This window comes from Ranitomeya imitator, chromosome 8 (assembly GCF_032444005.1).
Source record: "Ranitomeya imitator isolate aRanImi1 chromosome 8, aRanImi1.pri, whole genome shotgun sequence".
NCBI classification, from domain to species: Eukaryota; Metazoa; Chordata; class Amphibia; order Anura; family Dendrobatidae; genus Ranitomeya; species Ranitomeya imitator.
The window spans coordinates 144,830,233-144,971,693 of NC_091289.1; the positions used below are offsets into that span (position 1 = coordinate 144,830,233).

A 141,461-nucleotide genomic window follows, 5' to 3' on the forward strand; every position below is an offset into this window, starting at 1 on the left:
GCCATCTCCCCCACCACCCTCATCACCCACATCATTGCCAATGTCAATGTCTTTAATTGTCAATGCCAATGTCTTTAATACACACACACAACACCACTCTCACACATACACCACACACAGTCACCACCCTCTCTCACACACACACACAAAGCACCACACCACATACACACACAGCCGCACACACGCGGGCAGAGACACATACACACACACAGCACCCACTCACCTTTCTGCAAGTTCTCAGAAGCCACAGCACATCCCGGCCTCTTCCTCTCAGAAACAGCTATGCTGAATGATGAGGTCATCCAGCCACGCTGAGTCACACAGCAAGTGCCGGGCAGGCGGGCAGGAAGGAGGACGGTGTCGGATCCCTGCAGCTCCGCTCTGGACCCAAGCTGCAGGGATCACCATCAGGGTTTGCCGCCCTTTAAGGGCCCACCTCCGGAGCCCAGATTCAGCAGCACCGGTGGGCAGTGTTAGCCTCAGCCTGTGGCTAATGCTGCCCGCTATTAAAGTGAAGTGGTATTCACTCCTCTCCATGCCATTGGAGGTGTGGGGAAGTGTGAATATTAATTTCTCTTTAGCAGCGGGGACAGGCTCCTGTCTCCAGCTGCTGCTTTCTGGCACTGGGAGGGCCCCCCTTGACTCAGGTTCCCCATAGCAGTTGGGTGTGCCAATATTAGCGACACGCCACTGGCTGGGGGGCCCCTCGAGCAGTGGGGGCCCTAGGCAGCTGCTGGTTAATATGCCAGCAGGTTAATATGCCAGCAGGTGTCAGTGCCTGGGCCCACCTCTAATGCAGAGGGTGTGATAGAATTGCATTTCAGAATCTTTTAATTTCAAAAGAAAAAATGGCTCCATAGAACTTCCATTTTACATAAACAGACATCAACAAGCAACTTACTTAGGTAGGAAAGTCATCACCTCACGAGTTTGAAGAGAGGTATCCCAAGGGTCAATTGCTTAGACTTAAGCAATTACAGTAGGTAGAATTGTTCAAGTCTTGTAGATTTTCTTAAACAGGGGGATAATCTAAAAAGGAGATTTAGTAAGAGAGGATACCCTGAAAATATCATTAGTACAGCGTATCATCATGCATTGTCAATTGATAGGAGAACCCTACTAACACCCTGACCCAGACAGGAAGATGAGGACATTACATGCCTCATCGGGATTCTGAGGGTGGAACCTGATATCGGTCAGTGTACTGCATCTATACAATCTGTTACATTTAGAAGTGGACCATTTGGTTCACAGCCATTTCACACCTCTATCTCATCCTAGCATATGCAATGAGACATTTTGCTAATTGCAGAACAGCTGGAGTGGTTTACATGTGTACATGTTCTTGCCCCATTGATTGTGTAGGCAAGATGAAAAGACAACTTTGGGTACACATCAGTGAATATCTGGGAGACGTCCAAAATGGCAGAGATGTTACTCAGATACACAGGGGGTGACCTCAATACGATTTCCTTCAGGGTAATTGAGGTTTTTCCTCCCTCTGTTAGGTTAGGGTACTGGGACAAAAAAATCTTGTAGCATGAGGCAAGTGATTAAGCAGTTGAGCTTTTTCAGTTTTATTTAACCTCCTTTCTGAGTTTAATAAATTTGGATCCTATGTTGGATAGCATCAGCTTAAGCTGTATAGACTTTCTTTGCCATATTGTGTTTTGCATATTGTATTGATGCATAATTATGTTTAGTTTATTTTATTGGTTTGTTGATATTGGGGTATGAATAGCTTTAAATATAATATGATGTGGGGACATGTCTGGGATGCCATGCTGAGAGGAGGTGCAGCAGGATAGCTCCCTCCAGGCTGCGCAGATTCAAGGCTCCACAGCTTCACCACTAGCCAGGTATCCTTATGTGATGAGCCCCAGGAGAGCAACCACCCTGTCACATGCTGGTCTATTTTTTGCTGCTTCGGCGATAGCCTTGGATGAGTTCCTCCTCAGAGAGCCAGCGACTCCGCGTCCTGATGCCATCTTGTTGTTATAAAGCTGATTTGGCTGCTTCACAGGAGGAGGAATGAGAATCCGGCAGTACAAACGTGGGGGGAGATTCTGATCTTGTTAGCCAAGGGGGGATGAGGTGGACAGACACCCGGTGTAATGTGTTTGAGTCTCTGGCGGCAATGATTCGTCAAAATCCTAATATCTCAGGGGTGGAAGTCAAGAATAAGATATATAAGATATCATGATAACACAAGACCCACTTAAATAAAATAAATACACAACAACTTAGTTATGGAATATAATGGCCGTGGCGTTTTATTTTGGGTTACATTTAATAAATTAATCATTCATATAATAACAAATAATAAAACCATCAACTGAATTGAAATATGACCAAGACATCCAATCCACCTCGAAAACCGGGGGGGATTTTCCCACAAATTAAACGACACAACATAAAATAAATAGGGAGGGAGAGCGGGATCTTCTTTCTTCCTGACAAGAATGACTCTGACCGTTAGAAACGGCTGCTATTTATAAACAAATTTTTCCCGCATTTTTTGTCTCTGCCAATCAGAATCAAAGAAAAAAGGCTGCAAGCCATCTGAAAAAAAAAAAACGGTTTGAACCTCGTGCACAGCACAGCTTAGGCTAGGTTCAGATTGCGTTAATGGGACCGCGCTAACGAACAGCGTTGCACGGCGAAATTAACGCCGTGCAACGCCTCCGTTAGCGCGCCAATTGGCAGCAATGGGAACGCGCATAGCTGGCGCGTGCCATTTTCGGCACACGCTAGCGATGTGCCGGTGTTTTGTGAAGCGCCTCGGCGCGCCCGAGGTCCGTTCCCCGGTCCGTTCCCCGAGGGGACGTTAAACGCGACCCCGAAAAAGACATTGCGTTAGCGCAATCCGCTAGCACTTAGCGCTAAACGGATTGCCCTAACGCAATCTGAACCTAGCTTTACTCAGGAACTAAATTAACCCCTTCAGAAAAAACCTTGAGACATCATGATTCATGAATCCATATAACATAAATTAATTTTTATATTAATCCATAGGGGTCTGTGTTCTCATGAGAACCCCCTTGTATTTGCAAGGGGAGGGCTTCCATTATTTACTGATGACATTTTATTGACCGTCAGTAAGCTTCATATAACATTCCACAACGTCATGATTGCTTTGAAGGAGTATGAACATTTGTCAGGAAATAGGTTAAACACCTCTAGAACAGAGCCTTTGCCCTTGAATATTCCTCCTAATATCTTTGATCATTTATTAACAAACTTCAAATTTAGATGGAAAACTGAGGCTATTAAATATTTTGGAGTAAATCTGTCCTCTTCCTATAATAATCTATATAATAGTAACTATCCATTTCTATTTGGAGAATTGAGGAGGCTACTGAATAAATGGTTGCTACTTTCGCTCTTACTGATTGGCCAGATAACCTCAGTTTCCTGGGGGAACTTGGGGTACCGTCACACTAAGCGACGCTGCAGCGATACCGACAACGCGGCCCTGCGCTTAGTAAACCGATGTTTACCCTGGTTACCAGTGAAGACATCGCTGGATCAGCGTCACACATGCCGATCCAGCGATGTCAGCGGGAGATTCAGCGACGAAATAAAGTGCTGGACTTTCCTCAGCGACCAACGATCTCCCAGCAGGGGCCTGATCGTTGGTCGCTGTCACACATAACGATTTTATTAACGATATCGTTGCTACGTCACAAAAAGCAACGATATCGTTAACGATATCGTTATGTGTGACGGTACCTTTAGATCTCTCCAAGCCGCTGTAATGAAGTTTATATGGAACGATAGACACCATAGACTATCCAAGCGAGTTCTTACTTTTCATAGAACACAAGGGGGCTTGTCGGTTCCTGACATCATTAAATACTATTGGGCTGCTAACCTGGGAAGGATCGCTTTGTATATTTCATAATGGGCTTACAATAAATGGACTGATGTACAATAACAAATTGTATTGTGGTACCGTGTTAGCCAGAAAAATCGATGTGAATACTTTTCTGCCCAATGATGACCGAAGTATTCTAGGAGTGATACCTTTATTGGCTAACCAGAAAAAAAAATGCCAATAAAGGTATCACTCCTAGAATACTTTTGTCATCATTGGGCAGAAAAGTATTCACATCAATAAATGGACTGAAATAGAAAAGTTATGGTTGGCCCCACTTCACCCGAACTTCCTTTTGTGGACTAGAAAGTCTATTAAGATACCACTTACTTTGCTGGGCCCTATGCAGCTCACAAAGGGATCTTTGACTTTCACATGTAAAGCGTTTCAGGTTTATCTCCCCCAATTCCCCCATGATATCTTTTATTTTTCAGCCTCTGATGTCAAATAGTATGAAACCGACAATGGTCCATCTGTGGATTTTGGCGTGATGATTTCGATATGTGGACTCAGTTGATTTTAGGTTCTATCGTTTGATGTTAATAAGTCTAAATTTGCTAACTAATGGAGAGTTCATTCAGTTTATGGAGATTAAATACCTTGCGTCTTCACTATATGGCTCGTTGACAGGTTCTCAAGCAACTGAAATTGAGAGGTTATGCAAAAAAGGCTCGCCAACTAAGGGACTAATATCAGATATTTATAAAATTATAAATTCTCCTCAGGGTGATCCTCCCTTGAAACATCCTTTTATAATTAGATGGTAGTCTTTCCTGGGGAGGGAGGTGTCTCCCAAATGTTGGCAGAGCATTTGGCAGAACCAGTAGAAATTTTGATGTTTTGGTATCATTCTCCTGAGCTCTTTCACAAATTGAATCATCAGCTCCCAAATATATGCTGGCGTTGTTGTTCAGCACCAGGTTCTCAGTTCCACATGTTCATGTCTTGCCCTGGCTGGATTCTGAGAATAGGTAAAAACCCTAAACCAAAAGGTTATTTATGTGGAGGTTGAGCCATATACTGCTATATACTTACTAAATGTTTCTCCTAGAGGCATGGGGAAAAACTCGGGCAGACTATTATTGCATATACTAACCGCAGCAAGGCGTTTTATCGCCCTCCAATGGAAGCAGACCACTGCCCCTCCTACCAAAATATATTAAGTAGAATAGCTGACATATGCAGGATGGAATACATGACAGCTTTAATGAATGTGAGAGTGAACAGATTTGAGGTTGTATGGGCTCCCTGGGACTATTTTTGGGATCAAAATAATAATTAGGACCTTCTTGGTTTCTTAAGAGGTTTCCTCTTCCCTTCCCCACCCTGTTTGTGTCTCATCTTATTTAGTATTGTTGTTAAATAAGAATCATACTATGAATATGTGGATGGAGTCTACTTAATTTGGAGTCAACTATAACTTCTGTTGGATCATTTGTCTTTTTTTTTCTTTTCTTTTCACACTAATGTACAACAACAAATTATATTGTGGTACCATGTTAGCGAGAAAAACGATGTAAATACTTTTATGCCCAACAATGACAAAAGTATTCATGGAGTGATACCTCTATTGGCTATCCAGAAAAAAATATATGTTTGCAAACTTTTAGAGCACAGAGGCTAGTTCTTCAGGCAAGAATACAAATGAGTTAATAAGACAAAGGCACACCATTTAAGAGATTTTACAGCAGGACATTTGTTTCATGAGGTGGAAGGGGTGATTCCCCCTAAAGATAAGCCAAGGAAATCAAATTAGGGTTTTTGAAATGGAGAGGTGGACTGTGCTGTTCTGGCTCTGTACACTCCTTACATTCAGCCACCGATGGCTCTGCAAACACCTGATCGGTGGAGGTGTTTGACACCCATTGATCTGATATTGATGTCCTAGCCTAAATATAGCCCATTAATAAATAAATAGTGGACAACTTCTTTAAAAATAAATATGTTACCATTATAGAGGGGCCAACTCACAGTCCAATCCTTTACCTGTTGCATTGGGGCAGTACCTCTTCATTCATAGTTACCATACAGATTAAGGCCTTCACATGTCCGTTTTTTGTATCCGTATGAGGTCCATTTTTGTAAGGACAACAAATATGGACACGCGCACCCATTGTATTCAATGGTCGTGCACGCATGTCGGGTTTTCCACAAGGACCATGTGTCCGTGTGAAAAACCCGCAGATGTCTTTTTTTTTTCGCAGCATGGACAAAATGCATGCCACACATGTGCACACTGCTGATATCCATGTGTCATCAGCGTGAACTGTACTGGCACCTGGGAACAAGCGGTACAGTTCACACTGTTCCCAGGCACTGGACAGCTGCTGAAGGCAGCTCTCATCATTGTCTCCTGAGATCAGCATAACCAGGAGACAGTAATGGGAGTTGTATTCAGTAGCAGCTGTGTCTCTCCTGTGTAAAATAAAGAATTAAATAAGAAAAACCGCGTGGCCTACCTTGCAATTTTCATAACCAGCAGAGGGAAAGCCCATGGCTGGAATGGGGCCAGACATGAGGAATGAGAAGAGGTTGTGCAAGTATTGGACAACCCCATTTGATATGTAATACTTATGCATACCGTTTCCCTGTTTCAAGCTTTCGCCAATGCCCATACATGATAGAATAATTAATCTATTTTCAATTGCTGCGTTCAGAGCTGCCACTAGGAGTTTCGGGGCCCCATACTGGCAAAATTTTCGGGGCCCCCCTTGAGACTCCTCCCAGGCTCCACTCCAGCCCCACCTTCACCCCTCGTACCATCCACAGTCCCACTGCCCTCTCTTGCAAAAACTCCACTTCTGCACCACATCCTCACCAATCACACATTTACAGTTCCCATCACCACATACATGGCCAGCAGCTTTTGTTTTGGCCAAAAGATTTTTTAATCCACCACCAAGACAAGGTAGACTCTTCTAGCCGAACTCTACTCTACTGTAGCTTACTAAACATTTGTTAAAATATCCAATACAATTTAGGTATATTTTTATTTATTTTTCAATTTTTAAATGACCAATAATATCTCAAACAAGGAAAAATACCGCCACACCATGATCAGACACCATATTACCAACACATAGTGACCTATAATACCACATACAAGGAAAAATACCGCCACACCATGGTCAGACACCATATTACTACCGCATACAATCTTAGATAACACCTTTAAAAAGTATAAATATGTCTCGATCCCTTTTCACTTTTTTTTCACTCCAGTTGGGTACTTATGCAGTAAAAAATGCATTACACATCCCTATACATAGTCTACAATTCATCTTCGTTGTTTTTCCACCTTTCTGGAGTAATTTGCCATTTATCAATCATTTTAGCATTTGGGCCTTAATCTCTATGTTTTACTCTACTTTCTAAGTTTAAGTTTTAAGGATTATAGATAATTTAGTGATAGAATGTATAATTGGTGGAGAAAAGTTGAACTTGATGGGCCTAGGTTTTTTTTTTTCAAAAACTTATGTAATTATGTAACTACCGTAAGTCTTTTTTAATTTGTCCTCAATAACTTTGCTTATCCAGATGTTTTTAGACAAATTTATGAAATGTGACTTTTTCAATTGACTTATTTTCTTGTGTATTTCAATCCAGTTTGTGCCCGAAGAAAGTTTTTTGGCAGATTTTTCAACTTGGTGTACACATGACTTCTTTTAAAATGAAGTACGGTAGTTAATTATCCACCACAAGGTGGCAACCGTGACAACATTCTCCTCATACATGAGGCTAAATGGATTATGTAAACTAAAGCACAAGGTCCCCGTGGATTGAATGATAAACTGGATTTATCTATTTTTCTCTGAATTTACGATGCAACCGTTAAAATTGAAGTTAAAAGTAATTACTGCACTAATATTATTTTTTACTTTGTTAATAAAATAGCATAATTTATTTTTTTCAGTTTGCACTTTATGTCCAGGAGGCTTCTCCTGAAGAAGACCAGCGAAACGCGCGTCGAGGCAGCAGGTGGGGATCCATTACGTACTATCTACATTTCCATGTAAGTTACACTACTTCATCATGTGCCAGTTACTTTTGCACTAAAGCACTTATGTTACATACAAGTAGTACGCACTATTGCACTTTATTTTTGTTTCTAACATGCAGCACTACCCCTTCATTTTCAGACTTGACTGAGTAACTATATACATCTATATGGGAGACACTGTTGTTGCTGCAATTAGCCATACTGATTATGCTTAATTCCCTATATATTAGGATTCCTGTTGGTGCATTTCCATGTAACATTTTTGATATTTTTATATGGATATAACCTTTAATATCCCCCTTATTCCTGCTATTAGTGTCATTCTGTTATTTATCTTTTATAATCTTTTGATTAAATAAAATTTGTTAGATTTTTTACATAAATACTCTCGGACCTTTTTTCTATTATTTAATTATAGAAAGGGTTATATGTGATTATACCATTCAATTAGCGGCTGTAGCTCTACATATGGGATGTCTATTCATCCGTCCAGGGAATTTCTATATGTTGACTGGTGACAATATTTTTTTCTTTGAACATTACAGTCTGTAGTATGTTTGTTTCTGTAAGGCTGCTTTCACATATCAGTTTTTTGCAATCAGGCTCAATTCGGCGAATTTTGAAAAAAGCGGATCCGGCAAAAGTTTCCGCAGGATCCGTTTTTTTCTCATAGACTTGTATTAGCGACGGATGGCCTCACGTTTCATCCATTTTTCTCAGGATCCATCAAAAATGTATTTTCCAGCGGCCGGAGAAAACGGACATAGTAATGTTTTTTGTGTCCGTCGAAAAAACGGACAGCGACGGATCCATCGGCATCTGGCGTTTGCTACAATGGAAGCCTATGGCTCCGGATCCGTCAAATGACTGAATCTGGCAACGGATTCTGTCTTTTAAACTTGAGCATGCTCCATAGCATTTTCCAGTCTGGGCTACTCTCTCTCCTTTCCGGATCAGCAAGTACCCAGGATAAGCTAGTCGGATCCAGCAAAAAAACGAATCCGTCGCATCAGTTTTTCACAATTTGCAACGGATCCGTTTTTCCAAAATTAGCTGGATTGAGCCTGATGGCAAAAAACTGATGTGCGAAAGCAGCTGGGGATACAGTTACACTGTATACTAGTCCTACAAACTCGTCCCTGGCGGCTTCTCCTACACTGCTCTGACCGAAATACTGTGCTAGCCAGTGTCCATAGTATCAGTCAGATAGACGATCAGGCATTTTGCTGCGCTCTTCCTGAGTGCTGTCTTCTGCCTCATGACAGGAGCCGCCATGACTCCAGGTGGGCCCCTTCATGTAACGGGGCCCAGGGCGATGACCCCTTCCACTCCCCCAGCAGCTACGTTATTGAATATATAACACTGTATATAATCCAGTGGTTAGTACTGTTGCCTTACATCTGGGCTCCGGAGTTTGAACCCCACAAAATGCAACATCTGCAAGGAATTTGTATGTCCTCCGTTGGTTTCCTCCCACACTCCGTAGACATACTCCATGTAAGCAATCTGTGGTGGGGCCCACTGCTTTTAGGGAGGTCGACTCTACAATTTATCAGATCGGCAGCTGAAGAGTGTCAGAAACTGAGTCTCCTAAGGGTATGTGCACACGTTGTCTGGGTCCACTGCGTTTTTTTCCGCAGCGGATTCCATTGGATTTGATAAATCCGCAGTGGAAAACCGCTGCGGATTTATCGCGGATTTACCGCGGTTTTTCTGCGTTTTCCACTGCGGATTTACAACTGCGGTTTTCCATAAGGGCAGTTGTAAAGTTGGAAAACGCACAAAGAAGTGACATGCTGCGGAATGTAAACCACTGCTTTTCCGCACGTTTTTTTCCGCAGCATGTGCACTGCGTTTTTTGTTTCCCATAGGTTTACATTGAACTGTAAACGCATGGGAAACTGCTGCGGATCCGCAGCAAAGTCCGCATTGTGTGCACATAGCCTAATAATGCTAGTGCAGGTTTTGTTATAGAGTCATGTCGTGAGTCTAAAGGTACCGTCACATTAGGCGACGCTGCAGCAATATAGACAACGAGCCGATCGCTGCAGCATCGCTGTTTAGGTCGCTAGGAGACGTCAAACACCGGCAACAGCTGAGCGATGCAGGAGCGATCCAGTGACGTGCTTATCGTTCTCGCTGGTTGTTAGCTCCATGTCAAACATTGCAGGCATCATTGCTTTTGCTGTCAAACATGACGAATCACGCCGACCTGACGACCAAATAAAGTTCCGGACTTCTAGCTACGACGAGCGATGTCACAGCAGGATCCTGATCGCTGCTGCATGTCAAACACAACGAGATCGCTATCCAGGACGCTGCAACGTCACGGATCGCTGTCGTTCTTGTTGGAAAGTTGCTCAGTGTGAAGGTACCTTAACTGCTGCAATTGAAGCGAAGTTAGATGTTCATGACAATAGCAGCATTTAATGAGAACCTGTCACATGCAAATTGCTATTAACCTGCAGACATAGGGTAATCTGCAGGTTAATAGTGTTCTGAAACTGCCCGACACCTATACTTAGAGGCAAGTTGCAGAAAATAAATGAACTTTATTATTGTGCATTGCCCCATTGTATTGTTGTAAGCTTCGGAAATTTTATAGTTATGCATCAGCAAGTCAAGCATATGTAAGTTCAAAATAAATATTCATCCCTTCCCCCACCCATAATCTCAACCACCCCTCTGCGCTGGCGTCAGTGATTCAGTCAGACTGCCGTATTTCTTGCCTGAGGATCACATCGCAATCCTCGGACTGGTCATCTGCTCTCCTGCCCTGAGCGTGACAGGATATATTTCTATACAGCTAGGACTAGGAAGTCGTACACAAGGTAGTGAAAACAAGATAAGACATAGTTAAAAGTTAGGTACTAGTGTATAGTGTGAGTCTGGAGATGAAAGCCTCAGTAAAAATGGAATGCTTCCTGATAGGAGAAGCATGGGGATGTTCATTAACCAAGGTCAAGGTCAAGTTGCAGTGGACAGAATCAGACATTCAGAGCAGTGGGAGGCCTTACTGAGATCCTTTGTGGACATTCCTTCAACGTCCTGAGCTCAAGGGCAGGTATTACAAGGAGTGCCTTATCGTCTGGTGCACAGAGGAAGTTGTATATGGAACCGCGTTAAAGGAAGGTAACGGATCCTGGGTGTACTGTGTAACTGGACAGGAAATCCCCAGGCATGACAGAGTCAGTAAATGTGGGGACAGTCCTGGAGGACGGAACTGTAATGCTGAAAATTTACTGTATTAAGGAAACAAGAAATAAGAAGTGTTATGCCAGAAGCGGTGTTACAATCAGATGAACTTGAACTGTCAAGTAAACTTTTGTGTGTTGAAAAAAACTGTGTGCCCTGAGTTATGTGTGGTGGCTCTGAAAGTTGGAGGCCTTTAGACAGTGGAGGCCTGCGGCCTACAAGTGAGTGTGCTACCCCCTAGACATGACAGCACATTGGGACTGGGACACAATTTTCCTGTAAAGTGTCGGGGCATTATGAAGCAGCAGCTTGTTTATGGCTACCGCTCTAGATCACTATACAACAAAAAAGGGGCAAAAGGCCGCAATAAAAGTTAACTATTCTGAAAGGGCTGCCGAAGGCCTATTTCAGGATACTATTAGTATGGTAAGCAAAAAATGACCTGACATATTCCCTTTAAGATGCTGAAAATGGGGGAAGGTGTCCCTACCACGCATATTGGCCACACAACAAAGCAGGCCAGGTTGTTTTATCATACTAAACCTTATTTTTCCAAAGAAGACTACATTAAAAGGTATTCCACCTCAACCATTTAGGTAACCCTGGTAAAAGCTACTCAAAATGTGCAATGGGGTTCCTTTGGTGGATCTACACTTGCATTTTAAAATTAAGAAGCAATTTATTCTCACTAGTAATGCTGACATGCACTGTCATATAGATTAATTTTTAGCTATATTTCTGGTTATACATACTATAGGGACTCTTTCTGATGTGACCGTATGGACAGGTACAGATGACCATAAATTCTCTCATCTGAGAGAATTGGATCAACTTTACAAAGCATACTCTGTTCAAACTGTGATCTGTGATGTGTATTCAGATAGTAGGCCCACCCTCCTGACAGCCAGAGGGGTGGTTGAAGTCCGCAAGGGGAGGGTGCCAGTACGTGTCCTTAACTGTGGAGAGGAAGAGGTCCACCTATCGAGATATGCCACACTTGCCAAACTGTTTACTGTTGATAATAATGTGTAGAACCCTTGGTCCCGTCCAACCAGGCGGAGGGCAATGGCTCTGCAGGACAAACGGAAGATTGGTGTCAGAAATTACACGTGGGCACTGACTCTACCCCATCGCACCAATAACAAGGGGCCTACAGGGTGGTTCATGAGTATAAGCGGGTATTCAGCAAGCACCCCCTAGATTTTGGGCAAGTAAAAGGGATTCAACATCATATCCCTACGGGAGGTCATCCGCCCATTAAGGAGAGATACCGGCCTGTACATCCAGCTCATTATCACTGTGCCAAAGACATGTTACGAGAGAGGAAAGAGGCTGGGGTAATCAGAGATACTTGTAGCCCCTGGGAAGCTCCATTAGTCCTCATCAGGAAAAAAGATGGCACAATGAGAATGTGTGTTGATTATAGGCAGATAAACCGCATAACACACAAAGATGCATACCCATTGCCTAGAATAGAAGAGTCATTAGCTGCTTTAAAATCTGCTAACTACTTCTCTACCTTGGATCTCACCAGTGGGTACTGGCAGGTTCCCGTGGAAGAAGCAGATAAGGAAAACATGGCCTTCACCACACCGATGAGTCTCTGTGAATTCAACTACATGCCGTTCGGACTGTGCAACGCACCAGGAACATTTCAGAGGATGATGGAGTGCTGTCTTGGGCACAAGAATTTCGAAACCGTCTTGCTGTACCTGGACAATGTTATTGTCTTCTCCAAGACCATCTGAAGCACATGGACGAGGTGTTTGAAGCCCTGTCCAACTTTGGCTTGAAGGTAAAACCATCTAAATGTCACCTGTTGAATCCCAAAGTGCAGTACCTGGGCCATGTGGTAAGCTCTGAAGGAGTGGCACCAGACCCTGATAAGGTCACTGTGATCAAGAACTGGCCAAAGCCCAGCAACCTCCATGAAGTACGGCTGTTCCTCGGGTTGGTAGGCTACCACAGAAGATTTATCAAGACTTCACCAAGATAGCCACACCACTACAAGACCTGTTAGTGGGCCAATCCAGGAAAACCAAGGGTAAGAATTCCCCATTTCACTGGGATGACGGGCTGGAGAGATTATTGACTCGATTGAAGTTGGCTCTCATGGGACATGAGGTACTGGCTTACCCTGAATATGACCAACCGTTTGTGCTGTACACGGACACCAGCAACATGGGACTGGGAGCCTTGTTGTCCCATGTACAGAAAGGCAAAGAAAGGGTAATTACCTATGCCAGCAGGAAGCTTCGCCCCACAGAAAGGAACCCTGAAAAATATAGTTCCTTTAAGCTGGAGTTCCTCGCCATCGTCTAGGCGGTGACAGAGAGGTTCAAGCACTATCTGGCCTCGGCAAGATTCATCGTCTTCACGGGCAACAATCCACTGACACACCTGGAAACAACAAAACTAGGTGCTTTGGAGCAGCGATGGATGGCCCGGTTGTCCAATAATAAATTCACCATCAAGTACCGTGCAGGGCACAAGAATGCGAATGTGTTGTCCAGGATGCCCAATTTGCCAGAGATGGGAGAAGATTCAGAAACACTCGAAGAAACAGAGTTGCCAGTTTTCCATCGCCCTAAGGCAACTCAGTATTCCCATTATGTGAGGAACAGGCACAGAAACAAGCAAGAAGCCACCCTGAACCCATTGCCCCACCATGGGTGGTCAGAGACAAAGGACAGTTACCCCGCGGGCCGTCTGGTCAGGGAGCTGCTGATGCAAGCCAATTCGCACCCTGGTCTAGATTCTCCACAAGAGACTTAACAGCTGTGGAAAGAAAAAGGCAAACTGTTTATGTACGATGGTAAGCTGTGTCGGAGGAGTATTGACCCACGCACTCTCAAGCTGGTCTGGCAGATAGTGGTCCCAAGACAAGATGCGCCATTGGTTTTGAAAGCATACTACGATGGAGCAGGACACTTTGGATGGAAGAAGTTAGAGACACTACTTCGTGGAAGGTTCTACTGGATTGGCATGAGGTGGTGCCGAGAGTGTGGCCCATGTAGCTTATGCAGAAAGGACCATGACAGCCAGATGGCTCCCCTACAGTCCATAGTCACTAAACAGCCACTTGAACTGGTGGCCTTAGACCACGTGAAGCCAACTTCAAGCCGGTCAGGCTATGTCTACACTTTGACTATTGTGGACCATTACTCCAGATTCCTGGTAGTTGTACCTGTCAAGGATCAGACAGCAAAGACAGCAGCCAGAGTCTTCCAACAGCACTTCTGTAGACCGCATGGATATCCTGAAAAAGTACTCACTGATCAAGGACCAGCCTTTGAAGCAGAAGTGTTTCAAGAATTCTGCAACCTGTACGGATGCAAAAAGACAAGAACAACTCCGCATCAACCGCAAACCACCGGAATGTGTGAAAAGATGAACCAAGTAGTGACTTACTGAAGACCTTGCCTTTACATGAAAGAAACTTATGGCCAGAAAAGTTACCAGACTTTGTAGATTTGTACAACCACATCCCAGTGAATTCCACCAACTGCACTCCAGCATACCTAATGAGAGGAAAATCTAGTAAACTACCAGTTGATCTAGATATGGGAGTCCTAACCCCAGAAAATACCTCACTTGATGCCGATTGGGATATTGAGAGACAACAAAAGTACCGCCAAGTACAAGAGTGCGTCGAAAGAAGTCTATCACAAGCAAGACAAAAACAAGACAGAGACTATAACCAACGTGCCCCTGCAATTCCCTTGTCACTAGGTGAACAAGTGCTAAAACATAAAAGACGACTGCACAAACTTGACGACCAGTGGGAAGCAGAACCATATGCTATCCTACCTTCAAACATCGACAACACGAAAGTATGCCTTATAAGTAAAGATGGAGGAGAAACTTCAACTGCAGTATCCAGAGATCATCTCAAAATATGCCCTGACAAACTGAGGAACAAAGAAGAAAATCCAGGAACTTCTCAACCAATGGAAGAAGATGAAAAGAAAATCCACACCGTTCTTGGAGATTTTCCCCAGTCTTGACTCAAGTGCATCAGGCCATAGTGATACCTGTCTTGACTTTTCCTCAGCTGGAAATACCAGAACAAAATGTGATTCCAGACCATCCTGAATCAGAAGAGACTTTACACCAGCAGCTTCAAGCAGCAAATGTCACCCCAGCAGTGGAATCAGACAATCCACCCTCTGCTATTGGTGAATCTGTCAGACCTATGGTGAATCTAAGAATACGCAGATGCTTGCCCAGTTTGCCAATACAATGCAGGCATACAACTAGTACACACACTAGTGGGTCCACTACAGTAACAGCAGACATGTTAGATCAGGAACTACGCAGGTCTACCCGTAGTACCAAAGGTCAATTCCTAGCCAGGTACAGGGACTAAAAATGTCAATAATTGCTGTTACCTGTTTGCATTGCTTGCTTACATTTGTTACAGGTTTAAAATGGACAATAGGGTAATGGACAGTGAATTACCCAAAAACTTTGTATTTGTACATAGTTGGCACCCTCAAGGTGCACCCTGGTTCTACCCACTTGCCGTCCTGGGTAGGGCCTTGCTTGCTTGTTTCTTCACAGACCTGAAGCAAAACCGTCTGGTGTGGTGAACCCTGGGTCTGGATACACCTTGTAGCCCACCCAAGGACTATGTTAAGGGTTATGACGGGTGCCTCACATCAGTACTTTCATTTATAAACAAGGACACACTGGTATAAGACCAGATGTACTTTTATAAACTTGTTTTTGCAACGTTTAAGCATCAATACCTCCCATAAAGGGAAGCCAAAGTTTTATAATTGTTCCAATGTGTTTTTCAAAAATGTTTTTCAAAATGTTTGCATTATTTAACCCCCTATAAATACATTCTGATCTGGAGGGAAATGGTTCAGAAAGTTACAGACAGAGAAAGGGGCAGACCGACATAGAGTGTCAGAACGTCTGAAGGGGTCCTGTAGTCTGAGGTACTACAGCCCCTAGAGAAAGAGACATACAGAAGGAAAGTACATCGTTTAGTGAGCGTGCAGGGGAGCGAAGCACAGGAGCGTGACATCAGGGGAGACCAGCTGCGAATGAACTATTTCTCTTTGAAGCACAGATCACAGGTAGCCGGGACACCGAGGCTTTTGTGGGACTCTAAGTCACATAGCAGAGATCGGCAGGACAACTGAATTGCAAGTTACCTGTCCACCACACACCTGAAAACACAGTAACACATAGAGCCCGGGGCGTGATAGAGCCCCTGTAAAAAGGCTCGAGTTACCTGTCATACAAGTATTGCCCTATCCTATATGGGGGACAGAGAGAAGAATTGTGAGGACCTTATCGGAAGCCAAAGCCAGTAAGGGACTACAACACCACCGCGCTAGAGGAAGGCTTTAACTCCACCTGGTAAGGGGGACTCTGGATTCACTTCCAAGCCGGCTGGACCCTGCCTGCCCTGTGATCTGGTACCCTGGACTGTGGCTGCCTGAAGTCTTCAGTAAACCAGGTAAAGAGACTGCAAACCTGTGTCCTCGTTCTTTTTTGTACCATTCACCATCTTCCATCTACAGACCGGGAGCCCTGGGGATATACTTCACCTGTGGAAGTTACACCATCTAGCTGCCATAACATAACCCCAGAGGACCCCTTAAAGCAACATCGGTTCCCACTGACTGAATACCACAGGTGGCTTCATGAACATAAACTTTATTCAAAATCTCCCTACTACATGGGCGCCCAGGGCCACGGACCAGGTCGCCACTGTGACATCCCCCTGTGAACACCGGACCCGGTACCGGGTACCCCACGGCCCTGGCGGGCAACTCATGGATGCGACTCCCCTCCCATAGGCGTGGAGCGCATATTCATTACTTTAATGAGTAGTACAATGTGACCGCTCAACACTGGAAGGAGCTGCAGGCCCCCAGATGAAGCAGGGAAGTGCAGAGACCGCACCAGAAGGGTGAGTATAACGGGGGAGGGTGAGCCATGCGATATTCACCTGTCTCCGTTCCACCACCGGGCTGTGTCTTTTGCATCCTCTGGCTGTGACGATCAGGTCACAGGGATCAATGGCATGTTTAGTGCGCGCCCTCTGCCTGAACAGTCACTGCAGAGCCCCGGAAGACACAGCGGCACGCGGGGGTGGTATGGGGACAAGAGAATATCGCAAGTGTCGGGGGCCTGAGCCAGCGGCAACTCCAGCACATGTGGGGGTCGCCTGGTTGCTAGGCAACCCCCACATGTACTTATGCTGGCTAACAGATGTAAATCATTCAGCTGCGGCAAGAAAAACAAAATCTCCGAGCACTAAAAAATACTCGGAGGACCCCCGAGCATGCTCGAGAAATCTTGAGTAACGAGTATATTTGCTCATCACTAGTAGTCATGGCTACTTGCAGACATGTGCGGCATTTGCGGTGAGACAAAAAAAACACTGCTAGCAGCGTTTTTTCCCCATTGCTGCAATTACCGCATTTGCCGCACATGTCCGAAATTCCCATAGGGAATGAATGAGGCCGAACGCAGTGTTGCCGTAAGTGATCTGTTACGCGGAAGATGCAGAAAAACTGCCAGATCTGCTGCAAAAGGCTACTTTCACATCAGCGATTTTGGCCAAAGTCACTGCCGATAGTGTCATACTCACCAATGGGGGAGGCAGCACTAAAAGTGCCAAGGGCAGTATAAACTCTAAATACGGTCCTGGTTGTTCTGTATGTAGGCGTACTTCACCATTTGCAATTATGGAACTTGTATTTAGGAGGACTTTTATTCCTATTCAGCGTTATGTTCCCAGTCTTGCTATTTATGCCTAGTGACTATTTTGATTGTCATTTATGGCTCAGACAGGAATATCTATCACCATGAACAATGCAGAAGTTGCCAGGAGTTCTGAAATAGCCAAATGGGCCGCACTACACTATTTCCATAACTCCCATTCAAGAGAATCCTTGATATTGAAGTACTGAGTTACACCCTTTCTATAAGGCCTCATTCAGATTTTTCATGAATGAGAAAAACAGTTTTATCATGATTTTCATCAGAGCTCCGTCAGATTTTCCCAGGAATGTCATATGATATTTATCAGTTTTGATCAGATGAGAAAAAAAAAGTTTCTCCACCTTCTCCTATCTAACAGTCCTTGAAAAAAAGATATTTTTCACAGACCCATAGACTTAAAGAATTGACAAGTTTGATTCAACACTCAACGATCAATAATGGACATGCCTCTGTGATTTTTCACGTACCATACGGTCCGCCAAATTAACTGACATGTGACTATCTCACTGATACGAAAAACACGGATAGCACTCAGAAATGAAAACCCAACGTCTCAATGAGCCCTAACTCAGGTGTCCATTTTTAGAAGTATTTTATGATATCTTAAGATACCTGCAATTTTGTAAAATAGAAACATATGATAGGTTCTTTAACAGTTTATATGTGCATTATGTTGGAAACGCTAAATTTATGGTGTCAATTCTCGAACATTGTTAAAGTGAAGAATAAAACAAGGGCACTTTATGCAATATTGCTATAAAGTTATATGTTTAAATCAGCCTTCAATGTTAAATGACCTCATACGTCAGCGTTATAAAAAGATCTGACTGCCTACTAGTGATCTGCACCAACAGTAGGCATAAGTGCCATAAGTAGGACCCATCCTACACACAGACGGCGAGCCGCGGGCAGAAGATCCACCAAGACAATGCAGATCACATTCAGTTTTATTGTATTTCTTCACTTATTTTCAATGCTGCAGAGTTCATTTATTCAGCTGAACAATGGCAGCTATGAAGATATAGTCTTTGCAATCAACCCTGGACTACAGGAAAATGACCTGCTAATTGAAAAAATTAAGGTAGGACTGATATTTTAAATAATACAAAAAAATCCCTTATTTTCAGCTAATGGAGGGTAGCAGTGATTACAGAATACTCCTTTATTAGGTCAGTATAGCCTATCTACAGCAGGAACCTACTTTATGGAAGGAATGGGTCTGTCCCACCAGAAAACCAGAGAACCTTCTACTGCACTAAGCTTTGATTTGGGAATTAATCACTTGTGATTCTTTCTTATTGGTTGATTGACATCAGAATAATGTTCTCTGTTGGACCAAGGATCTTCAGTCCCAAATACCTCTTTGGTACCAACTTACATAGTAGTTGTACTATACTGTAAATACATTCTTATTTTTTTTTAAGTTCTGGGGTCTATCCCAGTACATGTCAATTGGTGATGAATTTATACTTCATTTAAGCTGGTTCCACATCCCTTTATTATTTCCCCGTCCTTCAAAAGCAACTCATATTTTTTCAATGTGCTGGACCCATTTTTGGCCCATTTGTCAGCTTTTACATTCTTTTTTCATGTGTTAAGTTTTTTTTAGTTCTTCTACCCATTTAACAGTAAAGGATGGAGAGCACATCCTTGTGCTATTCGTTTTTTCTCTGAGCCATTGACTTGCATTGGTGACCTTGATCTACAACATGGATCATAGTAGGACGTGTCTCCTTTACTTGCTCTTTTTCCCTTTTCAAAGGACACGTGAAAAGGCAAACTCATTGTAATAGGTCTGTGATCTATCCATAAAAGTAATAGATATCGTACCGAAAAAAAACCAAAAACTGATGCCAATGCAACCGCCACGTTTTCCAAGGCGAAAACTCTTCAAGGAAATGCCAGCGGCTCTGAATAGTCTTGGAAAAGCTGTTTTGATGTTGGTTTTCTGGTGGCTCAACTTCCAACGCCTTTGCTCTATTTTTTAAAGTTTTTAGTGCAGACAGCTTCAAGACGAAGTCACCCAAAGAATTAACATGTTACTTCTTTTATAGGAGTTGTCAGTGTGACTGCAGACTTATGAATTCCCTCAGCGCATGTACTGTGCTCTGTGGGGATTCGCCGCTTTCAGACCCAAGACTGGAGGATATGCATGAGTTATACATAATCCCGGCCAGTGAGCGTGGGCCTCACTCCATTCACTTTTATTGAACAAGGCCTCTCCCCCTGGCCGGGAGTATGTATAACTCATATATATCCTTCAGTTCCAGGTCTGAAATCGGCGAATCCCCGCAGTGAGTGCTTTGGGGGGATTCATAAGTCATAAGGGGATTTGGGCCGGACAACCCCTTTGACCTCTGCAAAATGGAATATGTGCACAACAGCGCCGTTTTGACATTGCTGTAGACTATGTTTTGTGGCAGTTTTGTACATTTTTCCTACTTGGAATCAACCTGAAAAATAATTATTTTTATAATTGGACAGGTACTTTCCTCACATGCCTGAAATAGCTTTAGCATCATATAACTTCCAGTTTGTCTCCAATCTAATTTCCTAGGACAGATTTCTTATTTCCTCATTGCTGGATAGATGAATGAATGGTCAGATTTTGTGAGAGGTGAAGGTACAGTATTTTAGTTGTGGTTGATTTGCTAACTTCAACTACAGAGCGTTGTATCTCATTTCTATGCTAGCAAATGGTGAAAGAAGCATCAGCTTACCTATTCCAAGCTACAGAGAACCGACTTTCCATAAAAAACGTGAAGATTCTAATTCCATTAACTTGGACGTTAAAAACCAGCTATGAAGCAAGTACAAAAGAAAGTTATGAAAAGGTAATAAGCTTTTCCTTACCCTGAATATATATCAATAGGTAAGTTTTAAACATTTCTTTCAACATATAGAAGGTATTACTGTGGCCACAACATTGACCCTTTAACAACCATGAAATGTTTTGTTTTTTTCGTTTTTGCTCTTCACTCTTCTTTTTCCAATTTTTCCATTACATTTATATTTTTCCATCGACACGGCCATGTTAGGGCTTGTTTATTGCGAGGCAAGCTGCAATTTCAATTCACACCGAGAATTTCAAGAAACAATGCATTGAAAAATGGTAACAAAAATTCCTAGTGAGCTGAATGGCGAAAAAAAAGCAATTCTGCTATTGTCCCTACAGCCTTCATTGCATGGTAAAAATTCCTTGAAGATATCATTGTCTAGGTTAGTGTAACTATGAAATACCATGCTGACGTAGATTTTTTTTCTTCTATTTATGTCTATGTACCCATGATGAGCTTTTGGTGACTTTTTTATGCTACAGAATTTTAAATTAGATTGCTTGTGTTTTTTCTTTGCGTTTTTGTGTGTTTTCTTTACACGCATTTTTATCACGTTTTTGATGCTGTGTTTTTGCCTCTTGTTGGTGAGTCATGCTGTAAATAAAGCTGATTTGCTTTTGATACTTCCTGGTACTTGGCTTTGACAAAACTTTACTGACATAGTTAGATGTGGATTACATGTGTTTTTGATGCCTTATCGCAGCGTAATTGCACTAAAAACCTATTTGTGTTTACTTGCATTTTTTCCGCATCTAATGCAAGTCTATGGGAAATATTTGAGCAGAAAACTCAGCGTATCTGAAAAAGAAATTAACATGTTGTGGATTTGAAACAAGCATTGAAGGTCAGTTTACGCTGAGTAAAAAAAGCTCAATGTGCATAAGATTTCTATAAATCCCATCCACTTTGCTGGAACTGTAAGACGCTGCGTTTTTAATGCAGCAAAAATACTCATCATCAAAAATCCATGAAAAGCTCATCGTGGGAAGGTAGCCTTACAGTTTACCATATTTTTTTAAAATATTTTGATAGAGTGGATTTTTATGGATGTACCGATACCAAATATGTTTATTTTTTCTTTTCTTAATTTTTAATGGGGAGAAATGGGGTTGATTTGAATTTTTGATCAGTAAATTGTCTCCTTGAAAACTCAATCTATATCTGAGCTTTAGAGGAACATCAAGATTGCAGAGATGGGGTCTTCAGCAGGACCCCGTCTGTCATAGTAGCCTATCAATTTTATTTTTTAACTATGGGCCTAAGAGTTAACGGGCAAATAGTTGTTAACTTCCTGCTTGTTCTACGTAGCATTGGCTCACAGCGGTCATGGACTGCTCCTGCCAGTGATTCAGCTGCTTTACAGAAACAGAGCAGAACATTTCCAGGTTTATTATAGAACAGTGATCTATAGAATCATTGCTTCCAGAGGAGTATATTGCTAACATACATGGTTGTATGGAGCACAAATAATCAAAAACATTGGTCACTCTGGCGCCTCCGATATCCTTGCAATGCCAGATTATTTTATTGCCCATGCCTAAAGTGCGCAGTAGAGAACACTAAAACCATTGAAAGCTTCATAATGAGCAGCCCTGAGCTAAAACCACTGAAAGGACAGTTGTAAAAAGAAGAAAACAAGTAATTTAAACCAAGAACGTACCTCATCTCAATTTACAATCAGAAACGGAAAAGTGTACAGACATTTAACCCCTTGTGGGACCACGTAGATGAAAATATAATTTTATTTCAAGAGCTAGAACACTTTAATTTTTCCATCAATGTAGCCAATGGCATCACTTGAAGCTTATGGGCTCCAATGCAAAATTTCCAATGGGACCCCCAATCACTGCAGTTCTTTACTAATATTGGTCTTTTCATATAGGACAAAGGGACTTTTTAGGCCCCCTAAGTTCCAGGGTCCGGGTGCGTTTGCAACCCCTGCAACTATTTTAGTTACACCTTTGTACCTTGTGTTTGCTGCACAAATTGTATTTTTGAATTGCGTTATTTTAGGGTACATATAATATACAGTATTAATAATCATTTCATTTTTTATACTTCATTATTTTGGAAGATGTAAAAAAACCCAGCAATTCTTTCATTTATTTATTTTTTGAGGGTTTACAGCATTCACCAAACGATATAAAAGAAAAAGTCAGTATATTCTGCAGCTCAGTACAATGTTGAGACAATTTCAAATACATTTCAATTACACAGTTTATATGTTTTATTCATTTTGCATAATAAAATACTTTATTACACTTTGTATATTCTATAGATGGAGCTGTGTGATGATGAGATTAATTTTTATGCATCACATTGGGGTACAGAGGACTTTTTAGTTGCCTTCTATTGCATTTTCTGCCAGATGGGATGAGCAAAAAATAGCAGTTCTTGTTTTAATTTTATAAAACCCCGTGGTTTCCACTATTGCTCTTGTCAGTGGCATATAAGGGGTTAAGTTGCCAGTATCACAGCTAGGCTTAATCCTGCACAAGAGCATGGTTATGCATTCTAGTCACCCATTTGCTGCTGCTGGTGCAGGAACTGGCACCTGACTCATTACTAGAGTCAAAGCAAAGTCTATATATTGACTGCAAGTCACATAGACAATACCACTATAAATCATAAATCTAACAAAGCAAAAGTGGAAAAAATAAAACGTAACTTTTATTTTGACTAAAGTCACACACACAAAAAAAACTTAAACCAAACACCCAAGTGGATAAAAATACTGGGGCTGAGTCTCAGGCAGTAGTGTAGTTACCACAGAGATTGATTATCCCCAGAAAGGACAGAATGATATCCTCCACAGTATATTGGAGATATCATAAAAACTAGAAATTGACATAAGAGCTGGAGTAAAATAACGTCAAACAGCACAAAACGTCAAACTAGTTGCATGAACAAGCAATAAAAGCCATCAATAACCGCATGTACACAGTGCCATTGATGGCTGTAAGTAATATAAAAAGGAACAATCTCACCGGTTCCAAGATGAGGGCCCAGGAGCACCGGATAATTTTCTGGTCAGAAGAAAGTCCGGAAAAATACCGGAGACGACAGTCCCTGTGTCAGTCCCTATGGGGCTATCGATAGACTATCCCCACAGCTCCTGCCCTTACAAGGGCAGACCACAGCTACCCCTGTCCAAACATGCTGTCTCTGCAGGACAGCATTGAGGGTGGCAGGACTTAGTGTCCCTCCTTTTTAGCACTCTATCTCCATGCACAAGAAAGTCCCCTGAAGATTCTGCTCAGATGAAACGCGTCGGGACGGACCATACAGGGAGAGTGCAGGGCATGTTTGGACAGGGGTAGCTGTGGTCTGCCCTTGTAAGGGCAGGAGCTGTGGGGATAGTCTATCGATAGCCCCATAGGGACTGACACAGGGACTGTCGTCTCCGGTATTTTTCCGGACTTTCTTCTGACCAGAAAATTATCCGGTGCTCCTGGGCCCTCATCTTGGAACCGGTGAGATTGTTCCTTTTTATATTACTTACAGCCATCAATGGCACTGTGTACATGCGGTTATTGATGGCTTTTATTGCTTGTTCATGCAACTAGTTTGACGTTTTGTGCTGTTTGACGTTATTTTACTCCAGCTCTTATGTCAATTTCTAGTTTTTATGATATCTCCAATATACTGTGGAGGATATCATTCTGTCCTTTCTGGGGATAATCAATCTCTGTGGTAACTACACTACTGCCTGAGACTCAGCCCCAGTATTTTTATCCACTTGGGTGTTTGGTTTAAGCACCTGACTCATTACACAATTCAGGAAACATGCTGTGTTGCTACTATACAGTGAAAATTTATCCACTGTGCAAGTTGGTTAACCATTACAGCTGCTATTATTGCATTTACAAGACTTCTTGACAACCTTTTCTACACCACTAAGCAACTATGGGGATTTTGTGCAAAAAAATGTGCAATATTTTGTGATTTTACCTTGCTTTTCCACTTTACAGAAGTGATTATGTTTAGCTTTTAGGTTGTGAACACAATTTAGAATTACGACTTTTGAAAAAATAAACGCACCAGTGCAGGTTGATTTCCAAGGCTGACCTCTTACTATGAGAGCAACTAATGGAGCTTGGTCCGATCACTGCTTTTTAACCATTTAAATGCTGCTGTTAGTCACTAAAAGCAGTATTTAAGTATCATGATTGCTAGTGCACTCGTACGTCGGCTCCCATCTCCACTCCAATGCAAAGTGATCACATGGTGTTAACGGGATGTACAATTGGCTGCTTATAGCACACATGGCTGACATCTTTGGACATGTTTACATTGAGATTAACTCTCACTTCAGTGGCTCCATTAGGACTTATGGTAAGGAAACACGGCACTCAGTAGATATGAGGGTTGGCGGTGCTCAAGTAGGGTGTCCACCCCGTATATTAAAGATGAATGAAACTTGGCACTCAATTTTTGAGAAGAAAAGCTTCTTAGTTTATTGATGCATCCAGACAAACAAAACCGCTAAACGTTTTCGGTCCACACCGGACCTTCGTCAGAGCGTTTCTAAGACATTGACTGGATGAGAAAGCTAATAAGCCTGAATGAGCGTCAGCCAGAGCACGGGATATAGGAGCTGCAGTCTGCTGCAGGATCACAAAGGAAGGTGAAGTGCCAGAGGAGAGGCACAAAGCCTGGAGGGAGTAACGGCGCTGGATCCTGAGCGCTAGTAGTGCAGAGCAGAGGAGAGCGACGCTGGGCCTGTGTGATTTAAAATGCCAGGACTGAATTTCAGCCCCAGTCCGTACCTGCCAAAAACAATGAGGGAATTGTTTTTTTTACCATTTCGCTACTTTACTTTCTTTTTCCTATTTTTCCTATTTTCAAGTACATTATATGATAACATGATTGGTGTTATTCAAATCTTCAGCTTGTCCCACAAAAATCATGCCCTCATATGGCTATGATAATGGAAAAATATAAAGTTATGACTTTTAGGAAAAGTGGATGAAAAAATTAAAGAGCAAAAATTATTAAAGATTAAAGATTAAAAAAGTACTCTTGGTAATGGATGACTGACCCCATGTGTCTAGTTAGGAAACAGACAATGGAGTATAACTTAGGCCTCTTCCACACATCAGTTTCTCTGGTATATGTGGTGACAGTTTTCACATGTACCGATGACACTAACACATATAGACCCATTCAAAAGAATGGGTCTGTGCACATGTCAGTTTGTTTCCACAACCCATGTGTCCATGTGCCCCACACATAAACATGTCTGTTCTTTACTGTCAGCATGGGCCGCAAAACGTCTCGCACACATGCACACGGAGAACACACATCCGTGTGATACGCATCGACGCCGGGGAAAAAGCGCTACAGTAAGCACTGTTCCCCGATGCCAGGTGCTGACGATGGCTCTCATCATTCTCCCCTGTCACCTGAAAATACAAAGGTGGCATCAACCCCACAAATATGAACCACACTTGCCACCGCTACAGGGCAAGTGGGAAGAGCCGGACAAAGTGCCAGAATTTGCGCATCTAATAGATGTGCCTTTTCTGGGCGGCTGCGGGCTGCTGTTTTTAGGCTGGGGGGCCTATATCAATGGCCCCTTACCAGCCTGAGAATACCAGCCCCCAGCTGTGAGCTTTCGCAAGGCTGGTTGTCAAAAATGGGGGACCCCATGCAGTTTTTAAAATTATTTATTTAAATAATTAAAAAAAACAGCGTGGGGACCCCTCTATTCATGATAACCAGCCTTGCTGAAGCTGACAGCTGAGAGTTGCAGCCCCAAGCTGTGAGTTTTGCCTGGCTTGTTATCAAAAATAAGGGGGAACTCACACCGGGTTTTTCATTCATTTATTTAGTTATAGCGCAGGCGGTGGGTGAGGAATCATCCGCTCCTGCTATCATTGTTATTAGCGGCAGCAGGTGTAGGTTGATGGTCATTGTTCTGACTTGAATATAACTCTCATCATTCTCCTCTGCTCGTGTTGATCACCGGCAAAGCAGGGGAGAATGATGAGAGCTGTCTTCAGCACCCGCAAGTATTACACATATGGACACACAGACATGGATATCTCTGGTACCCATTTTTCAGGTACCGGAAATAAACGGGCTTGTGAAAATGGCCTTATGCATATTTCCCAGTCTTCAAAAAACAGGCTGATAAGTTCTTTAATAAGAAACTTTGGGTTCTCACCTTGCTTTGCATTTACATAAGTAGATTTAATTAGGAAAAGATTAAACAGAACTTGGGATGGACAACTCACTTTGAAAATATGACTTTTACAATACAACGCTCTTATCGTCTATATTTTGTTCCAACAGGCAGATATTATTATTTCAAGTCCTATTCTGAAATTTGGTGACAGTCCATATACTGCTCAGTACAGAGGCTGCGGGGAGCAAGGAGAATACATTCATCTAACTCCTGATTATTTGCTAAATGCAAATCTGTCCTCAGTATATGGATCTCCAGGTAATATTCTAATACTCCATGAATGTTTTTAAAACTTAAAGGGAACCTGTCACCCCGAAAATCGCGGGTGAGGTAAGCCCACCGGCATCAGGGGCTTATCTACAGCATTCTGTAATGCTGTAGATAAGCCCCGGATGTAACCTGAAAGAGGAGAAAAAGACTTTAGATTATACTCACCCAGGGGCGGTCCCGCTGCTGGTCCGGTCGGATGGGCGTCTCTGGTCCGCTGCGGCGCCTCCTATCTTCATTCCATGACGTCCTCTTCTGATCTTCAGCCATGGCTCCGGCGCAGGCGTACTTTGCTCTGCCCTCAACAGGGTAGACAAAGTACTGCAGTGCGCAGGCGCCGGGCCTCTCTGACCTTTCCGGCGCCTGCGCACTGCAGTACTTTGTTCTGCCCTCAAAAGGCTGTGGCTGAAGATCAGAAGAGGACGCCATGGAATGAAGATGGGAGGCGCCACAGCGGATCACAGACGCCCATCCGACCGGACCAGCAGCGGGACCGCCCCAGGGTGAGTATAATCTAACATCTTTTTCTCCTCTTTCAGGTAACATCGGGGGCTTATCTACAGTATTACATAATGCTGTAGATAAGCCCCTGATGCCGGTGGCCTTACCTCACCCGCGCTTTTCGGGGTGACAGGTTCCCTTTAATAGATGTACAAAATGTCAGACTGGAGTGATACAGGCCACCAGTAAGGCTGACTGTTCAGCCACGTGCAAATATTACATTACCCTCATTTACAAATTTCCCTATTATTAATAGTAAACTGGTAAACTAAATAATAAATTGCTTAGTTTGGTAAATGAATGGTGAGATGCTGCTTCTGTCTGTAGGTAGTAAATCAAATGTATTGGCCCATCTACTGCTCATGTTGGGTGTTGGCTTACTCCTGCACAGTGGCCCGCCGGGGAATTCATCTGTTCCCTTCAAAGCCAGTCCGAGCATGCATTTATGATATTATATCTTGTAGCACAGGTGAGGTATTTGCAAACTAATGCATTGAGAACATTTTGATGATTAATTGTTCCATATTACACATATCTTTCTTCCTACCCCTAAGAAGGACTTGTCACCGGGTCAAAAATGAATGTCTAGTTTTGTTTTACTTCTGCCGTTCCTCTTAGTATGATGGGTTTTTTTTCCAGAGATATGGGCCTTTTTATTTAGTGCAAATTTTTATGGTCTTTACCAAGGGGCGTGGTGCTTAGAATTCTCTTGGGGTGCGTATCTTTAGTCTGCTCTGCATTATTACCCTGTGAGCTATGCCACCTTGGAAAACACCATTAAAAAGTAGTATCACATAATAATGGCCATACCTTAAGAACCGTATAGCAAATAGAAAAAATAAGCAAATTAATGCAGTATGGAATAAGAGGGAACAGCAGGAATAAAACCAAAGAAAAATCTGGCAACTTTTGAGCTGTTGACAGGGATAACAATATCAGACACTGGCTATGTCTGTGATATTTATTACTATTGTGTGCTGTTCAGTAATGTGTCGGAATTGACAAGCAATGCAGTAGATCAGTGATGATGCTTTGTTTCCGGGTGGGGAAAGCATCTGCAGCAGTGATATTACCACGTTTGAGTATTCCAGCATACACTGGGGATTCTCAAACAAAACATCATTGGAACAAAAGTAAAAAAAAAATAAAAATAAAAAAAAGATGCTAGAGAAGAGCAGGAATTGTAGGGGAATTCTAAGTTAAGTATATTAGAAAAATAATTAGATTTAAATTATAGATTTGGTTTCAGAACCTGCTTAGTCTCTATTTTGGGTAGAACCATTGAGGGTTTTCTAAGATATGCTATCCTGAAATATCTCGCTAAAAATAACCTCATAACCCAGCATCAACATGGGTTTATGAGTTATTGTTCCTGTCAAACTAATCTGATAAAATTTTCTTAGGAGGTAACTTCCAGACTGGACCAAGGTAAGACTGTGGATCTTGTCTATTTGGAAATTACAAAGGCATTTCAATAAAGTGCCACATAAAGTTTCATACATAAATTAGGAATAATAGAACTAGGAGAAAATTTGTGTAATTGGGTTAACAAACAGTGGTTAATAATGGAACACATTCTGACAAGGTCAGAGTTAACAGTGCAGTACTACAGGGGTCAGTATTGGGCCCTCTCTTTAAACATTTATTAATGACTTTACAGAGTCAAAGTAAAATATCAATGTAAATTTTCAATATTTGCAGATGATGGAATTTCAATGTTTGCAGATGATACTAAACTCTGCAAGGTAGCTAACACAGAGAAGGATAATTTAATATTACAGAGTGATCTATGTAAGCTTGAGCTGTAGACTAAGAAATAGCAATTGAATTTTAGTGTAGATAAATGTAACGTCACGGACTGGGGCCGAGGAAGTTAAATGTACAATTATGTGCTAAATGGTAAAACACTGGGTAAAACTGTCAATGAAAGACTTCGTGTATGGGCGGATGGCAAAGTCAACTTTATTGACTAGCTGCAAGCAGCTGCTAAAAAGGCATACACAATCATGGAATGCAGTAAAAGTGGTAAAAAAAGCTCAATACAAGTCACTAGTGTGTCCACACTTAGAATACTGTGCATAACTTTGGGCTCAGTGTATAAGAAGGACATAGCTGACTGGAGCAGGGGCCGAGAGAAGCGACCATGGTTAAGGGAATGGATGGACCGCCATATGGGTTATCAAACTGGAGCTAATTCAGTTTTGAAGAACATTTTTTTAGGGGCGATTGTATTACAATGTACAAATGTATGAAGGAATAGAAAAGAGATCTTTTAATTATATTTTTACACCTAGGGCTTCAATGATGATGAGGGGGCATCATCCACATTTAAAGAAAAAAAGATTAATTCATTATAACAGAGAGATTCTTTATTGAAAGAGCAGTGTGAATATGGAACACTCTGCAACTTGATGCTGCAATGGTCAATTTATTAAAACTGTTCAAGGAGGGCCTGGATGCCTTTCTTGAAAAATATAATATTACATATTATGGGTACAAAATTCTGTGATGGGAAATAGATCCAGGGAAGTAGTCTGATTGCTATATATGGAGTTGCGATTAATTTTTCCAGTAAGGACTCATGCACGTGACTGTATTTTTGGTAAGAGTGCAATTTGACAAAACATCGGATGGCACTCTAACCAATGCTGTTCTATGGAGCCATGCATGTATCTGATTTTTTCCTCAGTCCAAGGAAAAAATTGCAGCATGCAAAAGTTGGATCCGATTATCAGATTGCTTTCGGACATGCAAGACAATGAGTCTATAGAAAACATTGGACTGCACTTGGATGACATCTGAGTACAGTCTTATTTTTACAAATTGACAGAATGAAGAAGATGGAAACATTTTTTTTAATCTCATCTGAGAAAATCAGAACATACGATCACACTATGATTACATTCTTTTCAAGCGTTAATCAGATTTTGATTGGTGCGTATTTAGCATAATTGGTCCGATTCTCTCAGATGAGATACTGTTGTCTGATCTTTGCTTTAGGCCACGTTCACATGTTCAATATTCGGTCAGAATTTTACCTCAGTATTTGTAAGCCAAAACCAGGAGTGGGTGATAAATGCAGAAGTGGAGCATATGTTTCTATTATACTTTTCCTCTGATTGTTCCACTCCTGATTTTGGCTTACAAATACTGATGTAAAATACTGACCAAATACTGAACGTGGCCTTATATGGAGTAATTAACGTCTGTCTCATGGGGGCTTTATCTTCCTCCGGATGATCATATTAGGTTATAGGTGGAACTTAGTGGAATTCTGTCAATCATAAAACTAGGAAGCAAGTTTTAAACGCTCCTCTGAACAATTCCATTCATACATATAAAACCATTTATGATTAGTGATAAGCGAGTATGCTCGTTGCTCGGGTTTCTCCGAGCACGCTCGGGTGGTCTCTGAGTATTTTGGCATGCTCGGAGATTTAGTTTTTGTTGACGCAGCTGCATGATTTGCGGCTGCTAGACAGCTTGAATACATGTGGGGATTCCCTAGCAACCAGGCAACCCCCACATGTACTCAGGCTGGCTAGTTGCTGCTTCCACAAAAACTAAATCTCCGAGGATGCCAAAATACTTGGAGACCACCCGAGCGTGCTCGGATAAACCCGGAAGTATTTTGCTTTGTTCCGGGACATAGTGCGCCGGCGCATGCGCACTAATAGTTTTTGGCTTTGCCCGCAGTTGGGCAAAGCATACTGCGCGAGCGCAAGGCAAGATTGCTTTGCGCACGCGTTTACTAGGGAGGAAAGCGAATCAACAGCAAGTCAATTTCGCGACCAGCGTGCGGCCAGTGGGAAAAAGGGGTTAATAAAAGACCCGAAAACACTGCCCATGTAACCCAAAAAAGGACCCGCCAAATTCAGGTGACAGGTTCCCTTTAAACGTATTGCAGTTTTCACTCTGGCCACTCCTGCTATTCTAGACTCTTACATAGTGTCCTTTCAGGTAACTCACAAGTACATTAGCAGCAATGGACTGACTCAGACCCTATCTTTTGTGAGCAAATGTGAGCAAAGATCATCAGAAAGGTAAGGAGAGCGTGGTCAGATGAAACATTGCCTATTATGAATGGTGGTTTCTATATCATCAGCTGTGTATAGAGGTGTTACCTGTCATTGTAATTCTGCCTGTGCGATCATAATGAGACATTTGAAAAGTCTTCGGTGAGGAATAGGAAGTATGAATCTAATATAGCCCTGTGGCCAGTGTAAAATTGCAAGATTTTTAGTTAATTTCTTTCTAATACAGAAATGATATGAAAAAAAAAATTACCAAGAATGTTTAAAAAAATTATTTAACACAAAGTCTAATATAAACAATAGGTCATTTTCTGATTATATATTCCCATTAAGTACATTTTTGTAAACTCTCTGTTATCATGTAAATTGTTTAGAAAGTGATGAGTCTTATGTCTATAATCCATAAAATAACTAGAATTAAAATTTTAGGTACCGTATATGTTTTGTTTTTTCTTAGGAAGAACATTTGTCCATGAATGGGCGCACCTCCGCTGGGGAGTCTTCGATGAATATAGCACTGAGGTTCCCTATTACATTTCTAAAGAACTTAAAGTAGAAGCTACAAGGTGAATAATTATATTCATTGTGAATATTATGTTTCTTTCATGTACAATCCTAAGGCACATTGTTCTGTAACAATAATGACACTATTAATCATTCCTGAGAGGGATAGGTTATTTATTTAGTCTGTAGGAATATACATACACTGCTCAAAAAAATAACGGGAACACTAAAATATCACATCCCAGATATCACTGGCTGAAATATTCAAGTCGCAAATCTTTATTCACTACACAGTGGAATGTGTTGAGAACAATAAAACATAAAAATGATCAATGTAATTAAAAATCAATATCCCATGGAGGTCTGGATTTGTGGATTTGGAATGATACTCAAAATGAAAGTGGAAAATCAAACTACAGGCTGATCCAACTTCAGTGGAAATGCCTCAAGACAAAGAAATAATGCTAAGCAGTGTGTGTGCCCTCCACATGTCTGTATGACCTCCCTACAATGCCTGGGCGTGCTCCTGATGAGGCGGCAGATATTCTCCTAAAGAATCTACTCCCTGGGTTAAAGCATCAGTCAACTCCTGGACAGTCTGTGGTGCAACGTGGCATTGATGGATGGAACAAGACATGATGTCCCAGATGTACTTGATTGGATTCAGGTCAGGCCAGTCCATAGCATCAATGCCTTCATAATGCAGGAACTGCTGACACACTTCAGCCACATGAGGCCTGGCATTGTCATGCATCAGAAGGAACCTCGGGCCCACTGCACATGTATATGATCTCACAATGGGTCTGAGAATCTCTTCCTGGTATCTAATGGTAGTCAGGGTACCTCTGGCTAGCACATGAAGGGCTGTGTGGCCCTACAAAGAAATGCCTCTCCACGTCATTACTAACCCACTACCAAAGTGGTTATGCTGGAGGATTTTGCAGACAGCACAACTTTCTGCACGGCTTATCCATACTCTATCAGGTTTGTCTCAAATCTCCCAATCTTGGGGTTCTCTGGCAAATGCCAATTGCACTGCAAGGTGTTGGCCTGTAAGCACAACACCCACTTCTTGCTGTTGGGCCCTAATACCACCCTCATGGAGTCTTTTTCTGACAGTTTTAACAGACACATGGATGTTAGTGGCCTTCTGGAGGTCATTTTACATGGCTCTGGCACTGCTCCTCTTGTTTCTCCTTGCACAAAGGAGGAGATAGCGGTTCTGCTGCTGAGTTGTATCCTCCTACGACCCCTCCCATGTCTCTTGGTGTATTGGCCTGTCTCCTGGTATCTGCTTCATGCTCTGGACACTGTGCTATCAGACACAGCTACCCTTCTTGCCACAGCTCGCATTGATGTACCATACCGGATGAGTTGCACTACTTGAGCAACTTCTGTGGGTTGTAGACACCACCTCTTGCTACTGTACAGTACCTCTATGCGTGAGAGTAATGAAAAAATGCAAAAGCGACCAAAACAGCCAAAAAGGCCGAGAACAGAGAAATGGTCTGTGGTTACCCCTGTAGAACCATCGCTTATCGGGGTTGTCTTGCTAATTGCCTATAATTTCTACCTGTTATGTGTTCCATTTGCAAAACAGCAGGAGAAATTGATTCATCATTGTTGCTTTATAACTGGACACTTAAATTTTGTTGTTAAAGTGTTCCATTTATTTTTTGAGCAGTATATATATATATATATATATATATATATATATATATATATATATATACAGTTTTGTGAAAAAAAGTGTTTGCCACTTTCAAATTTTCTATTCTTTTACATGTCTGTCATACTTAAATGTTTCAGATCACCAAACAAATTTAAATATTAGACAAAAATAACACAAGTAAACATAGAATCCAGCTTTTAAATGAAGGTCTTTATTCTTAAGGGAAAAAGAAATCCAAACCTACAGGGCCCTGTGTAAAAAAGTGATTGCCTCCTAAGCCTAATAACCCTTGCCACCCCTAGCAACAACAACTGCAATCAAACGTTTGCGACAACTGGTAATGAGTCTTTTTCAATGTTCTGGAGGAATTTTGGCCCACTCATCTTTGCAGAATTGTTGTAATATAGCCACATTGCAGCATTTCCGAGCATGAACCACTTTTTAAGGTCATGCCGCAGCATCTCAATTGGATTAAGGTCTGAACTTTGACTAGGCCACTCCAAAGTCTTAATTTTGCTTTTCTTAAGCCACTCAGAGGTGGATTTGCTGGTGTGCTTTGGATCAATGCCCCATTGCCTAGCCCAAGTGTGCTTCAGTTTGAGGTCACGAACAGATGGCCGAACATCCTACTTCAGAATTTTTTGGTAGACATCAGAATTCATGGTTCCATTCTCAACAGCAAGTCTTCTAGGTCCTGAGCAGTAAAAAATCCCTAGACCATCACACTACCACCACCACCATATTTTACTGTTGGTATGATGTTCTTTTCTGAAATGCTGTGTTACTTCTACGCCAGATTTAACGGGACAAATACCTTCCAAATATTCAACTTTTGTCTCGTCAGTACACAGAGCATTCTCCCAAAAGTCTTGGGGATCATATTCAAGATATTTTCTGGCAAAACTGAGACAAGCCTTTATGTTCTTATTTCTCAGCACTGGTTTTCATCTTCGAACTCTGCCATGCAGGCCATTTTTGCCCAGTCTCTTTCATATGGTGGAGTCAAGAATACTGACCTTAACTGAGGCAAGTGAGGCATGCAGTTCTTTGGATGTTGTTGTGGGGTCTTTTGTGACCTCTTCGAAGAGTCGTTGTTGCACTTTTGGAGTAATTTTGATTGGCCGGCCACTCCTGGAAAAGTTCACCACTGTTCGATGTTTTCGGAATTTGTGGATAATGGCTCTCACTATGGTTCGCTGGAGTCCCAAAACTCTAGAAATGGCTTTATAACCTTTTCCAGATTGGCAGATCTCAATTGCTTTGTTTCTCATTTGTTCCTGAATTTCTTTGGATCGCAGCATTATGTCTAGCTTTTGAGGATCTTTTGGTCTATTTCACTTTGTCAGGCATGTCCTATTTAAGTTGTTTCCTGATTGAGAATAGATATGGCAGGAATTAGGCCTGGGTGTGGCTAAGTAATTTAAATAAATAAGGCAGCACACTGCAGCGCTAGAACATACAAACCTGAAATACGAAATTTGAACTGCATTACTGCACTAGAAATATGAAAAATGAGAGCGTTTAGCGCATAAAAATGGCCAATTTTATGTGTACCTGGTAGCCACTTTACGGCATCTCTCTTATACCAGGTCCTACGCTTGCCTTACCTCGCTGAGAATAAACGTCTACATCTGAATGGGTACATGTGAAACCTCTTCCTAGACTAAAATTCTCTCTCTCCATGGAGGGGTACCGGACCTGCTGTAATTAAAACACCTGTGGCTAGAAGGCGGAGTGCACGATCAGAAGGCTAGAGAATACATTTCAAATGTAATGGCTAAGTAATTTAAACTCAGCTTGCTAAAGATGTGGTAAACCACAGTTAATTTATGTTTTAACTGGGAGGCAATCACTTTTTTCACACAGGGCCCTGTAGGTTTGGATTTATTTTTCCCATAATAATAAAGACCTTCATTTAAAAATTGGATTTTGTGTTTAGTTGTGTTATCTTAGTCTAATAATTACATTAGTTTAATGATCTGAAGCATTTAAGTCTGACAAACATGCAAAAGAATAAGAAGTCAGGAAAGGGAAAACAATTTTTCACACGAATGTATGTGTATATATATATATATATATATATATATATATATATATATATATATATATATATATAGATAGATAGTTAAATAGATGACATGACATAACAGCGTGGCAAACACCGCTTCTGATCGGCTGTAAAATTATTACATTGCCAGTCAGACAGCCGCGTTTCATACATTGTCAAATGACAGCATGAGCCCACAGCTATGATTGGAGCTATAAAGTTTACCTCCGGTTATTGGTGTCGGCTGATGGGACTACTGCTCCTATCAGCCAGTGCCTGCTGCCACTAGTAACAGTAAGAGCAGCAGTTTTCATCAGCCGACTTCTGCACTGTAAATAAATAATTAAAAAATAAAACCGGCATGGGTTCCCTGTATTTTTGATAAACAGCCAGGCAAAACTCACAGCTGCGGGCAGCAACCCTCAGCTGTCAGCGTTAGCAAGGCTGGTTATCAAGATTAGAGGGGTCCCAATGTCATATTTTCTCATTATTTAATTAAATAGATTAAAAAAAACGGCATTTTTGACAACCAGCCAAGCTAAAGCAGACAGCTGGGGGCTGGTATTCTCAAGCTGGTAAGAGGCCATAGATATTGCCCAACCCCAGACTAAAAATAGCAGCCCACAGCCACCCAGAAAAGGTGCATTTATTAGATGCACCAATTCTAGCGCTTTGCCTGGCTCTTCCCACATGCCCTATAGTGATGGCAAGTGGGGTTCATATTTGTGGGGTTGATGCCAATCTTGTATTGTCGGTGAGATCCCCGTTAGCACAGTGAGAAAAATGTTCTTCAAATCCTGAAGGTCACATGGGCTCCTTCTAGGAATTCTGAGCTTTAATTTGTTCCCTACATTTTCTATTAGATTCAGGTCCGGTGATTGGCTGGGCAATTTTTGCAGATTTATTTTCTTTCTCTGAATCCAATTGAGAGTTTCCGTAGCTATGTGTTTTGGATCATTATCTTTCTGAAATGCCCTCTTTCATTTCTTCTTCATCATCATGGTAGATGGCAGTAGATTTTTATCAAAAATGTCTCCTTATAATTGTCCATTCACCATTCCTTTCATAACAAGATGTTTGTGAATGCAGAAAAAAGGCCCCACACCATGATGTTCCCATCTCCAAACTACACTGTTGGTATTGTGTTTTATCATAGTGTGTATTATGGCATCCAAATAGTTACATTTTGGTCACATCTGACCAGACTATATTCTCCCAGTATTTCACAGGCTTGTCGAAATGTTGTTGATCAAACTTTAAATGTGATACAACATGCATTTTATTCAGCAATGGAGCTTTGAGTGGTGAGCGTGCATACAGGCCATGTATCACGATTCCTCCGCTCAGTGAATGATTGCTATGCTGTTCTATGGAAACTGTCTTGCTGAGCTGTCTGTATCTTGTGTTGTGAATTCTGTTGTCAAGCTCCCTCCTGTGGTCATGAATGGTACTTTGGCTGGTTCTGTCCATGGGCTTCCTCTGGTGGTGGTGAGTGGGGCTGCGGCTTCTGAGGTTCCTTCCACAGGTGACAAGGTTAATTCGTTAGCTGGCTGCTCTATTTAACTCCACCTAGATCATTGCTCCATGCCACCTATCAATGTTCCAGTATTGGTCTAGTTCACTCCTGGATCGTTCTTGTGACCTGTCTTCCCAGCAGAAGCTAAGTTCCTGCTTGTTTTTCTCTGGTTTGCTATTTTTCTGTCCAGCTTGCTATTTTGATTGTTGTCTTGCTTGCTGGAAGCTCTGGGACGCAGAGGGAGCGCCTCCGCACCGTGAGTCGGTGCGGAGGGTCTTTTTGCGCCCTCTGCGTGGTCTTTTTGTAGTTTTTTTGTGCAAACCGCAAATTTACCTTTCCTATCCTCTGTCTGTTCAGTAAGTCGGGCCTCACTTTGCTAAATCTATTTCATCTCTGTGTTTGTAATTTTCATCTTTACTCACAGTCATTATATGTGGGGGGCTGCCTTTTCCTTTGGGGAATTTCTCTGAGGCAAGGTAGGCTTTATTTTTCTATCTTTAGGGCTAGCTAGTTCCTTAGGCTGTGTCGAGTTGCACAGGGAGCGTTAGGAGCAATCCACGGCTATTTCTAGTGTGTGATAGGATTAGGGATTGCGGTCAGCAGAGTTCCCACGTCTCAGAGCTCGTCCTATATTATCAGTAACTATCAGGTCATTCCGTGTGCTCTTAACCACCAGGTCCATTATTGTCCTGACCACCAGGTCATAACAATCTTGATTGATAGCTTGGCTGGGCTTGCTGGGCTGTCGGTGTGCTGATTGACAGCTCTGCTGCCCAATCTGTGACTGGGATGTGCGGGACTTTCTGCAGGTGTTCAGCGTTCTGGTGATTGCTCAGCTATTTAACTGAGCTATATGCCCCTGATCCCTACCAGACGTAGTGTGTGCTTCTTGGTGAGTGTTAGCCTGATTCTGTTGCCCTGAGTTCTGCTCTTATGCTGCCTGACCCTTTGGACCATGTTCCCACTATCCCTTTGTCTTGTCCATCGGCTTTTGACCCGCTATCTCTTGTTATAGACCCTGGACTGTGACATGACTTATGCCTTTGTCTTTTCCCTTGGTTATCTACGTACTCTCTTGGTATTGACCTCGGAACATCTGACTCTTCTGCCTCACGGCCTGTCCGTAAGTAGTGACTAACGTCACACCATAGAAGTAGAATGCATTACTTATAGTTTTCTTTGAAATAATTGTTCCTACTGATTCCTGGTTCTGTAGCTCTCCACAAATGGTCCTTGGATCTTGGACAACTTTTCTGATAATTCTTTTCACTCCTCTGACTGAAATTTTGCAGGGAACACCTTGTTACACCCAGTTTAAGGTACATTGATGTTCTTTACGCGTCCGTATTATGGCCTCAACAGTGTTCCCTGGAACCTTCAGTAGTTTAGAAATTCTTCTGTCAATTTCATCAGTATATTTTGCAACAATAAGGTTGCAAAGGTCCTGAGACAGATCTCTGGTTTTACCCATTATGAGATGTGGCACCTTCTTACTAAGACACTTTTTTATAGTTGAATCAGTTGATATTTTTCACTAAGTGGATTGGCTTCTAATTACTGATAGATTTCAGCTAGTGTTATGACTTTCCATGGCTTTTTGCACCTCTCTTTCTTCATGTGTTCAATTCTTTTTCCCTATGTCATTTCTCATTATTACACATAATTTAATTTATGGACATCTATGGTTTGATTTATTTGCTTGTGTGGATTGGATGAATTACTATCAACATTTGGTGAGAATTTCATGTCAATAGCACCACTAGAAATAAATTTACTTAGAAAATTGGTACCGTGTTCAATACTTACTTCACCCACTGTATATATACAGTGGGGAAAATAAGCATTTGAAACACTCCCAATTTTGTAAGTTTCCCCACCTACAAAGAATGGAGAGGGCTGTAATCTTAATCATATTTACATTTCAACTGTGACGAACAGAATAAAAAAATAAAAAACAGAAAATCACATTGCATGATTATTAAAGAAGTAAATTGCATGAAATAAGCATTTGATCACGTACCAAATAGCAAGAATTATGGCCCTCAGAGATATGTTAGTTTTTCTTTAAGAAGCCCTCCTACTCCGCACTCATTACCAGCATTAATTGCACCTGTTTGATCTAGTTATCTGTATAAAAAAACACCTGTCCACCACTCAATCAATCACACTCCAATCTTTCGACCATTGCCAAGACCAAAGAGCTGTCTAAGCACACCAGCGATAACATTGTAGACCTGCACAAGGCTGGTATGGGCAACAGGACACAAGGACAGCAGCTTGGTGATAAGACAACAACTGTTGGTACAATTATTAGAAAATGAAAGAAACACAAGAGGACTGTCAATCTTCCTCGGTCTGGTTCTCCATGCAACATCTTGCCTCGTAAAGTAAGAATAATTCTGAGAAAGGTCAGAAATCAGCCTAGAACAACATGGAAGGACATGGTCAATGACCTTGAGAGAGCTGCGACCACAGTCTCAAAGGTTACCTTTAGTTACACACTACGCCGTCAAGGATTAAAATCCTGCAGGGCGTGTAAGGTTCCCCTGCTCATGCTAGCACATGCCCAGGGCCGTTTGAAATTTTCCAATGACAATCTGGATGATTGGCATGGGAGAAGGTCATGTGGTCAGATGAGTCCAAAACAGAACTTTTTGGTATCAACTTCACTCGCTGTGTTTGGAGGAAGAAGGATGAGTACAACTACAAGGACACTGTCCCAACTGTGAAACATGGTGGGGGAAAACCTCATACTTTGGGGGTGCTTTTCTGTGTTTCTGAGGCACGTTTGTTGACATCACATTTTATGAGGACAATGAAAGATTAATATAGGACTTCAGCAGGAGGAAAGTTATTATGTAAAGGCTGGGATATTGTGAAATATGCTCTTCTGTGATCCCAACAATCCCAATTTTTTTTGAGGGGGGCCCAGTTAGAACTTCTGCTATGGGGCTCCATGATTTCTATGTATGCCCATGCTTATAGTAATAGCGCCATCTTGTTCTCCTTATAATAATAATAATAATAATAATAATAATAATAATTACCCCTGTGCCTCCCCATATCTCCTTATGATAATAATGCCCTCCTCTGTGTCCCTATTGTAATAAGTTCCTCCAGTGCCTTCTTATAGTTATACAGCCCCCCATAACAATAATGCCACTGGTGCTTTCATACAGTAATAATGCCCTACTGTGCCTCCTTATCATAATAATATCCCTTTCCTGTGCCTTGATATAGTAATCATGCTTCCTTGTGCCAACATATACTAATAATATTATCTCCTTGTGCTTCCATATAGTAATAAAACCCCCAATATCTCCTTATGGTAATAATGACTCCTTGCCTTTCCTCACAGTAGTAATGTCCCCCAGTGCCCTTTTACAGTTATACAGCCGCCCAAAAAAGTAGTGCCCTACCATACCTCCTTATAGTAATAATATCCCCCTCCAGTGACTCAATGAAATACCACATATAGTAGTAATGTTTCCTGTGCCTCCTTATAGTAATCGTACTTCCTTGTGCTCACATATGGTAATAAAGCCCCTCTGTGCCTCCTTATGGTAAAAGTGTCCCAAGTGCGTTCTAACAGTTATACAGCCCCTCTGTGCCTCCTTGTAGTAATAATGCCCCCTGTGCTTCCATATAGTACCAATTCTGTTTTGTGCCTCCGTATAGTAATTATATTTCCCCGACTGTGCCAAGAAAAAAATATAATAAAGAAGTGATGGCATGGTGCCACCTAATGTTTCCTGTGTAGCCTCTGCCAGGATGCAGGGTAGAAGTCGCCTGCGGTCTTCATGAGTAAGTGGCAAGGAACATAACCGATGGCTGCCTGCTCTGCAACAGTAAAGAACATTATCTGCATCTTAAGAACCAGGATATCGTTAAAAGGCCAATGTGACCCACTACCATACCGGCCCATCTGGCATTTTCTAGCCAAACTCTGCTGTTATCTATATTAAGAGTCATAAGTCCTTCTTAGATATACTTATTAATATTTAAAGAGTTACTTTATGATATCCAGTGACAACTTTTCTGTGTGTTTAACTTAGAGACAATAGGGTGCTGCACTTACATCTGGTATTAGATAAATATACACAGCGCATTGTAAATTCTGAGCAATCACCTTTCTACTTTTTACAGAACATCAGATTTCTTCATTCTTTCTTTGTTTATGATCTTCGGGGTTAAAACCTAACTTTCATTGAATTCTGAAGCACACGATAGAGACGTGTGCACTGGGTATATGTGAGTCCTTAGGTCACTATCTGACAAAGCTGCATGCTTTACTTGTTCTGCCATGAAAAATATTTAGAATTGAGAGTCCTCAGTGGTTGATACCTTTTAATGGCTAACTGAATAGATGGATTGAGAGTTTGATTTCTCACCTATTAGACCTCTCTCAAAGGTCACAAAGGTGTTGTGAATTCTGTGGCAGAGCTCCCTCCTGTGGTCACAAGTGGTACTTCGTCTGAATCTCTCTGTAAGCTTCCGTTGGTGGAGGGAAGTGGTACTGCGGCTTCTGAGTTTCCTCCCTCAGGTGATGTGGTAAGGTCGTTAGGTGCTGCTCTACTTAACTCCACCTAGTGCTTTGATCCTGGCTTCCTGTCAATGTTCCAGTATTGGACTTGTTTTCCTCCTGGATCGTTCCTGTGGCCTGCTGCTCTGCATAGCTAAGTTTTCCTTTGCTATTTTGTTTGCTTTTCTTCTGTCCAGCTTATCTATTTGTTTGCTGGAAGCTCTGGGACGCAGAGGCTGTACCTCCGTGCCGTTAGTTCGGTACGGAGGGTCTTTTTGCCCCCTTTGCGTGGTTTTTGTAGGGTTTTGTGTTGACCGCAAAGTTACCTTTCCTATCCTCGCTCTGTTCAGAAAGTCGGGCCTCACTTTGCTAAATCTATTTCATCTCTACGTTTGTCTTTTCATCTTACTCACAGTCATTATATGTGGGGGGCTGCCTTTTCCTTTGGGGTATTTCTCTGAGGCAAGGTAGGCTTATTTTCTATCTTCAGGCTAGCTAGTTTCTCAGGCTGTGCCGAGTTGCATAGGTAACGTTAGGCGCAATCCACGGCTGCCTCTAGTGTTGTTGGATAGGATTAGGGATTGCGGTCAACAGAGTTCCTACGTCTCAGAGCTCGTTCTATGTTTTTGGATTATTGTCAGATCACTGTATGTGCTCTGACCTCTATGTTCACTGTGGTACTGAGTTGCCTAATCATAACACAAAGGTATATTTCCAATTCTGTGTCAGTTCTCTGGTACTGGTGTCCTCTAGATTTTATTGGAATATTAGTCAGAAAGATTCCCTATAAACAATACTTCCCGGTTTCTGGATGCTTCCATGGCTTTAAATATTTCTCTATCCTTCTCAACCAGATGCTCCGCCAATCTTAAAGGCAGTAACATAATACAGGAATGTGACGAGGATGTTTGTTCGGTAAGAAACTGCAAAGTGGATGCTGAGACTGGTCTTTATGAACAAGGTTGTCTCTTTTTGCCTGAGAGAGTCCAGAACGTGCAGGAATCCATCATGTATTCTGCAGTGATTCCATCTGTAAGTATTAATCAGGCTAAATACCTAAAGCCTACCAACAGTTATAGTAGGTTCTAATATGTTGCACCACATCCTTTACATGAAATCTGTGTGGTGATATTGCATAATTGCACCATTGCTTGTTCATCAGACAACACATGAACACAAAGTGGTATACAGGCCAAAAACCATGCATATTGAGAAGCTGTGCACATGGAAGATTATATAGCCACATATGGACACCTCCATGGAAAGGATAAATAATAGATCAAAATTAAAATTAAAAAACGTCTCTGCGCTGTATAGTGTGAACATGTGTGGTAATTAGTCCTATAAGCTACCATCCACTGTAATCCCCATCAATCCCCATAAGTTGTGTAGTACTAGTAATACACCATCAGGAGTGTCTTGTGCAACTTATTATATATATATGCCTTTGCATATGTATCCCTTTACCTAGATGTCCTATAGGTGTGAATAGCGCAGGTAACAATATCTAAATTCAGGTTTCTAATATATCAAAATATTTATTATTGCATAAAAAAAGTGTTTTGGAACCAGACATAAGGAATGAACTAGAGTGATTCTGAAATGCGTTGTTTTATGGAGTTAAATATTTTTAATATTTCTTTATCCTTTTCATGGCGGCACCAATATGTATCTTGCATTTTTCCATGTACGGTTTCTCATTGGTTTAAGTCTGAGAGCTGATTGTCATCAGCCGGTGATGCAGCAGACGTAAATTGCTTTTCTTGTGTTTTATTCAGTTTTGTGCCTGCCATTGCACAACTTCAGCCGGTGAGTGGATATCATCATTTAGCCATTTCATCACTTCCTACAGTTTTACACTATGAAGTGCTTCTCCTGTGTTCTTTTTCTATCAAAGTCATATATGAGAGGTGATATACCGTTAAAGCACACTGGTTTATTGTGATGTATGTGCCTATATGACTCACTTTCCTTAGAAGCTTTGCTGCCATCCATGTTACTGAGATGGATCATGCCAATAGGGGTTTTCCAGTCTTTTGATATTGATGACTTATACTTTACATCCAGCTGCAGCCAGAGCTGGTAGCAGCTGATTGGTGGGACTGCCACCTAAAATCCTGATATTGATGACCTATCCTAAGGAAAGGTTATCTACATTTTCGACCAGAAGCCCCTTTAGACAATGTTCTTCCTTAACTACAAGCTCTGTGTGCTTCAACATGTACAAAGAAATCCCACGTCTGGCTTGTGCCTACCAGCTATAATGGGCTATGTACTCTGAATTTGCACCAGATAAGTTCATGCACCTGCCTTTCACTTTCCTTTACTTGTATTGCACTAGTTCTTGATAGGTTTTCTTCACCTTTCACACCGAAAGTCAGAGTAATTATGCTGGTTCTTTATTGACCGCCCATGTTATTCTTTTTTCTATTCTTAGATAATATCGTTCTGTAATGACAGCAATCATGTCATTGAAGCTCCAAGCCTACAAAACAGAATGTGTAATTGTCACAGCACGTGGGACATCATCATGACCTCCACAGATATCATCTCCACTCCTCCAAGATCTGATACTGATCTACCTCTTCCTACATTTACGCTAATGCAATCTAGGAGAAGGGTCATCACATTAGCAATAGATATTTCCGCAAGCATGGGTCCTGTACGTAGATTGACAAAAAAAAGTTAAATTCACGTTATCAATAAATGAATACTACTTTGTCAGAATATGTTAAGTTTTTTTTATTGGTGACACAGATGGGGACCTAGTGTATAACCCAACCACAAAGTAATAATGAGAGACAAAGCTCCCAAAATCCAAAGTTACATTTGAGCAGGAAATTAAAAATCACACGGGAGATATTTTTATTGTATTTTGCTTTTTCTACAGAATCAGTCGACAACATTGTGAGCTGCAGGGTGGCTCAGTGGTTAGCACTGTTGCTTTGCAGCGCTGGGGTCCTGGGTTAAAATCTCACCAAGGACATAATCTGCATGGAGTTTGTATGTTCTCCATGTGTTTATGAGGTTTTCCTTCAGGTTCTCCAGTTTCCTTACACACTCCAAATACATAGTGATAGGGAATGTAAATTGGGAGCTCCAATGAGGACAGTGAAGAAAATGTGTAAAACATTGGCACTATATAAGTGAGCAAAATAAATAAATAATAATAATTGTGTCCCAGATTAATATGAAATGCAGAATATCAAAAAATCTAGCTAATATATATATAGTTATAATTACACCATATTGTTTCCCGCCATCCATATGTTTACTAGGTATAACATGAACATTTTTTTAATTAAAGAACCTGAAACAGATGTGGAATAGTGTCATTCCAAAAGTCATATATAATAAGAACTTACCTTTCTCATAAGTCCAAACCTGGTATGTGCTAACGAGTATTACCTTTCCTTTCTTTCCAGTCAGGACGCTTTAGCCGACTGCTTCAAGGAGCTGAATTTTTCCTTACTCAGATTGTTGAGACCGGGGCGTATGTCGGGATTGTTGAGTTCTATACCTTTACATTCACTAATTCTGAACTTATTCAAATAAATAATGAAAAGGATCGCGCAACATTAATTTCATTGCTCCCCCCGAAAGTGGCAAATGATGGTGCCGACATCTGTAAAGGAATTCTTGAGTCATTTAAGGTATATTGTTTTAGTAAGTCCAAGTTAATATTAAAGTTTAACAACCGTTGAGATCCTGCCATTGAGGGTTTTTTTTATTATCGTTTTAGGTAAATAAAAAGTTGGATGGCTCAACTGCTGGAACTGAAATTTTGCTTGCCTCAGATGGAGACATAGATCTTGCAGCGTGCACTGGGGACATATTAGCTAGTGGTGCAGTTATCCATACAATAGCACTTGGTTTTCAGACATCAAAGGAACTTGAAGATATTGCACTTATGACTGGTAGGTATAGCCCATTGACATTTACTATCTGGGTTGGGACAATAAACAGCTGGAAGCAAAAACTCCAGTCCATCCATGAGCAAAAGCTCATTTGAAAAATTGACCTACAGCTTCTCCCACAATCAGGTGATCATTCTAAAGCTGGCCATACACATTCACATATCGAGCAAACTTGGTTGACTATGTATAGTATATGATACACTTCAAACTCTCACCTGTTAATACATGTCAAAGGAGATAATGATTTGGCTATTAGACTTGAATGGCTTTTTCTTGGGAATTAAAGCAACCTCTAGTTGAGTGTATGCTTGGCAACATATGTATGTGCATGGCGGAGGGCTCAATAGACTCAACTGTCGGATTACTGGCATATCCATAAGACATGTTATCAATGTTTCATGGATATTGAACTTATCTCACCTGACCCCAACCCACCTGGTTAAGTATGAATGTTAAAGTGCTGAACTCAAAAGTTTGTGAACCCGACAACAGTTTCCATATTTCTGTATGAATTTGACCTAAAAATACATCCAATTTTCACCCAAGTCCTTAAAGTAGATAAAAAGAAACAAATCAAACAAGTCAAAATATTAGAATTTGTAGTTTTTTAAATGAGTAAAATGATCAAATATCACATGTCTCATGTATGTAAATGTATGTGAACCTTTGCTTTTGGTGACCCCCTTGTGCAGAAATAACTGTATTGAAATGATCCCATTGCTGATTAGACCTACACATTGGCTTGGAAGAACTTTAGCCCAGTTTCACCACAAAACAGCTTCAACTCTGGTATGTTGGTGGGTTTTCTCCCATGAACTCTTCACTTCAGGTCCTTCCACAACATTTTTATAGAATTAGGGTCAGGACTTTGCATCATTCTAAAACTTTAACTTTACTTATTTAACCATTCTTTTGCAGAAAGAGTTGGGTGCTTTGGGTCATTGTCTTGCAAAATGACCCACATTCTCTTGAGAGTCAGCTCAAGGAAAGAAATCCCATTATTTTCCTTTTCAATTTGCTGATGAACAGCAATGTACTTTTTTGGAGAGCAAGGGAATGTGAGAGAAGCCTTTAATTGCTTAGAGGTCACCATGATTTCATTTGTGACCTCATAATCGTTTATACACCTTGTTCTTGGGGTGACCTTTGTTGGTCGAGGTTGAGGGAGGGTAAAATGGTCTAGTATGTCCTCCACTAGTACATATTCTGTCTGAAAGTGGATTGATTGACTCCTAAGGCTGGGTTCACATTACATTCTGGCAGTCCGTTAGACGGACTGCGTTACACAGCGGCATAACGCGGTGTAACGCAGTCTGTTAACGCTGCCATTAATCTCTATTTCGGGTGCATCGCTAGCGCACTCAAGCCTGGGAACTTTTCAGAATATTGTCATAATTGACACCTCTCCATTATAAACCTGGCTTAATGTCACCTTACAATAGCAGGGTGACATTAACTCTTCATTACCCCATATCCCACCGCTACAGGGGAATGGGAAGAGAGAGGCTAAGTGCCAGAATAGGCGCATCTTACAGATGTGCCTTTTCTGGGGTGGCTGGGGGCAGATGTTTTTAGCCAGGGGGGTCCTATAACCATGGACCCTCTCCAGGCTATTAATATCTGCCCTTAGTCACTGGCTTTACTACTCTGGCGGAGAAAATTGTGCGGGAGCCCATGCCAATTTTTTCTGGGATTTAACCCTTTAATTTAATAGCTAGAGTCCCCAAATTTGACACAAAGACACTTCTTATTTTACTAAAGAGGAATATGTAATAAAAGAAGGGATATGAGATGGTTTACTGTATGTAAACCATGTCTCATATCCTGTCGGGTTTGTGAAGGAGATAGAAAAAGCCGGCAATTGAATTACCGGCTTTTCTGCTATCTAGCGCTGAATTAAATATAAATGTATATAAATATATATGTGTCTCACTGACTTATATATATATATATATATATATATGTGTGTTTAAGAATATTTGAGCTGATGAATCCATGATATGTCCATTTTGCAAGCCTGCGAGAAAAAATCGCCGTACGGAAGCCATACGGATGCCATACGGATGACACACGGATAAATTTGTGCGTAAAAATCGCATCCTCGCATTGAATACGAAACAGTGTTTTGGGACAATTACTGCGTATTACGGCCGTAAAAAAACGGACCGTATTTACTTATGCCTAGTGTGACGCCGGCCTCAACGTTCACATACTTTTTCCACTCACAGATCTTTCATATTGTATCATTTTCATTATTGGAAAAAATGACATGGACTATTTATTTATTTATTTATTTGATTTGGTTCTTTTTATCTGCTATCTGATTTATAAAAATTTTGATGCAGATTTAGGTGAAATTTATGCAGAAATATGGACAATTCTGAATAGTTCACAAACTTACAAGCATTAATGTATCTGCAGCTCCTTTTTCTCACTTCTATATGGATTTCAGAACAGATGAGTCCTTTTGCTCAGCTGTTTCTAAAATATGTGCTGCAAAAGCCTAAAGTTGAAATGCCACTATAATATTTGGTGAGTGGCAAAATATTTAAAGAAGAACAATAACAAATATATTGTTCTTTTGCAGGGGGACAAAAGCATTTTGTAAAAGATGCATCTAAGACACATGACATATTCTATGCCTTTAGTGCACTCTCCAGTCAAAACGGAAATGTTACTCAACAGTCTATCATGGTAAGATACAATTTACTTTCTTCTATACTAGTCACAAAGACAATGAAAAGGGTGGTGGTCAAGCATGACCTCCACTGGTACATTCAGGATGTTTCATGGGGCCTCTTTAATGTTCATTACAAAACATTTACAACTCTGTGATCGCATGGGCGCATTGGTTGTGTTCATGTGATTATCATCAGTGGTGTATGCTCTATCCGCATTAAATAAATGTAAGCTTTTGTCGAAGAGGGATAAAAATAAAATAAAAATGAAATAAACTAATGAATGAAATACAGTGAGGAAAACAAGTATTTGATACACTGCCGATTTTGCAAGTTTTCCCACCTACAAAGAATGGAGAGGTCTGTAATTTTTATCGTAGTTATACTTCCACTGTGAGAGACAGAATCTAAAAATAAAAAAAATGAAAATCACATTGTATGATTTTTACATAATTAATTTGCATTTTATTGCATAAAATCAGTATTTGATATACCGTATATACTCGAGTATAAGCCGACCCGAGTATAAGCCGACCCCCCTAATTTTGCCACAAAAAACTGGGAAAACTTATTGACTCGAGTATAAGCCTAGGGTGGAAATGCAGCATTTACCGGTGAATTTCAAAAATAAAAATAGATCATTATTTCCCCATAGCTGTGCCATATAGTGCTCTGCACCGTTCATATTTCCCCATAGGTGTGAACCATATAGTGCTCTGCACCGTTCATTGTGCCCCCTAGCTGTGCCATATACGGTGCTCTGCACCGTTCATTGTGCCCCATAGATGTGCCATATACGGTGCTCTGCACCGTTCACTGTGCCCCATAGCTGTGCCATATACGGTGCTCTGCACCGTTCACTGTGCCCCATAGCTGTGCTGTGCCATATACGGTGCTCTGCACCGTTCACTGTGCCCCATAGCTGTGCCATATACGGTGCTCTGCACCGTTCACTGTGCCCCATAGCTGTGCTGTGCCATATACGGTGCTCTGCACCGTTCACTGTGCCCCATACATAGCTGTGCTGTGCCATATACGGTGCTCTGCACCGTTCACTGTGCCCCATAGCTGTGCTGTGCCATATACGGTGCTCTGCACCGTTCACTGTGCCCCATAGCTGTGCTGTGCCATATACGGTGCTCTGCACCGTTCACTGTGCCCCATAGCTGTGCTGTGCCATATACGGTGCTCTGCACCGTTCACTGTGCCCCATAGCTGTGCTGTGCCATATACGGTGCTCTGCACCGTTCACTGTGCCCCATAGCTGTGCTGTGCCATATACGGTGCTCTGCACCGTTCACTGTGCCCCATAGCTGTGCTGTGCCATATACGGTGCTCTGCACCGTTCACTGTGCCCCATAGCTGTGCTGTGCCATATACGGTGCTCTGCACCGTTCACTGTGCCCCATAGCTGTGCTGTGCCATATACGGTGCTCTGCACCGTTCACTGTGCCCCATAGCTGTGCTGTGCCATATACGGTGCTCTGCACCGTTCACTGTGCCCCATAGCTGTGCCATATACGGTGCTCTGCACCGTTCACTGTGCCCCATAGCTGTGCTGTGCCATATACGGTGCTCTGCACCGTTCACTGTGCCCCATAGCTGTGCTGTGCCATATACGGTGCTCTGCACCGTTCACTGTGCCCCATAGCTGTGCTGTGCCATATACGGTGCTCTGCACCGTTCACTGTGCCCCATAGCTGTGCCATATACGGTGCTCTGCACCGTTCACTGTGCCCCATAGCTGTGCTGTGCCATATACGGTGCTCTGCACCGTTCACTGTGCCCCATAGCTGTGCCATATACGGTGCTCTGCACCGTTCACTGTGCCCCATAGCTGTGCTGTGCCATATACGGTGCTCTGCACCGTTCACTGTGCCCCATAGCTGTGCTGTGCCATATACGGTGCTCTGCACCGTTCACTGTGCCCCATAGCTGTGCTGTGCCATATACGGTGCTCTGCACCGTTCACTGTGCCCCATAGATGTTCCACATAAATTTGTGCCGCCGCTGCCGCAATAAAGAAAAAAAAACACATACTCACCTCCCTTGATTGCAGCTCCCGGCGTCTCGTTCCGGCGCCTCCATCTTCCCGGCGTCTCTGCTCTGACTGATCAGGCAGAGGGCGCCGCGCACACTATATGCGTCATCGCGCCCTCTGCCTGAACAGTCAGAGAGCAGAGACGCCGGGAAGATGGAGGCGCCGGCCGGGAAGATGGATCGGCGCCCGGCGGCTGGAACGAGGACAGGTGAATATGCTATACTCACCTAGTCCTGGCGATCCTCGCGCTGTCCCCTCCTGTCTTCGGTGCCGCAGCTTCTTTCTCTATCAGCGGTCACCGGCAGCGCTGATTAGAGAAATGAATAAGCGGCTCCGCCCCTATGGGAGGTGGAGCCGCTTATTCATTTCTGTAATGAGCGGTCCCACGTGACCGCTGAAGAGAGGAAGAAACTGCAGCGCCGAAGCCCGTGGGACGGCAGGGACAGCGCGAGGATCGCTGGGACTAGGTAAGTATACCTCAGCGCCCTCAGCCCCTCACCCGCCGACCCCACCGCTACCGTGACTCGAGTATAAGCCGAGGGGGGCACTTTCAGCCCAAAAATTTGGGCTGAAAATCTCGGCTTATACTCGAGTATATACGGTAATAGAAAAACAGAACTTAATATTTTGTACAGAAACCTTGGTTTGCAATTACAGAGGTCAAACATTCCCTGTAGTTCTTGACCAATTTTGCACTCACTGCAACAGGGATTTTGGTGTACTCCTCCATACATATCTTCTCCAGATCTTTCAGGTTTCGGGGCTGTCACTGGGCAACATTGAGTTTCAGCTCCCTCCAAAGATTTTCTATTGGGTTCAGGTCTGGAGACTACTGGGTGTCAGCTGATTCTGACAATTTCAGCATTTAGCAGGCATGCGGAGGGAGCCCCCTTTGCATTCCGATCGGCGCAGTCATAGGGGGGGCGATCATTGCCATGGTGACCCAACGTCGCCATGAAAACATCAGCGTCACCAGGCACTGGCAAGTTAGTCAACTTGTGTCTGCATGGCTGACAGTTCCAATGCATTGCAATGCTGGTGCATTGCAATATATAAGAACTAAGATAGACTGCAGAAAGTGATAGTCCCATAGAAGAACTTAGCAAAAAAAAAAGTAAAAAAGAGATAAAAAAAAATTGTAAAAATATTTTGGAAAAAAAATCACAAAATAATAATAAACAAATAGATAATAGATTGTACCCATAAATAAATATTTTTATGGAAAAAAATAAAAAGTACACACATTTGGTATTGCCATGTCCAGGACAACCTGACCTATAAAAATGTCCCACCAGGAAACCCCTTTAGTGAACACCATAAAAAATAATTAAAAAAGAGGCCAAAAATGATACTTTTTCATCATACCGCCAAAAAAAGTGGAATAAAATGTGATCAAAAAGACAAACGTAAATAAAAATGGTTTTGCTGAAAACGACATGTTGTCCTGTTGTTCCACAAAGGCAAGCCACAGTACGGCTGAATTGGTGAAAAAAAATAAAAAGTTATAACTCTCAGAATAAAGGAATGCAAAATTAATACTTTTCCATGTAAAATAGTTTTTACTGTATAAAAGCTACAAAACACAAAAAACTATATAAATGTGGTACAACTGTAATTATACTGACTGGAAGAATAAAGCTGCCTTATCAATTTTAACACAAGTGGAACGGCATTAAAAAATAAATAAAAAAACAATTTCTGAATTGCTGATGCTTGTTCATTCTGCCTCCCAAAAATTGCAATAGAAAGCAATCAAAAAATGTCATGTGATCAAAAATGGTATGAATAAAAACTTATAAAAAAAAGACATCACATGATGTCAGCAGAAATATGGAAACATTATAGGTCTCAAAATATGGCGATGTAAAAACTTGTTTTTGCAAAAAAAGCTTCTTTTAGTGTGTGACAACAGCCAAACATAAAAAACAGTAAAAATCTGCTATTGCTGTAATTGCACTCACTTGAAGAATAAAATCACTTATACCGCATGAGGAATGGCATGAAGAATAAATAAAATCAATTTTTCACTTACTGTTGATTTGTTCTTTCTGCCTCCCAAAGATCCCAGTAAGACTCGGTGCATATTTATCCTGCACGCTACGCTGATCACTTACATCGAGGTTTCCATGTAAATCTCTGAAATATGTGATTCAGACGGAACCCCAGGTGGAAGATTCCCTATAATGAGGCAGTTGGAGGCACTGTAAACACTGGCAGGCCTATGAACCACCTGTTTAGGTGTGCATAAAAGTGCTGCTGGCCACACTTTTGTGCACCTCTGAAAAGGACAGCGCTGAGCAGAGGCCATATGGAGTCCAGGGTAACTCTGGTTCCTCATTATAGTGAATGGATCCCTCAGGAGTTTCATCTGAATTACATCACTCATAGCTAGATGGAAACACCGATATAAATACTCAGCATAGTGAGGCAGAAAAATATGAATCCAAATGTTATGTAAAATATTCTTAACAAAAGCTTAAAATCCTTAAAATCAATCCACAAAACAATGCAAGTTCCTACTCAAGTCCTTCAAAAGGCTCTGGAAAAGCAAAATGGCTCCTCCAACCCCAAAAGAAATCCAGCAAATTCTGTGCTCCCAAGTCCAAATGCCCCTCTCCTTTTTGAGCCCCGCAATGTGCCTAAACCACTTTTAGCGACCATATGTTTGGCATTTCTGTAGTGATGAGAGCCTGCCTAATTTACGGGTGCCTGTTTCCAGAAATATGAGTTGTAGTAGTTGTAGTGAGTTGTAGTAACCAGCACAATGTACTGGTTACTACAACGTACTGGTCACTACAATGCCAAACTTCACTCAGCAACATCCATTATTGCTTGTTTCTGGAAAATATCTCTGGAGTCAAAATCATCACAACACCTTGTTAGGGCTGGCGGAACGCACCAAATAATAAGACAGATAGAGTATGGTGCGTTCGCAGCCCGGGGTCCACCGTGCAGAGATGGAACCTGTTGCCAAGTAATGACGGACTATATGGCGGTACTCATAAGTATACACACGTGGGTTAAACTTCACCCAGCGTGAAGGAAGCGATCCTGTTGCATCACAGGACCGCGGTACCGCACATAGAGCGCGAGCAAGTAGTCAGCGAACTCAACCCCAACTAGTATTGAAGTCCGATTAGACACTTGCTGGCACAACACCGCAACTGGGTGTGTAAGGAAACTAAATAACAATATTAAGGCACAAGAGTGCATGCGGTGCCGCACTGACGAACGCCACTAACCACCCAGGCTTGGGTAAGGAAAGCACAGAGGAAGTGCACGGCGCCGTACTGGCGGTCACAGCAACTGGACTGTAATGTGTGATTCGTGCTGTAGGATAAGTCGGACGCTAGACAGCAAACATACACCTTCTGCGAACAGACATTCAATAGGGAGGGTTATTTAAAGAGCGACTTTCACTCACAACATACACACATTAACAATTGTACACTAGCGCATGGCCGTGCGGTCATGCGCAGTTTATATAGTTGCAGCACAGGAAGTGGCCACAGAAACTTTGACCTGCCAAGACCTGCCAAGAGGACCAATGGAATGTGCTGCAGAGCCTGAGCACATGACCCTCGATCTCCAACGGGAGATCTTGCCCTGGGCATGCTCAGTGTGTGCAGACAAGGACTTAGTCCCAGAGAAGTCCGCTCGCTGCTGACCAGCACTGGCTTTAATGGCAGAAGCTGAAGAAGCAGCAGTAACTCTCTGTACAGAGTGAGACTGAGCAAGACGCTGGGACCGACGTCCCTGCTGAGCAGACTCCACTGCGGCTGGATAAGAATGGGAGACCGCAGCGGAGATGGCTCGAGATTCCCCCTGTGCAGAAGCGGGAACTTGAGACCTAACACACCTGTAGATAAATTCCCAAAGGGGTATAATTTTAATAATGAGGCCACTTGAAGGGGAATTCTGCCCATCTAGCATTTAGGGGCTCTGTATATGGAGTCTACAAACTATTCTAAGAAAATCTGTGCTCCAGGAGGCAAGTAACGCTCTGTCCCTCCCCTGTCTTGCCGTATGTGTAAGGCCCCTTTGACACATCGTTTTTTTGCCATCAGTCACAATCCGTTGGCTCAACGGATTGACGGATCCATCGCAGATTGTGAAAAACTGATGCAACGAATTCGTTTTTTTGGCGATTCCGACTAGCGGATCTGGCTAATTAGATCGGAGCATGCTCAGTAAAAAAACAGAATCCGTTGCTGGATTCCATCATTTGACGGATTTAGCGCCATTGGCTTCCATTCTAGCAAATGATGGATGGCGACTGATCCTTCGCTGTCCGTTTTTTCGACGGACACTAAAAACCTTATTATGTCCATTGTCTCGGGCCGCCGGACAAATAATTTTTCGACGGATCCGGCGAACGACAGATGAAACGTGAGTCCATCCATTGCAATTCATCACTAATACAAGTCTATGAGAAAAAACAGATCTGGCGGCATCAATTGTCGGATCAGTTTTTTCATAATTCGATGGATTGCTACTGATGGCAAAAAACTGATGTGTGAAAGGGGCCTAAGCAGTACTGTACAGCCACATATGGGGTATTTCTACATTCAGCAGAAATTATAGGATACATTTGGTGCCATTTTTACCCATTTCCCTGCGTAAAAATGTAAAATCTGGGTCTAAAACCAAATTTTGGTGGTAAAAATGTAATTATTTTTTTTTCACTGACCAATGGTATAATATTCTGTGACTCACCTGTGTTGTCAATATCATCACTGCACCCATAGATGAATTCATTGAAAGGTGTAGTTTGTAAAATGGGATGTGTTATGGGTGATTTTTCTATTCAGGCACCTTAGAGGCTCTACCAATGTGACATGGCACCCTCAAACCAGTCCAGCAAAATCTGAACTCCAATACGGCGCTTCTTCCATTCTGAGCTGCGCACTGTGCCTCAAAAATACTCAGGAGAAATTGCAGAACAAATTTTCTGGTCCATTGTCTCCCACTATTCTTGTGAAAATGAAAAAATATTGGGCTAAAGCAACATTTTTGGGTGAAAAATATATATTTTTTCATTTCCACAGATCAGCGTTGTAAAATTCTGTGAATCACTTGTGGGTTCAAGGTGCTCACCACAGATCTAAATAAATTCCTCTTGAGGAGTATACGTAGTTTTTAAAATGGGGTCATTTGTGAGGGTTTTCTACTGTTTAGGCACATCAGGGGCTCTCCAAACACAATATGACACCTGCAGACCATTCCATCAAAATTTACGTTCCAGAAAATCATATATGGGGTATCTGAGTACTCAGGCAAAATTGCACAACAAATTTTTGAGTCCATTTTCTTCTGTTACCTTGTGAAAATAAAAAAAATTTGACTAAAAGAACATTTTTGTGGGAAAAATTTGATTTTTTGTTTTAATTTTCAATGCTCTACCTTATAAATGTATGTGAAGCACCTGGGGGTTCAAGGTGCTCAGCACACATTTAGATAAGTTCCCTGAGAGGTTGGGGGGTTTCCACTGTTTAGGCACATTAGGTGTTATGGCTGGCAATCAGGCAACACAGCGTGCAGTAATCAGCGCACATACAGAGATCTGGCAATAACCAAAAACAATAGGACAAGCTCTGAGACGTGGAATCTCTGTAGACTGCAGTACCTGATCTATCCTCACACAACTATAAGCAGCAGTGGATTGCGCCTATAACTACCTATGCAACTCGGCACTGCCTGAGGAGCTGACTAGCCTGAAGATAGAAATACAAGCCTGACTTACCTCAGAGAAATACCCCAAAGGAATAGGCAGTCCCCCACATATAATGACTGTTAGCAAGATGAAAAGACAAACGTAGGAATGAAATAGATTCAGCAAAGTGAGGCCCGATATTCTAGACAGAGCGAGGATAGCAAAGAGAACTATGCAGTCTACAAAAAACCCTAAAACGAAAACCACGCAAAGGGGCAAAAAGACCCACCGTGCCGAACTAACAGCACGGCGGTGCACTCCTTTGCTTCTCAGAGCTTCCAGCAAAAGTTAATAGCAAGCTGGACAGAAAAAACAGAAAACAAACTAGAAGCACTTATCTAGCAGAGCAGCAGGCCCAAGGAAAGATGCAGTAGCTCAGATCCAACACTGGAACATTGACAAGGAGCAAGGAAGACAGACTCAGGTGGAGCTAAATAGCAAGGCAGCCAACGAGCTCACCAAAACACCTGAGGGAGGAAGCCCAGAGACTGCAATACCACTTGTGACCACAGAAGTGAACTCAGCCACAGAATTCACAACAGTACCCCCCCCTTGAGGAGGGGTCACCGAACCCTCACCAGAACCCCCAGGCCGACCAGGATGAGCCACATGAAAGGCACGAACAAGATCTGGGGCATGGACATCAGAGGCAAAAACCCAGGAATTATCTTCCTGAGCATAACCCTTCCATTTGACCAGATACTGGAGTTTCCGTCTAGAGACACGAGAATCCAAAATCTTCTCCACAATATACTCCAATTCCCCCTCCACCAAAACAGGGGCAGGAGGCTCCACAGATGGAACCATAGGTGCCACGTATCTCCTCAACAACGACCTATGGAATACATTATGTATGGAAAAGGAGTCTGGGAGGGTCAGACGAAAAGACACCGGATTGAGAATCTCAGAAATCCTATACGGACCAATAAAACGAGGTTTAAATTTAGGAGAGGAAACCTTCATAGGAATATGACGAGAAGATAACCAAACCAGATCCCCAACACGAAGTCGGGGTCCCACACGGCGTCTGCGATTAGCGAAAAGCTGAGCCTTCTCCTGGGACAAGGTCAAATTGTCCACCACCTGAGTCCAGATCTGCTGCAACTTGTCCACCACAGAATCCACACCAGGACAGTCCGAAGACTCAACCTGTCCTGAAGAGAAACGAGGATGGAACCCAGAATTGCAGAAAAATGGAGAGACCAAGGTAGCCGAGCTGGCCCGATTATTAAGGGCGAACTCAGCCAACGGCAAAAATGACACCCAATCATCCTGGTCAGCGGAAACAAAACATCTCAGATATGTTTCCAAGGTCTGATTGGTTCGTTCGGTCTGGCCATTAGTCTGAGGATGGAAGGCCGAGGAGAAAGATAGGTCAATGCCCATCCTACCACAAAAGGCTCGCCAGAACCTCGAGACAAACTGGGAACCTCTGTCAGAAACAATATTCTCAGGAATGCCATGTAAACGAACCACATGCTGGAAGAACAAAGGCACCAAATCAGAGGAGGAAGGCAATTTAACCAAGGGCACCAGATGGACCATTTTAGAAAAGCGATCACAGACCACCCAAATGACCGACATTTTTTGAGAAACGGGAAGGTCAGAAATGAAATCCATCGAAATATGTGTCCAAGGCCTCTTCGGGACCGGCAAGGGCAAAAGCAACCCACTGGCACGTGAACAGCAGGGCTTAGCCCTAGCACAAATTCCACAGGACTGCACAAAAGCACGCACATCCCGTGACAGAGATGGCCACCAGAAGGATCTAGCAACCAACTCCCTGGTACCAAAGATTCCTGGATGACCGGCCAGCACCGAACAATGAAGTTCAGAGATAACTTTACTAGTCCACCTATCAGGGACGAACAGTTTCTCGGCCGGACAACGATCAGGTTTATTAGCCTGAAATTTCTGCAACACTCTCTGCAAATCAGGGGAGATGGCAGACACAATGACTCCTTCCTTGAGGATACTCGCCGGCTCAGATAACCCCGGAGAGTCGGGCACAAAACTCCTAGACAGAGCATGCGCCTTCACATTTTTAGAGCCCGGAAGGTATGAAACCACAAAATCAAAACGAGCAAAAAATAACGACCAACGGGCCTGTCTAGGATTCAAGCGCTTGGCAGACTCAAGATAAGTAAGGTTCTTATGATCAGTCAAAACCACCACGCGATGCTTAGCACCCTCAAGCCAATGACGCCACTCCTCAAATGCCCACTTCATGGCCAGCAACTCTCGGTTGCCCACATCATAATTACGCTCAGCAGCAGAAAATTTCCTGGAAAAGAAAGCACATGGTTTGAACACTGAGCAACCAGAACCTCTCTGTGACAAAACCGCCCCTGCACCAATCTCAGAAGCATCAACCTCGACCTGGAACGGAAGAGAAACATCAGGTTGACACAACACAGGGGCACAGCAAAAACGACGCTTCAACTCCTGAAAAGCTTCCACGGCAGCAGAAGACCAATTAACCAAATCAGCACCCTTCTTGGTCAAATCGGTCAATGGTCTGGCAATGCTAGAAAAATTACAGATGAAGCGACGATAAAAATTAGCAAAGCCCAGGAATTTCTGCAGACTTTTTAGAGATGTCGGCTGAGTCCAATCCTGGATGGCCTGAACCTTAACCGGATCCATCTCGATAGTAGAAGGGGAAAAGATGAACCCCAAAAATGAAACTTTCTGCACACCGAAGAGACACTTTGATCCCTTCACGAACAAGGAATTAGCACGCAGTACCTGAAAAACCATTCTGACTTGCTTCACATGAGACTCCCAATCATCTGAGAAGATCAAAATGTCATCCAAGTAAACAATCAAGAATTTATCCAGATACTCACGGAAAATGTCATGCATAAAAGACTGAAAAACAGATGGAGCATTGGCAAGTCCGAACGGCATCACCAGATACTCAAAATGACCCTCGGGCGTATTAAATGCCGTTTTCCATTCATCTCCTTGCCTGATTCTCACCAGATTATACGCACCACGAAGATCTATCTTGGTGAACCAACTAGCCCCCTTAATCCGAGCAAACAAGTCAGAAATCAATGGCAAGGGATACTGAAACTTAACAGTGATCTTATTAAGAAGGCGGTAATCAATACACGGTCTTAGCGAACCATCCTTCTTGGCTACAAAAAAGAACCCTGCTCCCAATGGTGACGACGATGGGCGAATATGTCCCTTCTCCAGGGACTCCTTCACATAACTGCGCATAGCGGTGTGTTCAGGTACGGACAAATTAAATAAACGACCCTTAGGGAATTTACTACCAGGAATCAAATCGATAGCACAATCACAATTCCTATGCGGAGGTAGGGCATCAGACTTGGACTCTTCAAATACATCCTGAAAGTCCGACAAGAACTCTGGGATGTCAGAAGGAATGGATGACGAAATAGACAAAAATGGAACATCACCATGTACTCCCTGACAACCCCAGCTGGTTACCGACATAGAGTTCCAATCCAATACTGGATTATGGGTTTGTAGCCATGGCAACCCCAACACGACCACATCATGCAAATTATGCAGTACCAGAAAGCGAATAACTTCCTGATGTGCAGGAGCCATGCACATGGTCAGCTGGGCCCAGTACTGAGGCTTATTCTTGGCCAAAGGTGTAGCATCAATTCCTCTCAACGGAATAGGACACCGCAAAGGCTCCAAGAAAAATCCACAACGTTTAGCATAATCCAAATCCATCAGATTCAGGGCAGCGCCTGAATCCACAAACGCCATGACAGAATACGATGACAAAGAGCACATTAAGGTAATGGACAAAAGGAATTTGGACTGTACAGTACCAATAACGGCAGAGCTATCGAACCGCCTAGTGCGTTTAGGACAATTAGAAATAGCATGAGTAGAATCACCACAATAGAAACACAGTCTGTTCAGACGTCTGTGTTCTTGCCGTTCTACTTTAGTCATAGTCCTGTCGCACTGCATAGGCTCAGGTTTACTCTCAGACAATACCGCCAGATGGTGCACAGATTTACGCTCGCGCAAGCGACGACCGATCTGAATGGCCAAGGACATGGACTCATTCAAACCAGCAGGCATAGGAAATCCCACCATTACATCCTTAAGAGCTTCAGAGAGACCCTTTCTGAACAAAGCCGCTAGTGCAGATTCATTCCACAGAGTGAGTACTGACCACTTTCTAAATTTCTGACAATATACTTCTATATCATCCTGACCCTGGCATAAAGCCAGCAGATTTTTCTCAGCCTGATCCACTGAATTAGGCTCATCGTAAAGCAATCCGAGCGCCAGGAAAAACGCATCGACACTACTCAATGCAGGGTCTCCTGGCGCAAGAGAAAACGCCCAGTCCTGTGGGTCGCCGCGCAAAAAAGAAATAATAATCAAAACCTGTTGAATAGGATTACCAGAAGAATGAGGTTTCAAGGCCAAAAATAGCTTACAATTATTTCTGAAGCTCAGGAACTTAGTTCTGTCACCAAAAAACAAATCAGGAATCGGAATTCTTGGTTCTAGCATCGATTTCTGATCAATAGTATCTTGAATCTTTTGTACATTTACAACGAGATTATCCATTGAGGAGCACAGAGCCTGAATATCCATGTCCACAGCTGTGTCCTGAAGCACTCTAATGTCTAGGGGAAAAAAAAGATTGAAGACAGCGCTAAGAAAAAAAAATGATGTCAGGATTTCTTTTTTCCCTCTATTGGGAATCATTGGTGTGGCTCCTTGTACTGTTATGGCTGGCAATCAGGCAACACAGCGTGCAGTAATCAGCGCACATACAGAGATCTGGCAATAACCAAAAACAATAGGACAAGCTCTGAGACGTGGAATCTCTGTAGACTGCAGTACCTGATCTATCCTCACACAACTATAAGCAGCAGTGGATTGCGCCTATAACTACCTATGCAACTCGGCACTGCCTGAGGAGCTGACTAGCCTGAAGATAGAAATACAAGCCTGACTTACCTCAGAGAAATACCCCAAAGGAATAGGCAGTCCCCCACATATAATGACTGTTAGCAAGATGAAAAGACAAACGTAGGAATGAAATAGATTCAGCAAAGTGAGGCCCGATATTCTAGACAGAGCGAGGATAGCAAAGAGAACTATGCAGTCTACAAAAAACCCTAAAACGAAAACCACGCAAAGGGGCAAAAAGACCCACCGTGCCGAACTAACAGCACGGCGGTGCACTCCTTTGCTTCTCAGAGCTTCCAGCAAAAGTTAATAGCAAGCTGGACAGAAAAAACAGAAAACAAACTAGAAGCACTTATCTAGCAGAGCAGCAGGCCCAAGGAAAGATGCAGTAGCTCAGATCCAACACTGGAACATTGACAAGGAGCAAGGAAGACAGACTCAGGTGGAGCTAAATAGCAAGGCAGCCAACGAGCTCACCAAAACACCTGAGGGAGGAAGCCCAGAGACTGCAATACCACTTGTGACCACAGAAGTGAACTCAGCCACAGAATTCACAACAATTAGGGTCTCTCCAAACGTGACATGACAACCGCGAATTATTCCAGCAAAAAGTCAAATTGAGCTCCTTCGTTCCAAGCCCTGCTGTGCGCCCAGACAGTAGTTTTACTCCACATATTGGGTATCGGTGTACTTTTGCAGAAAAAAATGTATGCTGCAATTACCCTTGTTCTCCTGTTACCTTTGTGAAAAAACAAAATTTTAGGTTAATAAACGTTTTTGTGGGAAAAATTAGATTTTTTTTATTCTCACAGCTCAATGTTATAAACTTCTGAGAAGCACCTGGGGATTCAAGGTGCTCACTGCACATCTAGATAAGTTCTCTGAAGAGTCTAGATTCCAAAATGGTGTCATTTGTGGGGTGTTGACACTGTTTAGGCAGGTCAGGAGAACTCCAGAGGCGAAATGGCGTCCGCTTATTATTCCAGCAAATTTTGCATTAAAAAAGTCAAATGGTGCTTCTTCCCTTCCAAGCCATGCTGTGCACTCAAACATTTTCTGTCATATAGACCCCTCAAAGTCACTTCAAATGTGATGTGGTCCCTAAAAAAAATGGCTTTGAACATTTTGTTGAACAAAATGAGAAATCGCTGGTCAACTTTTAACCCATATAACTTCCTAACGCAACAAAATGATGCATCAAAAATTGTGCTGATGTAAAGTAGACATGTAAGAAATATTATTTATTAACTATTTTGTGTGACATAACTCTCTGATTTAAGGGCATAAAGATAAAAAATTGCAAAAATTGCAAAAATTTTGCCAAATTTCAGGGTTTTGTTGTTTTTTTTTTACTAAGAAACGCAAGCCATATCGAAGACATTTTACCACTATCATGAATTACAATATGTCATGAAAAAACATTCTCAGAATCACTGGGATCCGTTGAAATGTTCCAGAGTTAGTACCATATAAAGTGACACTGGTTAGAAATGTGAAATTTGGCCAGATCATTAAGATGAAAACACAGACTTGGGAGCTGAAGGAGTTAATGAAGTAGCCTGGCCCGAAAATGGACAGGTATCAAGTAACTGTCTAGTATCATATTCATGCATGGTTTTAAATTGGATTGTTTTCATCCAGATTAAACCTGTTAATTTGTAACTTCACTCTATAAAATTAATGACATAACACATTTTGATATGTCTCCTGCTTTACTTCTCTTGTTTTGTAACAGCTGGAAAGTAAGAGTGCCAATCTAGAACCAGAAGGTTGTTTGAACGGCACCGTTTTTATTGACCGCACAGTTGGCACGTCCACATTCTTCCTAGTAAACTGGCAGTTTGCTGTACCCAACATCCGTCTGAAGGATCCCAAGGGAACTAACTACCATGAGGCTCAGTTCAACAATAATACAAATTCTAATTCATCTGAACTTCAAATTCTGTTAAAAGCAGAGGTAATACATACTAATAATTATCAGAATGGCATCATTTAAAGGGAATCTCTCAGCTGTTTCTTACTATATAATCTGAGAGCAGCATAATATAGGGTCAGAGAACCTGATTGCTGCAATATATCACTTACTGGACTACTTGGTGCAGTTTTTACAAAATCCCTATTTTCTCTGATGTAGATGTAGTAGTGTTATAAATGCTGAGTTGTGTATAACCCCACCCACACCAATGATTGGCAGCTTGCTGACTATGTACATTGGCAGCTTCCTGTGTACAATCAGTGGTGGAGTTGAAGTTATACAGATTAGCTGGACTGCCTGGCACGTGACATCTAGTCCTGCAGTGATAATCTCCTGCTGATAAAACAGTGAATGTATTAAAACTACAGAACAGAGACTAATAAGTGACATATCCCTGAATCAGTCCCTCTGCCTCTATATTATGCTGCTCTCAGATTAAATAGCCCTGGTGACAAATTTCCTTCAATATTAAATAGTCAGTCATGGCACTGTTATATTTATTCACATTCGATGCCTGCAGTTTGGCTACATTTAAAAAAAAATTACTTTAAAAAACATTACAGATTGAGCTAAACATGACAAAGTGTATAAACGTGGACATTCACTTTCTAAAAATGTATGCACTTTGTTCTTTTTCATATGATCATACTCAATATCTGTTTTGTTTCTTTAGACTGGTGCCTGGAATTACGCCCTTTGTAATAACCTTAAAACAAAGCAGTTAGTAGGTATAACAGCGACATCTAAGGCTGCAGCTGAAAATGTGCCTCCAATTACTGTAAAAGTCCATATGAACAAAGACACAAATGATTATCCCGATCCTATGATTATCTATGCGTCAGTGCACCAGGGTCTGCTGACTCTGACAAACTTACGGGTAACAGCAATTGTTGAAGCAGAAAGTGGAAATCCCACGGCCTTAGAACTTCTAGACAATGGAGCAGGTAACTTTCTAACTTTTAAGAAGCGCTTTACATCAGGGGTGTCAAACTGCATTCCTCGAGGGCTGCAAACAGGTCATGTTTTCAGGATTTCCTTGTACTGCACAGGTGATAATTTAATCACCAACTCATTATTTGTGTAGGTGATTAAATTATCACCTGTGCAGTACAAGGAAATCCTGAAAACATGACCCGTTTGCAGCCCTCGAGGAATGCAGTTTGACACCCCTGCTTTACATCTTTCTGAAAAACATTACCTTGAAACAACATTCATAAATGAAGCAGAATAATTTTTATAAAAAAAAAAAATCTTAAAAGGTTTGTTTGGTGAAAAACAAGTTGTCACAGGTTATCTACATGATAGATCGATTGGGGTCCGACTGCTGGAATTTCAGAATGGGAAACGTATCCCCTATTAGAATGGGGTGGCAATGCGCATGCTTGACCATTGCTTCATTCATCCCATAGCTCTGTGCCCATTTTTTTCTAGCAGGCCCATAAAGAATGAATGGAGCAGGCGTCCAACCTCCTACCCCATTAAGTAATGGGTATAAAAGTTCCCAGTTCTGATGATGAGTGCGAGACCCAGAAGTTGCACCTCAGCAAGTAATGACTTTGCCAGTGGAAAAAGTGAAATCTTGTTTTTAACCAGAGAAACCCTTTAAAAGCATAAAGTATGTAAAGAATATAATACATATAATCATGCCTCTATTTCATTAGGCGCTGATGTCTTTAAGAATGATGGCGTCTATTCAAGATACTTCACTTCTTTCTCTCAAAATGGAAGGTACAACTTAAAAGTACATGTAGAAAGTAAAGAGACAGAGACCACACTTGTGCTGCCGACAAATCATGCTCTTTATATTCCTGGATATATAGAAAACGGTATGGAATTTTAGGTGTACAATTTTCTTGTAACTTATTTTCTTAGGCCCTATACACATTACAGAGTCAAAACCCAAGACAGAAACAAAACAAACATACATCCTGCTGTAAGTAAATAAGTAAAAAGCAATAGTGCATATAAATAACATTGGACACTTAGTAAAGTTTTTGATAAAAAAAAGCGTGACAGCTATCCCTCCAACATCCCACCAACGTCAAGGTGTACCCAAGGTCAGGATGGTCCTAACCTCTAGTATTAAAACCTTACCCTGTGTCATAGTAGTGATGTCATGTTTGAATAGGGCTGAGCAGGACCGGGTCCCAAACATGGACACACAACTAGTGCGGAGCTTTTTAAATGTAATATCCATCTCAAATAAGGGATATCACATGCTTACCTGCACTAAATGCAGAAACCTAAAACTACACCGAAAAAAAGGAACTTGAGTATACGTTCAGGAGAATGTCTGGGGCACATGGACTGACCTACAGCTCCGTACCATGACTCCTCTTGCTGCTGCATCCTGCCTTATCTAGTGTTGTATTTTGGTAGATATTCTCCTCTCTCAGTACTTTGAAAGAAAAAAAACTCCATAATACGGCAACTTATGAAGAAAGTCATGACTTTTTTCCATACAAAATAACGAAGCATTTGGAGGTACGGTAATGCCCATATACCGCCTTGGGTTCTCTACTATGTCTCTGTGGCTCTGTGCAAAACTGAGACACAATACTCCCATGTTCCTGAGTCCTTCCCCCAGTGGCGTAACTTGACGCTTGTGGGCCCTAATGCAAAATCTCCAACCTAGGCTCCTGGGCCCCGATGTGATTGCAACCCCTGCATCTATTATAGTTATGCTTCTCCCTATTATTATCCCATTGTGTGCTCAAAAAATATTATGGTTCTAAACTGGAGTTTATTAGTAATTTATTTAAAGGTCGTTCTGGGCAAAATTCTGAATGTAAATTTTGGTCATACTCCTGGTGCTAGCCGGTCATGATGTCACATTCCTTTTCTTACCGCTACAATTCCCTGGATCCTTCACTGTCCCTCGGACTGGGGCCCTAACTATCTCTGTTCCCAAAGGTACCTCTGAAGGTGAGGAGGTCTGGGCCTCGTGCCTCACTATTCTTCTGTTATTTTGTAAGCTGTCCCCTCCCCCTCCACCAGTAGGCCCGGGACAGAAATGCTAGTGTATTAACACATAAGACAAACAGGAATAACAGAAAAAGCCACTTACATACAAAAACACTCACCAAAGGCAGAGAGGTATATATTGGGAAGCGGAGGATTGCAACAACCAAATAGGAATAGGACAAAGAGAAAAACATACATCCCAAAACAGCATACAACAATCTCCAGCAGCAACAAATGATCTCCAACTCAGCACAGCAACTCCAGGGAACCAGGAAATAGATCTTTCACTGGCAAGGAAGATAAAGCCTTCCAGGATGACATAAACACACTCGTGACATCCATCTGTCTATGTGTTACACAGTTTGTTGTAGGCCATCATACAACATCCCTTGAGATGTTGGAAGAGGTGCCAGTTTGGCTGCCTGCTGAAAATGACCACTTGGAATATTAAAAAAAATAGGATATAGGAGACTATCTTAGATTTCAGGGCTACAGACACAACTTGTATTTTGGAATGACCCTCTAATAAAAAGTAAATTCTCAACACCATAAATGCATAAAATATATATTTTTTATACTTTTATCTAATGGATGCGTGGTATTGTTTAACTTTTACTTTTAACATATATTGGTGGATATTTCTGGACCATGTAAATCTAGCAAACAGTCTCATTAACATACTCATGGTTTAATTATTTTGTCATACATTTTTGTAGGAGGAGAATCTATGAATCCTTCAAGATCAGCACTTACTGAAGATGATCTACGTATTACCGTTGGCCGCATTGGTAGAACTGCTTCAGGAGGTTCTTTCTTAGTAAATAATATGTCAACTTCTCCACTGCCTATCATCCATAAACCTTGTAAAATAATTGATTTAGAAGCAAGTGCGCAAGGAAACTCAGTCTTCTTGTTTTGGACAGCAAGTGGCGAGGATCTGGACCAGGGCAAAGGTATGTTTGAATGGGAACTATGTACGATAAGTAAACTGGGTCAAATCCTGTAAAACTTCACAATGACTTACAATAAAGGTCTACTGTTTAATGTCTTTTCATAGTCGCCAATGCCATTACTAAGCAAAATGAAATGAAAAGCATGTGTGAGCAACAATGAAACTTGTGGAAGGTTTTTTAGTGCTTATCCCTTCTAATATATTGATGATAAAATTGCATGCAGTATTGCTATATTATGCCATGAAATACTGAAGGCTCCATCACTGTGACCCTCATTTACACCCTAATTCCCCAATCACCAGGTGATTTTTCATTTTTACTCTTTTGTTTTTTTTCCTCCCCTTCTTCCAAAATACATAATTTGTGTATTTTTTCATCACCATAGTCATTTTATGGCTTGTTTATATTCTGCAAGACAAGTTGTCATTTTGAAAGACACAATTTATTTTACCATATAATGTACTGAAATATGGAAATACAAATCAAAGTGAGGTGAAACGGAGAAAAAAATGCAGTTTTGCCATTTTTGGGAGGCTTTGTTTCTATGGCATTCAGTGTTGTCTGTTGTATAGTTGTTTTTATATTTTCTTGGCATAAAGTTCAGGACTCTAAAATAATAATAATAATAATAATAATAATTTCGATCCATGACCCTTTATGAAGGCTTGATTTTTGCATGTCTAGCTGATGTCTTTATTCACACCATTTTGGGATACACTGACGTTTTGGTTACTTTTTATGGCTTTTTTCAAGACAGGGTGGTGACAAAAAGAAACAGCAATTCTGGATTGTTGATTTTTTTCCTCTTTGCAACATTTATTGTTCCATTAACTAGTTTTAGATTTTGATGGATTAGACTTTTACAGAAGTGGGAATAGCAAATATGTTTTTTTTTCTATCTCTATTTTTAAGAGGGTGATCCAAAATTTTGTATGATTTGCAATTTTTTAGACTTTTAAGAAAACCTTTTTTTACTTACCCTTAAGGGGTGTTAGGAGTCCAGTTCCCACCGCTGAACAGGGGGGAATTTCGAACCATGTCCGCTGCGGTCTCCCATTCTTTTCTAGCCACAGTGGAGCCTGCTCAACGGAGATGTCGGTCCCAGCACCTGGCTCAAGCTGATGCTGGGCGCTTGAATACTGCAGCCTTTCCAGGCTCTGCCTTTTTAGCCAGCATTGATCAGCAGCGAGCAGACGTTTCAGGGTCTAAGTCCTGCTTTTCCCATACTGAGCATGCCCATGGGACGACCTCCCATTGGAGGTCGGGGGTCACATGCTCAGGTCCTTTTGCGACTCCTATTGGACCATCAGGAAGATCCTGGAGCACTACTACTATAAAAGGTTCGGCCATGCGCTAGTGTAAACCTATTTTCATGTGTGTGTGTGTGTGGATGTATGCCTGTCGATGGATGAAAGCTCTGAATCCTTCCCCTTCCTAGAGTTGTTGACTGCTCGCGAATGGAGGAGCTACCTAGCGCCTAACAGTGCTATCTCACACCAGAGCACGATCTATGCAGTAATCCTTTATCCTGACAATCGGTCAGTGTAAGATGGGAACTCCTGCTTGGTCTCAGCTGCTGACTCGGGACGTCATCAGGCGCGGCCTCAAAAGCCACCGAGGGTCAGAGTGGGAGCAGGCACCAACTTAGTGGGGGTGAATCTCAGGGATCCCACTAGTGTCTTCAGCTGCACCCTGTGACTGTTAACAGTGCGCAGCATTTATTTAGGTGACTCTGTGAAGCAACAGAGATCACTCCCTTTCACATTGGGTGAGGTCTAAACCCATGTGTGAGTAAGCGTCCATCCGCCGTTACTGAGCAGCAGGTACCATCTCTGCACAGTGGACCCCGGGCTACGAACGCACCTCATATCTACCTCTTTATAATTTGGTGCGTTCTGCTAACCCTAACATTACACTAGCGCCAGGGTCAGCGACTGTAGCGGTACATCCAGCAGCTGGAGGGCAGGTTGGTGGCTCTCGGACGCACAACCTCAGCTGTGGATGTTACCGCAGAAGCTGTTCAGGCTGCTAGCGTGGCTGCGGCAAGTTTGTCTACTGCCACCCCTGTTCCGACCATATCTTGCCTCCCGCTGCCAGATAAATACTCTGGTGATAGCAAGTCATGTAGGGGTTTCGTGAGCCAGTGCGCTATACAAATCGAGCTCCTGGCTGCACTTCCTATATGCCAAGTTGGAGAAGTGTGTGTTTGAGCAGGAGTCTATGCCTTTCCTGGGCTATATCATCTCTGCCGAAGGATTGGCTATGGATCCTGCCAAGCTACAGGCTGTGATGGACTGGCAGGAACCCCATTCTCTCAAAGCAGTGCAGCGCTTTATGGGGTTCATCAACTATTATCACCAGTTCATTTCCACTTCCCAACTTTGGTAGCTCCCCTGGTTGCCCTCACCAAGAAGGGAGCTAATCCCAAATTGTGGTCGGAGGAGGTCTCCAAGGCCTTCTTCTCTATCAAGCCACACTTCGCTGATGCTCCCATTTTACACCGCCCCCGATATTGACAAACCATTTATCATTGAGGTGGATGCCTCTTCCGTCAGTGCTGTAGCAGTCCTCTTCCAGAAGGATGCTCAAGGTCAGAAACATCATTGCTTCTTCTTCTCCAAGACCTTCACACCGGTGGAGAGGGATTATTCCATCGGGTACAGGGAGTTGCTAGCCATGAAGTTGGCCTTTTCTGAGTGGAGACACCTCCTGGAGGGGGCTCGCTATCCCTTCCAAGTTTTCACCGACCACAAAAATTTGGTGTATTTGCAAACCGCCCAGTGGCTAAACTCTCGCCAGGCCAGATTGTCCCTGTTCTTCTCCCGGTTCTACTTTACCCTCCATTTTCTCTCCGGGGAGAAGAGCACTCATGCTGATGCTCTCTCTCGCTCCTTAGTGTCATCAGAGGATGAGAAACCTCGGCCTATTGTCCCTTCAGAGAGCCTGAGAACTGTGGCTCCGGTTTTGCTAGCGTCTGTGCCCCCAGGCAAGACTTTTGTTCCATCCAATTTGCAACCGGAGTTTCTCTCTTGGGCTCACTCATCCAGGGTGGGAGGACATTTTGGGACCAAAAGGACATCTTAACTTCTGGCGAGGACATACTGGTGGCCGCATATGGCCCATGATGTTGTGGACTATATTCGGGCGTGTGTCTCCTGTGCCCAAGAATTGGTCTCTTTGGCAATGGCCTGCTGGGCTACTTTACCCCCTACTGGTGGCCGGCAGGCCCTGGGAGATGGTCAGGATGGACTTCCTGGTGGGCTTACCCAAGTATCATAGCTGCACTGTTATCTGGGTAGTCACCGACCATTTTTCTAAAATGGTGCACTTGGTGCCTCTTCCATGGTTACCTTCTGCACGGGCCTTAGCGGCGTTGTTCATTAAACATGTTTTCCGTTTTCATGGCATGCCTGACAAAATTGTCAGTGACCGGGGTCCCCAGTTTGCGTCTCGGTTCTGGAGAGAGCTCTGTCGTTTACTCAGCATTGAGCTGAATCTCTCTTCTGCATACCATCCCGAGACGAATGGGTTGGTAGAGAGGGCCAACCAGACTCTGGTCACATACCTGCGACATTTTGTCTCTGCCAGGCAGGATGACTGGGCATCCTTGCTATCATGGGTGGAATTTGCTTTGAACAACGCCGCAGCCAACTCCACCAGTCAGACCCCATTCCTCCTTAATTATGGCCAGCATTCGCGTGTCCCTGTGCCCATGCCTGTGTCATTCACCGACTCTAGGGTGGCAGACTGGGCGATGGAAGCACGTGACATTTGGGACCGCACACAGGATGCCATCCGGGCCTCCAAGGAGAGAATAATGGTTTCTGCTGATGCACACCGGCGCCCCACTCCGACCTTTGCTCCTGGCGACTTAGTGTAGCTCTCCACCTGTAACATCAGGCTGCAAGTTGAGTCCACTAAGTTTGCACCTCGCTACATACGTCCTTTCAAGATTCTGGAACAGGTTAACCCTGTGGTCTACCGTTTGGCTCTTCCTCCGCGCCTGGGTATCACTGACACCTTGCATGTATCCCTCTTAAAGCCCGTCTATATGTCCCAGTTCTCCGAGTAATCTCCCAGGACATCGGGTTTGTCCACGGACGAGTATGAGGTGAACTCTATCTTCAGGTGCAAGGTGGTACGTGGCAAAAAATACTATCTGGTGGACTGGAAGGGTTACGGCCCAGAGGACAGAACCTGGGAACCTGTGGAGCACATTCAGGCTCTGCTGCTCATTGCAGCCTTTGAACGTAGCGAGGATTAAGGAGGGGGTAATGTTAGGAGTCGAGTTGCCACCGCTGAACAGGGGGAAGCTCGAACCATGTCCGCTGCGGTCTCCCATTCTCTTCCAGCCATAGTGGAGCCTGCTCTGCTGAGACGTCGGTCCCAGTGTCTGGCTCAAGCTGATACTGTGCACTTGGTTACTGCTGCCTTTCCAGGTTCTGCCTTTGTAGCCAGAATTGATCAGCAGTGAGCAGATGTTTCAGGATCTAAGTCCTGCTTTTCCCATACTGAGCATGCACATGGGAAGATCTCCCATTGGAGGTCGGGGGCCACATGCTCAGGTCCTGTTGCAACTCCTATTGGACCATCAGGAAGGTCCCAAAGTGCTACTACTATAAAAGGTTCGCATGGCCGCTCGGCCATGCACTAGTATAAATCTATTTCCATGTGTGTTTGGATGTATTCCTGTTGATGGATGAAAGCTCCGAATCATTCCCCTTCCTAGAGTTGTTGACTGCTCTTGATTGGAGGAGCTACCTAGCGCCTAACAGTGCTATTTCACACCAGAGAACGATCTGTGCAGTAATCCTTTATCCTGACAATCGGTCACTGTAGGGTGGGAACTCCCGCTGGGTCTCAGCTGCTGACTCAGGGCGTCCTCAGGTGTGGGCTCAAAAGCCACTGAGGGTCAGAGTGAGACCAGGCATCAGCTTAGTGGGGGTGAATCTCAGGGATCCCACTAGCGTCTTCAGCTGCACCCTGTGACTGTTAACAGGGCACAGCATTTATTTAGGCGACTCTGTGAAGCAAGAGAGATCGCTCCCTTTCACACTGGGTGAGGTCTAAACCCACGTGTGAGTAAGCGTCCATCCGCCATTACTCAGCAGCAGGTACCATCTCTGCACGGTGGACCCCGGGCTGTGAGCGCACCTCATCTCTACCTCTTTATTATTTGGTGGGTTCTGCTAGCCCTAACAGGGGGTCCCAACTCATAGGCAGGTACATATAGTAGGTGTTACTGATGTGGATAATCACAATACAATGAGAATGTTCCTTGTTGAAGATTTTCATTAGGAAGACTTTACCTGTTGGAATCAATTTCCATGTAAGTGGGTTTAAAATGAGTCTGCCAACATGTTGAAAAATTTGAGGACTGTTGGCCAACTTGGTCAATAGAGTACCCACCAGGTTACAAAAGTTGCCTTGTTGATGTGTGTAAATGACACATGACATCTTATGTCCTATGCTATATTGCATGTATCCAACATACTTTATATATTGTTCTTCCTTTGCTGCAGATTACTAGCCAGGAACTGCTGTTATCTAAAATTGCTTATCGTACTATATAAACTAGCTTATATATTGTTTAGTGCTTCTATTGTAATGTGGGGTGCAGCAACTCAGGTATGGTGAATATGCTATATATGGTGCAATACTTGGAAAAATGCTGCATAAGTGATGCAAGTAAGTAGTGATAATCTTATGGCAGCCTCACCTCACTCAGATAATTGTTACAGTTAATAATTGCCACTGTTAGTTCAAAGGGCTGAAGTTCCGCTCATTAGGAAAGAGGTTTGCACAGTATCCTATAAGAGGTAATATAATATATGCCTCTTGAGACAGCTGGGTTAGGGGACAGCATTGAGTAATAATTACAATGCATACCCAGACTAAGTGACAGACTATAAAATAATTAAATTTGCTACAAGTAGAGATCATACAAATGCAGAAAGAAAGACTGGCAGGAGGAGGGAGAACTGTTGAACTTGGGTCATAGGTGGCTAGTAGTGATGAGTGAGTATACTCATTGCTCAGGTTCTCCCGAGCACGCTCGGGTGGTCTCCGAGTATTTGTTAGTGCTCGGAGATTTAGTTTTCGTCCCTGCAGCTACATGATTTACAGCTGCTAGCCAGCCTGAGTACATGTGGGGGTTGCCTGTTTGTTAGGGAATTCCCACATGTATTCAGGCTGTCCAGCAGCTGTAAATTATGCAGCTACAGTGACAAAAACTAAATCTCCGAGCGCTAACAAATACTTGGAGATCAACCGAGCGTGCTCGGGAAAACCCGAGGAACGAGTATACTCGCTCATCACTAGTGGCATGTAGTGGGGGTCAGTAGTATTTGCTACTTGTGGCTTGGTGTGCCACTCCAGAGAAATAAAGGGGGTCTCAAAAAAGTATGATCCATTACTATTACTGCATAGTTTTATCTGTGTTTGGGAATCCATCAACCTTGGGAGAACCAACACTGTAGACCACACTGCCACCACAGAGGGGAGCAAACAAGCTTATTCTGTTGAGTGAAGGGTGCATTTACCCAACAAACAAGGGTTAGCTGCCCTAGCCACAAGGGACAGCTAGATTGCCACACCAGAGAAAATACATATGTTGATGCCTGTCAGTAAAGAGTTTCGTTACCACAGAGTAATAGTAATTGAGAAGACTGTTGATGAGAACCCTGCAACTCTACAGGATGGATAACGACACCAGGCTGTTTCATAGAAAAGCCAGTGCTATTATGTAGCTTGCTGTGGCAGTATTAAACACTCACTCATAAGGCTCATTCACATGACTGTATTTTCAGTCCAAGTGATGACTGTGAAACAAAATGGACAGCACAAGAACTAATGTTCGTCAATTTTTTTCACTTATCGAATCTGCGTGTGAAACAAAATTGCCGCATTCCCTAGTTTCTTCCATGAATCAGATGAGACTCACCCATTCAATTCTACAGGTGCATAAAAAAAATCGGATGCCTTATGAAGCCTAAGTATAGTACCCATTCTTTATGAATAAATTGAAATTCTGTAACATAGGAAACTATATATGGCTTTGTAAATAATTAATAGCTGAGCTGTAAAACGCAGATTGCTTAGTGACTGCACATGGGTGAAAAGAAAGAAAGAAAATTGTCCAATCTGTCTGGATGAAACTCTGAGCGATTTTTTTTCTATGGTATCATCAACATGTACCATCCGAATAGAGATCAAAAATGTTAGCGATCGAGTTCCCACCTCTGCACAGAGGGAATCTCGAACCATGTCTGCTGCAGTCTCCCATTCTTCTCCAGCCGCAGTGGAGCCTGCTCAGGGGAGACGTCAGTCCCAGCGTCTTGCTCAGTCTCACTCTGTGCAAAGGGTTACTGCTGCCTTCCCAGCTTCTGCCATTGAAGCCAGTGCTGGGCAGCGGCGAGCAGATGCTTTTGGGACTAAGTCCTGCTTTTCCCCTTCTGAGCATGCCCAGGGCAAGATCTCTCGTTGGAGATCAAAGGTCACACGCTCAGATACTGCAGCAATTCCCATTGGTCCTCCAGGAAGGTCCTGAAGGTGCTCAACTTCTGTTGCAGCCTCCCATTGGTCCATCTGGGAAGGTCCTGTGCATGCTTCAGCTATATAAGGTTCGTATGACCGCACGGCCATGCGCTAGTGTACACTTGTAAACGTGTGTGTGTGTTGATGTGTGAAAGTTGTTCGTTAATTATCCCCTCCCTTGTGTATGACTGCTCGCGTAAGGTGGATGATTGCTATCTAGCGCCTGACTTAGCCATCAGCACGTAACACACAATACAGCGTCAGATTGCTGTGACCGCCAGTGCGGCACCGTGCGCTTTCACAGCACTTTCCTTACCAAAGCCTGGGTGGTTAGTGGCATCCGCCAGAGCGGCACCGCACGCACTCTCGTGCATCTAAATTATTATTTTGGTTACGCTGACACCCCAGTTGTCGAGCGCAAGAGGTCTAGTTGTACTCTACCCCTAGACTCGGGATTAGAGTTCTGTGACACCCTTGCTTGCGCTCTTGGTACAGTGCTGCGGCCCTATGATGCAACAGGGTTCGCTTTCTTCATACTGGGTGAAGTTAACCCGTGTGTGAATCCATATTGTACCGCCATATACTCCGTCATTACTTAGCAGCAGGTTACATCTCTGCACGGTGGACCCCGGGCTGCGAACGCACTTTACTTTATTTTTCTAAATATTTGGTGTGTTCCGCTAGCCCTAACAAAAAGCATCCATTTTTTGTCTATGTATAGATTTTAATTCTCTGGGACTTTTCTTGGTGCATACAAATAATGGACAGCCTTAGTACAGTTTGTAGAATTCATATGCCCTATACCAATTCACATTCTATCATCAAATATTAGGGATGCACATGATATGTCCATGCTACACAGAAAGAGGTCAAATATCCAAGACCTCATTGGCTTAGACGTGATTTAGACATGGCGTGGCCAAAGGCAATGTGGAAGCAATTTTTCCGCTTCTGTTAAGGAATTAGTTAAATGAAGGACTTGTTGCCAGACATTGAAATCTACTCTCTCTTGGGACATAAAATAAAAAAAACACAAGTACTTAGTAAATTATTTTCTTAGGTTTCCAAATATAAAAAGCTATTTCCTCATGCTGCCTTGTGATTTACATATAGCCTCATCGGAAAAGGTCACACTAGGATTAATGATGAGTGAGTATACTCGTTGCTCGGGTTTTCCTGAGCACGCTCGGGTGTCCTCTGAGTATTTTGGCGTGCTTGGAGATTTAGTATTCATCGTGTCAGCTGCATGATTTGTGACTGCTAGACAGCCTGAATACATGTGGGGGTTGCCTGTTTGTTAGGGAATTTCCACATGTATTCAACCTGTCCAGCAGCTGCAAATCATGCAGCTGAGGCGACGAAAACTAGATCTCCGAGCACGCCAAAATACTCGGAGACCACCCAAGCATGCTCGGGAAAACCCGAGCAAAGAGTATACTCGCCCATCACTAACTAGGATACATTTGATAGAGGGAGATAACACCAAATTGCCATCCTTTCTACCAGAAGCAGAGTAGTTTCAATTCTTTTGAATGACAAAATGTCCCGTCCTTAAAATATTTCAATTTGTTTTGCTGTACCTGATTTGCTCTGACCCAAAGTCAGATTACATGATCACTAGTGATGAGTGAATATACTCGTTGCTCGTGATTTTCCGAGCACACTCGGGGGTCCTCCGAGTATTTTTTAGTGCTCGAAGATTTAGTTTTCATCACCTCAGCTGAATGATTTACATCTGTTAGGCTAGGGTCACATTGCGTTATTGCAATCCGTTTAGCGCTAGCGTTAGCGGATTGCGCTAACGCAATGTTTTCTATGGGGCTGCGGTCGGGGTCGCGGTAACGTCCCCACTCTCGCAGATCCCCGATCTGCGAGAGCGGGGAACGGACCGCGGGCGCGCCTCGGACGCTGCAAGCAGCGTCCGCGGCGCGCCAGGAATCACCGGCGCGTCGCTAGCGCGTGCCGAACATGGCACACGCTAGTGAAGCGCGTTCCCATTAGCGTGAATGGGCACGTTAACGGCCGCGTTGCACGGCGTTAATTTCGCCGTGCAACGCTGTCCGTTTAACGCGGTCCCATAACGCAATGGGAACCCAGCCTTAGCCAGCATAAGTACATGTTGGAATTCCCTAGCAACCAGGCAACCCCCACATGTACTTACGCTGGCTAACAGATGTAAATAATTCAGCTGTGGAGATGAAATTTAAATCTCCGAGCACTAAAAAACACTCGGAGGTCACCCGAGCGTGCTCGGGAAATCTCGAGTAATGAGTATATTTGCTCATCACTAATGATCACCAGTGAGGTCGAATTGAGACTCTAGCCCCTCCAAATAATGAGCTATCGGAGAAATGAAAATGCACACTTGTGAGCAATCCGATTCTGTTTATTTTTCTGTGAATACTTCTTCATATACCATTTACAGACAATGTAATTCCCATTTGGAAATATCTACCTGCCGCCACTAGAGTTGAGCGACCTTGACCTTTTTAGAGTCGAGCCGGGTTTCGCGAAACCCGACTATCTCAAAAGTCGGGTCGAGTGAAATCGGCCGATTATGACGTAAAGTCGGGATCGACCGAAACACGAAACCCAATGCAAGTCAATGGGGCAGCATAGTCGGCAGTGAGTGGGGGCCAGGAAAACACCTAGAGTGCCCATTTTAATGTCAAAACCATCCATTCTTCTTAATGAAGCTTGTCAAGCGTAATTTACCTTATAATAATTGGAAGGCATTTGAAATTGGGGGTCATTTGGCTAAAGTTGTGGTGGGTAGGGCTGGTTCAAGTAATTAGTGGGCCCAGGAAATCTGGACCACGTCACGGCAGTGGAGCAGGGAGAGATAAGTATTTCAACTTTGCAAGTGCTGTGAACCTGAGCAAGCAGGGGGGGCCCACTCGTTGGCATTGGCACTGGCACAGGGCCCCTCAAAGTACAGCGGTGTGTTTGCACGGCGGGGGCGCCTCCCACCGGCAGCAACACTTTTGCGTACCATGAGAGGCCCTGTGCCAGTGACGTCGCCAACTAGTATTCCTCCCCCCACCTGATGAAGGAACCTGCACTTTCATCTGCACCTTCCTGTTTGTCCCCGTGTAAGGTGGTATGGTATGCGGGAAGGGGGACCTGACTTTCAGCAGGGTCACAATCTTGCAGTGTAGCGTGCACGGGAAATGTTGCGTTATGGGTCAATGTACCAGCAGACTCATCTATCACTGGCTGGGCAATGGGCAGGATGAGGAGGAAACACAGATATAGGCCCAAAGAATAAAGTGGGCTAAATGCAGTTCAAAATTGGTAACACAGGACTAATCAGGGGGCATTGCAGTGGAGGACAACTGGAATGAGAGGCTGACACAGAGAGTAGGCCCAAATCAGTAAGTAGTCGAAATGCAGTTCAAAATTGGCAACAGTAGTAAACAGGCGGCACAGCTTTGTTCAGTGGAGGAGAACAGCAAGGAGTGGCAGACACCGATAGTAGGCCCCAACCCAACTAGTAGGCCAAATGCAGTCTAACATTAACAACTACTTAACGAGCGCCTGAAAACGGAATTTCAGGACAGGAAACCAGGAGAACAGCAAGGAGCGGCAGACACCGATAGTAGGCCCCAAACCAACTAGTACGCCAAATGCAGTTGTTCCGTTTAACCACAATTTAATGAGAGCCTGAAGATAGAAGTTCAGGAAAGGCAACCTGGAGAACACCTTGGAGTGGAACACACCATCTCTCTACACCCCATACCCAATTTGTAGGTCTAATGCAGCGTAGTTTCCAACAACTACTAAACGAGAGCATGATGATCAAAGCATTGGCGAGGAAACCTGGGGAACACCTTGGAGTGGAACACACCATCTCTCTACACCCCATACCCAATTTGTAGGCCTAATGCAGCGTAGTTTCCAACAACTACTAAACGAGAGCATGATGATCGAAGCATTGGCGAGGAAACCTGGGGAACACCTTGGAGTGGAACACACCATCTCTCTACAGTGGAACACACCATCTCTCTACACCCCATACCCAATTTGTAGGCCTAATGCAGCGTAGTTTCCAACAACTACTAAACGAGAGCCGGAAGATCGAAGCAATGGAGAGGAAACCTGGGGAACACCCTGGAGTGTAACACACCATCTCTCTACACCCCATACCCAATTTGTAGGCCTAATGCAGCGTAGTTTCCAACAACTACTAAACGAGAGCCGGAAGATCGAAGCAATGGAGAGGAAACCTGGGGAACACCTTGGAGTGTAACACACCATCTCTCTACACCCCATACCCAATTTGTAGGCCTAATGCAGCGTAGTTTCCAACAACTACTAAACGAGAGCCGGAAGATCGAAGCTCAGGAAAGGCAACCTGGGGAACACCTTGGAGTGTAACAAACCCTCTCTCTACACCACGGAAGGGCTGATTCTTAGGAAGGAAGGCTGTCGGAAAGAAGCAGGGCGCGTCCGAGGGTGATTATATTCTTATTAGGTATATACTCACCCTCGGACGCGCCCTGCTTCTTTATTTGTAATGAATGTTTATTTGCAATGTGGTTTTGACTTACTCTATTTTTTTGGTAAATAATGATTTTATTATTTTCATTGTTTTGCATCTTCTTGGCAATAATATAAAGAAGACGCGACAGGACAACACTCGGTGGATGCCATATCTGTGCTTAAAATTGAAAAAACCTTTCAGTTAACTACTTGCAGGAGAAAGTTATTGTAGCTGGTGGCCATTTTTAGTACTGTACCAGATTTTTGTTGTATGTGTTTGTTTTTAATGTTAAAATGTCTGCATTTGATATCTCTCCAGTATTTTCTTTTTTATAAGCAAAATACTTATTTTTATATTTTCTGATGTTGGTTCCAGGGGTACACGGGCAGCAGTGGTGTGGTCAGTGGAGGCCTAGTGGAAGGAGTGACCGCAGACAGGCATCGAAGGCCTAAAATAATAACACATGGCTGTAGGCAATTTTAAATTGGTTCCAGGGGTACACGGGCAGCAGTGGTGTGGTCAGTGGAGGCCTAGTGGAAGGAGTCACCGCAGACAGGCATCGAAGGCCTAAAATAATAACACATGGCTGTAGGCAATTTTAAATTGGTTACAGGGGTACACGGGCAGCAGTGGTGTGGTCAGTGGAGGCCTAGTGGAAGGAGTCACCGCAGACAGGCATCGAAGGCCTAAAATAATAACACATGGCTGTAGGCAATTTTAAATTGGTTACAGGGGTACACGGGCAGCAGTGGTGTGGTCAGTGGAGGCCTAGTGGAAGGAGTCACCGCAGACAGGCATCGAAGGCCTAAAATAATAACACATGGCTGTAGGCAATTTTAAATTGGTTCCAGGGGTACACGGGCAGCAGTGGTGTGGTCAGTGGAGGCCTAGTGGAAGGAGTCACCGCAGACAGGCATCGAAGGCCTAAAATAATAACACATGGCTGTAGGCAATTTTAAATTGGTTACAGGGGTACACGGGCAGCAGTGGTGTGGTCAGTGGAGGCCTAGTGGAAGGAGTGACCACAGACAGGCATCGAAGGCCTAACATAACAAAAATGTCAATACAATGGTATTGTCAGTGGCAGGCATTGAAGGATGTCAGCGCATGAACTAAACATTGGTGGAGCTGTGAGATAATTTTGCAAGTGGTAGAGCACTGTTTGAGCTGGGGTGGGGGGAAACTGTCTTGTGGCCGGCGGTACAGGCCCAGGGCCCCTCATATTACAACGGTGTGTCTGACGTTGGGTGCGCGCCACCACCGCCAGAGACACTTTATTGTACTAGGAGGGACCCAGTGGCAGTGCCGTCGACCAAAAGCGGGCTCACCCACCTCTTCAGACAAACTGCACTCTCACGGGTGCTGTCGCCAAGTGTCGATACCACGGCCCCGTGTGGGGAGTTTGGCCATTTAGTGAGGTGTAAACATGTCGTATGCTGGACAATCAGGTGCAGAAAATTACGAGATTGGAAAAGGCATTCAGAATAGTCCACAGGCAAGACCTTTTCATAGGAAAGCTAGGTGTCAGCCGGGCAAGGTGGGGCAAAAGATTTCGAAATCCAGTTGTGGTTCATTTTAATGAAGGTTAGATCATCTACATTTTGGGTAGCCAGACGAGTCCTTTTTTCTGTTAGTATTGAACCTGCAGCACTGAATACTCTTTCTGATAGGACACTAGCTGCCGGGCAAGCAAGCTCCTGCAATGCATATTCTGCCAATTCTGGCCAGGTGTCTAATTTTGATGCCCAGTAATCAAATGGGAATGACGGTTGAGGGAGAACATCGATAAGGGATGAAAAATAGTTTGTAACCATACTGGACAAATGTTGTCTCCTGTCACTTTGAATTGATGCTGCAGTACCTGTCCTGTCTGCGGTCATAGCAAAATCACTCCACAACCTGGTCAGAAAACCCCTCTGGCCAACGCCACTTCTGATTTCTGCCCCTCTAACTCCTCTGGTCTGCTGGCCCCTGCAGCTCGTGTGAGAATGATCACGGGCGCTGTGTGCAGGGAATGCCAGAAGCAAACGGTCAACAAGAGTTGATTGTTTGGTTGCTAATATTAGTTCCAAGTTCTCATGTGGCATTATATTTTGCAATTTGCCTTTATAGCGAGGATCAAGGAGGCAGGCCAACCAGTAATCGTCATCATTCATCATTTTAGTTATGCGTGTGTCCCTTTTGAGGATACGTAAGGCATAATCCGCCATGTGGGCCAAAGTTCCAGTTCTCAAATCTGCGGTTGTGCTTGGTTGAGGGGCAGTTTCAGGCAAATCTACGTCACTTGTGTCCCTCAAAAAACCAGAACCCGGCCTTGCCGCGCCACCAATTTCCAGTGGCCCCGGAAAAGCTTCCTCATTAAAAATATAATCATCCCCATCATCCTCCTCGTCCTCCTCCTCCTCTTCGCCCGCTACCTCGTCCTGTACACTGCCCTGGCCAGACAATGGCTGACTGTCATCAAGGCTTTCCTCTTCCTCAGCTGCAGACGCCTGATCCTTTATGTGCGTCAAACTTTGCATCAGCAGACACATTAGGGGGATGCTCATGCTTATTATGGCGTTGTCTGCACTAACCAGCCGTGTGCATTCCTCAAAACACTGAAGGACTTGGCACATGTCTTGAATCTTCGACCACTGCACACCTGACAACTCCATGTCTGCCATCCTACTGCCTGCCCGTGTATGTGTATCCTCCCACAAAAACATAACAGCCCGCCTCTGTTCACACAGTCTCTGAAGCATGTGCAGTGTTGAGTTCCACCTTGTTGCAACGTCTATGATTAGGCGATGCTGGGGAAGGTTCAAAGAACGCTGATAGGTCTGCATACGGCTGGAGTGTACGGGCGAACGGCGGATATGTGAGCAAAGTCCACGCACTTTGAGGAGCAGGTCGGATAACCCCGGATAACTTTTCAGGAAGCACTGCACCACCAGGTTTAAGGTGTGAGCCAGGCAAGGAATGTGTTTCAGTTGGGAAAGGGAGATGGCAGCCATGAAATTCCTTCCGTTATCACTCACTACCTTGCCTGCCTCAAGATCTACAGTGCCCAGCCACGACTGCGTTTCTTTCTGCAAGAACTCGGACAGAACTTCCGCGGTGTGTCTGTTGTCGCCCAAACACTTCATAGCCAATACAGCCTGCTGACGTTTGCCAGTAGCTGCCCCATAATGGGAGACCTGGTGTGCAACAGTGGCAGCTGTGGATGGAGTGGTTGTGCGACTGCGGTCTGTGGACGAGCTCTCGCTTCTGCAGGAGGACGAAGAGGAGGAGGAGGGGGTGCGAACGGCTACAGCCAATTGTTTCCTAGACCGTGGGCTAGGCAGAACTGTCCCAAACTTGCTGTCCCCTGTGGACCCTGCATCCACCACATTTACCCAGTGTGCCGTGATGGACACGTAACGTCCCTGGCCATGCCTACTGGTCCATGCATCTGTTGTCAGGTGCACCTTTGTGCTCACAGATTGCCTGAGTGCATGGACGATGCGCTCTTTAACATGCTGGTGGAGGGCTGGGATGGCTTTTCTGGAAAAAAAGTGTCGACTGGGTAGCTCGTAGCGTGGTACAGCGTAGTCCATCAGGGCTTTGAAAGCTTCGCTTTCAACTAACCGGTAGGGCATCATCTCTAACGAGATTAGTCTAGCTATGTGTGCGTTCAAACCCTGTGTACGCGGATGCGAGGCTAAGTACTTCCTTTTTCTAACCATAGTCTCATGTAGGGTGAGCTGGACTGGAGAGCTGGAGATCGTGGAACTAGCGGGGGTGCCGGTGGACATGGCAGACTGAGAGACGGTGGGAGATGGTATTGTTGCCACCGGTGCCCTAGATGCAGTGTTTCCTACTACGAAACTGGTGATTCCCTGACCCTGACTGCTTTGGCCTGGCAAAGAAACCTGCACAGATACTGCAGGTGGTGCGGAAAATGGTGGCCCTACACTGCCGGAAGGGATGTTGCGTTGCTGACTAGCTTCATTGGCCGAGGGTGCTACAACCTTAAGGGACGTTTGGTAGTTAGTCCAGGCTTGCAAATGCATGGTGGTTAAATGTCTATGCATGCAACTTGTATTGAGACTTTTCAGATTCTGTCCTCTGCTTAAGGTAGTTGAACATTTTTGACAGATGACTTTGCGCTGATCAATTGGATGTTGTTTAAAAAAATGCCAGACTGCACTCTTTCTAGCATCGGATACCTTTTCAGGCATTGCAGACTGAGCTTTAACCGGATGGCCACGCTGTCCTCCAACAGGTTTTGGCTTTGCCACGCGTTTTGGGCAAGATACGGGCCCGGCAGATGGAACCTGTTGCGATGTTGATGCCTGCTGCGGCCCCTCCTCCTCCGCTTCAGAACTGCTGCCGCCTGCACCCTGTTCCCCCAATGGCTGCCAATCGGGGTCAAGAACTGGGTCATCTATTACCTCTTCTTGTAGCTCGTGTGCAACTTCGTCTGTGTCACCGTGTCGGTCGGTGGTATAGCGTTCGTGATGGGGCAACATAGTCTCATCAGGGTCTGATTCTTGATCAGCACCCTGCGAGGGCAATGTTGTGGTCTGAGTCAAAGGACCAGCATAGTAGTCTGGCTGTGGCTGTGCATCAGTGCACTCCATGTCAGATTCAACTTGTAATGGGCATGGACTGTTAACTGCTTCACTTTCTAAGCCAGGGACGGTATGTGTAAAGAGCTCCATGGAGTAACCCGTTGTGTCGCCTGCTGCATTCTTCTCTGTTGTTGTTTTTGCTGAAGAGGACAAGGAAGCGACTTGTCCCTGACCGTGAACATCCACTAACGACGCGCTGCTTTGACATTTACCAGTTTCACGAGAGGAGGCAAAAGAGCTAGAGGCTGAGTCAGCAAGATAAGCCAAAACTTGCTCTTGCTGCTCCGGCTTTAAAAGCGGTTTTCCTACTCCCAGAAAAGGGAGCGTTCGAGGCCTTGTGTAGCCAGACGACGAACCTGGCTCCACAGCTCCAGACTTAGGTGCAATATTTTTTTTCCCACGACCACCTGATGCTCCACCACTACCACTACCCTCATTACCAGCTGACAATGAACGCCCCCGGCCACGACCTCTTCCACCATACTTCCTCATTGTTTTAAAAACGTAAACAAACTAACGGTATTTGTTGCTGTCACACAAATTACACGGTGAGCTATAACTTCAGTATGATTTAGCTACCCCTTTACAGGTGAGTGAGACCACAACGAAAATCAGGCACAATGTTACACACTCTGTTGTTGGTGGCAACAAATGAGAGAGATGCCACACACGCAGGACTGTCACTGAAGCACAAATGTAAATATTAATCTCCCACTGATTTGATTTTTTTTTTTTTTTAAGGGAGACTTTAGGAAAAAAAAAAAATAGAATAAAATGATTTTTTCAGGAAGAATTTAGAAACCAAAGAAAATAAAATGATTTTTTCAGGGAGAATTTAGAAAACAAATAAAACAAAAAAAGGCTTTCTATGGCCCACTGAGTGAGAGATGACGCACACAGGAGTCAGGAGTGGCACACAAGCCCAGAGGCCAATATTTATCTCCCACTTTTTTTTTTTTGTTCCAGGGAAAATTTATAAACCCAATAAAAAAATAAATAAATAGGCTTTCTATGGCCCACTATCTGAGAGACAGAGAGAGATGGCACGCTTAGGACTGGCACACAAGCCCAAAGGCCAATATTAATCTCCCTTTTTTTTTAAGGGAGAATTTATAAAACCAAAAAAAAATAAATAAATAGGCTTTCTATGGCCCACTATTTGTGAGAGAGATGGCACGCTCAGGACTGGCACACAAGCCCAGAGGCCAATATTAATCTCCCACTTTTTTTTTTTTTTTCCAGGGAAAATTTATAAACCCATTAAAAAAAATAAAAAATAAATAGGCTTTCTATGGCCCACTATCTGAGAGAGAGAGATGGCACGCTTAGGACTGGCACACAAGCCCAAAGGCCAATATTAATCTCCCTTTTTTTTTAAGGGAGAATTTATAAAACCAAAAAAAATAAAATAAATAGGCTTTCTATGGCCCACTATTTGTGAGAGAGATGGCACGCTCAGGACTGGCACACAAGCCCAGAGGCCAATATTAATCTCCCACTTTTTTTTTTTTTTCCAGGGAAAATTTATAAACCCATTAAAAAAATAAATAAATAAATAGGCTTTCTATGGCCCACTATCTGAGAGAGAGAGATGGCACGCTTAGGACTGGCACACAAGCCCAAAGGCCAATATTAAAGGGACTCTGTCACCTGAATTTGGCGGGACTGGTTTTGGGTCATATGGGCGGAGTTTTCGGGTGTTTGATTCACCCTTTCCTTACCCGCTGGCTGCATGCTGGCTGCAATATTGGATTGAAGTTCATTCTCTGTCCTCCATAGTACACGCCTGCGCAAAGCAATCTTGCCTTGTGCAGCCATGTACTATGGAGGACAGAGAATGAACTTCAATCCAATATTGCAGCCAGCATGCAGCCAGCGGGTAAGGAAAGGGTGAATCAAACACCCGAAAACTCCGCCCATATGACCCAAAACCAGTCCCGCCAAATTCAGGTGACAGGTTCCCTTTAATCTCCCACTGATTGATTTATTGATTTTTTCAGGTAGAATTTAGAACCCAAATAAAGCAAAAAAAAAAAAAAAATGGGCTTTCTATGGCCCACTGAGTGAGTGATGATGCACACAGGAGTCAAGAGTGGCACACAAGCCCTGAGGCCAATATTTTTCTCCCACTGATTGATGTAGTGATTTTTTCAGGTAGATTTTATAACCCAAATCAAGCAAAAAAATAAATAGGCTTTCTATGGCCCACTGAGTGAGAGATGACACAGACAGGGATGGCACTCTAGCAGAAATGTCAATCTTAATCTCCCACAAAAAAAAAAAAAAAAAACAGGGAGTGTCCTTCAATTACTGTCTCCCTGCAGTAATCTCAGCCAGGTATGGCAGGCAGCAATAAGGAGTGGACTGATGCACAAATTAAATTAAAAGTGTGTACAAACCAAAAAGATAGCTGTGCAGAAAGGAAGGAACAAGAGGATTTGTGCTTTGAAAAAAGCAGTTGGTTTGCACAGCGGCGTACACACAGCAATGCAGCTATCAGGGAGCCTTCTAGGGCAGCCCAATGAGCTACAGCGCTGAGGGGGGAAAAAAAAAAAAATGTAGCTTCCACTGTCCCTGCACACCGAAGGTGGTGTTGGGCAGTGGAAATCGCTACAGCACAAGCGGTTTTGTGGTTAATGGACCCTGCCTAACGCTATCCCTGCTTCTGACGAAGCGGCAGCAACCTCTCCCTAAGCTCAGATCAGCAGCAGTAACATGGCGGTCGGCGGGAACGCCCCTTTATAGCCCCTGTGACGCCGCAGACAGCAAGCCAATCACTGCAATGCCCTTCTCTAAGATGGTGGGGACCAGGACCTATGTCATCACGCTGCCCACACTCTGCGTTTACCTTCATTGGCTGAGAAATGGCGCTTTTCGCGTCATTGAAACGCGACTTTGGCGCGAAAGTCGCGTACCGCATGGCCGACCCCGCACAGGGGTCGGATCGGGTTTCATGAAACCCGACTTTGCCAAAAGTCGGCGACTTTTGAAAATGAACGACCCGTTTCGCTCAACCCTAGCCGCCACATTTTAGGATAACTTTTATTTATCATGTACCCATTACAGTTTTCGCAGACCCAGAACATTGCATGTGAGATAAGAAAGTATTAGACCAAGTATGAAACCTTGAATACGAGACTATAAGACTGGTTACTACGAAACAAAATGTAGAACAGAGAGGAAAAACATGAACCCTTCTAGATCAGTCTATATACACATACTCACGTGTTGTGATACTGATATTTTCTGGAAACTAAGATCAAACGTCGATAGGATATTGTGGTGGTAAAGTTTTAATTACAGCTCATAGATTCTTAAATGACCTAAGTGTCATCATGTTTCTTTTTCAGCTTTACGATATGACCTGCGAGTGAGCACAAAGCTAAGAGATCTGAGGGACAACTTTAAAAGCTCAAGTGCGGTTGATATCTCCAGCATCACCCCGCAACTGTTTGGATCCCGTGAAAAATTCACTTTTGAACCTGGAATTATGATTGGAGAAAATGAAACTGTGCTTTATTTTGCTTTGACTGCCATTAATAAGGACAACCAAGAGTCAGATATTTCAAACATAGCACAGACGAAATTCTTGACCAACATAACTTCAGAATCTTCTACTGTCCTATTTGAAACCACACACACTGGCACCTCTTTACCACCACCTCAAACCACTACAGAAAATAGCGCGAGCACACCAACCAGTGACAAGTTACGCTCTACTGAGACCATCACTACAGATGTATACTTCACTATACAACCAACTAGGGTGGAGACCAGTTCATCATTACGTAGTAGTCGTATTATACCCACTGACTACTCTAATCCAACAGTTAGCAGTACAGACACACCTGATGTTGACACTCCCAACGGTACTGTACCTAATTATACAGGCAGTTTCCAAACTCTTGTAAGTATATCCTCATCTCCCAATGATAACTTGACCTTGACTGAAACAAACTTGCCACCAATTGGAAGCACAATAACACCAACTACTGGTATTTACCAACCAACTCATAGCACAGAGTCAGATGTCAAAACTCTCACCTCAGAATATAGCACTATGCTCCCGACAGATGAAACATTGTCTGTTTTGAGCAAGTCTGTGCCATCTGTAACCGTAAAACCATCATCTGATGACACTTTGCCACCCACCACTAGTGAATCAATATCACCAACTACTAGTTTGATGGCAACTGACAATACTGATGCTACCATTTCTTCCACACTGTCGACTTTGATTGGGACAGTTCCTCCAACTCTCTTTACAGAACCCCCAAATAAAAACACCGGCACAACGACTGACACCTCTTTACCGCTAACAGACTTCACGGCTGGCAGCACTACCCCCAAAATCAGTGACACAGTAACTGTTACCAGCAAGCTGACCTCTAACAATACAAGTAGCATTTCCCCACCAGTCACAAACACAGGTTCTTCTGCTTCTAATATAAATGTAACCATTGTAGTAGTGGTTGTGTGTGTTGCAGCACTTGTAATCTGTATCATAATATGTGTTTCCATCTACTGTGTAAAAAAATCCACAAGTGCTTCATTCACATCCACACTAGCGTAGTAATAGTAATAATCCATAAATACAGTCTAAATTCATTAAATTATATGAGTTTTAAAAATTCGAAGCAGTAATATGTATGTCACCCTTCCAATAATTTTCAGTAGAAGACTCAGTACCCTGGTATGTGCTCAGTGTTCACTATCAATAACCTAGAAGGGATATTTGGGATTTTAGAGAGAAAAGATATTTAATTAGTAATTAGTTAGAACAGCATTGCTACTGGGCATGGTATTGCTACTGGGCATCAAATAAAGTCTTCCTGTCATGTCAGATAACGATTCAGAAAAAGCTGTTTGTGCGCATAAGAAAAAATGCTATTTCTGGCTTTGTTACAACATGTATCCTTCATCTTTCATCAGTTTTACCTCCTGCCAGCTCTATCTTTAATTTTCATTTCTCTCTGAGCTGGTGGGTACAGAATAGCTGCTGTGATGCACAGAATCTATACAGAAGACACAGAGAAATGGATTCCTGATTGTTCTATGTAGCACAGAGACAGAAACAACATCAGCAGCATACTAAATATTATACAGCAGTACTAAGCTGTGTGACTGTGAGTCCAGCGCTGAAGTAAAATAAATTTGCTAGATGATGCAGCATGAACTGCCCATGTCTGCCTGATCTCTTACTGCGCTGACTGTTTCTCACTACTCTTCCCATTCCCTTCTGAATAAATAGACCTCAATATGCTGTATAATCTAACATCTCACTGTGCTGGGAATCTGTCTTGCTTTGATCAAGATGCCTTGGAGTTGTTGTTTTTTTTCAGGAGGCAGGGTGGGGAGTGGAAGAAATGGCTCATAAGCATGAAAATAAACATCTTTTTCCCATATAATATATTACAAAGTTTCTTATGTTCACCCACACTATCAAATTGTGCAAAGTTTGTTGAAACAACAGTAGCCATTAAGAGAATGGGACTATGCAAAATATAGTCCATGTACAAGAGTGGTATTGTGTCTGGAAAACAAAAACCCTTATTTACCTAATATCACAAAAAAATATTTTCCAAATTTAGAAAAGTAGCTTTTCTATACTTAACATGACTTGTAAATATAAATTATTGACCCATCCTCTACTGTGTACCTCAAACCATTTCTCATAAGTCACATCAGACACATGGACTGATGTGAGTGATGTCCTCTGGACATCTGTAACAAGCTGACCGAAGTCTACAATACTGCCTTAAAGCAGTGCTCTTGGATATAATGTCACATATTAAAATGATATCTGATCACTTTAGACTATAGCAAAATACACACTACCAGTATAGTCAGAAATGTGTAAAAATACTCAACCTTTGGAAACAAAAAAGGATTAAATGAGATTTTTTTTAAAATATCAAGCACATTTTTGTTCTTCCATATGAAGCATATGCCTCTCTTGTCAACTATTATTTCCTGTTTTATATTACGCGTACAATTAGTGATGATCGAGCAATAAACTGCCCAAATGCCCAGGCTTTAGATGCACTATTCTAGTGTGGGTGCACATAAAGGAACTCTTTACTGTCTAACATAATTAGGAGTTATGATATTATTATTATTATTATTGTTATTACATTAATTATACCAATAAAAATTTTACCTAAGAGACCCACAACATGCCACTAATGCATATATGCAATACCTGACTGTATCCATGGCTAAATTTGCTACAAGGCTGCTACCGTATATATCGTAGGTGCATGAGGTCTCTGCTGCACCTCGGGATGTGTTCAATTCCTTACTGAGATATACGGATGTTTTGTGTACCTGAAAAAAATTATACTATTAAAAATGAGAAGATCAGGCAAAATTCAAATTCACCGCAAATTTAATATCCCTTATTATGCTATGGGGTCTCTCCAGACTGCAGAGTATAATACCTGTAATATGTAAAAAAAAGAAAATGTGGTCTTACTCACATCTTCTGATCCCCCCCGCCCCACTCATGCTGCATTCCCCGAGCCTCTCATGCTGTGCTGAACTTCCGGCTTTCATGGGGCCTGGAGGTAGATGTGCACGCACAAGGAAGTCATGGTAACTTGACGCCATGATGTGTGCCGTGATCTTCCTGCACGCATGTGCAGAATCATCCCTGCCCCATGAATGTATCAAGTCCTGACTGTTAAATATGCTTATTTCGCACATTTATTTAATTAAGACTCTTTACCAGATGCGATACTCTAAAGAAAAATGTCATGATATTTCTCATAAAAAAATGTAGTGGTTTATTGGATTGTCCATCAAAAAGCATCATTTCAGCAAAACATAAAATAGGTGAAATAGTTACAAAGAGATTGTCCATTTGTCCATATCAAAGTTTGTTCCCCATCCTGAGATTCTGAATGGTAAATGGCGCCTGTCTCTGTCATGGAGTATGGTAGAAGTCATCATGAAGCACATGGTTACCAGCTGTTCATTTCGTCTGTTTGGAGTCTGAAGTCTGTAAAGAGTGAAGAAGAAGCCACTAAGTGACCCCCCCATGAGCCGTGGATATATATGTCCCATAGAGCACGTGTTCTCTCTATATGGTGTTAACTTTTACTCTGAGCTAAATATACAGGCATAGCAAATGTATTGTCAGCGAAACCTTCCACAAGGCTAAGTACAGAATTGAGTGTAATAATAAGTCGATAATTAATATTTAACACTTGACACAGCTTGAGATACCCAAACATTCTAGCGTGAGCGACATGGCATCAGAAGATGCATCATGGACACGTCTGGTGACAGTGAATATTCCATCAGAGCAGATGTCTACCCTGATGAAATAGTACAGGCTGCAACCAGTCAGCATGTGCTGATTGGCTGCAGCGGTCTTGTAACACAATGTCACATCACCAACTGGGAAAAGCAGTGCCAACATCACTGAATCGGCGCCACTACGGGATATGAGTATAAGCGATTAAGCATAGCTTGTCTAGAAATAAACAACCCCTTTAGGATAAGTCAAGGTGTGAAATTTTCAGTGATAATCCAAAACCAAACAGATACAGTTAAAACTTGATGATCTACTGTGCGTCAAGCCAGGAACCACCTGCACATGCACAGTACTGATTCTGCAATGAAAATCCCAGACAAATCTGGATTGTGAACTCACCTTTAGATTTTCACTTTTATTCTCTAGAGCCTAGATTTTTGACTGGTCTCTGTGGTGTACTTCAAATCAAATTTGCTTTTAAAAGAAATGGCACAAAGTTTAAACTCAACTTAGAGGGTTATTTTTTGTCATTTATTTGTGAATGGAGTATTTGGATTAGAAATATTGAGATCACCGCTAGCACAGTGGGAAAAAGTCTTACGATGCAGTGGTGAGTTCACCAGGAGAAATTTATCACTGTGAACTGTGGTGAACCCAACGCTGCACCATAAGACCTTTTTATCACTTCAGTGTCCTTCAGTAACCTCAATGACATCACCGCTAGTCACTGAGGATGAGCTTGCAGCATCTCATTCACCAATGGCTCTCACACTGGATGGTCACATCTTGGCACAGTCCAGGTGGAAAACTGTTTTTCCCCAAGAGTGGATTATGGCGTTTGACAAAAGAACAGACAGGTGAGGGATATCATTGGGTTTTTTGTTTGTTTTTTTTACAGGAGACTATGGCTTTAGTGGAATGGGCGTGTTAGGACTGGCAGAACGCGCCAAATAATAATTAGAGATGATATAAGGTGCGTTCGCAGTCCAGGGTCCACAGTTCAGCTAAGACACCCGCTGCTTGGTAATGACGGACTATATTGGGGTATAATGTGAGTACACACACGGGTTAGCTTCACCGGGTATGAAGGAAGCAAACCCTGTTGTGTCACAGGGCCGCGATACCGCATAGAGAGCGCAAGCAAGGCAACACAGAACTCTGCCCCAATGCATGTAGAGAAGGCACGGAGACACCATCACGTGTTTCTCAACGCAAGCAATAAATAGCCAGGTCTTTCACCGGGAAGGAACAACCACGGGAAGGGCAGCATCCAAAAGGAACACCACCTATGCCAAAACATGGTATCCATCCACAGACAGCTGTTTCGGGGTATTTGCCCCTCATCAGTGTGGAGTAGGAAACTGGCTATTAGGAGCAGTGCCTGGTAAAAGGACTATAAACATAAGGATGAATGACCTCGGGGAGATCAAAACATCCAACACCGCGAAGACACCATCACGTGTTTCTCAACGCAGTAATCCAGAACACTGCCCCCATCCCTTATGGGAAATATGCAAATGCATGTAGAAAAGCTGCGGAGACACCATCACGTGTTTCTCAACGCAAGCAATAAATAGCCAGGTCTTTCACCAGGAAGGAACAACCATGGGAAGGGCAGCATCCAAAAGGAAAACCACCTATGCCAAAACATGGTATCCATCCACAGACAGCTGTTTCCGGAAGAAGAATTCATTCAAAACGTGCGTAGGGGATTCAGCAGGTCCCAGGACTTTCATACTTGGTAAATATGCTTTGAGGTCTCCTGTAGCCACACAGTACCTGCCCAATATCGGTGTTATTGGTGGTAACTATAGCGGGGCACTTAGTGTTATATTTTAGGAGTTTATTCCGTAATACTAATGAATAGCCTCTTTAACCCCCACATCTTTAGGCTAGGCTAGGTTATATATGTAAGCAGACAGCACTTTATATAGTGATTCCTCATTGTCTCTTTTGCCTTTACCAAACGCTATGCTTCAGGTTAATTAACCATTTAGTGGTCAGTTGTAAATTGGCGTTATAGGTAGCTTTATATGTTCATATGTGACCTGCTTATTTGGATCGGAGGTTCTTTTTATATATGATTGGTTGTGTATTATGAGTTGAGAATTTTTTCTAAGCTTTGTTACCAATAAAAATTTCCTGTTATTGAACTTTACATTCATGTGGGCTGTCTAATTTTTGTGGGAGGCCCTAATGTGCCCACGAGTGAAATATGGTGGTGGTAGTGGTGGTAGTGTGATGATCTGGGGCTGTTTTGCTGCTTCAGGACCTGGAAGGCTTGCTCTGGTAAATAAAACCATGAATTCTGCTGTTTATCAAAAAAATCATGAAGGAGAATGTCTGTCCATCTGTTTGTGACCTCAAGCTGAAGAGCACTTGGGTTATGCAGCAGAGCTATGATCCAGAAGGTCCACCTCTGAATGATTTAGGAAAAACAAAATTAAGACTTGGGAGTGGCCTTGTCAAAGCCATGACCTTAATCCAATTGAGATTCTGTGGCTTAAAAAGGCGGTTCATGCTCAGAAACCCTCCAATATGGCTGAATTACAACAATTCTGCAAGGATGAGTTAAAATTCCTCCAGAATATTGTCAAAGACTCATTACCAGTTATTGCATATGTTTGATTGCAGTTTTTGCATCTAAGGGACATCCAACCAGTTATTTGGTTTAGAGGGCAATCAATTTTTCACACGGGGCCCTGTATTTTTGGATTTCTTTTCCTGTTAATAATAAGGACCTTAATTTAAAAACTGCATTTTGTGCTTACTTGTGTTATATTTGTCTAAAATTTAAATTTTGTTTTGTGATCTGAAGCATTTAAGTGTGACATACATGCAAAAAAAAAAGGAAATCGGGACGGGGCAAACACTATTTCACACAATTGTAGAATGAAAGTATTGCAGAATCTTACCTCTTTATATTACCTTGTATATAATCATTATAGTAAGTGATAATACATAATCTCAAAATAATCTTATGAAGATAAAGCAGTAATAAACATAAACATGCAGCAATTGTATATTACAAAATAACATATCGCTATATGGCTGCTGTCACACTAGCAGTATTTGGTCAGTATTTTACATCAGTATTTGTAAGCCAAAACCAGGAGTGGAACAATCAGAGGAAAAGTATAATAGAAACACGTCACCACTTCTGCATTTATCACCCACTCCTGGTTTTGGCTTACAAATACCGATGTAAAATACTGACCAAATACTGCTAGTGTGACGGCAGCCTATAAATGAATGAGGCATTGTACAGAGCCTCGGATTCTGTGAAAAATGGCAGACCAAATAGGGCAGCTCGCTAAAAAGTGGGACTCCATTATAGTTAATTGGGTATGTTGAAGTCATTGGAGAGTGTCATGTGAAATGTTTCCATTGTTCTGCTCCTATGATGTAGCAGAAAAACAACAATTTGTATGCGAATAACAAATAAAATTATATTTTTCTCACTCGTATGTTTTATAGCAAAATTTAGGGAGAAGAGGTTTTAGGGTATGTGCACACGTTGCGGATTTCCTGTGGATCCTCAGCGTTTTTTCCGCACAGATTCGCAGCAGATCCGCAAGTGATTTACAGTACAATGTAAATCAATCGGGAGAACTAAATGCGGTGCTAATGGCACGGAATCCGCAGCGGATTATTTTAAGTTCTATGTCAATTCTTTCTGCGGATCTGCAGTGTTTCTGCACCCACTCCATTAAAGAAATCCGCAGGGTTTGTAAAAGGATGAAATCCGTACAGAATCCGCAGCAAATCCGCAGAAATCTGCAAAAAAAGGTGCAGATTTTGACCTGCAAATTCTACCAAGAAATGCAGATTCCGTGCAGAAAATTCTGCAGGCAAATCTGCAACGTGTGCACATACCCTAAGTAGGTCATATTGGTGAAGTTCTTAGACGTCACAGATTTCCAGATGGAAAGGACTGTATAGATATCTTCAGGGTCATTGTGCTGGAATAATCTACTCTGATCCTGATAGAAAAGGTGGCTCATAGTACCTACTGAACATAGATCTCAGGAGCTGTTCTTGTTGGGCTCATATTAGGCTAGGTTCACATTGCGTTAGTGCAATCAGTTTTGCGCCTAGCGCTAGCGGATTGTGTTGTAAAGGGGTCGCGTTAAACATCCCCGCTCTCGCAGATCTCCGATCTGCGAGAGTGGGGAACGGACCGCGGGCGCGCCTCGGACGCTGCAAGCCACGTCCGCGGCGCGCCACAAAACATCGGCACATCGCTAGCACATCGCTAGTGATGCGCGTCCCCATTGCTGTTAATGGGCGCGCTAACGGACGCATTGCACGGCGTTAATTTCGCCGTGCAACGCTGTCCGTTAGCGCGGTCCCATTAACGCAATGGGAACCTAGCCTTAGCAGTAGGGGGAAGTAGCATATTTTCCCAGGACATTTCTGTTTGGTGAGTGAAGAGCTTCACCTTTATTTATCGTACATCTTTGGAATGCGCCCATAAAAGTGAGATAATATATTGTGCAATGGATACGAGTCACCAGACATTCTGCTGCATGAGGTGCCATTAACAAGAGATATTGGCACAGCAACGCTGTACAGTCATGAACAAAAATATAAAAAACAACATCCACCAAGATTACCATTTTGTTTTCTAGAGAACTTGAAAAGTCTCAGCAAACTTTTTTCATGGATACTGGAAAACTGTAATGACAGTAAAGTTTATAAGTGATACATAGCTGTTATATCATGTTTCAGCTCTGAGAAAGGACGGCAACAATTAGCATCTTTCTGTCTGTCTGTAATGGAAATCCCACGTCGCTGCTTGGTCGCGGGCACAGTCCAGACGCGAATTCGCCCCTTCCTACTCTCCGTCAGTGCCCCCTCCATACTCCCCTCCAGTCAGCGCTCACACAGGGTTAATGGCTGAGTTACACCGTGTTATGCCGCGGGTAACTCACTCCGTTAACGCTGCTATTAACCCTGTGTGACCAACTTTTTACTATTGATGCTGACTATGCAGCATCAATAGTAAAAAGATCTAATGTTAAAAATAATAAAAAAAATAAAAAATCATTATATACTTGCCTTTCCGACGCCTTTCCCGCTCCTCGAGACGCTGCGGGCCATGCATTGCGGTCTTGCGAGATGATGACGTAGCGGTCTCGCGAGACCGTAAGGTGAATATATAACAATTTATTTCCACAAAAATCTTAAAGAGAAAAAAACGAAGGCACTCACCAGTCTTCCAAATAGTTCCTTTATTAATACCAACTCCAGATAAAATTCATGGCCGGGGGAGAAGGAGCTGAAGCTCGTGTGAGCAGAGGGGGACGATGACCGTTTCGCGCTGTGCCTGCGCTTCTACGGGTCAATCTGTGCTCAGGTTTGACAGCGGAAATAGTGTACCGGCCATGACACCTCCCACTACCAAAACCTTCCCACAAATCACGAAATACACAAAACATAAAAAGCAGACTTAAAAACATGAAAATGAATTTCCGAGATTACTTCTAAAGCTATGACACAAATCAGTATACCATGATCATAATAATATCACCAAATTTACAACCCACCATCCTGACGAGTAACCGAGACTATAACCTAACAGGTTCCAGGGCGCTCCACTTATCCCTATAGGAAAATGAACATGTCTATTTGATCATTGAAGCCAAGTGGACCCAGCGCATTACTGCGCGTGATCCACCTGGCCTCACGTCTCAGGAGTAAGTTGTTCCAATCTCCTCCTTGAGCAGGCAGGCCGACTCTTTCTATCCCAGCAAAGGTGAGACATTACGTGTTACTGCTATGCTCCTCCCTGGCATGCGAAATCAACCGAGGGACTCCCTTCCCTGTCACTATGGACTGGCAATGCTCATGGAAGCGTATATGTAGTGGCCGAATTGTCTTCCCGATATAGTACAGTCTGCATGGACAAAATATGACATATACTACATGATCTGTTCTACATGTGATAAAATCATTAACCGTGTGTTCTACGGCTCCCATGTGTAAAGTGCGATCTGTCATATGTTGTCTGCAGTATGCACAATGCCCGCATTTGAAATTGCCTTTAGGGATGGCTGAGTTAAGCCAATTTCCACCTTGTATAGTGATACGATTCCTCACTATCTTATCTCTCAGTCTTGCACTCCTTCTATTGGCTATTAACGAGCCTCTTGCTACTATATCTGCCAACTCTCTATCACGTCCTAACAGGTGCCAATTCTTTTTATGGCTAACCTTATTTGCCGATCCATATTGCTGTATTTAAAACAAAAGGTAAATCTTTTCCCTGATTTCTGCTTTTGAACAGCAACTTTGTTTTCAGCTTCTGTTCTCCTTTCATTATTTACCCTGTCCAAAGTGGTAGTTAATAGATCTCCCGGATACCCTCTCTACTTGAATCTGATTTCCATCTCTCTAGACTGACGTAGGAAGCCTTCTTCTGTATTGTTCACTCTACTCACCCTCACAAACTGACTATATGGTAAGGCTCTTTTTGTGTGCATAGGTTGAAAGCTGTTATAATGCATCATTGTGTTAGCTGCTACCGGCTTCCGATAAAGTGACATGCAGATCTTACCTTCCTTTATCTCCATTAGGACGTCCAGGAATTCTAGCCTTTGACCTCCAAATACGGAGGTAAAGGCCATATTCATATTATTGACCTGATTTAATTCTGTCACAAATTCTTGAAAGACGTCCACTGTGCCATCCCAAATCATCACTATGTCATCAATATATCTTTGATAAAATTTGATATGCTGCAAGAAGACATTATTACTTGAATATATGTATTTTTCCTCAAATACACCCAAAAATAAATAGGCGAAATGGCACGTACCATTCATCCAAAAAGGTGAAAGCATTATGGGTAAGAATAAAATTCAACCCCTCACACACAAATCTAATGAAATCCCGACTTTTGCCTGTGGTATTCAAAATGCTTTCACCTTTTTGGATGAAAGGTATGTGCAAGAAGTGGGGACCGCGATGGGGACTCCAGCAGCATGCACTTTCGCCAATTTATTTTTGGGTGTATTTGAGGAAAAATACATATATTCAAGGAATAATGTCTTCTTGCAGCATATCAAATTTTATCAAAGATATATTGATGACATAGTGATGATTTGGGATGGCACAGTGGAAGTCTTTCAAGAATTTGACAGAGTTAAATCAGGTCAATTATATGAATATGGCCTTTACCTCCGTGTTTGGAGGTCAAAGGCTAGAATTCCTGGACGTCCTAATGGAGATAAAGGAAGGTAAGATCTGCACGTCACTTTATCGGAAGCCGGTAGCAGCCAATACAATGATGCATTATAACAGCTTTCATCCTATGCACACAAAAAGAGCCCTTCCATATAGTCAGTTTGTGAGGGTGAGTAGAGTGAACAATACAGAAGAAGGCTTCCTACGTCAGTCTAGAGAGATGGAAATCAGATTCAAGCAGAGAGGGTATCCGGGAGATCTATTAACTACCACTTTGGACAGGGTAAATAATGAAAGGAGAACAGAAGCTGAAAACAAAGTTGCTGTTCAAAAGCAAAAATCAGGGAAAAGATTTACCTTTTGTTTTAAATACAGCAATATGGATCGGCAAATAAGGTTAGCCATAAAAAAGAATTGGCACCTGCTAGGACGTGATAGAGAGTTGGCAGATATAGTAGTAAGAGGCTTGTTAATAGTCAATAGAAGGAGTGCAAGGCTGAGAGATAAGATAGTGAGGAATCGTATCACTAAACAAGGTGGAAATTGGCTTAACTCAGCCATCCCTAAAGGCAATTTCAAATGCGGGCATTGTGCATACTGCAGACAACATATGACAGATCGCACTTTACACATGGGAGCCGTAGAACACACGGTTAATTATTTTATCACATGTAGAACAGATCATGTAGTATATGTCATATTTTGTCCATGCAGACTGTACTATATCAGGAAGACAATTCGGCCACTACATATACGCTTCCGTGAGCATTGCCAGTCCATAGTGACAGGGAAGGGAGTCCCTCGGTTGATTTCGCATGCCAGGGAGGAGCATAGCAGTAACACGCAATGTCTCACCTTTGCTGGGATAGAAAGAGTCGGCCTGCCTGCTCAAGGAGGAGATTGGAACAACTTACTCCTGAGACGTGAGGCCAGGTGGATCACGCGCAGTAATGCGCTGGGTCCACTTGGCTTCAATGATCGAATAGACATGTCCATTTTGCTATAGGGATAAGTGGAGCGCCCTGGAACCTGTTAGGTTATAGTCTCGGTTACTCGTCAGGATGGTGGGTTGTAAATTTGGTGATATTATTATGATCAAGGTATACTGATTTGTGTCATAGCTTTAGAAGTAATCTCGGAAATTCATTTTCATGTTTTTAAGTCTGCTTTTTATATTTTGTGTACTTCGTGATTTGTGGGAGGGTTTTGGTAGTGGGAGGTGTCATGGCCGGTACACTATTTCCGCTGTCAGACCTGAGCACAGATTGACATGTAGAAGCGCAGGCACAGCGCAAAACGGCCGTCGTCCCCCTCTGCTCACACGAGCTTCGGCTCCTTCTCCCCCGGCCATGAATTTTATCTGGAGTTGGTATTAATAAAGGAACTATTTGGAAGACTGGTGAGTGCCTTCGTTTTTTTCTTTTTAAGATTTTTGTGGACAATAGACTGCTGTTTCTGAAGAGCACCCGAAGTCCCATGTTATAACGGTATATGAGATTGACATCTAGCAACATGTTTTTATACACCTGAATGTGGTCTAGAAGAAATCTGATTGTTAGGGGCAGTGCCGCTCATTTTTTCCTTTTTGGACTGTATAACTATTTTTTTTAATTCTTTTTTTAACAGGGATATGGTGCCCACATGGCTATATACTACGTGGGCTGTTTTAGATACTACATGGGCTGTGTTATATACTGCGTGTGCTGTGCTATATACTACATGGCTGTGTTATATACTGCGTGGGCTGTGTTATATACTGCGTGGGCTGTGTTATATACTACGTGGCTGTGTTATATACTGCGTGGGCTATGTTATATACTACGTCTCTGTGCTATATACTATGTGGGCTGTGCTATATACAACGTGGCTGAGCAATATATTATGTGGTTGGGCAATATACTACGTGGCTGTGTTATACACTGTGTGAGCTGTGCTATATACTACATGGGCTGTGTTATATACTACATGGCTGTGTTATATACTATGTGGGCTGTGCTATATATTACGTAGCTGTGCAATATATGTGGCTGGGCAATATAATATGTGGCTGTGTTATACAGGTCCTTCTCAAAAAATTAGCATATAGTGTTAAATTTCATTATTTACCATAATGTAATGATTACAATTAAACTTTCATATATTATAGATTCATTATCCACCAACTGAAATTTGTCAGGTCTTTTATTGTTTTAATACTGATGATTTTGGCATACAACGCCTGATAACCCAAAAAACCTGTCTCAATAAATTAGCATATTTCACCCATCCAATCAAATAAAAGTGTTTTTTAATAACAAACAAAAAAACCAACAAATAATAATGTTCAGTTATGCACTCAATACTTGGTCGGGAATCCTTTGGCAGAAATGACTGCTTCAATGCGGCGTGGCATGGAGGCAATCAGCCTGTGACACTGCTGACATGTTATGGAGGCCCAGGATGCTTCAATAGCGGCCTTAAGCTCATCCAGAGTGTTGGGTCTTGCGTCTCTCAACTTTCTCTTCACAATATCCCACAGATTCTCTATGGGGTTCAGGTCAGGAGAGTTGGCAGGCCAATTGAGCACAGTAATACCATGGTCAGTAAACCATTTACCAGTGGTTTTGGCACTGTGAGCAGGTGCCAGGTCGTGCTGAAAAATGAAATCTTCATCTCCATAAAGCATTTCAGCCGATGGAAGCATGAAGTGCTCCAAAATCTCCTGATAGCTAGCTGCATTGACCCTGCCCTTGATGAAACACAGTGGACCAACACCAGCAGCTGACATGGCACCCCACACCATCACTGACTGTGGGTACTTGACACTGGACTTCAGGCATTTTGGCATTTCCTTCTCCCCAGTCTTCCTCCAGACTCTGGCACCTTGATTTCCGAATGACATGCAAAATTTGCTTTCATCAGAAAAAAGTACTTGGGACCACTTAGCAACAGTCCAGTGCTGCTTCTCTGTAGCTCAAAAGTGGCTTTACCTGGATAATGTGGCACCTGCAGCCCATTTCCTGCACACGCCTGTGCACGGTGGCTCTGGATGTTTCCACACCAGACTCAGTCCACTGCTTCCTCAGGTTCCCCAAGGTCTGGAATCGGTCCTTCTCCACAATCTTCCTCAGGGTCCGGTCTCCTCTTCTCGTTGTACAGCGTTTTCTGCCACATTGTTTCCTTCCAACAGACTTACCATTGAGGTGCCTTGATACAGCACTCTGGGAACAGCCTATTTGTTGAGAAATTTCTTTCTGGGTCTTACCCTCTTGCTTGAGGGTGTCAATGATGGCCTTCTTGACATCTGTCAGGTCGCTAGTCTTACCCATGATGGGGGTTTTGAGTAATGAACCAGGCAGGGAGTTTATAAAAGCCTTAGGTATCTTTTGCATGTGTTTAGAGTTAATTAGTTGATTCAGAAGATTAGGGTAATAGGTCGTTTAGAGAACCTTTTCTTGATATGCTAATTTATTGAGACAGGTTTTTTGGGTTATCAGGAGTTGTATGCCAAAATCATCAGTATTAAAACAATAAAAGACCTGACAAATTTCAGTTGGTGGATAATGAATCTATAATATATGAAAGTTTAATTGTAATCATTACATTATGGTAAATAATGAAATTTAACACTATATGCTAATTTTTTGAGAAGGACCTGTATATTACGTGGCCTGTGTTATATACTGCGTGGGCTGTGCAATATACTACGTGGGCTGTGTTATACACTGCATAGGCTGTGTTATATACAACGTGGGCTGTGCTATATACTATGTGGGCTGTGTTATACACGGCATGGGCTGTGCTATATACTATGTGGGCTGTGTTATACACTGCATGGGCTGTGCTATATGCTATGTGGGCTGTGCTATATACTACGTGGGCTGTGCTATATACTTTGTGGCTGTGCTATATACTACGTGGCTGTCACATATACTACGTGGGCTGTTTTATATGCTACGTGGCTGTGCTATATGCTATGTGGGCTGTGCTATATGCTCCGTGGGCTGTGTTATATACTATGTGGCCTGTGCTATATACTACGTGGCCTGTGCTATATGCTACGTGGGCTGTGTTATATGCTACGTGGGCTGTTTTATGTGCTACTTGGCTGTGGTATATTTCTCTGCTGTATCTGTGCATCATGAATCGTGGTATGTGTTAAAGAGGGGGGCCCACTGAGACTTTTTTGCCCGAGACCCTCAAAAACCTGGAATAGGCCCTGGCCTCACTGATTGGTCATGCCCGGCCAGGCATGACCAATCAGCGACAGGTGCAGTCCGGCCGCAAATTAGCGTATCCAGAGAGTAGGATGGGCACACTGTATAGTTCACTAGGAGAGGTGCTGGCTGGACATCTAACGTCACATATACAAAAAACAGCCGCACTCCAGTCTTGGTTTCAACGTAGAAAGTTTTTTAGTTTTTATTCAAGTGCACAGGCACCACCAAATAATTTTTAAAGAGAGCAAAACAAGTGATTGCGGACAATACGATAACACGGTAACGTTTCGACCTGGCACGGTCTTTTTCAAAACCTCACTGCAAAGATAAATATAACATGTGAGCGTGCTGTACAAATATACACGTGTAAATGAGACAACGCACAATATATAAAGAAAAGAAAAAAGAACCCACTTCCTATCAAAACTATAGAGGATATAGCCCTACAACAATTTGGTCTATATACATATATATATACATATACTCATACGCATACACGTACGGCTAGCGATACATAAAGTACAAACCCACCCGAATTCAGGGGCAATGAATAGTAGTATCCAAGATGCTACATAAGAGCAGAGAATTGTAGTATACAGGGTGCTCAATGGTGAAATACCCTAAGATAAGGTTATGTGCGAGGACTATCAATAGGAACGTTGTTATACTGAAGCATAATATTGGGCTAAAGAGGGACGCAAAAATGAAGATAATGCTGTTCAAGACGCCATAGTACTAACCTTAAATGGGAGGAGTGGTAAGGAAGAGAAGGTAAGTGCAGAGAGTCCCCAAGGACTAAAGAAAAACAGAGAGGACATGGTTAAGTATATACTAAATAGGGAGGGGAATGAGTATTGGAACCCCATAGAAGCGCATTTCATTACCAGTTCCAGGTAGAATCCAGGAGTAAGATGTCCGTATCATTGGTGGTGCAGTAGCTGGTGTGGGCGCTATGGGCGCTTTAAATATACCGCAGATGCGGTCATATCCGGCACCTGGTGATGTGCTGTACTGCGAGGTGGAAGCGAGGCCAGCACCGCAGAGCGGTACGCGTGTCAGTTCGCGCCTGTGCAGCAAAAGCCTAGTTGGTATAATGAGGGAGAGGTCTGACACGCAGAGCGGTGTGCGTGTCAGCCCCGCGCCTGCGCAGTAGACGTCGGGTTAGGGAGAAGATTAGCAGCTGCATGTGAGGGAACCGGGGCATGCGCAGTGTGCTAGAGGCGATTGGAACCCACAGAGCTTGCGCAGGGGGAGCGTTGGAGTTTCCCCTATAGAGTGTGGTAACGGCAAGCCTAAGGTTGAAGCTACGTGTGGAACGGACCCATGTGTAGGGGGTGTCTCCCAGGAATAGAGGTAGCGGCGTTCAGGAGGCTAAAATGCTATGAGTTGGACATACTAGGGAAAAAAAAGGTAAGAATATCGTAGAAGAGGAAGGAGCACGGGAGGAGAGGGGGGGGGGGGAGGGGGGGGAAGGGAGATGAAGTCCCAGATATACAAAATATACTACCACCTATGGGAGCTAAATGACGGCATAAATTAAGCGCAATGAGGGAACATCCCACAGAAAATAAACAAAAAATAAAAAATAAAAAATAAAAGTAAAAAATAAAAAATAAATAAATAATAAATAATAAAACAAAAATAAAAAATAAAAATAAAAACAAAAAATGATAAGAATACTGAACAAAAAGGGAAAAAAAGGGGGGGGGGGGGAAATTCCACATAAAATAAGAAATAATACAAACCAAGGAAAAAAAAGGGGGAGTAAGAAAAAAAGGGGGAAAGAAAATTTGGAATAACAAATTGAAATAAAAAATAAAATTGAATAGGAAAGTAAAAATAAAAATAAAACAAATAGAAAAATGAAATAGTGGTAAACTTACCAAAAGTGGTAGACTGTAGCGAAAAAGAGGGAGGGAGGGAGGGGGTATCCTGTGCTGCCTTCCTAAGAAGTCTAGAGAAGGACAAACAAGAGGGAAGAAGTGGTTAGAGAGGCGGTCATGTAACAGCCACACAGTAGAACAACTTATTTAAAATACATTCTGTCCATATATAATTGCTCTAAAAGGTGAAGTCCAATTCCCTATTGAGGCCTTTAGGGGCCAAAGTCTGTAACGTATAGATCCAGAATGATTCTCGTTCCTTGAGGAGTTTTATATGATCACCGCCCCGTCGTGGTCGTTCCACTTTTTCGATTACCTGGTATCGGAGTTGAGACACGGAATGGTTGGCTGTGACAAAGTGATGGGGGAGCGGAAGCCAGGTTTTCTTAAGTCTAATGGTAGACTTATGACTGGAGATCCTGTCGCGCACGTGTTGTATGGTCTCCCCCACGTACATAAGACCACAGGGACACTTGACTAAGTACACAACAAAGTTAGTCTCACAGGTGTAAAATCCCTTGATGCTGAACTTCTTACCCGTATGTGGATGTGTAAACTCGCTTGATTTAATCACGTTGGCGCAGCAGGCACAGCCTAGACAGGGGAATGTACCCGTCCTTTGGGTCCCAAGGAATTGTTGTCTTGGTTGTTTAGTGAGGCTTCTGATGTCGGCCTTGACCAGGCTGTCCCTGAAGTTCTTTGGTCTACGTTTGCACATAAGTGCCGGGGCTTGAAAGGCTACTACCTGTGGGTAGGCCTCTTTGAGCAGGGGCCAGTGTTTATTAATGGTCTTATAAATCAGAGGCATGGTGGGATGGTGGGTATGTATGAATGGGATTTGTTCTTGTTTAGGGGATTGTGATCTAGAAGGAAGGTGCTCAAGGGCCCTTGTTTTCTCTTTCTGGAGGATCCTGTCAGGATAATCCCTGTCCCTAAATTTTTGTACCATGTCGTCTAGTCGAGACCCTGTTAGATTAGTATTAGACACGATGTTCGTAACCCTACGAAATTGGGAGCGTGGAAGGCTCTCACGTGTAGATTTGGGGTGGCAGCTTGAAAACAACAGTAGGTTGTTAGAGTCGGTAGGTTTCGTGTAGATATCAGTGTCCAGGCCACCCTGATTGTTCTTAATGACCAAGGTGTCGAGGAACGGAATTTTATTGGTGTCACAATTAGGAGTAAACTGTAATTCTGGTCTTGCCCCGTTAATCTGTGATACAAAGAGAGCAAATGTGTCTGCTGGTCCGTCCCATAGACAAAAAACATCATCTATGTACCGGAGCCAGCATTTAGAGTGTAATTTAAAGAGGGCATTATTGTATACATACTCGTTCTCAAAGTTGTCCATGTAGATGTTGGCGTATGCTGGAGCCACATTGGACCCCATAGCAGTACCGCAAGTTTGTAAGTAGAACTGGTCACCGAACAGCTGCTAATCTTCTCCCTAACCCGACGTCTACTGCGCAGGCGCGGGGCTGACACGCACACCGCTCTGCGTGTCAGACCTCTCCCTCATTATACCAACTAGGCTTTTGCTGCACAGGCGCGAACTGACACGCGTACCGCTCTGCGGTGCTGGCCTCGCTTCCACCTCACAGTACAGCACATCACCAGGTGCCGGATATGACCGCATCTGCGGTATATTTAAAGCGCCCATAGCGCCCACACCAGCTACTGCACCACCAATGATACGGACATCTTACTCCTGGATTCTACTTGGAACTGGTAATGAAATGCGCTTCTATGGGGTTCCAATACTCATTCCCCTCCCTATTTAGTATATACTTAACCATGTCCTCTCTGTTTTTCTTTAGTCCTTGGGGACTCTCTGCACTTACCTTCTCTTCCTTACCACTCCTCCCATTTAAGGTTAGTACTATGGCGTCTTGAGCAGCATTATCTTCATTTTTGCGTCCCTCTTTAGCCCAATATTATGCTTCAGTATAACAACGTTCCTATTGATAGTCCTCGCACATAACCTTATCTTAGGGTATTTCTCCATTGAGCACCCTGTATACTACAATTCTCTGCTCTTATGTAGCATCTTGGATACTACTATTCATTGCCCCTGAATTCGGGTGGGTTCGTACTTTATGTATCGCTAGCCGTACGTGTATGTGTATGAGTATATGTATATATATATGTATATAGACCAAATTGTTGTAGGGCTATATCCTCTATAGTTTTGATAGGAAGTGGGTTCTTTTTTCTTTTCTTTATATATTGTGCGTTGTCTCATTTACACGTGTATATTTGTACAGCACGCTCACATGTTATATTTATCTTTGCAGTGAGGTTTTGAAAAAGACCGTGCCAGGTCGAAACGTTACCGTGTTATCGTATTGTCCGCAATCACTTGTTTTGCTCTCTTTAAAAATTATTTGGTGGTGCCTGTGCACTTGAATAAAAACTAAAAAACTTTCTACGTTGAAACCAAGACTGGAGTGCGGCTGTTTTTTGTATATGTGACGTTAGATGTCCAGCCAGCACCTCTCCTAGTGAACTATACAGTGTGCCCATCCTACTCTCTGGATACGTTATTTTGTGTTGATGGTTGCACCTGTTTCCTGATGTCTACGAATACTTTTGCTTTTGATGAAGTAGCAGCATCCAATATTCTATCTAAAGTAACGAACTCTAGCGACTTTCTACGGACACCCGCACAAGATATCAGAAGTAGGGACTATGAAAAAGAACGTCGAAGACTGATGTCATATGATCTCCACTCAATTACCTTGGCGGAGTACCACAAGTTGAGCCGTATACCGAGGGGTCTCCGGTGTAACCTACACCCTACACTGTTCGCTGATAGGCCCGACTACTGTGAAAGATATAAGCAAATCCTAAATAAATGTTCACTGGACCTTATCCTGCTCACGATTGAAACCCTCCAGACGGCGATACATGAGACGGAAACCAAGGTTAAGGCAATAGAAGAACAACTTTGCTCAACTATTTCCAATACGGACTGGCAGACCTTGAAAACCAAGACAGACAAGATTATAGAGGACAATCGAAGAACACTCCAAGAAAAAAAGAGGAACAAATTTTTCAGGGACTCAGAGGACTACAGGTTAGAACGCGTCTACAAATGGAACGAGCCCACGAACTTTGGTCAAGGTCGAGGATATCATTCCTCAAGACGACCCGGCTCCTTCAGCTCCGACAGCAGCGGATCTTCACATCAGGGACGTTTTTTAGGGAACAGACCGTATGGAAGAGGCAATCCGAGACAACGTGGAGGAGACCGACAAGGAGGTCCAAACGTAAATCCAACCGATCGCATGATGACGAGATCACAGGTAGGAACACTAGATCTGTGATTAATATTTCCTCCTATACATTAAATCCAGCCGAATTGGCAGTCCTACAAAAGGGTCTTTCGTTTTGCCCAACCCCCCCATGGGACAGCTTTAAGCTTGAGCAGGATTTACAATATTTCTACCGTAGCATCAGGTTGAAAACACACTTCGGTCTACAAGACAAATCTCCTAACAATAGACCTCCCTCCACTGACGATGGCGGTATCCCTGACCTATTTATCTCCACCTTAGGTCTTTTTAACAAGAGCTCGTTTTGCCCACCTTGCACATATCATGCAGCGGAGGCAGTCATTGACTTAATCCAAAGGGACATACAGGGTCTACTCTCAAAACAACAAAAAGGAGACTTCCCTACCAGACATAACATCACACCCACAGAGAAGCAGGCTATAGAGTCCTTACGCACTAACAAGGGTATAGTCGTCAAGCCAGCTGATAAGGGTGGGGCCATTGTTATCATGAACCATAATGATTACATTAATGAAATAAATAACCAACTAGCCGATACCTCCACCTATCGAAAACTATCGCATGACCCAACCCCAAGTATTAAATCTAAAATCAGTGTAATTCTTGACGAATATCTTTCCAATAATTGTATAGACCAGAAAACAGCCACTTTTTTAACTAACCCTTACCCTACAATACCGGTTTTTTATGTGCTTCCAAAAATCCATAAATCCTTGACCAATCCCCCGGGCCGCCCTATAGTGGCATCTACAAATTCCATTCTTTCACCCCTGTCTATTTTTCTTGAGAAATATCTCACCCCACTTGTCAAGAAGACCAAGTCATTTGTCCTCGACACAGGTCACTTTATCAGTACAACCAAACGGATCTCCTCCCTATCACCACAGTGTCTCTTGGCAACTTTGGATGTCAAGAGCCTCTATACGGCAATTAAACACGATTTAGGTCTTGAGGCGGTGGACAATCTTTTACGTACCACCGACTTAGGTACACAAGCCCAACATCTTATACTGGATCTCCTCTCCACCGTCCTTAGAGAAAATTTTTTCCTGTTCGGTGACCAGTTCTACTTACAAACTTGCGGTACTGCTATGGGGTCCAATGTGGCTCCAGCATACGCCAACATCTACATGGACAACTTTGAGAATGAGTATGTATACAATAATGCCCTCTTTAAATTACACTCTAAATGCTGGCTCCGGTACATAGATAATGTTTTTTGTCTATGGGACGGACCAGCAGACACATTTGCTCTCTTTGTATCACAGATTAACGGGGCAAGACCAGAATTACAGTTTACGCCTAATTGTGACACCAATAAAATTCCGTTCCTCGACACCTTGGTCATTAAGAACAATCAGGGTGGCCTGGACACTGATATCTACACGAAACCTACTGACTCTAACAACCTACTGTTGTTTTCAAGCTGCCACCCCAAATCTACACGTGAGAGCCTTCCACGCTCCCAATTTCATAGGGTTACGAACATCGTGTCTAATACTAATCTAACAGGGTCTCGACTAGACGACATGGTACAAAAATTTAGGGACAGGGATTATCCTGACAGGATCCTCCAGAAAGAGAAAACAAGGGCCCTTGAGCACCTTCCTTCTAGATCACAATCCCCTAAACAAGAACGAATCCCATTCATACATACCCACCATCCCACCATGCCTCTGATTTATAAGACCATTAATAAACACTGGCCCCTGCTCAAAGAGGCCTACCCACAGGTAGTAGCCTTTCAAGCCCCGGCACTTATGTGCAAACGTAGACCAAAGAACTTCAGGGACAGCCTGGTCAAGGCCGACATCGGAAGCCTCACTAAACAACCAAGACAACAATTCCTTGGGACCCAAAGGACGGGTACATTCCCCTGTCTAGGCTGTGCCTGCTGCGCCAACGTGATTAAATCAAGCGAGTTTACACATCCACATACGGGTAAGAAGTTCAGCATCAAGGGATTTTACACCTGTGAGACTAACTTTGTTGTGTACTTAGTCAAGTGTCCCTGTGGTCTTATGTACGTGGGGGAGACCATACAACACATGCGCGACAGGATCTCCAGCCATAAGTCTACCATTAGACTTAAGAAAACCTGGCTTCCGCTCCCCCATCACTTTGTCACAGCCAACCATTCCGTGTCTCAACTCCGATACCAGGTAATCGAAAAAGTGGAACGACCACGACGGGGCGGTGATCATATAAAACTCCTCAAGGAACGAGAATCATTCTGGATCTATACGTTACAGACTTTGGCCCCTAAAGGCCTCAATAGGGAATTGGACTTCACCTTTTAGAGCAATTATATATGGACAGAATGTATTTTAAATAAGTTGTTCTACTGTGTGGCTGTTACATGACCGCCTCTCTAACCACTTCTTCCCTCTTGTTTGTCCTTCTCTAGACTTCTTAGGAAGGCAGCACAGGATACCCCCTCCCTCCCTCCCTCTTTTTCGCTACAGTCTACCACTTTTGGTAAGTTTACCACTATTTCATTTTTCTATTTGTTTTATTTTTATTTTTACTTTCCTATTCAATTTTATTTTTTATTTCAATTTTTTATTCCAAATTTTATTTCCCCCTTTTTTTTCCTTGGTTTGTATTATTTCTTATTTTATGTGGAATTTTTCCCCCCCCCCCCTTTTTTTCCCTTTTTGTTCAGAATTCTTATCATTTTTTGTTTTTATTTTTATTTTTATTTTTTATTTTTGTTTTATTATTTATTATTTATTTATTTTTTATTTTTTACTTTTATTTTTATTTTTTATTTTTTGTTTATTTTCTGTGGGATGTTCCCTCATTGCGCTTAATTTATGCCGTCATTTAGCTCCCATAGGTGGTAGTATATTTTGTATATCTGGGACTTCATCTCCCTTCCCCCCCTCCCCCCCCCCCTCTCCTCCCGTGCTCCTTCCTCTTCTACTATATTCTTATCTTTATTTTCCCTAGTATGTCCAACTTATAGCATTTTAGCCTCCTGAACGCCGCTACCTCTATTCCTGGGAGACACCCCCTACACATGGGTCCGTTCCACACGTAGCTTCAACCTTAGGCTTGCCGTTACCACACTCTATAGGGGAAACTCCAACGCTCCCCCTGCGCAAGCTCTGTGGGTTCCAATCGCCTCTAGCACACTGCGCATGCCCCGGTTCCCTCACATGCAGCTGCTAATCTTCTCCCTAACCCGACGTCTACTGCGCAGGCGCGGGGCTGACACGCACACCGCTCTGCATGTCAGACCTCTCCCTCATTATACCAACTAGGCTTTTGCTGCACAGGCGCGAACTGACACGCGTACCGCTCTGCGGTGCTGGCCTCGCTTCCACCTCACAGTACAGCACATCACCAGGTGCCGGATATGACCGCATCTGCGGTATATTTAAAGCGCCCATAGCGCCCACACCAGCTACTGCACCACCAATGATACGGACATCTTACTCCTGGATTCTACTTGGAACTGGTAATGAAATGCGCTTCTATGGGGTTCCAATACTCATTCCCCTCCCTATTTAGTATATACTTAACCATGTCCTCTCTGTTTTTCTTTAGTCCTTGGGGACTCTCTGCACTTACCTTCTCTTCCTTACCACTCCTCCCATTTAAGGTTAGTACTATGGCATCTTGAACAGCATTATCTTCATTTTTGCGTCCCTCTTTAGCCCAATATTATGCTTCAGTATAACAACGTTCCTATTGATAGTCCTCGCACATAACCTTATCTTAGGGTATTTCTCCATTGAGCACCCTGTATACTACAATTCTCTGCTCTTATGTAGCATCTTGGATACTACTATTCATTGCCCCTGAATTCGGGTGGGTTCGTACTTTATGTATCGTTAGCCGTACGTGTATGTGTATGAGTATATGTATATATATATGTATATAGACCAAATTGTTGTAGGGCTATATCCTCTATAGTTTTGATAGGAAGTGGGTTCTTTTTTCTTTTCTTTATATATTGTGCGTTGTCTCATTTACACGTGTATATTTGTACAGCACGCTCACATGTTATATTTATCTTTGCAGTGAGGTTTTGAAAAAGACCGTGCCAGGTCGAAACGTTACCGTGTTATCGTATTGTCCGCAATCACTTGTTTTGCTCTCTTTAAAAATTATTTGGTGGTGCCTGTGCACTTGAATAAAAACTAAAAAACTTTCTACGTTGAAACCAAGACTGGAGTGCGGCTGTTTTTTGTATATGCGGCGGCAAATTAGGGCGGAATTTGAACCACGCTTTGCTAATTGGTCGCGCCCGGCCGGCCGAATCCTGTGTATAAATTGCATTACTCTGAAAACTTCACAAATAAACTACATACATATTCTAGAATACCTGATGCGTTAGAATTGGGCCACCATCTAGTACACTATAAAATACCAACAAATACAATCACAAAAAACTGTGCATTCGCAGACATTATATTTTTAATAGAAACTAGAAACAATTGGCCGATTCATTAAGACTGCTGTTGTACACACCAGACTTAATGAAAGGGAAGTGGTGGGTTAAGATGCGATAAAATCAATAAAAGGCGCACACTACTTAATGAATTTGGTGCACCTTCACAGTGATGTGCAACTCACCTGAAATGCTACTCTAGTGAGACCATGAATAAACCTTAACACCGAAATACGTAGGTCTATCCCACTACCTATTTTATTTTGCTGAAATGCCAGTTAATGGTCCTGGATGTTTTTAATCATATATAAAGCTGAATGTGTGTGTGTGTGTGTGTGTGTGTGTGTGTGTGTGTGTGTGTGTGTGTGTGTGTGTGTGTGTGTGTGTGTGTGTATGTCCGGGATTGGCATCTGCACTGTCGCAGCTACAGCCACAAAATTTTGCACAGTCACACGTCTGGACCCCGAGAGCATCATAGGCTATGTTGTGAGGAGAAATTTTAACCCCGCGTGTTCCAATTCACCAAACAATTTTGCCCCTATCTACATAATGGGGAAAAATTGAAAGGAAAAGTGTTGGAGGCAAATTGACAGCTGCCAGATGAGAACAAGGGGGACTTAAAGAATGAGAGCGATAGCATCAAAGAGTATATACCACACAGTTGCTAAGGGGGGGCCCCGACATGGGATACTCACCACACATGGGGATATGAGCACACACAAAATGCGCCACACACTACCACATGATTGAAGACATATTCCACCCTCAGCTGTTGTGAATTCTGTGGCTGAGTTCACTTCTGTGGTCACAAGTGGTATTGCAGTCTCTGGGCTTCCTCCCTCAGGTGTTTTGGTGAGCTCGTTGGCTGCCTTGCTATTTAGCTCCACCTGAGTCTGTCTTCCTTGCTCCTTGTCAATGTTCCAGTGTTGGATCTGAGCTACTGCATCTTTCCTTGGGCCTGCTGCTCTGCTAGATAAGTGCTTCTAGTTTGTTTTCTGTTTTTTCTGTCCAGCTTGCTATTATCTTTTGCTGGAAGCTCTGAGAAGCAAAGGGGTGCACCGCCGTGCTGTTAGTTCGGCACGGTGGGTCTTTTTGCCCCTTTGCGTGGTTTTCGTTTTAGGGTTTTTTGTAGACTGCATAGTTCTCTTTGCTATCCTCGCTCTGTCTAGAATATCGGGCCTCACTTTGCTGAATCTATTTCATTCCTACGTTTGTCTTTTCTTCTTGCTAACAGTCATTATATGTGGGGGGCTGCCTATTCCTTTGGGGTATTTCTCTGAGGTAAGTCAGGCTTGTATTTCTATCTTCAGGCTAGTCAGCTCCTCAGGCAGTGCCGAGTTGCATAGGTAGTGATAGGCGCAATCCACTGCTGCTTATAGTTGTGTGAGGATAGATCAGGTACTGCAGTCTACAGAGATTCCACGTCTCAGAGCTCGTCCTATTGTTTTTGGTTATTGCCAGATCTTTGTATGTGCGCTGATTACTGCACGCTGTGTTGCCTGATTGCCAGCCATAACAGTACAAGGAGCCACACCAATGATTCCCAATAGAGGGAAAAAAGAAATCCTGACATCATTTTTTTTTCTTAGCTCTGTCTTCAGTCTTTTTTTTCCCCTAGACATTAGAGTGCTTCAGGACACAGCTGTGGACATGGATATTCAGGCTCTGTGCTCCTCAATGGATAATCTCGTTGTAAATGTACAAAAGATTCAAGATACTATTGATCAGAAATCGATGCTAGAACCAAGAATTCCGATTCCTGATTTGTTTTTTGGTGACAGAACTAAGTTCCTGAGCTTCAGAAATAATTGTAAGCTATTTTTGGCCTTGAAACCTCATTCTTCTGGTAATCCTATTCAACAGGTTTTGATTATTATTTCTTTTTTGCGCGGCGACCCACAGGACTGGGCGTTTTCTCTTGCACCAGGAGATTCTGCATTGAGTAATGTTGATGCATTTTTCCAGGCGCTGGGATTGCTTTACGATGAGCCTAATTCAGTGGATCAGGCTGAGAAAAATCTGCTGGCTTTATGCCAGGGTCAGGATGATGTAGAAGTATATTGTCAGAAATTTAGGAAGTGGTCAGTACTCACTCTGTGGAATGAATCTGCACTAGCGGCTTTGTTCAGAAAGGGTCTCTCTGAAGCTCTTAAGGATGTAATGGTGGGATTTCCTATGCCTGCTGGTTTGAATGAGTCTATGTCCTTGGCCATTCAGATCGGTCGTCGCTTGCGCGAGCGTAAATCTGTGCACCATCTGGCGGTATTGTCTGAGAGTAAACCTGAGCCTATGCAGTGCGACAGGACTATGACTAAAGTAGAACGGCAAGAACACAGACGTCTGAACAGACTGTGTTTCTATTGTGGTGATTCTACTCATGCTATTTCTAATTGTCCTAAACGCACTAGGCGGTTCGATAGCTCTGCCGTTATTGGTACTGTACAGTCCAAATTCCTTTTGTCCATTACCTTAATGTGCTCTTTGTCATCGTATTCTGTCATGGCGTTTGTGGATTCAGGCGCTGCCCTGAATCTGATGGATTTGGATTATGCTAAACGTTGTGGATTTTTCTTGGAGCCTTTGCGGTGTCCTATTCCGTTGAGAGGAATTGATGCTACACCTTTGGCCAAGAATAAGCCTCAGTACTGGGCCCAGCTGACCATGTGCATGGCTCCTGCACATCAGGAAGTTATTCGCTTTCTGGTACTGCATAATTTGCATGATGTGGTCGTGTTGGGGTTGCCATGGCTACAAACCCATAATCCAGTATTGGATTGGAACTCTATGTCGGTAACCAGCTGGGGTTGTCAGGGAGTACATGGTGATGTTCCATTTTTGTCTATTTCATCATCCATTCCTTCTGACATCCCAGAGTTCTTGTCGGACTTTCAGGATGTATTTGAAGAGTCCAAGTCTGATGCCCTACCTCCGCATAGGAATTGTGATTGTGCTATCGATTTGATTCCTGGTAGTATTTTCCCTAAGGGTCGTTTATTTAATTTGTCCGTACCTGAACACACCGCTATGCGCAGTTATGTGAAGGAGTCCCTGGAGAAGGGACATATTCGCCCATCGTCGTCACCATTGGGAGCAGGGTTCTTTTTTGTAGCCAAGAAGGATGGTTCGCTAAGACCGTGTATTGATTACCGCCTTCTTAATAAGATCACTGTTAAGTTTCAGTATCCCTTGCCATTGATTTCTGACTTGTTTGCTCGGATTAAGGGGGCTAGTTGGTTTACTAAGATTGATCTTCGTGGTGCGTATAATCTGGTGAGAATCAGGCAGGGAGATGAATGGAAAACGGCATTTAATACGCCCGAGGGTCATTTTGAGTATCTGGTGATGCCGTTCGGACTTGCCAATGCTCCATCTGTTTTTCAGTCTTTTATGCATGACATTTTCCGTGAGTATCTGGATAAATTCTTGATTGTTTACTTGGATGACATTTTGATCTTCTCAGATGATTGGGAGTCTCATGTGAAGCAAGTCAGAATGGTTTTCCAGGTACTGCGTGCTAATTCCTTGTTCGTGAAGGGATCAAAGTGTCTCTTCGGTGTGCAGAAAGTTTCATTTTTGGGGTTCATCTTTTCCCCTTCTACTATCGAGATGGATCCGGTTAAGGTTCAGGCCATCCAGGATTGGACTCAGCCGACATCTCTAAAAAGTCTGCAGAAATTCCTGGGCTTTGCTAATTTTTATCGTCGCTTCATCTGTAATTTTTCTAGCATTGCCAGACCATTGACCGATTTGACCAAGAAGGGTGCTGATTTGGTTAATTGGTCTTCTGCTGCCGTGGAAGCTTTTCAGGAGTTGAAGCGTCGTTTTTGCTGTGCCCCTGTGTTGTGTCAACCTGATGTTTCTCTTCCGTTCCAGGTCGAGGTTGATGCTTCTGAGATTGGTGCAGGGGCGGTTTTGTCACAGAGAGGTTCTGGTTGCTCAGTGTTCAAACCATGTGCTTTCTTTTCCAGGAAATTTTCTGCTGCTGAGCGTAATTATGATGTGGGCAACCGAGAGTTGCTGGCCATGAAGTGGGCATTCGAGGAGTGGCGTCATTGGCTTGAGGGTGCTAAGCATCGCGTGGTGGTTTTGACTGATCATAAGAACCTTACTTATCTTGAGTCTGCCAAGCGCTTGAATCCTAGACAGGCCCGTTGGTCGTTATTTTTTGCTCGTTTTGATTTTGTGATTTCATACCTTCCGGGCTCTAAAAATGTGAAGGCGGATGCTCTGTCTAGGAGTTTTGTGCCCGACTCTCCGGGGTTATCTGAGCCGGCGAGTATCCTCAAGGAAGGAGTCATTGTGTCTGCCATCTCCCCTGATTTGCGGAGAGTGTTGTAGAAATTTCAGGCTAATAAACCTGATCGTTGTCCGGCCGAGAAACTGTTCGTCCCTGATAGGTGGACTAGTAAAGTTATCTCTGAACTTCATTGTTCGGTGCTGGCCGGTCATCCAGGAATCTTTGGTACCAGGGAGTTGGTTGCTAGATCCTTCTGGTGGCCATCTCTGTCACGGGATGTGCGTGCTTTTGTGCAGTCCTGTGGAATTTGTGCTAGGGCTAAGCCCCGCTGTTCACGTGCCAGTGGGTTGCTTTTGCCGTTGCCGGTCCCGAAGAGGCCTTGGACACATATTTCGATGGATTTCATTTCTGACCTTCCCGTTTCTCAAAAAATGTCGGTCATTTGGGTGGTCTGTGATCGCTTTTCTAAAATGGTCCATCTGGTGCCCTTGGTTAAATTGCCTTCCTCCTCTGATTTGGTGCCTTTGTTCTTCCAGCATGTGGTTCGTTTACATGGCATTCCTGAGAATATTGTTTCTGACAGAGGTTCCCAGTTTGTCTCGAGGTTCTGGCGAGCCTTTTGTGGTAGGATGGGCATTGACCTATCTTTCTCCTCGGCCTTCCATCCTCAGACTAATGGCCAGACCGAACGAACCAATCAGACCTTGGAAACATATCTGAGATGTTTTGTTTCCGCTGACCAGGATGATTGGGTGTCCTTTTTGCCGTTGGCTGAGTTCGCCCTTAATAATCGGGCCAGCTCGGCTACCTTGGTCTCTCCATTTTTCTGCAATTCTGGGTTCCATCCTCGTTTCTCTTCAGGACAGGTTGAGTCTTCGGACTGTCCTGGTGTGGATTCTGTGGTGGACAGGTTGCAGCAGATCTGGACTCAGGTAGTGGACAATTTGACCTTGTCCCAGGAGAAGGCTCAGCTTTTCGCTAATCGCAGACGCCGTGTGGGACCCCGACTTCGTGTTGGGGATCTGGTTTGGTTATCTTCTCGTCATATTCCTATGAAGGTTTCCTCTCCTAAATTTAAACCTCGTTTTATTGGTCCGTATAGGATTTCTGAGATTCTCAATCCGGTGTCTTTTCGTCTGACCCTCCCAGACTCCATTTCCATACATAATGTATTCCATAGGTCGTTGTTGAGGAGATACGTGGCACCTATGGTTCCATCTGTGGAGCCTCCTGCCCCTGTTTTGGTGGAGGGGGAATTGGAGTATATTGTGGAGAAGATTTTGGATTCTCGTGTCTCTAGACGGAAACTCCAGTATCTGGTCAAATGGAAGGGTTATGCTCAGGAAGATAATTCCTGGGTTTTTGCCTCTGATGTCCATGCCCCAGATCTTGTTCGTGCCTTTCATGTGGCTCATCCTGGTCGGCCTGGGGGTTCTGGTGAGGGTTCGGTGACCCCTCCTCAAGGGGGGGGTACTGTTGTGAATTCTGTGGCTGAGTTCACTTCTGTGGTCACAAGTGGTATTGCAGTCTCTGGGCTTCCTCCCTCAGGTGTTTTGGTGAGCTCGTTGGCTGCCTTGCTATTTAGCTCCACCTGAGTCTGTCTTCCTTGCTCCTTGTCAATGTTCCAGTGTTGGATCTGAGCTACTGCATCTTTCCTTGGGCCTACTGCTCTGCTAGATAAGTGCTTCTAGTTTGTTTTCTGTTTTTTCTGTCCAGCTTGCTATTATCTTTTGCTGGAAGCTCTGAGAAGCAAAGGGGTGCACCGCCGTGCTGTTAGTTCGGCACGGTGGGTCTTTTTGCCCCTTTGCGTGGTTTTCGTTTTAGGGTTTTTTGTAGACTGCATAGTTCTCTTTGCTATCCTCGCTCTGTCTAGAATATCGGGCCTCACTTTGCTGAATCTATTTCATTCCTACGTTTGTCTTTTCATCTTGCTAACAGTCATTATATGTGGGGGGCTGTCTATTCCTTTGGGGTATTTCTCTGAGGTAAGTCAGGCTTGTATTTCTATCTTCAGGCTAGTCAGCTCCTCAGGCAGTGCCGAGTTGCATAGGTAGTGATAGGCGCAATCCACTGCTGCTTATAGTTGTGTGAGGATAGATCAGGTACTGCAGTCTACAGAGATTCCACGTCTCAGAGCTCGTCCTATTGTTTTTGGTTATTGCCAGATCTCTGTATGTGCGCTGATTACTGCACGCTGTGTTGCCTGATTGCCAGCCATAACACTCAGCACACATTTCACCACACATACACCAACCTCGCCACATAAATGTCGAAACACAAAAGTCACCGCTCAAAACTCGCCACGCGCAAAACTCGCCACATGCAAAACTCGCCACACGTGCAAAACTCACCTCATGTAAAATTCGCCACAAGCAAAACTTGCACACGCGGAAAAATTGCCACATGCACAAAAGTTGAAACACATGCAAAAGTTGCCTCACACAAAACTTGCACATACTCAAAACGCACCACACATAAAACTTGCCAAGCCCAAAACTCACCATGCGCAAAACTTGCTGCACACAACTTGCTACACCAAGGGTCTCAAACTGCATTCCTCGAGGGCTGCAAACAGGTCATGTTTTCAGGATTTCCTTGATAATTTAATCACCTACACACATAATGATTGCAGCACCTTGTGCAATGCTAAGGAGATCTTGAAAACATGCATGGTTTGTGGCCCTCGAGGAATGCAGTTTGACACCCCTGTGCTACGCTAACCTGTCACATGCAACTCGACACACAAAAAGTTGCTACACGCATGTCACCTCACAAAACTCATCTCACAAAAGTCGCTACATGCGTGTCGCCACACGCAACTCAACACACACAACTTGACACATGAAACTCGCCCTAAAACACACACAAGTCTTCAAAAATAAAAATGTGATTAATAAGCAGACAAACTACAAGAGCAACAAATGTACCATATAGGAAATACGGCAGCTGTCAGTCACATGACCTGTCTATTATGTGTATGTGTGAGCTAATATATACTGCCAGGGGGAGGGCTTCCTGTTGGCTGGGGATTTATCAGGCTGCCAATTTAGCTTACAAATACTGAGATAAAAATACTGACCAAACAACGTGTGAACAAGGTCTAATACAGGAGGAGATGACATACAGGTACATACTATATACAGGGGAGATGACATACAGGTATATACTATATACAGGAGGAGATGACACATAGGTATATAGAGGAGGAGATGACATACAGCAGGTATATACTATATACAGGGGAAATTACATACAGGTATATACTATATACAGGAGATGGCATACAGGTATATACAGTAGGAGATGACATACAGATATATACTATATACAGGAGGAGATGACACATAGGTATACACAATATACAGGAGGAGATGACATACAGCAGGTATATACTATTTACAGGGGAGATGACATACAGGTATATACTATATACAGGGGAGATGACATACAGGTATATGCTATATACAGGAGACGACATGCAGGTGTATACTATACATAAGGAAGATGACAAACATGTATATACTGAGGGAAAAATGAGAGGTGTGAGGTGAAAATGAGAGGTGTGAGGGGAAAATGAGAAGTGTGAGGTGAAAATGAAAGGTTTGAGGTGAAAATGAGAGGTGTGAGGTGAAACTGAAAAGGTGTGAGTGAAAAATGAGAGAAATGAGGGAAAATAGTGGAGTGATCGGAAAATGACAGATTTGAGGTCGAAATGACAAGTGTTAGGGTGAATGAGAGGAGTGAGGGGGGAATGAGAGGAGTGAGGGGAAAAATAAGAGGAGCAAGGGGGAAAATGAAAGATGTGAGGGAGAAAATGAGAGGCGTGATGGGAAAATAAGAGAAGTGAGGTGCTATAACCAACCACAGATATTTACTATGCCCAGGCAACGCCGGGCTCTTCAGCTAGTTATGAAATAAAAGTCAAGTTTTATATACTTACTAGTGATGAGCGAGTGTACTCGTTGCTTGGGTTTCCCCGAGCACGCTCGGGTGACCTCAGAATATTTGTTAGTGTTTGGAGATTTAGTTTTCATCATGGCAGCTGATTGATTTACAGCTATTAGCGAGGCTGAGTACATGTGGGGGTTGCCTGCTTGCTAGGGAATCCCCACATGTAATCAAGCTAGATAATAGCTGTAAATCATGCTGCTGAGGCGATGAAAACTAAATCTCCGAGCAGTCATAAATACTCGGAGACCACCCAAGAATGCTCGGGAAAATCCGAGCAACGAGTACACTCGCTCATCACTAATACTTACCTGAAATGATGTCTCACCTCTGGATTCTTCCTCCTTCGTATATATGAAGTTGCAGCTCTGAAACTATCTATGCAGGTCCCTCCATTCTCAGAACAGAATCATTTCTCTAACTAGTCAAATGACCAGGTTTTTCTTTTTTCATTTATGGCATAGGTTACACCACTAAAGTGGAATAACTTTTGATGAATTTGTAAGTTGAGCACTGCCACAATCAATCCTGGCTATGCTTCACACTTCTTGGCAGAGCTGGCCGATAATTGTCAAGTCTCAAAATCGGGTGACTTATCAATGTGTTTTAGGGCAGAAAACTGGTATAAACACTTTCATGATTTGGCCCCAATGTCGGTTATTTTTATAGATTGTCCAGGAACTTATTGACGATTGGCAATCCTTCTTTAACTTTCTAGAACTGTTAGGCTGCCGTCACACATTCAGTATTTGGTCAGTATTTTACATCAGTATTTGCAAGCCAAAACCATGAGTGAGTGATAAATACAGAATTGGTGCATATGTTCCTATTATACTTTTCCTCTAAGTGTTCCACTCCTGGATTTGGCTTACAAATACTGATGTAAAATACTGACCAAATACTGCTAGTGTGATGGCAGCCTTATAGTACATGGATCCTAACATTAATGGTGGCATCCTTACCAACCTTTATAAAAAGAGAGAGCATCTATTAACAATAGCAGAAAAACAACATATTTCAATATTTACTTATCTATTTCTAAAAAAGTTTAGCAACACTCATAAACCTTATGGTAAAAATCATTTCTCATGAATTCCCACCTCAACCTCTCAGTGAGCTGAAATCTGGATTATAACTTTTTGGAGTTTATCAATGACTCAATGACTGCATATTTCCTCAATACTATAAGTGCAAAGCATACTCACATCATCAATCCACCATCACCATGCCTGGAAGGGGGTCTGAGGTATTTGAGGCAGTAAACAGGTTTTTACGTAAAATAGAATTTGTGTTGTTTTTCAGAAGAAAGTTTTCAATCCTATTTTGCTGTTATATTCTTTTTGGAGAGAAGATATTTTTTCCCAACCACTCTTTTCTGAAGACCAATAGGTCAGTCTTTGTTGATTCTTTTTTTCAAGTTGTTCTGCAAGGAACGTGCACTATATATTTAATTTGCTTTTAGATGAGTCTACATCATTAAGCAACTGTGCTGGAGTCTCTATCTCTGACTATGGGGCGGCTGGATTCAGCCAAGTATGGAGCTCAGCTATCTCTAAACTGGCATGGACAATGAACGGAGATGTGGTGAACATGTGTGGCCATCACTCCATTCAAATGGGGTATGTCAGAGCCCCTTTTTATTATTAGTGAGGGTCCCACCAGCGGGATTGCCAGCAATCAGCAGCAAGTCCCCTATCCTGTTTATAGTTGATAACTTACTATTTGGGGACAACCCCTAATGTCTCACTACTTGGACAAAATTTTCCTCTTATGGACAAAGGTTTTTGTATCATTATCTTTTAATTTTTTTGATCTTCCTTCTTTCAGAAAATGTTATAAAATTGTATACATAGCTAAAAAATGTCTCACACATGTGACTGCTTTACAGACGGAATATGTGAGTTATGTACCATGTCCATAGAAGTCTTTGGACAGTAAGCATGAATAAAGTTATCCCACCAAGAACAAGGCCAGGAAACAACTTTTTAGCATGTTTATAGCAATTTATTTAAAGTATTAAGATGTTTCCACTGACATTATATTTACTTACGGTACTATTATTAAGAAGAACAATTCCATATCTAACCTTGCTAATAAATTATTTTCATATGGTGATGAGCAAATAGCTTTGAGCCTCAGCAAATATTTGAATTTTAGTAAAAATATTTATGCCAGTTCTTTCTGCTGGCCACCATTTTGATTTATTCTGAAGGCCAGGGAAAGGTAACAAAATATAATATTCATTTTTCCTTGAGCCTCATCTGTTCCTCCACATGACTAGGCCTCACATGAACTGGTGATCGCCCCAAAACATTATGACGTTGTGAGACCTTGCCAGCCCCAGAGGGACCGAAGACTATCTTGAAGACAGAAGAGAATTGGAAGCTCAAGAACAGGACCGGAGAAGCCTAAAGTAGGACTGATGGAATGGTTGGAGGTACAAGTGAGGGCCAGAAAAATATGATTTTTTTTTGCCTAAGCTATATATTGTCATATGGGTTCTCAGAGCATAATAAGGCACATTTGATGCTCATCGAATACATTTCCCTTACGAATTTGATCCAATTCGAATTTCAACATTTAAGGTACCGTCACACTAGACGATATCGTTAGCGATCCGTGACGTTGCAGCGTCCTGGCTAGCGATATCGTCCAGTGTGACACGCAGCAGCGATCAGGCCCCTGCTGTGATATCGCTGGTCGGGGAAGAAAGTCCAGAACTTTATTTTGTCGCTGGCTCTCCCGCTGACATCGCTGAATCGGCGTGTGTGACGCCGATTCAGCGATGTCTTCGCTGGTAACCAGGGTAAACATCGGGTTACTAAGCGCAGGGCCGCGCTTAGTAACCCGATGTTTACCCTGGTTACCATCGTTAAAGTAAAAAAAACAACCACTACATACTTACCTACCGCTGTCTGTCCCCGGCGCTCTGCTTCTCTGCTCTGGCTGTGAGCGCCGGGCAGCCGGAAAGCAGAGCGGTGACGTCGCCGCTCTGCTTTCCGGCCGCTGTGCTCACAGCCAGACCAGAGAAGCAGAGCGCCGGGGACAGACAGCGGTAGGTAAGTATGAAGTGGTTGTTTTTTTTACTTTAACGATGGTAACCAGGGTAAACATCGGGTTACTAAGCGCGGCCCTGCGCTTAGTAACCCGATGTTTACCCTGGTTACCGGCATCGTTGGTCGCTGGAGAGGTGTCTGTGTGACAGCTCTCCAGCGACCAAACAGCGATGCTGCAGCGATCCGGATCGTTGTCGGTATCGCTGCAGCGTCGCTTAGTGTGACGGTACCTTTACTCATCTCTATCTTTGTATCTTCCTTTTCAGGGACAGAAAGTAGCTTTCATCTTCTCTACCAGCTATGTTAGCTGTGATAGGGTAGTATTTTTGTCATGCTTGGTTCCCTTCTCTTAGTTCCCCCTGGCAGTCACAGTGTATAACTAACCTGCTAACAATAATTTTACACATAGGGCTTATATAAATACAGTATGTTTCTAAAATGCTGTAATTCATAGTGTCCCAATACAATATTACACACATGGAGCACATTGGACTATAATGAAATATGTAATCAGAAGATAACAGGTGAGGTATTTTGCTGATTAGTAGCAAATGATACAGTGAGTAACATGATAATCTCTCTACAAATCAGAAAAAAATGTTTTCTGCTGGGAGTGTAGAAGGAAACAGACAAGAAATAATCAAATCCTATCATAATGTTCCCTCCTCTTGGTCTAAACTTATCAAAGTTCACAATCCAAATCAATCTGGAGGCCATGCAGTATAGTTCAATTGGTTCATTATAATTAATACCGACATCCAATTATTTTGTCAGTACAAGATGAACAAAGCTGATCTCTGAACATCCTTTTCTGGACATGAGGACATGTGAGCACTGTGGCCAATCAATGATATTGGGCGACGAATCAGACATATTGAATTTCAATTCCTAATTTAAGAAAGAGGCCTAACAGCAGTTCTCTCATCAAGTTCGTAACCCCTTACCAACATGTACTGTACTCATTTGGAGCACAGATGATGGCAGTGAAAGGATAAGTACATTTGTCCTCCTCTGATTGTTGTGTTTATCAGACATCCATAATCATCGGTCATAGTTTGGATTGCAAAGCAATGGTGCATCTGCCAAATTGAACATGACAGTGAAAATACATGAAGCTGTCATGCTTGGGTCAGGAGATGTGCAGCCAGTCCATGCACTGTGATCCAAGAGTGGACCGATGATCACAGATGTGGAGCGCCCCGTCAGGGCAAGGGGGTACTCGGTACCGGGTCCTACTGTTTCACAGGGGGATGTCACGGTGGCTGACCCTGTCCGTGGCCCTGGGACGTCAGTGTAAAAGGGAAAGGTCTTTAAAGGGATAGAGTTTATGCTCATGACGCCACCTGTGGTATTCGGTCAAGGTGACCGACGCTGCTTTAAGGGGTCCGCTGGGGTGATGTTATGGCAGCTAGATGGTATACCTTCCCACAGGTGAAGTATGACCCCAGGGTTTCCCGTGTATGGATGGGGGTATGGTGAGAGAAGAATGAGGACACAAGGTTGCAGTCTCTTTACCTTTACTGAAGACTTCAGCATCCACAGTCCAGGGCACCGGATCTCAGGGCAAGCAGAGTCCAGCTGGTTTGGAGGCAAGTCCAGAGGTCCCTTGTCCAGGTGGAAATCAGTAGCCTTCCCTTGCGCTGCGGTGGTGTAGTCCCTTACTGCCTATGGCTTCACATAAGGGTCTTACAGATGTGGTATTTCGCTCTCTCTGTCCCCCACATAGGATAGGACAAAACCCGTATGACTGGTGACTTGAGCCTGTTTATAGGGTCTCTTAGATAACCCGGCTCTGTAGGTGTCACCGTGCCTCCTGGGTGTAGGTGCGTACAGGTAACCTGTAGTTAGCTGTCCTGCTGGTCTCTGAAATAAGGCGTAGAGGTCCTTACTCCCTTGGTGTTCCGGCTACCGGGATGTTGCACCTCAGAAGGAGACAGCTTGAGCGGGGCTGGTCCCCTTCTGGTATCCTCTCCTTTGCTTCTATTTCCTTCATGATTGCTGCAATACAATTCTGCCTTTCAATGTGTCTTTCCGGGAGCTGCAGCACTGAGGGAATGCACATCTCCGTTAGCCTTCTGTCCTCCTCAGACTTTGGCCTGGAACTGAACTGAGCGGAGCTCAGCCAACAACTGACTACGTCCGGAACTGACTAACTTTCCATACAGACTACCAGTTATATATATATATGGGGAGTGACCTAATAAATAGGAGCAGAAGCTCCCGCTGGTGGTCTGCAGTGTGAAATGTGTTGCATGTTTGTGATACCTGGATGCAGTTATCCTTCTTTGCCTCCAAACGAAGCATCACTCTCCCCGAGAGGAAAGCAATACCACTGCGACGACCAGGGCCCAGGGGTGCCGCAGGTGTCTAAGTGAACCCTTAGTACAGGGCTGGTGTGTCATGGGTTTACCGTGACAGAGAGAAGCAAGAAGACCACAGCTTCTGGTTTCTCCTACTCCTGCACTGATTAGAAGCACCAAACCTTCATATTAAACGGGGCAGGTTCTTTTAGCAATGTGGGGGTTTATCTGCTCAGTTGAGAGCAACTGGAAGCTTTCCTGCATTACGTCTCAGCTGTTCACTGTTAGCCACTCCCATCTCCTATATAAACTGGGTCCTGGCTAGCACTCATTGTCAAAGATAGCTTATATTGCATGGCTGGAGGTTGTTGGTGGTTATTATTGGAGAAGGTATTTGGTGGATTTATCTGTCACTGTTGCTAGGTTTTGAGTGTGTGATTATTCCCTTTCTTCTCCTACTTTGGTTTAAGGTCATCCTCCAGTCCCGGGTGCATTCTTCTGTTGCATTTGTGAGTATTTTTGTATGTTTGGTTTTTTGCATTACCCCTCTTTGTACTACCTTGTTCGTCTCGATGGTGTATTATGCTACACTACTACTCCCCTCTTCCCTGGGTGGGGGAAGGGTACAGACTGAGAGCAGGTTCAGGAGCTAAGGCAAGGTATGTGGCCCTGCCATCTTCACCATCAGAAATAATCGGGGGAACAGATCAAGCTAGGGTGCCCCTAGCATTAAGGTCCCAGGACACACAGCAACAGAGTCGTGACATGGAAATGTCAGGCCTGTGGGCCGTTTACAGCCTGCAATGACTTTTTCTCCAGCCATGGATAGATTCCCAGGGACCCCATTGCTTGGACCGGCAAAAATATATTCAGTAAATTAATTTATTTTTGCACTGTGAGCATGCACATGCAGCATTTACTATTGAATGTTGAGGTGCATAAAAGTGAAAGATTACATCCTTACACTAGTGCCAGCATCAAGATGTACTTTGTGGTCGGAGTTAGTGTGCGATTTGTATGTCCCTCGAATGATGATGTAAATATCCAAAACATCCTTGGCAGAAAAAAGGTTCCACACCACAGCCTTAGTGAGACATACTGTAATTGCTAAGCTGACCCTTTCACTGCCAACATCTGTACTTAAAATAAGTTGGTTCTGAAATTAATGAAGCTAAATCAGGCCTGTGCAACGTTCGGCCAGCAGGCTCCATGTGCCCTGTCAAAAGATGTTGTGCAGCCTGCTAAGCTCTACGGGAGATGCCGCTCTCTTCTTCCTATATTCAAATGTATTCACGTCTTAGAGATAAATGTTTGCTTGCAATGTGGACTACATATCATCAGTATTGTGGTCACTGTATGATATGCAGTATGATGATAACTGATATCAACAACTTTCAGTATCTCCTTATCATTGTTAATGACAAATTTGGAATTATAGGTTCTTGCAATACAATTGCATATGGGGCTAACCTGACATTGCATTTGATCGCTGAACTAAGCTTGGTGCTGTACACATGTACTGATGGTGGTTTTGGCTCTGCATTCCTGTATAGATAGTGGCTTTGGCACTACATTCAAGTACTAATGGTAATTCTGGTGCTGCACTCATTTACTGACAGTGTCTCTAGTGCTGCATTCATTTAATGAAAGTGGTTCTGAAGCTGCATTAATGTACTGACAGTGGTTCTGGCTCTGGATTCATGTATTGACAATGGTTCTGATTCTGCATTCATGTAATGATGCTAGTTCTGTTGCTGCAATCATGTACTGAAGAATTTTAGTTTTCGTGATGCTTTCATGTACTAATGGTGATTCTGGCATCGCACTCACGTGTTGTTGGTAGTTCTGATCTTGCACTCATGTAGCAATCCATACTATGCTTCATGGATATGTTAAAACTTAAAAATCCTCAAAACTTAGAGATTTTAGATTATGAGGAGGATTTGGTGAGATTCCGCTAATTCATTTTAAATTAGCATGTGTCCACACTGATTTTTTTGGAAGCAAAAACTATCCAAATCCTCTTCAAATACTCAAAACTTTTTTTCTGGTGATGTATTAATGTACTGATGTGGTTTTGGTAATGTAATCATGTAAATTCCCCTTTAAATGTTTTTGTAGCCCTTGTGATTCATTCAGTATGGCAATATGTTGTGAATTCTGTGGCTGAATTCACTCCTGTGGTCACAAGTGGTACTGCAGCTTCTGAGCTTCCTCCCTCAGGTGTTCTGGTGAGCTCGTTAACTGCTTCATTACTTAACTCCGCCTGATACTGCTATCCTTGCTCCTTGTCAATGTTTCAGTGTTGGATCTGAGCTTCTCCTGATTGTTCCTGTGACCTGCTGCTCTGTATAGCTAAGTGCTTTTTGCTTTTTTGTTGCTTTTTTTTCTGTCCAGCTTGTCTTTTGTTTTGCTGGAAGCTCTGAGACGCCAAGGGTGTACCGCCGTGCCGTTAGTTCGGCACGGTGGGTTTTTTTTGCCCCCTTTGCGTGGTTTTGCTTTAGGGTTTTTTGTAGACTGCAAAGTTCGCTTTACTGTCCTCGCTCTGTCCTAGAATATCGGGCCCCACTTTGCTGAATCTATTTCATCCCTACGTTTTGTCTTTTCATCTTACTCACAGTCATTATATGTGGGGGGCTGCCTTTTCCTTTGGGGAATTTCTCTGGGGCAAGTCAGGCCTATTTTTCTATCTTCAGGCTAGCTAGTTTCTTAGGCTGTGCCGAGTTGCCTAGGTAGTTGTTAGGCGCAATCCACAGCCGCTTTTAGTTGTGTTTAGGATAGGATCAGGTGTGCAGTCTACAGAGTTTCCACGTCTCAGAGCTCGTTCTTGTATTTTTGGGTGTTTGTCAGATCACTGTGTGCGCTCTGATCGCTAAGCACACTGTGTTTCTGGATTGCCTTCATAACACCTGTCATTAGCAAACATAACAGTAACACCTGTCATTAGCAGACATAACAGTACAAGGAGCCAAACTAATGATTCTCAATAGAGGGAAAGAAAAAGTTCTGACATCATTTTTTTTTTTTTTTTTTTTTTCTGCTCTGTGTTCACTTTTACTGTTGTGAATTCTGTGGCTGAATTCACTCCTGTGGTCACAAGTGGTACTGCAGCTTCTGAGCTTCCTCCCTCAGGTGTTCTGGTGAGCTCGTTAACTGCTTCATTACTTAACTCCGCCTGATGCTGCTATCCTTGCTCCTTGTCAATGTTTCAGTGTTGGATCTGAGCTTCTCCTGATTGTTCCCGTGACCTGCTGCTCTGTATAGCTAAGTGCTTTTTGCTTTTTTGTTGCTTTTTTTTCTGTCCAGCTTGTCTTTTGTTTTGCTGGAAGCTCTGAGACGCAAAGGGTGTACCGCCGTGCCGTTAGTTCGGCACGGTGGGTTTTTTTTGCCCCCTTTGCGTGGTTTTGCTTTAGGGTTTTTTGTAGACTGCAAAGTTCGCTTTACTGTCCTCGCTCTGTCCTAGAATATCGGGCCCTACTTTGCTGAATCTATTTCATCCCTACGTTTTGTCTTTTCATCTTACTCACAGTCATTATATGTGGGGGGCTGCCTTTTCCTTTGGGGAATTTCTCTGGGGCAAGTCAGGCCTATTTTTCTATCTTCAGGCTAGCTAGTTTCTTAGGCTGTGCCGAGTTGCCTAGGTAGTTGTTAGGCGCAATCCACAGCCGCTTTTAGTTGTGTTTAGGATAGGATCAGGTGTGCAGTCTACAGAGTTTCCACGTCTCAGAGCTCGTTCTTGTATTTTTGGGTGTTTGTCAGATCACTGTGTGCGCTCTGATCGCTAAGCACACTGTGTTTCTGGATTGCCTTCATAACACCTGTCATTAGCAAACATAACAGTAACACCTGTCATTAGCAGACATAACAGCAATATGACCCAAAAAAATGTTGTGCATTCCTAAGCTAAAGGCAGGCAAATGAACACGGAAAAAGCAGGAGTGTGGAAGCCTCTTACACGCAAGTCCCCTAATAAAGTGATTTACAAAATTTCACAACTTTCCATGGTGGACAAAATTATTAGAAATAAAAACCTTACTGTTTAAGTTGCTATGTCCAGTCATTTTTACCTCACAATAACCACAAAATTACCCACACATTGAAAAAAAACAAGCCATCATACAGCTATGTAAATAAAACAAAATAAAAAGTTATAGGTATAGGAAGAAGGGGAGTAAAAGTGGAGGAAAACATGAAAGTACAAAAGTGAAAATTGATCGCAGTGGGAAGTGGTTAATATTATTAACTTCATATCACATACTATGTAAGTTTCTATTCAACTTCAGCAGTGCTCTTCTCATTATTTCCATGGGGTTGGAAACCTGCAACATGTTTTTTTCCCACTTATCAGTGTGATTTTAAAAACTGAGGTTTTCAGCCACTACTCAAACAGATACGTGAGTCCTTAGAGATATGATGAGCGCTATTTCCAGAATTTCCCATTTATCTATCTGTAGTCTAATGAGATATGACATCCCTTTTACTGCTGTCAAAGTCCTCCTTGTTATCTCCCAAAAGAAAAATATTACGGTATCTTTACCATGTTCTCTTTTCAGACTACAGCATTGTAGCCACATATCTACAAGACGTTTAGATTTTTTTATTGAACAATTCGCACTCAAATATGTGAAGAAATTAACATTTTTATTGTGCAATCCAAAATTACATATATATAATTATATATATATAAGTAATGTGTAAGATACGATACAATCAAGACACTTAGCCTTGTTACATGAGTGTATAAAGGTATGTTCAAATGTCAGTAAATGCTGTGGGTTGGATGCTGCGTACATCCCCCCACTCCCCACCTTTCCCCTGTGGGCTTGATGTCACCTGACAAAACAAAGGTGACATTAACCCCACAAATATGAACCCCACTTGCCACCGCTACAGGGCAAGTGGGAAGAGCCAGGTTAAGTGCCACAATTGGTGCATTTTGTATGTGCCATTTGTGGGGCAGCTGCGGGCTGCTATTTTTAGGCAGATGAGGGCCGAAATCCATGAGCCTTGCCAGCCTGGGAATCTTTGGCTGGTTAACAAAAGTAGGGGGACCACACGCTATTGTTTTTGGAGGGGATCCCACTATTTTTGCCAACCATCCAAGGTTAGCAGACTGCTGTGGCCTGGTATTATCAGGCTGGTAAGGTTCATAGATATTGGATCCTTACCAGCCTGAAATACCAGCCCCCAGTAGTCTGCTTTACTCTGGCTGGTTAACAAATATAGGGGACCCCATGCTATTGTTTTAAAATTATTACTTAATTATTTTAAAAGGAGTGTACCTCTCTAAGACTACGTTCACATTTGCGTTGTGCGATGTTGCGTCGGAGACGCAACGCACAACGCAAACAAAAACGCAACAAAACACATGCTAAAACGCAGCGTTTTGCGACGCATGCGTCCTTTTTTACCGAATTTTGGACGCAAAAAAAATGCAACTTGCTGCGTTTTCTGCGCCCTACGCTTGCGGCAAAAAAACGCATGCGTCGCAAAACGCAGCACAACGCATGTCCATGCGCCCCCCATGTTAAATATAGGGGCGCATGACGCATGCGTCGCCGCGGCTGCACCCGACGCAGCCCGGCATAATGCAAATGTGAACGTAGCCTAAGTGCTTTCCTCCACTTCCTGTGCCATGTACTTCCGGCTGTGTCACAAGATTCCTGAACTTACTACGCATGTGATTAGAAAGATAATGCAGTTTTACCACATCTAATGAAAGTGTATGGGTAATTTACGCAGCGGAGACTGAGCGTCTCTGCTATATAAATTGACATGCTGCGGTCTGGAAAGACGCGCTGCATGTCCATCTCTAGGGGTGAGCTGCGGGCATCGGTGCACGCATAATGGGCATGGGATTTATTGAAATCACTTTTCTTTCCTTCACAGAAGCCAACTTTCAATTAGCTTTATTTGAAGTAACAAAAAAACGCATGCAATGGAAAAACGTATCAAAAACGCATGAGAAAAAACGCATAAAAAATGCATGAGAAACTGCATAAAAAATGCAGGTGACCTACCAGTGACCTCAGATGCTCATTTGGTGCAGATTTCACCTGCACCAAATCCTGAACAAATACTGTGCCATTCCTGATCGGGTGCACATACCTTAAGATGTTTGATTGTGAATTTTTATATTTTGTTTAAACTATCTAAATGAACCTGTCAGGTATAAAAAATCTACAGTCGCCAATTTTACATTATACTGTATAGTCCTATTACACTACCATTATCATTACCCCGCTGTCCAAGAGAAGTGGCAACGGTTATAAATCCTTCATTATGGTTGATCAGCATATGGTAATATCTTGGCTATAGCCTAGTGGACAGCACTTCAACCAAGAAAATTGTAGTTGTGTAGGCTCAGATCCTATAATCATCATATTTCATTAACCTGCATACATTCTAATGTAATGTAAATATTATAATTGTAAGTCTTTGTGGATCTAGTATTTTGTATCAGATTTACTAATGTGGACTGACCAATGAATGGTTGGATAATAGACATCAAAGGATGTTCTTCCTACAAATTCAATATATACTCGCTGACTTATACCATTATGATAAAGTTTTCCATTCCATAAATTTATTGTCATCTGTCCCATGTTATTAGGTTGAAGGACCATTGATATCATTAAATAATATTGAGACGCAGGATACCATATGTCCCACGGATTTTACTTCCCAGGGAACATGGGACGCTGGGTTCCCCGGATGCCAGGCAATGCAGGACGCTGCTTTGTCTGATACTATACAGTGGTGGAATTGTGTCCATTCTGCTTTGCAGGTTAGGAGAGTAGTTGTCTGGAAATGAGGGAGGTATTCAACACCTAATTATTTTCTTCAGCATCAGGCGGGCTATTTAACCCTACTCCCAGCTCAGGTCTTTGCTGTTTATTGCAGTTCCTATGTGTTGTGGACAGTGATGAGTGGTGCTCACAGTATTGGTTGCTCTCTTTTAGGGTTGGTCTTAGGGTTCATATTTATCTTTGTGCTACACTCATGGTGATTCCTGAACCAGGAAAACAAAATAGCAGTCATAAAATCCCATAAAAATATAAACTTTATTAAATAATAAATTAAAACTTGAAAAATACAGGCACAATGGCATAAGTGGGAAAAAAATGTGCACTCACAACGGCCATACATCAGAAAAGGGCTAAAATGGCCAGCCACCCCTACATAACTATAATAACATTCCGCTATAGTGGCAAATATCTCAAGCTAAACAATATATATTATGGCAAGTTCAGCATAATTAGATAGTCAATATACTAGCAGCAATCAGGGAGAAAAAAATCACGGTACCATACCTAGTAAGTGCAGAAGTGGAGGGCCAATAGCTCACCCCGACGCGCGTTTCGGAGCAACCAGCTCCTTCCTCAGGGGGCGTGTGGAGGAAGTGTATATGGCGTGTATATATATATACACCTCCAACCGGAAATGTACTGCCAACTTACACACCATGCCATCCATTTCCGCCACCGCGTGCAGCGCCTCCCCCATCCGTCAGCACCGGAAACACGTGGGGCCCCACGTGAACAGGCACCAGACATCAAAGGAAGGAAGCCGACACAGAGCAGTGAGGCAGGAGGTGCTTGCCCACCGCAAGCAGCACATCGTGGCCATTTTAAATAAGGGCAACAGCATGGAAATATATAACCAACATAATCAATAGCATACAGAACATGATGATAAACGGAACATTACATACTGTGCATGGCATTAACCGATGGAACAAAAACGTATATAACACTGCACAACTAGAGTAGTAAAATGCGGATAATAAAGACAACATTTTCTGTAATGCCAAATATGGCTGCAAGGATAAATAATATAACCGAATTATATATGAGAAAGAAAAATATATATATAAATATAACATACAAACATCCCACATATTAAAGTCAACATAAATATATACATATAGGTCATATTGGTGAAGAAATATATGTATGTGGACAATATCTATCCCCATATTTACAGTATATATATATATATATATATATATATATACAGTGCACAGCAAAAGTTTGGACACCTTCTCATTTAAAGATTTTTCTGTATTTTCATTACTATGAAATTTGTAAATGAACACTGAAGGCATCAAAACTATGAATTAACATATGTGGAATTATATACTTAACAAAAAAGTGTGAAACAACTGAAAATATGTCTTATATTCTAGGTTCTCCAAAGTAGCCACCTTTTGCTTTGATGACTGCTTTGCACACTCTTGGCATTCTCTTGATGAGCTTCAAGAGGTAGTCACTGGGAATGGTCTTCCAACAATCTTGATGGAGTTCCCAGAGATGCTTAGCACTTGTTGGCCCTTTTGCCTTCACTCTGCGGTCCAGCTCACCCCAAACCATCTCGATTGGGTTCAGGTCTGGTGACTGTGGAGGCCAGGTCATCTGGTGTAGCACCCCATTGCTCTCCTTCTTGGTCAAATAGCCCTTACACAGCCTGAAGGTGTGTTTGGAGTCATTGTCCTGTTGAAAAATAAATGATGGTCCAGCTAAATGCAAACCGGATAGAATAGCATGCCGCTGCAAGATGCTGTGGTAGCCATGCTGGTTTAGTATGTCTTCAATTTTGAATAAATCACCAACAGTGTCACCAGCAAAGCACCCCAACACTATCACACCTCCTCCTCCATGCTTCACGGTGGGAACCAGGCATGTAGAGTCCATTCGTTCACCTTTTCTGCGTCGTACAAAGACACGGTGGTTAGAACCAAAGATCTCAAATTTGGACTCATCAGACCAAAGCACAGATTTCCACTGGTCTAATGTCCATTCCTTGTGTTCTTCAGCCCAAACAAGTCTCTTCTGCTTGTTGCCTGTCCCTATCAGTGGTTTCCTAGCAGCTATTTTACCATGAAGGCCTGCTGCACAAAGTCTCCTCTTAACAGTTGTTGTAGAGATGTGCCTGCTGCTAGAACTCTTTGTGGCATTGACCTAGTCTCTAATCTGAGCTGCTGTTAACCTGCGATTTCTGAGGCTGGTGACTCGGATAAACTTATCCTCAGAAGCAGAGGTGACTCTTGGTCTTCCTTTATTGGGGCGGTCCTCATGTGAGCCAGTTTCTTTGTAGCGCTTGATGGTTTTTGCCACTACACTTGGGGACACTTTCAAAGTTTTCCCAATTTTTCAGACTGACTGACCTTCATTTCTTAAAGTAATGATGGCCACTCGTTTTTCTTTACTTAGCTGCTTTTTTCTTGCCATAATACAAATTCTAACAGTCTATTCAGTAGGATTATCAGCTGTGTATCCACCAGACTCCTGCACAACACAGCTGATGGTCCCAACCCCATTTATAAGGCAAGAAATTCCACTTATTAAACCTGACAGGGCACACCTATGAAGTGAAAACCATTTCCGGTGACTACCTCTTGAAGCTCATCAAGAGAATGCCAAGAGTGTGCAAAGCAGTCATCAAAGCAAAAGGTGGCTACTTTGAAGAACCTAGAATATAAGACATATTTTCAGTTGTTTCCCACTTTTTTGTTAAGTATATAATTCCACATGTGTTAATTCATAGTTTTGATGCCTTCAGTGTGAATTTTACAATTTTCATAGTCACGGAAAATACATCAAAATCTTTAAATGAGAAGGTGTGTTCAAACTATATATATATATATATATATATATATATGTTAGGTGTTGAGTTCCCCCCTCTGCACAGGGGGAATCTCGAACCATCTCTGCTGCGGTCTGCCATTCTTCTCCAGCCGCAGTGGAGTCTGCTCAGCGGAGACGTCGTTCCCAGCGTCTTGCTCAGTATCACTCTGTGCATAGGATTACTGCTACTTTGCCTGCTTCTGCTATTGAAGCCAGTGCTGGGCAGCGGTGAGCAGACGCTTTTGGGATCTAAGTCCTGCTTTTTCCCTTCTGAGCATGCCCAGGGTGAGATCTCCCATTGGAGATCGAGGGTTACATGCTCAGATGCTGCAGCGGTTCCCATTGGTCCTTTATTGGAAGGTCCTGAACGTGCTGCAGCTATATAAGTTGCGCATGACAGCACGGCCATGTGCTAGTGTACATTTGTAAACGTGTGTGTGTTGTGAGTGAAAGTCGTTCATTAAAATCCCCTCCCTATTGGATGACTGTTCGCGGAAGGTGGGTGATTGCTATCTAGCGCCTGACTTGCTACCAGCATGTTACACACCTTACAGCGTCTAATTGCTGTGACCGCCAGTGCAGCGCCGTGCGCATTCACAGCGCTTTCCTGACCCAAGCCTGGGTGGTTAGTGGCGTCCGCCAGTGCGACACCGCATGCACTCTCGTGCATCTTTTATTATTACTTTGGTTACGCTGACACCCCATTAGCGGTGTCGAGCGCAAGTAGTCTAGTCGGACTCGGATCCCAAGTCTTGGGACTGAGCTTGGTGACTCCTTGCTTGCGCTCTTGTGTGCGGTACCACGGCCCTGTGACTTAACAGGGTTCGCTTCCTTCACACGGGGTGAAGTTAACCCGTGTGTGTGTATTCACATTGTACCGCCATATAGTCCATCATTACTTGGCAGCAGGTTCCATCTCTGCACGGTGGACCCCGTGCTGCAAACGCACCTTAATCTATCTTATTATTTGGTGCATTCCGCTAGCCCTAAAATATATATATATATATATATATATATATAAATATATTAAAACACAGCCGTAACAAAACATTGTTGAAGTGCTGAAGGCAAGTACCCATATCACCACAATCAGATGTCATAAATATCAGATTACACCAAACATTAGGCATGTGTAAGTATAACATTAAATAATAAAAATAAATATACACATCCATGTTGACCCAATGGAAGACTCACTCCACACGATGTTCAAATATTTCAGAATAAAACTTCAGCACCCGCACAAATATACCAATAGTGACAGCTAGGCTTGAGCAAAACGGATCAGACAAATTCAAAAGTCGCCGACTTTTGGCAAAGTCGGGTTTCATGAAACCCGATCCTAGTGTGGGATCGGCCATGCGGTCGGCGATCTTCGCGCCAAAGTCGCGTTTCGTATGACACGTTTGGCGCCATTTTTTCAGCCAATGAAGGAGCGTGGGCAGAGTGATGACATAGGTTAGATTTCCCATTGACTTTGCATTGGGTTTCGTGTTTCGGTCGATCCCCGACTTTTCGCCATAATCGGCCGATTTCACATGACTCGACTTTTGAGATAGTCGGGTTTCACGAAACCCGACTCGACCCTAAAAAAGTTAAAGTCGCTCAACCCTAGTGACAGCACTAGATATAAACAACAAAAAAAGGAAATTAGTCAAATAAAAGACTAAAAGGAATGTGTATGCCAAGGACCGCACACTAATGCACAGCAGGCAGAGATCACAAGAAGTGGGCAAATGATATATTTTCATTCAATCCTTTTGGGTGGACAGTAGGTAAGGTCCAAATCCACCTTGTTTCAAGCCAGGCCAGGCGTTTGGACAGACAGACTAAGGCCGGGGACACACACAACGTATAAAAAAACGGTCTGTTTTTGACGGACGAGAATCGCACAAATGTTCCCAAAACAGTGATCCGTGTGCAGTGCGAGGATGCGATTTTCTCGCATCAAATGATCCGTGTGACATCCGTATGGCATCCGTATGGTGAGATTTTCTCACACACTTGCAAAATGAGCGAATAATGGCTGAGCCATTCTTGTCACCTGCCCAATGCCTGAGAATTTCTCGCAAGTCACACTGATGGTCCGTGTGCTGTGCTATTTTTTTCTCACCCCCATAGACTTTCATTGGCGATTCTCGGCCGAGAAACGCTGACAATCGCAGCATGCTGCGATTTCACTCGGATCCTGAATACGGCCGAGAAAATATCGGATGATGGGAGCTGCCCCATAGATTAACATTGGGACGAGTGCTATGCGATTTTTTATTGCATTGCACTCGTCCGTATTACGGTCTAGTGTGACCCCGGCCCAACTCCCCTAATATTAATATTTAAAAGATCAATCCCCATACCTTTAATAGTGTAGCATCACATAGATGGAATTCCTTTAAATGCTGTGGCAGGATTTTAACCCCTTCATGACCATGGGATTTTTCGTTTTTCCGTGTTCGTTTTTCACTCCCCTCCTTCCCAGAGCCATAACTTTTTTATTTTTCCCTCAATTTGGCCATTTAAGGGCTTATTTTTTGCGAGACGAGTTGTACTTTTAAACGACATCATTGGTTTTACCATGTCGTGTACTAGAAAATGGGAAAAAAATTCCAAGTGCGGTGAAGTTGCAAAAAAAGTGCAATCCCACACTTGTTTTTTGCTTGGCTTTTTTGCTACGTTCACTAAATACTAAAACTGTCCTGCCATTATGATTCTCCAGGTCATTACGAGTTCATAGACACCTAACATGACTAGGTTATTTTTAACCTAAGTGGTGAAATAAATTCCAAACTTTGCTAAAAAAAAAAAAATTGCGCCATTTTCCGATACTCATAGCGTCTCCATTTTTCATGATCTGGGGTCGGTTGTGGGCTTATTTTTTGCGTGCCGAGCTGGCGTTTTTAATGATTCCAATTTGGTGCAGATACGTTCTTCTGATCGCCCGTTATTGCATTTTAATGCAATGTTGCGGCGACCAAAAAAGTAATTCTGGCATTTCGATTTTTTTTCTCGTTACGCCGTTTAGCGATCAGGTTAATGCTTTTTTTTTAGATAAATAGAACCCGGCACTCAACTTGAATCAAACTGGTGGTATTTTATTTCGTAGTATGAAAAACGTTTCGGCCTGGTCTGGCCTTCGTCAGTTACGTACTAAGAAGAGTTTAGGAGAACCGCTGAGGAAATGCTATTTCCTCAGCGGTTCTCCTAAACTCTTCTTAGTACGTAACTGACGAAGGCCAGACCAGGCCGAAACGTTTTTCATACTACGAAATAAAATACCACCAGTTTGATTCAAGTTGAGTGCCGGGTTCTATTTATCTATATGTATACAGCTTGGGAACCTACCCGTGCACCTAAGTAGCTGTGCCCACGTCTTTTGATTCTCAATGCTTTTTTTTTATTGATAGATCGGGCAATTCTGAACGTGGCGATACCAAATATGTGTAGATTTGATTTTTTTTTATTGATTTATTTTGATTGGGGCGAAAGGGGAGTGAAAGGGGAGGGTGATTTAAACTTTTATATTTTTTTTATTTTTTTCACATTTTTTTTAACTTTTTTTTTAACTTTTGCCATGCTTCAATAGCCTCCATGGGAGGCTAGAAGCAGGCACAACGCGATCGGCTCTGCTACATAGCAGCGATCTGCTGTTCGCTGCTATGTAGTAGAAAATCAGGTGTGCTGTGAGCGCCGTCCACAGGGTGGCGCTCACAGCTACCGGTGATCAGTAACCATAGAGGTCTCAAGGACCTCTATGGTTACAATGGAGAAGCATCGCCGACCCCCGATCATGTGACGGGGGTCGGCGATGACGTCATTTCTGGCCGCCCGGCCGGATGCGGTGGTTAAATGCCGCTGTCTGCGTTTGACAGCGGCATTTAACTAGTTAATCGCGATTTCACCCGCCACTATTGTGGGCACATGTCAGCCGTTCAAAACAGCTGACATGTCCCGGCTTTGATGCGGGATCACCGCGGAGCCCTGCATCAAAGCAGGGGAGCTGACATCGGACGTACTATACTGTCCGATGTCAGTAAGGGGTTAAGGATGGCACCATCCGTGCACGTAGCCGCCGCCTGTATACCCAACACGTGCTCCCTGACACGAACCTTGAGTTGCCTCGTAGTCAACCCTATATATATTAGTCCACATGGACATGTGGCATAATATATAACATACCTGGAAATACAGGATATATGATGTTTTATTGCAAAACTTTTAGTACCATCAAAGTTCGTGAAAGAGGTGCAACGCTCACTGTTGGGACATGCGACGCACTTACCACGTTGCACACAGCCAACCCATAATGGAACACTGTCAAGGAATGTGGGTACAGACTTGCCAATATAGTGGCTACGGGTAAGTTGATCTCTCAAATTCCTTGCCCAGCAAAATGTGATGGATGGATTGTTAGGGAGAAACTTCTTAATAATTGGGTCATCCTGTAAAATTAGCCAGTGATTCTTGTAGAGGAATTTACCTATTCTCAACTAGGCTGCATCACCAGACGCCAGCTGCCTAGCGACAGCAGTCCTGGGAAGGGCTCTGCTAAGGTCCCCCTCCCTGTTACTGAGATCTGGGTGAAGAGTATCCCAGCCCTTTAAGGCTCGCTTATCTGGAGCAGCTTGTGCCAAGGGCATCTTTGGCTGTGACTTTGCTGATTTGGTGCCAGTCTTGCTGGGTCTCTCTGTAATTGCGGGTAACACCTCATCACGTTATTGGTTACAAGCAACGTGTACTATAATTCTTTTATTTGTCATACTAATACATAATGAAGGTACAAATTGTTTCAGTTTCTAGATAAAATATGGATATAATATATATAATTTATTGTGAAAATAAGGACTCTTTTTTAACCTCTGAATGATGCAGACTAGTTAAGCTCTGAATAGTTGTTGTGCTTTCTGTTCATAATTCTTAAATAGGTTCTCCTTCTTCTGATGAAAGTCTACAGTCACTTTTTGTAATGGCAGACGTCCGAATCTTTACAGTGTGCACACCTCACGCTCTCAGAATTCTCCAGTTTTGCGGTAATAGTGCAATGCCCGCTAGGGTCATGGGGCACTGGGAACCGGGTCGGACGGTTCTCATGGCAGCACTGATCCGGTCCATGGCCCTGGGCATGCAATAAAAGGTAATGAAAAGGAAATGTTGAAGGGGATAGGGGAATAAATAAAGTTTATGTAATAAAAGGGATTGTTCATTACATCACCTGTGGTATTCAGCTATAAATGGCCGACGCTGCTTAATGAGACCATTGGGGCTGACGGTAGTGCAGCACAGTTGGTCCAGCTCTCCACAGGTAGAGCTAAGTCCTAGGGCACTTATGATGTTAAAGACGGTAATGATGATGTAGTGCAAGGCCAGTGATGCCAGAAATTATTGAGATGACACATCAGGGTGCAGTTTCCACACTTTTACTCACAGTTTTGATGTTATTCTCCAGCTGGGGTGCTGTGTCCTCCAGGTCAGTGGTCCAGTTTATATTTTAAACGCACACTTAAAGATTTTTTTTTACAAGTTAATAACTTCTTTAATTTGACATATATTATTGTGGTAATCAGAGCCTTTCCTGTGTGGTCACGCAGGGTTCATAACTTGTCATAATTAAAGGGGGCACCAATGACCCCAATAGCCTTGGAAACCAAAGCTTGCATTCCAATCGGATACTTTGTTTCAAGTAAAACAACTTCATTCTTTGTCTTATTGTTTTGACAGTTGTATTTATGTTCTTTAACGTATAATATTTTGGGTACTATGTATTACAACTTAGTGGAGTACGAGCATCAGACAAAGATGCATGGCATCATCCACACTAAGTCCAGCACCTTAGGTATTATTTTATTATTTTTACCATAATCAAAGATAATGTCCAATAAGGTTCTCTGCCTGTCATCTAGGTAAAGGGGTTTTACAGTTTGTAATATTTCTGTTCCCCAGGTACAGTTTGAACACATTGTCTATTATTGTCTGCAGCAATGACGTCACAAAAACAGAAAACCTTTTTCAAGTTTCTTTTCTAAAGATGATAAAAATGAGTGGCGATGGGCGACACAATGCAATCTATCCGGTCCTTGGTTTGCGGGATGTTAAAATAGAGGAGTACAGTTCAGACTAGACTTACGCCTCATGGCATGGTTTAGCTGAACTTTTACAAGGTGCCCCACTCCGAAATCCCAACTGTACCAAAGAAGGAGCCAGAGGGTCAAGGCAACAAGCCGGATGTGGTTACCCAATTTTTTCTAGAAGGTTCCCCTCTCCGCCCAAAAGAAATATATAGCAACTACTGGATTGCAGCATAGATAATTACGTACATGATAACAAATGCTTATTCAACCTCGCCTATAGCCATTTCAGGGTTGTAAAAGCTGCAAGATATGGAAGCCATAGCTT

General features: G+C 43.1%; 1 protein-coding gene across 1 annotated transcript; it reads left to right on the forward strand.

The window, feature by feature from the left end:
- Positions 1 to 18,667: 18,667 nt before the first annotated feature.
- On the forward strand, positions 18,668 to 89,860 carry LOC138648036 (calcium-activated chloride channel regulator 1-like). Its single transcript, XM_069737506.1, has 14 exons — positions 18,668 to 18,900; positions 20,513 to 20,653; positions 26,954 to 27,104; positions 32,106 to 32,214; positions 42,764 to 42,941; positions 44,347 to 44,571; positions 45,335 to 45,562; positions 45,652 to 45,826; positions 48,414 to 48,520; positions 62,917 to 63,138; positions 63,830 to 64,100; positions 64,818 to 64,982; positions 66,837 to 67,073; positions 87,038 to 89,860. Exons 1-14 carry the CDS (start codon positions 18,748 to 18,750, stop codon positions 88,258 to 88,260), a joined length of 3,585 nt encoding a protein of 1,194 aa, XP_069593607.1. The 5' UTR covers positions 18,668 to 18,747; the 3' UTR covers positions 88,261 to 89,860.
- Positions 89,861 to 141,461: the final 51,601 nt, after the last annotated feature.

Bases quoted from the DNA above. Each gene is read 5' to 3' on its own strand.
- LOC138648036 (XM_069737506.1), top strand. From the start codon at position 18,748: ATGCAGATCACATTCAGTTTTATTGTATTTCTTCACTTATTTTCAATG. The intron at 20,654-26,953 runs GTAATAAGCTTT...TTGTTCCAACAG, and splicing joins CAAAAGAAAGTTATGAAAAG to GCAGATATTATTATTTCAAG. The intron at 67,074-87,037 runs GTATGTTTGAAT...TTTCTTTTTCAG, and splicing joins GGATCTGGACCAGGGCAAAG to CTTTACGATATGACCTGCGA.